This window comes from Ostrea edulis, chromosome 10, assembly GCF_947568905.1.
Source record: "Ostrea edulis chromosome 10, xbOstEdul1.1, whole genome shotgun sequence".
Taxonomy (NCBI): Eukaryota; Metazoa; Mollusca; class Bivalvia; order Ostreida; family Ostreidae; genus Ostrea; species Ostrea edulis.
This window is the reverse complement of record NC_079173.1, coordinates 30,693,433-30,837,611: the sequence shown is the minus strand read 5'-3', so window position 1 is coordinate 30,837,611 and position 144,179 is coordinate 30,693,433. Positions and strand designations below refer to the sequence as shown.

The window sequence follows — 144,179 nt, the reverse complement described above, 5'->3', positions numbered from 1 at the left end:
GCAGGAAATAAGTTCTTCTCCGTGATCGATATGAAGTCGGGATATCATCAGGTTGAAATTTATGAGCAACATAAGGAGAGAACAGCATTTACGGTAGGGCCGCTAAGATTATATGAATTTAACCGTATGCCATTTGGTCTGTCTGGAGCACCTGCCACGTACCAGCGTTTAATGCAGGAAGTTTTAGGAGACTTACATTTGAAAATTTGTTGCATTTTCATTTAGAGGGACTGTAGTTCGTCTTTGATCGTATTAAAGAGGCAAATTTGTGTAGAAACAGACCCAGAAAAGATTTCAAATGTTGTAAGCTGGCCAATACCAACCAATGCAGAAGAGGTAAGGAAATTTATTGGATTTGCGGGATACTTCAGACGATTCATTCAGAACTTCAATCAATTGTCCAAACCTCTCACAGAATTATTTCCAAGTACATCAAAGAAAAAGAAAAAGAAACATGCTAAAGATTGGGAATGGGGTGAAAGACAACAAACAGCATTTGATATATTGAAAACAAAACTTTCATCAACTCCAGTTTAAAGTTATCCAGACTTTGAAAAACCTTTTGAATTACATACAGATGCAAGTGGACAAGGTTTAGGAGCAGTGCTTTACCAGGATCATGACGGTTTAAAAAAAGTTATTGCATTTGCAAGAAGAGGATTGTCGAAATCAGAACAGAATTACCCAGCCCATAAACTTGAGTTTTTGGCGTTGAAGTGGGCTGTAGTGGACAAATTTCATGATTATTTATATGGGAATTCTTTTACAGTTTTAACAGACAACAATCCACTAACCTATGTGTTGACATCTGCCACTCTGGACGCAACAGGACATAGATGGCTTGCACCATTAGGGACTTACAATTTTGACATCAGGTACAGGCCTGGAGCAAACAATCAGGATGCCGATTCCTTGTCTCGGATTCCATTATCTAAAGAATCTGTTAAGTCGATATGCAAGAAACTGGACATTGCTAGCATTGAAAGTTTTGGCAGTCCAAATACAACTGACATAGTGCAGATAGATCTAAACATGGATGTGTGCATGGATGTGGACTGGAAAACACTACAGTTCCAAGATAGTAATATTAGACCCTGGATGGAAAGAGTCCTCACGGGAGATAAACCAAAGAAGGGTCAGATGCCACGCAGTCCTTTATTTAAAATGTTCGATCGTCTGAGTATAGAAGATGGAATATTGTACAGAGAAGTTACTCTTCAAGATCAGATCAAGAAACAACTTATTTTGCCGTCAGTGAAAATACCAACGGTATTACAACTATTACATGATGAAATGGGTCATCCTGGCAGGGAACGAACATCATCACTGATAAAGGAAAGATTTTATTGGCCTGGTATGTCTAGGGACATTGAGCAGTGGATAACAACTTGCGACAGATGTATAAAGAGGAAGGCACAACCTGACCGAGCACCATTGGTAAGTATTACTTCAACCCATCCATTAGAATTAATCTGCATTGATTTTCTATCTCTGGAACAATCAAAGGGAGGACAACAAAATATATTGGTAGTTACAGACCACTTCACTCGTTATGCACAGGCTTATCCTACTAGGAACCAAACAGCAAAAACCACTGCAGATGTTTTATTTAACCAATTCATTGTTCACTATGGAATTCCAAAATGCATACATTCGGACCAGGGAGCAAATTTTGAAAGCAACTTAATTAAAGAACTCTGTAAATTAATTGGATCTCAAAAATCGAGAACAACACCGTATCATCCAATGGGAAATAGTATGACTGAGAGATTTAATAGGACTTTACTCAACATGTTAGGCACTTTAGATCCAAATCAAAAACTAAATTGGAAGTCTCGTGTAGCAACATTAGTTCATTCATACAACTGCATCAAACATGAATCAACTGGTCAATCACCATACTTTTTGATGTTTGGAAGGGAACCAAATTTGCCAATAGATATAGCTTTTGGACTAGTTAAGGAAAAAGTAGGAAACCTCAGACCAAGTATGTCAAAGAACTCAGGGAGAGATTATTGCAAGCCTATGACTTAGCACTTCGAGAAGCCGAGAAGATGAGAAATAAGCAGAAAGACAGATATGATCAGAAGTCTCGAGGAGCGGTATTAGAAGTGGGAGACAGAGTCTTAGTACGGACAGTGCATTTTGAGGGCAAACACAAACTAGCCAATAATTGGGAAGATATGCCATATATTATCTTGTCTCAGCCTAATCCAGAGGTTCCAGTGTATGTTGTGCAGAAACAAAATGGAGAGGGTAAGAAGCGTACATTACATCGAAATTTAATGTATCCTATTGGATTTATTTCAGAACGCCCAATACCTGTTCCAAGACCTAGAGCGAGACATTCCATATCAACACCAGTGACTCCACGTCTTAAACCTCAAGGTGACAGAGATGAGGACAATATCAGTACAATTTCTGATGACAGCAGGATTTTGGTTATGGAATCTGAGAGCAATATTTCAACCAATATTGAAAACACTGATATCCAGGAACCAATCCATGATGAAGGAAGCGCTTCCGAACAGCTGGATGAGTCCGAAGAGAGGGATTCAGAAGCAAATGAGGTGATGGAGGATTTTGGTGATGATGCTGATGCTACAGTTGAGGATGAGACAGTACCTATTCTCCCTAGAAGATCATCTAGAGTTAGGCAAGCACCAAATTGGATGTCTTCAGGTGATTTCATTACCAAGTCAAACATATCTGATAAAATGAAGTGGCAAGAAAAATCAGACTTTATATTGAATTTCTTGAAAACAACTTCAAATGCATCAATTTTACCAGAAACTACAGATTTTGTTGTGAAACATGTTTTAAATTTCTGAAGTGACTTTATTTCTGATTGAACTATATATATTGCAGATATTTGAGTTTTGATTTCAGTGCACCATATTTAATCAAATTTGAATTTGCACGCATTTATGCATGCAGTGTGGTCTTGATTGTATCATGACTTATACTTTATAAAGATATTCTTTATTTCAGCCAAGATGAAGATCACTTAATTCAATATATATGCTGAATAAAATGTGTTGGTATATCAGCAACATTGAATTTGTTTATTTTCTAGCAACGGACTCCTTGAATGACATGGAAGTCATTTTCGTACAAGGTGGAGTTTGTAGTAGGGTGAATTAATATCAATAATTTATTTTATTTTTAGTGTAAATAACATATGTAAGTTGCAAAACATAAACTTTTATTGGATTCTATAATGGTCTTCCATATTTCTCTATTTAGATATGTAGTAATGTAGTTATGACCTTAATGGCTTTCCTTATGATTAAACCATGCATGCAGTTGTTGTTCATGGTCTATTTAGTTCATTTTGGTTGGCTAGGCTTAGTGTCAAAGGTTATATGTCATGGGTTTTGTGAGTTCTGTTGGATTTTTAGATAGTCAGTTGTATTCACTAGCAGAGTGTTGAAGGATGGTTTTCTTTGCATATCTTTTGACATCTTTTTTCTGACTTAAGGTTCCTTGAAAATCAGTTATCTTCCTATTTTTGATATTTTGGCTCTGGTACCATATATCTGAGCTGCTATTTACATGTCAGAAATAGATTTATTTCTTCAATAAACTCATAACCTGTCACGGATGGTCTGTGTGGTCATTAGAACCGGTTTGCAACCCCGTAACAGAATGGCGCCCAACGTTCAATGACGTAACCCACCTGAGCCTCTCGTCACTGGAAACACTCCCTGAAGATCCTCACCGGAAGTACAACCGGAAGTTCTCATTGAAGAATTGTAAACAAATGAAGATTCCGAAGATGTGAGGTACATGTGATAGTTTTTAAGTTACCAGTCTTATTTATTTACTTTTTGACACATCGATAGTGATTGTGTTGTGTCAATATTGTACTTCATAAACTCAAACTACACAATTCGGAAGCAACCCTGAGTTATAAGCAGGACATTTCATTCCGAATTTCCTTAAGTGAATTGACGCATTCTTGTGGAGATCCACGCCTTTGGTCAGAGACAGGACTGTGCCAAACTTTTAATTAGTATATTGATATGCTGTTGCATAAATGTCAATATATATAATTTCAGTTTAGATACTCATAGAGAGCTGAATAGTGCACTTGGTAGAAATTATAGTGTTTGTTTACATTGAAAGTTGAAACACATTTTGACAGGTTAAGTGTCATTTACATTTCAGAAGTATATCAAAAGTATTTGTGAATAATATTTTTTTTCACATATAACTGAGGTGTGTAGATAGATATTTACAATCATGGTTTAGTACAAGTATTGAAGTTACTGAATTGAAAGAGTGTTGAGAGAGAATCTGATGCAAAAAAGATATTAACATTCATTAACTTACAGTGACTTTAATAACAGGATTGTGACTGAATATTTATTGATATAAGAGGTCAGTGCTTGGATCGAAGGTGTTATTTAGGTGCAGTTCAGTCAAATCAGGTGTGTTGGTACTTAGTGTACATGGATAAATAGGCAAAGTGTAAATAGGTGAAACATCTTACCAGTCCCCTCAAGCAATTCAAATTTACTCTTTAGCAAATAAGGGTGTACAATAGAGTTACTCTTTGCAAATAATAGTGTTATTGTTTAAGGGTACACATATGCCGTAAAACGCATGCGAAACATTTTGCGATTCATGACAATTATTGGTACCACGCGCGGTTTATTTCCGATTTGGGTTATAACCATCGTGTATTGTTTCACGTATATGGAAATTTAGTTTTACTGCTGCATTTTCATTCGCTAACTATAACACAATGGCGGAAGTACCTGAACAGTATAAAAGACTACTGGAAACTTTAGGACGAATGGAAGTTGTACCGAAAGCCGATAATCCAGATGATCTGGTGCAATGGATGAAAGAATATGTAGAGTCAAAAGCTGAAACTACAGTAAAAACTGAAAAGGTAGAAACACAGCCAGGGAATCAGAAGAAATATCAATACATTGTCCAACCCCCGAGGTTCAGTTTATTCTCTGGGAATGATAAAGCAAAAGGATCAGACACAACATTTGACTTATGGCTATACGAGGTGCAATGTGTCATGAGAGATAAAGTGCATTCAGAGGAAAACATTGCACAGGCGGTCAGGAGATCACTTCGAGGAGAAGCAGGCAGAGTGATTATGAATTTAGGTCCTGATGCAAATTTGCAGAAAATCATTTCAAAACTAAACAGCGTCTATGGAGATATAGATGAACGGGAAAATATCTTAGGAGAATTTTATGGAACCAAGCAGGCCCGAGATGAAGATGTAACAACTTGGAGTTGCAGATTGGAGAATATCATGCAAAGAGCAATTAAAGTGGGAGCAGTCAAACTTGAGATGGCAGATGAGATGCTGCATGATATGCTATATAAGGGTTTAAAACCTGAGTTAAAGGCCAGTTGCCATTACGAAAAGGAGATACACAAGAGTTTTGATGACTTACGAGTTGCTTTGAGAAAACTTGAAAAAGAGCTTAAGTTGGATGAGGAGGATAACAAGAAGGTTCAAGTGAAGCAAGCAGTTGCACAGAAAGCAGATTCGGGTGAGATTGAAGGAGTGTTGAAACAAATAACTCATCGACTTGAGAATTTGGAATATCAGAACAGAGGAAGGAAACGATACAGAGGATCTGGAAATAGGAACAGAGACAAAAACTATTACAGGAAAGACAAAGAGGATGATAAATCACAAGAACAGGTTAACGACCAGTATCCAGACATTGTTTGTCGGAGATGTGGCCGTGAAGGACACATAGAGCGAGGTTGCCGTGCAAACAGGGATGTTCACGGTAAACCTTTGACTTTAAACTACAACAAGTCTATGAAAAGAGGTCATCCATAGACTTCAACAGAAAACAAGACCTCATATCATCAGTAAAAAAATTGAATACTTTACCAACTGGATTATGTGGAGATCCAACTGAATCAAGTATCTTAATTAATGGGATTGAAGCTAAAGCACTCATTGACACAGGTTCCACAGTTTCTACGATTAGTAAACAATTTTATGAAGATCATTTCAAAGAAATTCCTGATCAAGATTTAGGATCTTTGCTAAAAATCGAATGCGCTGATGGACAACATTTACCCTACGAAGGCTTTATTACAGTTGATTTACAAGTGTTAGAAATGAAACCAATAACATCAATTCTACTCGTCATACCAGATAGTCAATACAACCAGAAAGTACCGATATTATTAGGGACAAATATTTTGAATACCTTAATGAAATTGTTTCAGGAGAAACATGGAGACAAATATTTGGAGAAATCAAAGTTGACAACACCATGGTATTTATCTTTTCGAGCTATTTTACTTAGAGAAAAGGAATTAAGGAAAAACCGTTATAGATTAGGATTAGTTAGGAGTGCCGAGAATACAACAGTCAGAGTACAACCAAATTCCAGGATAGTTGTTAAGGGTTGTATAGATCAGGCAATACCATACCAACAAACATTAGCAATGCTACATCCTACAACTGAGACAAAACTCAACAAAGATCTTGACATAGAACCATCATTGATAGAGTGTGATACTAGTAAAAGAGGATTGGATCCAGTAGACGTATACATCAGCAATGTTACTACCAGAACTGTTATCATTCAACCAAGGTCAATTATATGCGAGATTCAGCCAGTATTGGAACAAGACGTAAATGAGGAAATTAAACGCCCATCGATTGATATCCTGAACAAGATATCACTGGAAGAGAACGAATTGTCAACTGATGAAATTCAGCAAGGGAAAGATCTTATAGCAAAGTATAGTGACCTATTCTCAGAAAGTGACACCGATGTTGGACATGCTGCAAATGTTTATCATAAAATTGAGTTAGATGATGAGAAGAGTTTTAAGCAAAGATATCGACGAATACCCCCAGCAATGATCAACGAAGTACGAGATCACTTAAAGATACTTTTGAGATCCGGAATTATCAGAAAATCTCATTCTCCATGGTCGTCAAATGTAGTTTTAGTAAAAATAGGAAGATAACTGATTTTCAAGGAACCTCAAGTCAGAAAAAAGATGTCAAAAGATATGCAAAGAAAACCATCCTTCAACACTCTGCTAGTGAATACAACTGACTATCTAAAAATCCAACAGAACTCACAAAACCCATGACATATAACCTTTGACACTAAGCCTAGCCAACCAAAATGAACTAAATAGACCATGAACAACAACTGCATGCATGGTTTAATCATAAGGAAAGCCATTAAGGTCATAACTACATTACTACATATCTAAATAGAGAAATATGGAAGACCATTATAGAATCCAATAAAAGTTTATGTTTTGCAACTTACATATGTTATTTACACTAAAAATAAAATAAATTATTGATATTAATTCACCCTACTACATTACATGTACGAGATGTTTAACACCCTTTGGATAGGACGATTCGATCTGTTTCTTGGAACTAAGGTGATTTTGAGCTTTGTTTACAACCGATATCCTATTTTCTTGTTCCCCTGTGCCTCAACTACATGCAATATTTGTTTTATTATACTGAATGTTATATAAACAACAAAACACAAAGACTTACATCTGTTGACATTTGATCAATCACTGTCATCAGGGACCTATATACTATAGTATATAGGTCCCTGCTGTCATGCGATATTTCGTATATCGATGCGGGTATTCGTGTTTATTACAAACGCTCAAACGACGTCGTCTAACAATCTACGGCAAACCGTACGCTCATAAAGTTGAGGCATGTTATAAATTTTTATAACATCACCCGTTGTCAGGTACTGTTACCCATTGCTAGATACTATCACCCTGGAGCATGTGCTTTCTGTTCTCAGAAGGTAACGATATGTTTTTTTCAAATGCTTCTTGGCCAATCAGATTCGAGTATTTTACATGAAAGTATAATGATAGTGTTTAATTATTGTAAAACCCGATGAAAGAAACAAAACCCATAAGAAATGTTTGTAAACATATGCATTTTACATTTCTAAAAGTGCGTGTCCGGAACAGAAATTATGGCGGAACTAAACTTACCTGGACCGGAATGTAAATTATAGGTATACAGCATTCCTGCGAGAACGCTAAACTATCCGTAACTTTAAATTATGCGACACCGGGTGACATTATGTACCGTTACACACACTTTGAATATGCTGACCAAGCAACAGGGTATAATAGTAACTTGTTAAGTTGCTTTTTATTTCCAACAACTGAGTATTAAAAGATTATCCCAAGATGGCAAAATAACGTTTCAATAAAAAACATTTCCCTGTTTACGAAATCAAACGCTTCCAGGACTCGTAATTACGAGATAATGGAATGTGAATTTATTTCTTTTATATGATATTATCGTACTTACTGATTGAATGTTTGTAGTATAAAATATATAGTTTCGTTGTTGTCAATTTTCGCCAGGTTTCCTCCGGTTTGCTGACATGAAATCTGTGCGTTGGAAAAGTTGGTATGTGTTGTGTTAAGTTTGTAGCAGTCATTTGCATACTCTTTCATGTCAGAAGGGCACTGTCCTTTGAAAATGAATGTGATAATTACCTGCATGTATATATTAAAGGCAAAGGCAACCCAAAAGATTTTTACATGATAAATGATAGGATTAATTATATGATAAAGATTTGTCATACTATTCTGTTGATATACTGTCTAGATAAGCTTCAGTATTAATTTCAAAACGTTAAAAATTGAAATCCCCGCGATCTATAGAGGCTGCCATGATGTGGAACTCTTTTGTATTCAAAACCACAAAAGTGGGATTCGAATTCGTGCCGACCAGAGGCGAGAGGCCGTGTGATTTTGAGCGCGATGCTCTAACCAATCGGTCACGGAGGCCCCTCGTTATTTTGAGGTGAAAAATCGCTAAATATCGATGTGTTGACTTCTCGCCTCGAAATAACTTGAAGACGAATAAGTGTAAAATGGCACAAATCAGCCACCATACGTAACCTCTAGGCTAGCCGCTACAATCTTGAACGCAGCCCTGATGTTAAAAATCAGAATTCCCTCTGTTTTTTTTGTTTTTTTTTTAAATCGATTCAAGAACAGAAATGGCTGAGTTGCTTTAAATTATGTTATATACCATGGAGACAGCAATACGTGGATCCAGAGGGCATAAAACTAACCTGAAGTGTTTGTAGAAAAGAATCAGTTATGTAATGCTTTTAAGATTGATTGATTGAATATTGTTTAACGTTCCTCTCAAGAATATTTCACTCACATGGAGACGTCACCATTGCCAGTGAAGGGCTGCTAAATTTAGGCCTCTGCTCAGGGCTTATGGCCTTCGAGCTGGGAGGAATCTTTATCGTGCCACACCTGCTGTGACACGAGACCTCGGTTTTTGCAGTCGCATCCGAAGAACCGCCCCATTTAGTCGCCTCTTACGACAAGCAAAGGGTACTGAGGACCTATTCTAACCCGGACACCCAAGGGATCAATGCTTGAAGTCTACCCAAGAGATGCCTCGGATTTTCGTATGTACAATATCTATAATAAAGCCAGATTATGCAGGTAACCTTTTTACAAAACACACTGAAAAAATGACGTATTAAATGTAGAAATTAAAACACCAACAACCAAAAAACAGAAGTACCTTTTGAATGTCACATGTATAGAATATCTTCAATGTGTTTCTAACACCTTATGATGTACAAGGTCTGAAAAATGTCAAGTAAAAGATGTGAGAGGAGTTGGTTACACACTATAGGTACCATGCTTAAAAATAATGATTTCCCTTTATATTTGCATGTAAGATTTGATCCACTATTGTGGCCCCATCCTACCCGCGGGGGCCATGATTTTAACAAACGTGAATCTGCATTATGTTGGAAGCTTTCACGTAAATTTCTACTTTATTGGCCCAGTGATTCTTGAGAAGATCTTTAAAGATTTATCCTATATATTTGCATGTACAAATGTGATCACTGTTGTGGCCCCATCCTATTCCCGGGGCCCATGAATTAACAAACTTGAATCTGCACTATGTCAGGAAGTTTTATGTAAATTTGTGTTTTCCTAGCCCGGTTGTTCTTGAGAAGATTTGTAAGGATTTTCCCAATAAAATTGTATGTAAAACTTTTATCCCTATTGTGGCCTCATTCGGGGGGGGGGGGGGGGGGGGGCATTATTTTGACAACCTGAACTTGCACTATGTCAGAAAGCTTGCATATAAATTTCAACTTTTCTGGCCCAGAAGTTCTTGAGAAGAAGATTTTTAAATGACCCCATCCTATTTTTGCATTTTTGTGATTATCTCCCCTTTGAAGAGAGCATGGCCCTTCATTTATACAAAATTGAAAGCCCTTTACCCAAGAATGCTTTTTGTCAAGTTTGGTTGAAATTGGCCCAGTGGTTCTGGGGAAGAAGCCGAATATGTAAAACGTTTACAGACGGACGGGCAGACAGAGGGACAAACGACGGACAATATGCGATCAGAAAAGCTCACTTGCACTTTCAGCTCAGGTGAGGTTAAAAACGAAAAACAGAAACAATTATATTAGATAAAGGAAAGTAATATTAGGGCATCAGAAGGCTTCACTTACCATTTATCGACGTGTAATTGACCATGAGAAGGAAAAACGCCCAACACCATACGGATGACATCACTTTCTTCTCAGTAGACCAGAATCTGCAGTGGACAGAGGGGATGGAATCTTTCTTCATCGACTTACAGTCTGATTTAAAACCTGTTCTGGTATGATAGAACTCTTTTTATTTACATTCACAGACACTTATCAATTATTCATAGAAAAGTAAAACGGGCTGACGGACGCTTTTCATAATGAAATGGTTGATTGGGATGGGTTTTCAACAAAGTTTATCTTATTTTATAAACTTCCCCGATATTTCGCATAGAGTAAAGTTATAAATGAGAAATAATTGATGATTAAAAGCCATGCTTATAATCTAGAATCGATTAACTTTCAATGCATGTAGAATTGGAAAATGAAATAAATTTTTTTGATAGGAGTACTTCACTTATGTAAAAGCACACATGCTTCTTTAAACATTACATTTGTAGAGATTTCTAACGTTTGGCAACTATTTCTAACAAGACCTCTGCTTCGTTTGATTTACTGATTAAACGCCATTTATTCCTTGTAAATAACAATGTATTTCTTTGCACAACCAGAAAATATGAATAACAATCCAATCCTGTTAAAACCCAAGGGGACGGAATAGATGAATAGATATTGTGTGCCAACATGGTTTTGAAAAATTTCTTTTAATATCTTTAACCGGATACTGTGGGGTTTTTTTTGGGTTTTTTTTTAAATAATAATATGTGTTGTGGCTGCCGAAGTTGTTGAAGGACACAAATATAAGTTTTGGATAAAAATTGTCATTTATCAAATGACAATGAATATTTGTATATTTATATAACATAGCGATAATCACCATGCACTGACTAGTGATAAAAGTTCTCCGAAATACCTCAATCTGAGTGGTCTCCCCTGACACAGCCAATGAAAGTCTAAACAGTTATTTTAAATAATATTAAACAACTTTCCTTTAATAAAAGAGTCTGCCACCAAAAGCAGATGGCTACAGGAGAAGTATGCCTAACAAACCAAAGGTGGACTAGCCAGATGATGCAGACTACACCGACAAAAGGCGGAATGCCCATACTGCTCTGATCAGCACACATACAGTACACGACACGAGTTTTATACACCCCACCGTGGAAAGACCACGGTGGAAAATCCACGGAGATACACCGTGTCCTCCGTGTTCCACGGTGTGTGTTATTTGCGAATACACACAGCTGCTAAGAGCTTTGTTCTGGCCACGGGCGCCTTGCGGGAGATGTGAAAATGTGCCGCAGGCCAAATACTCATGATAAGGGTGAGATTTTAAGAAAAGGAAAAATGTCAATATTTTCTCTCCTGATACTTATATTGTTTTTCAGCGTTTTGAGCCAATTCCAACGATACCAAACACTATACAGTACACGACACGAGTTTTATGCGTGTTCCACGCAACGCGGTGGAACAAATTTGCCCCAAACACGGTGGACCTTTAAAATTGTCGGCACCTTTGAAGTCCTATTTTTCCGCGCGAGCTAGACATTGAAGTCCACGGAGGATCTCCGTGGATGCCACCGCGCATCTCCGTGGATGTCACCTGTACCTCCGTCGATGCCACCGTGTACCTCCGTGTGATAAAACAAAGAAATAATTTCCGAAATGATTCACCCCAAAGACCTTTTTGCTTAGCCAGCATGCAAGCCCCCACCCCATTACTTATTTAGAAATTAGCTATCAATCATTCAATTCTTGTAATTGTTGTTTAATGATACGTTGGTTTTTTCGGTACATATCCGATTGTAGACTTCCCTGCAGACGTTCACAACTTTTTATGAAACGCCCAATTTCTCGACATCCTGTATATAACCACCTGTGTTATTCCTACCACTCGTCGGTACATTGTTTCACGGCACGTGCAGCACAATTTCACCAAATAAAAGAAGGGTCGTGAACAACGACAATCACATGCCAGTAATTTCAATTTGATAAATAGCAGTTCAAAGAAATGTGTACCATAAGCAGTGGTTTATTTTTAACGTAAGGCTTTTATTGTAATTAGGAATAGGTGATTAAGGTCAGTTATATACATGTACATGTTTACATTGGAGATGAATTTCATTATGTACTCAACTGTGAAGCAATGTGAGCAAAGAATCAAATTATTATCACCTAAACAAATAAATATTAAAAATATCTTTACTTTTAAACAAACCTTTAGAAAACTCCGTACTTTCATTAAGAAAATAATAAAATAAAATGTGCTCCCCTACCTAGAATGCCCATATTTCACATTAATAATAGCACGGTGTTTTTTTTCCAACTTGATAAATACTTTATTATACGCATGTATTATTTACTAAATGTATATATAAAAGCTTTTTGTCTTTATATTTTTGTATACCATTGCATAATGGTGATGAGATCCAATAAATTGAATTAAGTACATGTAGTCTTGAAAATCACAAGGTATAGAGTTGACAACGATTGAAATAAAAATACAAACGTTTTCTCGTTTATTCAGTGACTCACAAACTTGCGCGTCTTCTGAATGAAAGTTGTAAAACAAAAGTACTAGGTTTTGGTCAGTTATAACATAATACAGGGTAAAATTCATCTCCGCTAGCAATGGGTTTTGCGTCAACTGTGCCTTCGTGGACGAATAATCTTGGCTAGCGAAGATGGGGGGGAAATGCCTAGATAGTCCGCTTGCATTAACATGCATTATGAAGGTGAAATCGAAGAATTATCCAGTAAATCCAATGATGTTGAAGTATATATAGCATGTATTTATTTTATTTTTGATTGAGAGGGAGATAAACAGCTAAGCACGTAACATCGTTTTAGAAGGGGGGGGGGACTCATTCATTAGTCCTAACCCAGACCAGCCGAAAAATTTAACATGTTAAGAAAACAATATGGGAAATAAAAAAAGATATCAGAATGAAAGGGGATGGATAATTAATCAGGAAAAAAAATTGTACTTTCAAGATTTATACTGAAGGTATTAAACTTCCCGTATCTGCATACATTCATGAATATTATAATCAATGATTACCAATGCTCTCTCTCTCTCTCTCTCTCTCTCTCTCTCTCTCACATTATCTAATGCATCTAAAGATTAAATTAAAGATTTTAATAATCGATAGCGTATATGAATAAAAGCAAATAATCGTGAAGTCATTTCTGTTTATATTAATATTAGTCTTTTTTTTTCATGAACTAGTTGCATTTGACACCGAAGATTTACATCCTTAAATATTGATTATAAGCACGTAGAATCGGAGAGGGTGTAATTTGAAAGCTTGAAAGTTAAGGATTAAGCCTTGTAGCTTGTAGCGACCTACCCACTACACGATTTAAGAGGGGGAATTGAGACAGTGTCAGACTACCCCCCCCCCCCCCCCCCATGTACACAATTTAAGGTTTTCGTAATTGGACAATTTAAGCACCATTTTTATTGTAATTTTATTGCTTGTCAAGAATTTTACACAACTTAACCGGCAACATACCCCTTCTGATACATTGAAAAATATAAGTAATGTTAGCACGGGGCTCTATAAAGTTCAATCTGCAGTTTGGTCATACTTCGTCATTCAATAACTTACTCAAAATAAAAAAAAAATGTTTGTCGGGTTAGCGGTACTATGATGTATGACTATAACAATGACAGGCTGTGTATAACTTGTACATTCCATGCAAATTCGAAGGGGTTTTCGCCTCAGTAGAACAATGGGGGTGAGCTAATCCGTGTATTTGAAATCAACAGAAGTGCTTAGCTTCTTGCGGAAAGTGTGAAATATATTGGGTCGGCGCAAGATACCCGGGATCTTAGACTAGATCTGATATCGCGCCGACCCAATATATTTCACACTTTTCATAAGAAGTCAAAACTCAAACTAGCTAACCGTAATTTAGTTATACTGTGATACAGACCCTAGGAATTTGCATGGTATATACTTATTATACAAAAATCATTGCATTATCCAGACACTCCCGATGAACATTTTTTTTTATGAAAACCTCTGTCAAAGTACATTGAACATACAGTACACGACACGAGTTTTATACACCCCACCGTGGAAAGACCACGGTGGAAAATCCACGGAGATACACCGTGTTCCACGGTGTGTGTTATTTGCGAATACACACAGCTGCTAAGAGCTTTGTTCTGGCCACGGGCGCCTTGCGGGAGATGTGAATATGTGCCGCAGGCCAAATAATCAAGATAAGGGTGGAATTTTAAGAAAAGAAAAAAATGTCAATATTTCCCCCCCTAATACTTATATTGTTTTTCAGCATTTTGAGCCAATTCCAACGATACCAAACACTATATATTATGTTTTTAAGAAAACCTGGTTTTGAAATTTTTTCTTTTAGTCTTCTTTCTTCATTGAAATATTCTTAAATTCTATGTTTAAATAATGCGTACTTGCAGGCAATTCCTGTTTTGAATGCGAATTAGTATATTCAATAAATGAAAAACATACATGTACAACATGTGATAGGAATATTTAATAAGTACCGATGTGCCCTCTCTCTCTCTCTCTCTCTCTCTGACAAATTAAACATAATTACTTCCATATTGTGTTAATATGCATCTTGACAAATATAACTTGATCCAATATAGAAATTAGAGCATTGTTGATGATTAACAAATTGGAATTAATTTATTACATAATTAATAGAAGCAAAAATACAAACCATCGAATGATTTATTTTTAAAATCCCGAGTTAATTACATATTGACCGAGACTTACAGTACACGACACGAGTTTTATGCGTGTTCCACGCAACGCGGTGGAACAAATTTGCCCCAAACACGGTGGACCTTTAAAATTGTCGGCACCTTTGAAGTCCTATTTCTTCCGCGCCAGCTAGACATTGAAGTCCACGGAGGATCTCCGTGTATGCCACCGCCCATCTTCGTGGATGTCACCTGTACCTCTGTCGATGCCATCGTGTACCTCCGTGTGATAAAACAAAGAAATAATTTCCGAAATGATTCACCCAAAAAACTTTTTCTCTTGGCCAGCATGCATGCCCCCCCCCCCACCCCCCATTAATTATTAAGAAATTAGCTATAAATCATTCAATTCTTGTAATTGTTGTTTAATGATACGTTGGTATTTTGAGTACATATCCGTATGTAGACTTCCCTGCAGGCGTTCACACCTTTTTATGAAATGCCCAAATTCTCGACATCCTGTATATAAACACCTGTGTTATTCCCACCACTCGTCGGTACATTGTTTCACGGCACGTGCAGCACAATTTCACCAAATAAAAGAAGGGCCATGAACAACGACAATCACATGCCAGTAATTTCAATTTGATAAATAACAGCTCAAAGAAATGTGTACCATAAGCAGTGGTTTATTTTTAACTTAAGATTTTCGTTGTAATTAGGAATAGTTGATCAAGGTCTGCTATATCCATGTTTACATTGGAGATGAATTTCATTATGTACTCAACTGTGATGTAATGTGAGCAAAGAATAAAAATTTTATCACCTAAACAAAAACAAAAAATTAAAAATATCTTTACTTTTAAACAAACCTTTAGAAAACTCCGTACTTTCATTAAGAAAATAATAAAATAAAATGTGCTCCCCTACCTAGAATGCCCATACTTCACATTAATAATAACACGTGTTTTTTTCCTAACTTCATTACACGCATGCATTATTTACTAAATGTATATATAACAACTTTTTGTCTTTATATTTTTGTATACCATTGCATAATGGTGATGAGATCCAATAAATTGAATTGAGTACATGTAGTCTTGAAATATCACAAAGTATACAGTTGACAACGATTGAAATAAAAATGCAGATGTTTTCTCGTTTAATCAGTGAGTCACAAACTTGTGCGTCTTCTGAATGAAAGTTGTAAAACAAACGTACTAGGTTTTGGTCAGTTTATAACATCATACGGGGGTGACATTCATCTCATCTCCGCTAGCAATGGGTTTTGGGTCATCTGTGCCTTCGTGGACGAATAATCTTGGCTAGCGAAGATGGGGGGGGGATGCCTAGATAGTCCGCTTGCATTAACATGTATTATAAAGGTGAAATCGAAGAATTATATAGTAAATCCAATGATGTTGTAGTATATATATAGCATGTATTTATTTTATTTTTGACTGAGAGGGAGTTAGACAGCTAAGCATGTAACATCGTTTTAGAAGGGGGTGGGGGACTCATTCATTAGTCCTAACCCGGACCAGCCGAAAAATTTAACATGTAAAGAAATAAAAAAATATATATATCAGAATGAAAGTGGATGGATAATTAATCACAAAGAAATTGTACTTTCAAGATTTATACTGAACGTATTAAACTTCCCGTATCTGCATACATTCATGAATATTATAATCAATGATTACCAATGCTCTCTCTCTCTCTCTCTCTCTCTCTCTCTCTCTCTCTCTGTGTGTGTGTGTGTGTGTTACTTTCATTATATAATGCATCTAAATTTTAAAATGATTTCATATAGCAATTAAAGATTTTGATAATCGATAGCGTATATGAATAAAAGCAAATAATCGTTAAGTCATTTCTGTTTATATTATATTAGTCTTTTTTTCATGAACTAGTTGCATTTGACACCGAGGATTACAAACACGTAGAATCGGAGAGGGTGTAATTTGAAAACTTGAAAGTTAAGGATTTAGCCTTGTAACTTTTTGTTCTGTGATTTTCCGTGCTACATTCGTAGCGATCTACCCACTGCACGATTTAAGAAATTGAAGTCGGAAGGGGGAATTGAGACAGTTTCAGACTCCTACCCCCTCCTAAGGTTTTCGTAGTCGGACAATTTCAGCACCATTTGTTGTTGTTATCTTATTGCCTGTCAAGAATTTTACACAACTTAAACGGCAACATACCCCTTCTAATATATTGAAAATTATAAATAATGTTAGCACGGGGCTTTATAAAGTTCAATCTGCAGTTTGGTCATACTTCGTCATTCGATAACTTATCTAAAATAAAAAAAAATGTTTGTCGGTTTAGCGGTACTATGATGTATGACTATAACAATGACCTGTGTATAACTTGTACATTCCATGCAAATTCGAAGGGGTTTTCGCCTTAGTAGAACAATTGGGGGTCAGCTAATCCGTGTATTTGAAATCAACAGAAGTGCTTAGCTTCTTGTGGAAAGTGTGAAATATATTGCGTCGGCGCAAGATGCCCGTGATCTTAGACTAGATCTGATATCGCGCCGACCCCATATATATTTCACACTTTTCATAAGAAGTCAAAACCCAAACTAGCTAACCGTAATTTAGTTATACTGTGACAAAGACCCTAGGAATTTGCATGGTATATACTTATTATACAAAAATCATTACATTATCCAGACACTCCCGATTAAATTTTTTTTTTTTATGAAAACCTCTATCAATTTGAAAATACATTGAACATAAGTCTCCGTCAAATGTAATTAACTCGGGATTTTAAAAATAAATAATTCGATGGTTTGTATTTTTGCTTCTATTAATTAAGTAATAAATTAATTCCAATTTGTTAATCATCGACAATGCTCTAATTTCTATATTGGATCAAGTTATATTTGTCGAGATGCATATTAACGCAATATGATGAAAGTAATTATGTTAAACAGCGCATTTGTCAGAGAGAGAGAGAGAGAGAGCACATCGGTAATTATTAAATATCCCTATTACATGTTGTACATGTATGCTTTTCATTTACTGAATATACTAATTCGCATTCAAAACAGGAATTGCCTGCAAGTACGCATTATTTAAACATAGAATTCAAGAATATTTTAATGAAGAACAAAAGATTAAAAGAAAAAATTTCAAAACAAGGTTTTCTCAAAAACATAATATACATGTACAGTGCATGGAAGCATTGTAAATGCACTCATAATTTCATACAAGTCCAGCTAGTTTAAAAATCAGATTTTAGCCAGGATAAAACGTTAATATTCAAAGGCAGGATTGAAAATACACACGTGTATGATTGAACGACGTAATTTGTAACAACATACAGATTATTTTTACTGTAGGGTGGGAGCCAGTAGTCACCGTGTCATCACAACTAATTCCGCTGATAATTAACCTGATAACGATGCCCAGCACTCGACTGTTGACCTGTGAAAACTTTGACTCGCTACACGTACATTGTACATACACCACGGAGAGCCTATAATACTCGAGTAGCAAGACTAGTCAACTTCTGACCTACGTAATAACAGTCTCACTAATTAAGGGACCTCCAGGAGTCATAATCATAAAGTACATGTACTTTGTAGCATACACACATCAGTTGACTTCTGACCTCTGGGAGTCATAATGATAAAGCACTTTGTAGCATACACACAGCAGTTGACTTCTGACTTGCGTGAAAATTAAAGAAATTGAACCAGAGCTTTGTAACCGGATATACCTACGTACAACATCTGAGTTCCATCTACCCATCTTTTGAATACAATTTTCAGAGAAGCCTTGTGCTGCATGTGTTGCAACCCCGGTTTAAAGCTAGAATTTGGATACAAAAGCATAGGAAACTGGTTCACCTCCCATGAAGTAAAAAAGAGGACATGAAAGGGGTCCAAAGTTTTGTACATATTCATTTCAGATACATGCCATTATTCTTTGATGCTTTAAGGTGAATCTGAAACAAATGTTCGGAGTTATTAGTTATGAAATTCCGTAATACTATATGATAACTGCAGAAGACGAATTTTGATAAAATTCAACCGATACATCTCTTTGAATAACTTGCTTTTCAAACAATTTGATTTTACTACTAGTTCACTCAAGTGCAAAATGCATTGAAAGTCAAGAGATTAAAAGAATTATATAATGTAGATTGTGATATGAAATTCGTAAACCCTTAACTAGCTATAGTAACATGGGACCACTAGTCTTGTGTCTTTATTATGGGCATAATAGTGACATCCTTGCACTATTTTTCGAACCATACATAAGTTTGATGGATACGGCAAGCTTATAATTGTACATGTGTGCACATAGCTGATCGCGGATGTGTGGGTACATGTACATCTACTATTTGGAGAATAACCTTTGCTACAAAAGCGCGCAGTGAAGTTGGATAGGACTAAAGGGAGATTGGGAGTGAGGTAATTTTTGGGGAAGAACTGGAAAAATATGTCCCAACTTATTTTGTTTAAAACGACATCATAACTATTTGATATTTTTTAATGTCATCATTTCATCAATGTGCACATCAGTCAGAATTCAGGATAGCTGCAAAGCTTACTGACTTCACTGTATAAAGTTAGGTGGTCAGACGACAAGCACGTGTGAAGTAGAAAAACGGATTTCCCATTAAATGAATTAAGAAACTTGAGCCAGTATTGTTTGTTTTAGCCGCGAGAACAATCAATTCACGAGGTTCGAAAACACCACAAGTCAAATCAATAAAACGTCTAAGAAACGCAAGCACGAGACAACTACTTGACACGCAAAATTAAACAAATCAAAGATTGAAGTCCACGCAAACTGCTTTGTTCTTCATTTCAGTCAGGTAATTTTGAGTTTTTATACATTACAAGGGGGCTTCCATCTTTTCTTAATCAATATTAATGCCATAGATTTTTGTAGAAGGGGTGTGTTTTAGACATTTTAATTGAAACCCCAATCTGTTTACAAACAAACAGGAAGTTTGTGAGGTCATTTTTACAATTGTTAGTATTAGCTGGACCTATGAAGAAAAAAAAAATCATCAAGAATGTGTGACATCCCCCTGCCCAATATTTTGACTGCATTATCCATTGTAATGCATTGGTAGATTGTTCAATGCTTGACAAGAACTACTAGCGCCCATCAGTAGGCATTTGTCCAAATAAAATTGACCTTGACAACAAAACTCTAACAAAGGTAGTCAATGGGATTCATTGGGACAATACGGAAGGCATCTTCAATATCTGTCCTTACCATCAAACAATTTGCTTCATTTTGTTTAACAAGATCTACCACCAACAAATCAATAGAATCATATTGTACTCCTGAATTTTCTTTCGGAATATTAGAATTACCGAAATTTTCTTTAGGGAGTGACAGATCATAAACCGCCACAAAATCTACAAACGTATCAAGTATACACTGAAAATTATATGTTTATCATTTTTGGCTTGCTAATCAATAAGTTGATGAAGGGGCGAATTAGAACCAGTCCTTTTATCATTATTATTATTATTTTATTCATTTATAAAGCGCAAAATTACATATAGTTTCTATGCGCTGTACAATGTTTGTGCTAATAATCAATGATAATATACTAATAAAAGACCTGCAAGAGCTACAAAGGAAATGATAAAACAATAGAAAGAATTTAAATAAAACATGGTAGTAATATGACAAAGTGGTTGACTTGGACTTGACAAGATACAATTGGCATACAGATATTCGTATGCTGGATCAAAATTCAGTTTGCAAGAGCTTGCATATGGAATCCTTGATATTACACTGAATTTTACATTCACAGAGCATATTCACGCTTGAACAAGAGTGTTTTTAGGCTCTTGTGGAATGCTCCATGTGCTTCAAGCTCTCGAAGTTCCAGTGGCAGTTTATTCCGCAATTGTGCAACTAGTGTTTTTATGGCTCTTGCGCCGTATTTGTTTGATTTCTTCACTACCAGTTTCCATTGGTCGGATGATGATCTCAAGGTCCTATGTGGCTGGTAAACAGAACATAGCTCTCTCATGTATGCTGGTGCTGAGAAAGAGTGTAGTGACTTATGTATGGTTGTCAACACTTTAAACACAACACGTTGCTTTACAGGTAGCCAGTGTAGTTGTTGAAGTACTGACGAATTATGTTGTCTGTAGCATGTTCTTGTGAGACAACGTGCAGCGTTGTTCTGAGCCACTTGTAGTTGGTGCATGGGGCGATCGGTCATGCCAAGCAGGAGGACATTTCGTCCAATAGGCTTATCCACAATGCGCGAAGAGGTAATGGGTGACGTAATTATTCTCAAACGAAGACGAGGTAATTAATAATGGCCATCAGTGCAAAAATCAACTCGTACTCAGTAAGAAAAAAATCAACTCGTACTCAGTAAGAAAAAAATCAACTCGTACTCAGTAAGAAAAAACATGGAGTCAAAAAGACGAATGAAAGTAAACAAAGTGGATTGAAAGATCAAATCATGAAACAGAGGATTAGAAGCCTGTTAATAATCATCAGACATACCCACATAAAACCACAACACAGATCAAAGTTATAGTCTGATCATGGCCTCAGTGAACTGATGGATTATTCTGCCATGAAGAGTGCGTATACAAAGCATAGGGAAATACGATTTGCACGCAGTCCTGTCAATTGAAAATTAGCATGTGAAATTCGTAGACAAGTTTTACTTTAGAAATAAGATGTGGCTATAGTCTCTGATGACGGCCTTATGCGCTCACGAGCACGAACAGGATTAAGTAGTAAGTATAATGTTGTGGACATGATCAATCGGGTGGATACAGCTCAGAACCTGGTAAAGTAACGGTGAAGTCAATGGGTTTAGTATCAGAATCTAGTAAAGTCATGGTGAAGTCAATGGGTTTATCATCAGAATCTGGTGAAGTCAATGGTTTTATTATCAGAATATAGTAAAGTCATGGTGAAGTCAATGGGTTTATTATCAGAACCTGGTAAAGCCATGGTGAAGTCAATGGGTTTATTATCAGAACCTGGTAAAGCCATGGTGAAGTCAATGGGTTTATTATCAGAATCTGGTAAAGTCATGGTGAAGTCAATAGGTTTATTATCAGAATATAGTAAAGTCATGGTGAAGTCAATGGTTTTATTATCAGAATCTAGTAAAGTCATGGTGAAGTCAATGGGTTTATTATCAGAATCTGGTAAAGTCATGGTGAAGTCAATGGGTTTATTATCAGAATATAGTAAATTCATGGTGAAGTCAATGAGTTTATTATCAGAATCTGGTAAAGTCATGGTGAAGTCAATGGGTTTATTATCAGAATCTGGTAAAGTCATGGTGAAGTCAATGGGTTTATTATCAGAATCTGGTAAAGTCATGGTGAAGTCAATGGGTTTATTATCAGAATCTGGTAAAGTCATGGTGAAGTCAATGGTTTTATTATCAGAATCTAGTAAAGTCATGGTGAAGTCAATGAGTTTAATATCAGAATCTGGTAAAGTCATGGTGAAGTCATGCGGAAGGCCCGGGATTCGAATCCCGGCCGCGACACACCTAAGTCGTTAAAACAGGTAGTGATAGTTCCATCGTCAAACGCTCGGCATCATATGTGAATGTCACGGGTGAAGTCAATGGGTTTATTATCAGAATCTGGTAAAGTCATGGTGAAGTCAATGGGTTTAGTATCAGAACCTGGTGAAGTCAATGAGTTTATCATCAGAATCTGGTAAAGTCATGGTGAAGTCAATGGGTTTATTATCAGAATCTGGAAAAGTCATGGTGAAGTCAATGAGTCTATTATCAGATTCTGGTAAAGTCACGGTGAAGTCAATGGGTTTATTATCAGAATCTGGTAAAGTCATGGTGAAGTCAATGGGTTTATCATCAGAATCTGGTGAAGTCAATGGTTTTATTATCAGAATATAGTAAAGTCATGGTGAAGTCAATGGTTTTATTATCAGAATCTGGTGAAGTCAATGGTTTTATTATCAGAATCTGGTAAAGTCATGGTGAAGTCAATGGGTTTATTATCAGAATCTGGTAAAGTCACGGTGAAGTCAATGGATTTATTATCAGAATCTGGTAAAGTCACAGTGAAGTCAATGGGTTTATTATAAGAATCTAGTAAAGTCATGGTGAAGTCAATGGGTTTATTATCATAATCTAGTAAAGTCATGGTGAAGTCAATGGGTTTAGTATCAAAATCTAGTAAAGTCACGGTGAAGACTATGGGTTTATTATCAGAATCTGGTATCATGTCCTTCAGGTTTCTGCGGCGTCTGAAGGATGCCATAGGCGGTTCTTTGAAAACATCAGTTTATTGGCACACATAATAGGCGGATGTTTTGTCAGATTACTGTGTGAGGTTCTTGAGAGCGGGATGATACATGGTTACTAGTGTTACCTTGTCAGTCTGTGGTCTTTCTTTGTATTGAAGGAGAGAGTCCGAGAGACTGTCAGTCCTGCCGTGACATTTCATCAAATACGGATTGTATCGTGCAAGTATCGTATCCTCTCTTTTCCAGATGAGTTTTAAGAATTTGTTCTTGCTCTTGGAAAGCAGTAGGAGTAGAATTCTGGGGTGGGGTGGCTGGATGGCACAAAGTATAAATCTTTAGTGTGGAGATTAAACTCATTTTCCCCGTTTGTAAGTGTGGCTCTGGCATCCAACAAAGTATTCTTGAAATTTCCACAATGAGCTTGATGATAAAGTCGTTGAAGCTTTCACGATCGTCAACCCATTTCATCTCAATGTCATCTATGAAACGTAGCCAACAAAGGAGTTTAACTGGTGAATAATATAGGAGGCTCCGTTCCAGTCTCGTCATAAAGATGGTGTCATCTTAGTTCCCATAGCCGTGCCACTGATTTGCAGGTAAGGTTGAACGGTGAAGTTATTAAACGTGGGTTCCTGTAGCTAAATGAGTGATTCAGTTGAAGGACATTGTATGAGCCTATTATTCCAAACTTTTCCACTTATTGTTCATGTCTATACTGTAGTGTTTATAATAAGTACGAATGTGTTTATAATAAGTACGAATGTGTTTATGTACGAGTTGTTGTGTGTCTGTGTTGTTATTAAAATGATAAACCTTTAATGGTGTCTTGTATCTCGATACTACGGTTAAATCCGGTACCATCAACCTATCAGGGTCGACATCACATAAAGTGGCGACGAGGATAAATCGAACAAAGGCCATAGTTAGCCCACATTTAAGATGAAGGCTGTGGAAATTGGGGGAATGACGAAATTCGATCCAAGTGGAGATGTACACAACGTGGGATTTCGCTGGAAAAAATGGCTTCGTAGTTTCGGTTTATACAGTCTTGGAAAAGGAGTCCAGGAACCAGGACAATTGACAGCAGTGCTGCTACATTCTGCAGGTAATGAAGTTCAAGATATTTATTATACGTTAGAGGAACGTGCCCAAAGAGAAGATGAAACTGTTTATGATGTCACGTGCAAGTTGCTCACAGACCATTTTTCACCATTGAAAAATGTGCCTTACGAACGTTCTTTATTCAGAGCTACATCTCAGCAAGTGAATGAAACTGAAAAGCTGTGTATTGTGAATTAGGTGTAGCCCAAGATGAAATGATAAGAGACCAAGTCATTGAAAAATGTTTGTCTCATAGATTAAGAAGGAAACTCTTAGAAATGAAAAACCTTACTCTTGAACTTGTCAGACAAACGGCTCAGACCATCGAGTTTTCGGAAAAACAAGCTCTCGCAATGGAAGGGAAGGAAAGTTACGAGGTATCAACAAAATCGGTGAATAGAATTCAGGAATCAAGGTATAGAAACAAGCCAGCAAAGAAAACGTCCGATACAATTTGTTTCGCATGTGGAAGAAGAGGCCATATGAAACGTGATACAAACTGTCCCGCCAAGACACTGTCATGTCACAAGTGTGGTAAACAAGGACATTTTGAAAAAATGTGTAAAAGTGAAAAGCAGAGTCATACATCAAAAAAGCACAACGACAGAGTGTTAGAACTGTTGATGACGCTGAATACGCATTCATTGTGTCCAATAATGTGTTTGTCAACTTAACTGTAGGAGGAGTTGAGACCAAATTATTAGTTGACTCTGGAGCAACAGTTAATGTGATGGGAAACAAGCTATGGGAATCCTTAAAGGCAAACAAGGTGAAATGTACAAGTCAGAAATCAACAACAACAAAAAAAAACCTGACGGTTTAAATATGGAGGGAAACAACTAACTGTTCTAGGTATATTCCAAACTGATGTTCAAGTTATGGGAACGATCAGGACGATTAATACTGAATTCTATGTTATTCAGGAGGAAGGACCAGGAATTCTTTGTAAAGATTCGGCAACAGAGCTAGGATTGCAGAAAATGGAGATACCACACATTAACATGAATGTCGTTGATAGAAAATCAGAATTGAAGGAGAAATTTCCAAAATGTTTCACAGGAATCGGAAAACTCAGAAAATATTCTCTCAAAATTCCAATTGATTCAGATGTATGACCTGTGGTACAACCTGTCCGGCGTGTAGCATACCATTTGCGTGAAAAATTAGAACACAAACTAGATGAACTTGTTTCTCAAGATATCTTTGAGAAAGTCGATGAACCGAGTCCTTGGGTTTCACCTGTGGTAGTTGTTCCGAAGAAGAATGATATTCGCTTATGTGTTGACATGGGGCAAGCAAATCGGGCTGTTATGCGTGAAAGGTATCTTATACCCACCGTTGAAGAAGTGTTACAGGACTTTAATCAAAGCACTGTATTTTCCAAACTGGATATCAAACTTGCATACCACCACATTGTACTAGATCTAGAGTCGCAAAAGATTACTACATTCATGACTCACAAGGGCATGTATCGTTATAAAAGACTTCTGTTTGGTATAAGTTGCGCGCCAGAACTGTATAATAAGATCATTCAACAAACACTGGATGGACGTGATGGTGTTCAGAGTATCTTTGATTATATTGTTGTGCAGGGAAAACTACAGATGAGCATGATAAACGATTAGATGCTGTGCTTCAAAAACTTTGTGACCGAGGACTAACATTGAACATTGAAAAATGTCAATTTAACATGACGCACATTGAATTTATGGGACATGTTCTCTCTCAACACGGTATCGGCATGGCTAAATCTAAATTGGAGGCCATTATGGAGGCTAGACAACCTGAAACTATTTCAGAGGTACGAAGTTTCTTGGGATTGGTGAATTTTAGTGGTAGATTCATTGCAAATTTAGCCACTATAGCGGAACCATTGAGGAAGTTGACCCGTAAGAATGCTCCATTTAAGTGGGGACCAGAACAAGCTAAGTCATTTCAGGAACTGAAAGACCAGTTGTCACAAGCTAGTACATTGGGATACTTTGATCCTTTAGCGCAGACCATTGTGATTACCGATGCAAGCCCAGTTGGACTTGGAGCTGTACTTGTTCAAAAACAAGGGACTGACTATCGAGTTATCATGTACGCAAGTAGAACTCTGATGTTGAGAGGCGATACTCTCAAACTGAAAAGGAAGCATTAGGTCTGATTTGGGGATGTGAACGTTTTCACATGTATCTCATTGGATCAAAATTCGAATTGTGGACAGATCATCGACCGCTGGAGTGTATATTGTCTGTCAAGTCAAAACCGAGAGCTAGGATAGAACGTTGGGTTCTTCGGTTACAATCATTTGATTACCATGTGAAGTACATTTCAGGAACCAAGAACATTGCAGACTCATTATCAAGACTTGTTCCAAAACTGGTTAAAAAACAATCGGATAATGATGACACTGAGGAGTATATTCGTAGTATTACAGTAGCTGCAACTCCTATAGCAATCACAACTAAAGAAATCGAACGCGCGTCAGAAAATGATGATGAACTGAGTGATGTACGTAAATGTATCTTATCAGGACAATGGGAGCGTTGTCAATTCAAGGAATATCTACCTGTCAGGAATGAACTTTGTGCTATTGGTCAATTATTCTGCGAGGCACCAGAATTGTAATACCGAAAAATCTGCGTGCCAGGATTCTTGAATTAGGACATGAGGGATATCCCGGAATTATTGTGATGAAGAGAAACTTGCGTTCAAAACTATGGTGGCCAGAAGCGTAGAAAAAACCTGTCGTAGTTGTCATGGATGTCAATTAGTTAGTGCACCGTCTAAACCAGAACCCATGATAAGAACTCAGCTGCCTTTAGAAAGAATTTGAAAGGATTTTGTTTGATAATTAACAGATAGTTCAATTATGAGTTTTTGTTGTATAAATGCTGCTGATAGCTTATATTCAGTTAGGGGAGGATTGTAGTGTTTATAATAAGTACGAATGTATTTATGTACGAGTTGTTGTGTGTCTCTGTTATTAAAATGGCAGAGATCGAGTTTTTTTTGTTTTTGTTTTTTGTTTTGGTTTTTCAACATGTGGGAAGGGGGTATACATCTAAATCAGGTTATGACAGGTTAATGAAAAATCATACTAACCTGTTTTCTCAATATTTGTATTTCATATTAGTGTAGTTATTAAATTAGGGCCCTAAATTAAATGTCATCCATATATGCAGGTGTTGCTGCACAAAACATGCCCTGAGCAGGTGCCCCCTTCTTGCTCTGATTTTCTGTCATTTGGGCTAAATCCGCACCACCCCCACACCACCACAGTACCAAGCGAGGCGATATAGACGATGTGCACAATCAAGAACCCTGTCTAACCTTCTTAAAATCTACCTTTTATATGGGGCCATCCACCTTCCCTCTGAGCTACCTACCTTTTCCTGGACCCTCTAGGTTTTAATCTGAATTTCTTCAGCTGCTGACCACGTGTCTTAGTTTCGCATTTGCACCCATCTATATACTAGGCATCATGGTGACACCTACATGTTGCATATCATATTTTTTTTCACTAAGCACTCAGATACACTTGTAATGTATCCTAAAATTATTCTACACATTTTTACACATGTAATATCACTTCAAATATGGGGTATCTCCATTTTTAAGAAACTTGACCGGGCCTATAGTGCGAAACTGTCCCCTGCTACCTAAACCTTTAATGATGTCTTGTATCTCGATACTACGGTTAAATCCGGTACCATCGACCTATCAGGATCGACATCACATATACGTCTGTTGATAATCTCTACTGACGAAGAGGACACTAATGATATTTTTATAACAATAGTTCCAAAACAGAGCAGAGCGGAAATTTGTCGTTAAGTGTTACGGCAGTAATTTTGAATCACGAAAGGTATAAAGGCTTAAAATGGGATGATATATATGAGCAGGAGAAACATGAGATCTTGTTCTCGCAATTTCGCAAGAAGAAAACAAATATTACCGTATAACGGTTTTTTTCTCTCGCGATAATCCAATTTTCGCTTTCTTTGCGAGTATTTTTGAATCGCAAACATTTAGATTTGCAAAATATTTACACCGATTGTGTACCATACTTTACAAGATAAAAATAACTCAGTGAGTAGAAACTCACCCCCTCGGATGTAGTACTGAATTATCTTAAACGGTGGTCAGGTGTTATCACTCTGTACACGCACCTGTTAATTTGCTGAGCGACGACACGCGTAACAGTAATGTCTGTTTTGTACAAAATTGAAACCTGTCAAGTGTTAATTAATTTGTAACTTGGAGAATCGCAAACAAAGAACTACGCAAATAAAAATTAACAGTGTTTTATGGGTATTTTCGCAAAATTTGTGATACGCAAAAATATCCCGTTATACGGTATTTCGGTGAGCTACCGTAAATGCAAAATTATGAGTATCATGATCTGGACGACTTGGATAGGGAATATAATGTTTTATAAGAAATAATTGTGGATTAAATGTTTTCGATCAAATAAAGAGCTAGTCACAACAAGGGCGCGGATGTTGAATTTAACATTTGTGTTTACCTGACGGTAGCTAAGGCTGGGTAATGAGAAAATTCAATTATCGGCTTAGGGGTGGTTTTTTGTTTTTGTTTTTTGTTTTTGGTATGTTTTTTTGTTGTTGTATGTTTTTGTTTTATGATAATGAATACTGTAGTGAAGAAATAGTGAATATTAGCAGGAAGATTTACTTTAATATAATGAATATGGATATTCAATTCCGCCACGCAAGAAATCTTAATAATGGATTGAATTTTAAATAATTTGCCTTCTTGGAAGCTTCAAGAAGTGTTCAATACAACAATGTAGTCTTCTGTATCAAATATAACATATTGAATAATCGATTTTAAAGATGTTTACTGCAGTGACAAACTATTTGATTCTTCTTAAAACTGACGTATAGGCTATTTTAAATCGATATAAACCAAGAGTAAATAAGAAATAGATATAAGTTTTTTTTTTGCAAAGATGAATATCATTTGCTTTTAGGCTGCAATTGATTAAACATTCCATCAAAAGTTCGATGCTTCAAGGTACACTAACAATGCCCTGTTAAACAGTATGTATGGTACATTTAATTTGAAACCACTCTTGAGACTGTAATATCAAGACCTATTATTTTTTCCTATTCTTTCCTTTGATCTTTTTAAGATTTTATACAGTTATTACTTGACATGTTTTCATGCATAAAAATACTAAGAAATGATATTTAAATTTCAAACAAATTGATATAGATTATGCAGAGCATAGACTACCTTAAAAAAGTAGTTATCATCCAATTGTTATTCAGTAGAACATATCGATTTTCAAAAAGTGAAAGGCTCAAAAGGTTCAAGAAAAAATTCACACAAATTAAAAAAACACCATTACCAGTCAGAGAGCCCCGACACGACACGACTGCCACGACACTGTGGCTTTTCAAACCTCACTCGACACAACCTGCGTCTTTTTTTTTAATTTATTGTTTTTTAATTGATTTTCACATATGTACATAGATTACATGTAATTTAGCACTACACAGTAACATCATCAATATTTATAGGCGAACGGAATCTTCAATGATATAAGATACATTGTATTGAGAGAGAGAGAGAGAGAGAGAGAGAGAGAGAGAGAGAGCACATAAAGTAGGATAGGGCATATTACACAATCTTAGGTTGAAAAAATAATTTTTAAAAATCTTTCACACAGTCATAATTTACCATAAATTTTTTGCTAGTATCTTTCAAACTCCCTATACCTGCAGTTTTTCAGCAACATAATTTTTTCAACTGTGAATGAAAATCTATCAACGAATGCACGACGGTTGATTTCGGTGGATTAATGATATCTAGTCCTTTCCAGAGTCATCAGTAATATTTTGTAAACATTTAATTCTAAATTGTCGCTTGAAAATGTAACAGTGACTCTTCTAGGACTGTCATGAAATGAGCTGAATAATACTCGATACCTTTATTTATTTGTAATACTATCTCTCAGTTTCTAGATATACGTTTTACGTAATTTGGTATGAATTCATTTAAGAAATCGCTGTTCGAAAGACAAGAAATTGTTTTCCACTCTTGTAACACAGAAATCTTACCTGCGAAGCGTGCTCAGTTTCTACAGAAATATGTAACACAGTCAAAATCCCGGATGAACGGTTTGTGGACGGTGTCATTGGAAAACATAGTGAAAGAAGGTAAGATGCTAAGCCGAGAATAGAACAAAAAAGATATATGTTGCAGGAAAGACGATTGATTTACTTAGTAACAGACACGTGGCGAAGTGCGCATGCGTATCATAGTTGGAAAGTTCGACGTGTTTAGTCAGATGGATGTAACACAAACAGGTTAAAAACGAAAACAAGCTTCTTGTGAGTTTACAAAATCAAACGTTTTCATTGTTAATCAAATTAAAACAATTAAACTCAGTATAGTCTTAATCTTTGCGAACATTCCTTATTGATCGTAAAAATATATAGCAAATTCGCAAATTCTGTTGTCTTTATAATGATCTAGTTTGCCCATATGACCTATCATTGGGTCAAAAGCTGTCTGACGTGTTTCATACCGATTGTTAGGCCGCTCTTGGCACTCTGATTTTGACTACGGATTACTCCGTTTAACTGATCAAGACATAGGGCTCAAGGCGGGTTTGACCGGTCGACAGGGGATGCTTACTCCTCCTAGGTACCCGATCCCACCTCTGGTATGTCTAGGGGTCCGTGTTTGACAACTTTTAATTTCGTATTCCTTGTGGGAGTTCTGAGATTGATCACTGTTTGTTATCTTCACCTATCGTAGGAAAAAGCAGCAGTACACGAGGTATCCAAGCTCCTACACCATTCTAAAAGTTTCCACGTGTACGTATTGTTTCTCTTTGTTTCGAATATCAGATATCATAACATCCTGGACGCTCGAGAATTTATCACTCATAAAGAGACGTCACCATTACCGGTAAAGGGATGCAAAATCTAGACCTATGCACGGCGCTTACGGACATTGAGCAAGGCGGGATCTTTATCTTGGTACATCTACTGTGACACGGGACCTCGGTTTTTGCGGTCTCAACCGAAAGACTGTCCCCATTCAGTCGCCTCTTACGACAAACACAAGGTAGTTATTAATAACATTTTAGATAACTCGTTAGTTGATATTTTTTCTCGGGGGAAACTTCTAAAACGCTGGACTTTCTCATAACTAAAACTATAAATCATATATTTAGTAGAAAATGAAAATTATCTAAAACTATGAATCGTGTATCTAATAGCTGCATAACTGTAGCACTCTGAAAAAATATTGGGACGGATCAGAGAGCTACCGATCCACCCCTTATAAAAAAAAAAAAAAAAAAAACCTTCGATTTACGGGTCACAAAAAGCTGCGCACGGCTGAGGCCTAATATCGCTATATTCTTGCATTGCATTCTCATAAATTTAATACTAAAAAAATCCTAATATATTTTCCTTCTATACGTGTGTCCAAACATACCTTCAGATATATTCATTAAATCCCGATACGACCCGAAAACTCGCAGCTTCAGACGATACCGTTTGTTGACGTAGCCATGTTAGGTAGCCAGTCAATTCGAACCCTGTTGCTCTTGGTATCTATTTATAATATGTATTTGGTCTTCATTTATCATAAACACTAATGATTAATAGAATTTTTTGTTTTTTAAAAAGCAGCTCATCTAAAGGTAGAATAAGATCTTGATTATTGAAAATGCTACAATTTAAGCCGAGTCTGGTCCCCTACGCTCGTATGACAGGGATGGGGACCGCGTCAGACTAATGAAAGCCGCGAAGCCGTGAGTTTACCTATTTCAATAATTATCATTTATCGAACTGGGATGATATATTATCTAAAATATTGACTAGAATATTTGCGAGGACATTAATTCTCATAGATCTAGACGTTATTGTGTAAGTATGGAAATGAACCGGGATACGAATTGACTGGCTACCTAACATGGCTACTTCAACAAACGAATTCAATTGAAACTGTAGATTTTAGGGTCGTATGAGGAATTAGTTAATATTTGAAGGTATGTTTGGACACAAGTATAGTAGAAAAAAATGTTGGAATTTTTTTGGTATTAAATTTATGAGACGGCAATGCAAGTATACAACGATATGAGGCCTCAACCGTGTTCATGTTTTTGTGCGCTGTAAATGGAAGGGTTTTTCAAGGGGTGGATCTGTAGCCCTCTGATCCGTCCCAATATTTTTTTCAGATAATAAGAATGAATGCTTCCACATCCTCGATGTCCACTGGATAAAAAAACAACAACAAACAAACAGAACATATAGAATACAAATGGAAAAATATACAATACAAATGAAAAAGATCAAATATTGCAACGTTTGACATGCCATATACAATTTAGTCACTTCATTGTCATTAATACTAATATCATAATTTGTTCATCTCTACTAAAATGTAATAAAATGTCGATAGAGGGTCCTTAGTTCTCTTCTGTACAAGAGTTTTTATGAAATTGGCAAGCAAAAGCGAGCCAAAACAAACCCATAAACAAACCTCATGTTGGGTCCGGACCCCCCCCCCCTCCCTTGCGACTTGTTAGAAATGGGGTCCGAGGACCTCACCTCTTGACAAATCTCGTGGGGAGGGGTTTCCAGTCCCCCTCTCCCTCTGTATCCGCTCATGAAATATGTTCGTTTTACCAAATGATAGGAAAGAAGTATTTTCTTTTATAATTGTAAAAGAGTATCGCACGCCAGGCACGATATCAAATACGCTGATTACAGGGATATACACCGTAACACGCCTAGGTCTACCTATTGTTAGCACGCCTGGGTCTCTACCCATAGTTAACACGTCTGGGTCTCTACCCATAGTTAACACGCCTGGGCCTCTACCCATAGTTAACACGCCTGGGCCTCTACCCATAGTTAACATGTCTGGGCCTCTACCCATAGTTAACACGTCTGGGTCTCTACCCATAGTTAACACGTCTGGGTCTCTACCCATAGTTAACATGTCTGGGCCTCTATCCATAGTTAACACGTCTGGATCTCTACCCATAGTTAACACGTCTGAGTCTCTACCCATAGTTAACACGTCTGGATCTCTACCCATAGTTAACATGTCTGGATCTCTACCCATAGTTAACACGTCTGGGTCTCTACCCATAGTTAACACGTCTGTGTCTCTATCCATAGTTAACACGTCTGAGCCTCTACCCATAGTTAACACGCCTGGGCCTCTACCCATAGTTAAGACGTCTGGGCCTCTACCCATAGTTAAGACGCCTGGGCCTCTACCCATAGTTAAGACGCCTGGGCCTCTACCCATAGTTAAGACGTCTGGGCCTCTACGCATAGTTAACACGCCTGGGCCTCTACTCATAGTTAACATGCCTGGGTCTCTACCCATAATTAACATGTCTGGGTATCTACCCATAGTTAAGACGTCTGGGCCTCTACCCATAGTTAACACGCCTGGGCCTCTACCCATAGTAAATATCCATTGATCCAGAGTTTTTGCATAGAGCAAATGATTCATTAAATCAGTGTGAACTGTGTAGAGAAGATAAATCAATATTGATTTTTTTTAACCCAGCGGAATTACTTTGATATATACAATAATACATAATACATTTTGTAAATAATTTCTAGCATCGCTACAGCTGATATTAAGATGGAAGACTGCTTACTATTAGAAAAAATTAAAACTATAGGAAATCAATTTCAAATTTACAGTACGTTCCTTTTCATTTTGGGTTGTTCTTTTATTTACACGTATAAATATATTGCTTATAGAATTAGGTTTTCGTTTTTGTAGTCTAACCCCATGTCAATATTCATTGTTATATCAAATTGATTTAAAAACCAATTCGATGGTCATCATTGCAAACTCGTTACAACTACTCAATATTATTCCAAATTATGTCAAGCAAATACAATGTAAATGATCAAAATAGATAAATGATTCAATAAAAAAAAACCATATAGTCTCGATATATATTTTAATCATGGCGCAGTATTATGTATAGGTTATTGGTTTTAGATAAAGTCTACTTCCTAATCTATACATACTGCAGATGGTCGATCAACGCCTTATATATATTGCTTGTTGCCTACTAATATACGGACTACATCTCAAGGGTTTCACTATAGGTGGTAAGACTTAGTAAGGTACATAGACACCACGAGACCTATGGATGAAATACTCTTTGGAGGAGAAGATTATAGGGAAACCGGGGAGACAACTTTTGTAAGACACGGGCCGGAGTTGTCATGTATGGCGAATTTAAAGTGGATTATCGGGAATATGATTTTGATGTACGTCTGAAAAAGTAAACAAGGACTTGTCAGTGAAATCTACACCATAAAACAATTCATATTTACTAAATATCGATATTTTTTTTTACGAAATTATAATTAGTAAAACAGCCTGGGTTCTTTATGATGGTTGATTGAAATGGTAATATTAAAATAGAATTACTTAACAGCGTGTAAAACATATGGGTGTTGTCTATACACAAAAGGAAAAGATGACGAGGAGCAACATCTGGCTGTCTGAAGATCAATTTCTGACCACGTGGATCTTACCGTGCCGTGATTGATCCAGAAAATTTAAGGTGGATATTCACTACAGGTAAGCTATACGTTTCATACTTACGCTCTTTTTAACCCAAGAACCAACTTTAACACTGGAGATGATGTATATTAACCAATAAGTCCGAAACCAAATTCAACCCAAAAATCTTACTACATGAGTGTCTCCTGCTTATTCTTGTTTATGCGGATTATTGTCTTAAGCGTGTTTTCACAGTCGTCAGTTCACAGTTTCATGTTCATATAAATGCTCTGATCAGGATCAGGATGATGTTCACTGTACTTTGAATTTCACAGTTGGTATGTCCTTTTCGTACAACGAATCTTTTGCAAAGTTTAAGTTCGCGGTTTTTAATACACATTTTATTATATCAAAAGGTGAACAGTAATCAATCTCATATATCCTATAGTTCCGTGGGTCCGGGTTAGAATAGGTCCTCAGTACCCCTTGCTTGTCGTAAGAAGCGACTAAATAGGACGGTCCTTCGAATAAGATTGCAAAACCGGATGGCCCGTGTCACAGCAGTGGTGGCACAATAAAGATCCCTCCCTGCTCAAAGTCCGTAAGCGCCGAGCATAGGCCTAAATTTTGCAACCCTTCACCGGCAATGGTGACGTCTCCATATGAATGAAATTTCTCAAGCGTCCCGCTTAAACAATATACAACCAGCGAGTCAATTATCCTATGAATGTTATAGATTTATTTTTAACTTCATGGTTTTGCCATACAGTGGAAATAAATAAAATATAACTGTAGTAAAAATACGTACATGTATAAAATAGGATATTCTTGATTTCTATTTTGAGTGCCGGATGCATAACTTAGCATCAGACAATATGGAGAAAGGAAAAAGCAAATGAATAATGCATGAGAGAGAGAAAGAGAGAGGAAGTTTGAATGAAATCTTTAAAATCGTAAACTTGTACACTAGTAGAAAAGTTTTGAAAACATGTATCGACTGACATCAAAATCATTAGACTGTACCAGACATCAAAATCATTAGACTGTACCAGACATTAAAATCATCGACTGTACCAGACATCAAAATCATTAGACTGTACCAGACATCAAAATCATTAGACTGTACCAGACATCAAAATCATCGACTGTACCAAACATCAAAATCATTAGACTGTACCAGACATCAAAATCATTAGACTGTACCAGACATCAAAATCATTAGAATTCGTTGTTTGGGTGCATTTTTAAAAAATGATGTAATTCTGCATTTTGGAAAACAAACTCTGGGTACTGATTATGATCCCTTGATTTGTCAAACGCACGATATATTGTCTCAAGACAAACATTAATGTTCATATACATGCGACTTGCAAAACGACAAAGTATCTTATAACTTTACTATGTAAGTAATATATCATATTAATGAATTTCACATTACACATATTCGATATACTTATTAGGTCATTAGACAGGAAAGACATCAAAATAACAAAACCTGTACAACTTCCTACTTTGTGTGTAAAATTGAGACAGCTGTGTAACTCTATAGTATAACACGATATCTACGGTCACGTGACAGACATGTGTAACTCTACAGTAGCATGATATCCACGGTCACGTGACAGACATGTATAACTCTACAATAGCACGATATCCACGGTCACGTGACAGACATGTGTAAGTTTACAGTAGCATGATATCCACGGTCACGTGACAGACATGTATAACTCTACAATAGCACGATATCCACGGTCACGTGACAGAGATGTGTAAGTTTACGGTAGCACGATATCCACGGTCACGTGACAGACACATGTAATTCTACAGTAGCACGATATCCACGGTCACATGACAGACATGTGTAACTCTACAGTAGTACGATATCCACGGACACATGACAGCCATGTCTCACCTAGTGATGTCGATTTACATGCAATTGAAAATGACGTCTTAAAACCATTTATTTTAAAAGGTCCCAATTTGAGAGAGCCCCATATCTTTCAATTCGCGACAGAACTTCATCTCTGTAAAAAACTCTGTTGACGTCTGGTGAGTCAAGGGGGCCGTGTTTGCCCTACTCTTAATTTTGTATTCTTTGTGGGAATTACGAGATTGATCGCTGTTCTTTATCTTCACCTTTTCACTGCACAACTTGTCAGAATGGATAAATAGTATAAGAGGAACACTGAAATCTCGTATTAAACACATTAACACAAAAGTGCGTACCTTCTGTGTTTATTAAAAGGAGGTAAGAATTAGATTAGATGAGGAATACGTATTGATTCCAGTTGACAACATTGTCTTTGTGAGGTTTATCATTACCCTGCATTTTGGTAAGTTCGTTTAATATGTACATGTATAACTGTAAGGATTTTTGTGAATTTGGAAATCCAGTAGAATCCAGCAAAGGCACGGTAAGTCACATTCATAGACTGGGATATCAAATGTGTTGAAAAATGAATCGTGATTTTCAAGAAATTCGTCTTTGGAAAGGGACCCTGGTGTATAAGAAATATTAATATCTTTTGATCTAAAAAAAAATATTTGTTACAACCCCCCCCCCCCCCCCCGATTTTACGCACAAGTCCCGACTTCAGCTTCTCCATCGTAGTAAATTTTCCATATTTATGTAGCAATATTCCATCATCACCTGCAGATTGCGTTTATGTCTCAACTGATTTGATTCGCGAGAGTTTGTTCTGCGTATGATCAATCTTAAAATGCAGATAGGCTACTGACAAATAAGTTGGTGTTTCAGGGGGATTCAACAATTTCGTTTAAATCAACATTCTGCAAATTCTATGGTAATTATAATGATATGATATTCCAAATACAATCTGTCATTAGATCGAATGCCGTCTGACATGTTTCATGCCAATTGTTAGGCCTCTCTTTACTGATTTTGACTACGGATTACTGCGTTTACCTGGTAGGACTCACTGCTGTTGCGACCGGTCAATAATGGATGCTTACTCCTCTTGGACACTTCCCACCTTGGGTGTGACCAGAGGTCCAATCTTAATCTAAATATTGCATTTTTTATAAGGTTGATGGAATTCATGAAATTTATCTCCGTATTATATTTGAACTTTATCATTTAAAAGGGGCACGCGCTTTTCAGTACAATAGGGATTGCTTAAGAAGAGATAAAAACTTCATGATATGTAGCAATTGAATCAAATCAGCATTAATTTGATCTTTAACAATACTTTCTAGCACATTACATCTTCCATTACACTAATATACATTCTGTTCCATGAAATTGATAAACGTCTAATAGGAAACCGTTTTATAACATATTTGATCTTTTGTAAATTTTACATAGGACAACTTCTACAAAGTTTTACAAAGGAAGGCATGAGGGAAATATTTGAAAATGAATAGCACAGGTGCAGTTCATCAACTCATTTCATCTAGAATAAACTTTGTTCAAATCTTGACACCCCCTCCCCCAGTCGGGATTTGACATAAGGATATATGTATATTGGAAAATTCTATAGAAATCGTCTCCTCATGCATATGCAAAACACCAATTTGATTTTCTTTAAGACTAAGGTCCTGTGTGTTTCTCTAACTAACATCATCATTATAGCAGTTTCGATTTTAAGTTATTAGTGCGTAGCGTGTGGGTTTCCTTTGTGAGCAGTGAAACATTTTTTTTATTTTTCCTTTAGGAAAGAATAGATCACATGTCCGACTGTATCTTCGCTGGAATCGAGGTTAGAGCAGGAAATGGCCAAATTATTGCGAACAAGATTTTTAGCAATTATTTTCTTTGTGTCTTCAATTTGGCTGTTTGTAACTTTATTTCTTTTCGACGTAGAGGATGAAATAAAGAAAACAAATAGAGTGAGTGCAGACGATCCTAAAGTTAATAAATTTAGAAATTTAATCAAAAAAGCAAATGACTTCATTAATCTCAGCGATACCTTTAGTAATGCAAGCTTAGATAAATTATCACGGACGAAATATGAAGAAAAAATGAAACGAAAAGCAATATTAAGAAAATGGAGGGAGGACCTTTTGATTCCGGATCGAGGTATGAGGACTAACCACGATTCAAATAAGAGCAGTTATGATGTAAAAGCTCAATTGACAAACTCCAGGTTAAAAACAACACAGAGAGTGTTTAACAGACACCATAAAGAGGTTTTGCAAAATCTGCTGCAACGAAATATAACTCACATCAAAAATAGAAGAGATTCCATGGAAACGGCGTCTCGTAAAGTTTCCGAGAGAGAGAGACTTCGACACCTTGAGAAAGTGGCCTTACCAGATGCACCAGGTACGTAGACCTGATCTCCTTAATACTTGTCTGTGCAGTCTATTCCACTTATATTGAAGTTACTTGTATTTCAATCTGTTTATTGAAGTAAAAATAAATCCCTAGTCACATGTATACTAGTAAAAGAATATTAAGATTGGTGGTAATTTTGAATTGTAAAATAGTCGCATAAAAATTGGGTTATTTTTCATTTCTCTTTTGGGGGGTGGGGTTGAAAATGAAACATATTGGAAGGGTATTTTCAACAATAGCACTTTATAAGTAAAACTAGATATATCTGCAAATGCAGTTCAGTATACTTGTTTTCATAGCATATATCAGTTCATTGTAACGTATAGTGTTGATACATGTACACATCTAGCGATAAGATTCTCGACACTTTCAGGAGAATATGGAAACCCCGTACGTATTAACAAAAAAGAACTTTCCTTAGAACAACAAAAGGTTTATAACGAACTCTTCAAACGAAATTCCTTTAATCAGTACGCTAGCGACATGATCTCGCTCCACAGGAGACTTCGTGACATACGCAATCCAAGGTATGTGTACGTCTCTCTCTCTCTCTCTTCTCTCTCTCTCTCTCTCTCTCTTCTCTCTCTCTCTCTCTCTTTCTCAATCAATCAATCAATCAATCAATTCGTTTACTAGTATTTTTCAAGAGTAGGATATTGAAGAGAAAAAAACGAAGTTAATAGTCAATTTTGAAGATATGGGCTACTTGAGTTCGATTTGAATTACATGTATAAATGCGATGCAATCGAAATGCAGGCTTACGTTTTCCACTATAACAGTTGTAAGCAAGAAACTTACCCCAAGAAACTACCCGCCACGAGCGTCATCATCTGCTTTCATAACGAGGCTTGGTCCGTCCTGCTACGTACAGTTCACAGCATATTGAATCGAACACCGCCAGAACTTATTTATGAAATCATACTGGTGGACGACTTTTCTGATTTAGGTAATGATATTTAATTATTGGTAGACATTTTCAGAGAAAATGATAGCTCATTTCTAATGTTAAGTTTTGATTAAACATTCAAATGGTTATCAAAAACATTGCATGATATGACAGGGAATAAAAAGTCTGTAGAAACATAGTTCAGAAAATGAAATCTTGTAATTTAAGATTTCCTTAAAGACGAGCTAGACGAATATTTATTGGAAAATGGATCCGGGAAGGTTCGGGTTTTACGAACAGCTAAACGGGAAGGTTTGATCCGTGCTCGGCTGTTAGGATACGAAGCTTCTAGTGGTGAAATACTCACGTTTTTGGATTCTCACATCGAGTGCTTTCCAGGTTGTATGCTATGTTTTCTCTACTATATCACGTTTAAGGAACCTTTATAAACTTCGCATAAGTATATACCTTAATTTTCATTATGAGCTAATCAAAATATACTTGTGGTTTACAGAAAGTCAAATGTGAAGACCGAAGAGTGTTCTTGTTAAATTAAGTATATCTTGGTAAACTTTTCTCTTGTGCAAAAATTACAAATTCAAGAGCATGGTTATAACCAACCATCAGGCAAGTGATTTGGTATAGGTAAAGTCTTTCGTTCGAGGTGTGAAACATTTGCTAAATATGGGTAGAATGCACTTTCTGACTGAAATATCTCTCCAGCGCACGTTTTTCCAACATTTGTTATTAGTCTGTTAGGAAAACCCAACATGTAGAGTATATTTTGGACTGAAAAAAGGGATCTCGTTCAATTTTGCTATAATAATTTAGCATATTGTGAATATTAAATCCTTTTATTTATAGATATGCTTAATATATTCCTATTATTTAAACTCTTCATATTGCGATTTTATTGCAATATAGAGATTGCTCTTTTAGGTTGGCTTGAGCCATTGCTGGCGAGAATTGCGGAAGATCACACGAGAGTTATAGCACCTGTTATAGACATGATAAGTGACCATACCATGGGTTGTTGGGGGAATGAGATTGGAGCAGTAGGGACATTTGACTTGACCATAATGGGGTTCAAGTGGCTAAATTTAGAAAAGAAACAGAAAGAAAATCACCATCCCACCAGGCCATGGCAGTAAGTGGAAGATTAGGATACGCTGTAAATCAACTTTCATTCGAGTTAGTGAAATATCCCATCCAGTCGGTGGTCTAGAGGTTTGAGCGTATACCCCGCATGCGGAAGACCGGGGTTCCTATCCCGGCCGCGACAAACCTAAGTCGTTAACACAGGTAGTGACAGTTTCATCGCCAAAGGCTCGGCATCAGGTGTGAATGTCACGGGTCCTCGGAGATGACCTTAAAAATTGATGTTCTGTGTCACAGTAGGTATGGCACGCTAAAGAACCCTCATTGCTCAATTGCTGTAAGCGCTGTGCAAAGGCCTAAATTTGAAGCCCTTCACCGGTCTTGGTGACGTCTCCATATGAGTGAAAAATTCTTGAGAGAGAGAGACGTTAAACAAAATACAATCCAATCCAATCTTTCCGTGGAGATCCGGGTTAGAATAGGTCCTCAGTACCCCTTGCTTGTCGTAAGAGGTAACTAAATGGCGCGGTCCTTCGGATGAGACCGCAAAAACAGATACCCCGTGTTACAGCAGGTGTGGCACGAGAAAGATCCCCCGATCCTGCTCAAAGGTCGTAAGGGCCGAGCATAGGCCTAAATTTTCCAGCCATTCACCGGCAATGGTGATATCTCCATATGAATGAAATATTCTCGAGTGGAACCAACCAATCCAACCAATGGTTATGAGTTACCTGTGCTGGATTCCAAAACTTCATAGACCCCCTTACAAACAAGAGATATGTTGCTGGATCCAGTAAATTTTCTACCCCTATCTTTACATGTTCTGAATATGATCAGTTTTTAAATAAGTTGATGTCACACGATCTTCAACAGTCTCGTTTAACATCAGCATTTCTCAGATTCTATGGTAGATATTATGATCTAATTTGCCAACACAAACTACCATTATGTAAAATGCTGTCTAGTGTGTTGCATAGGTCAATGGTTAGGCCATTCTTTACATACCAATTTTAGCTAATAATTACTCCGTTTAACTGGTCAAGATGTAGGAATCACAACTGGTGTGACCGGTCGACAGGGGATGTTTATTCCTCCTATGGACCTAATCCCACCTCTGGTACATCCAGAGGTCCGTGTTTGCCCAACGCTCTATTTTGTATTGCTTATAGGAGTTATGAGATTGATCACTGTTCGTTATCTTTAATTTTTCATAAATTTATATTTTAAAATTGTAAATACTAACTGTTGGGGCTTTTCTAATTAAAGAACACCTACAATAGCTGGTGGCTTGTTCTCAATAAACCGAGACTACTTCACAAAGATGGGAACATATGACCAAGGTATGGATATCTGGGGAGGAGAAAATCTGGAGATTTCGTTCAGAGTAAGCGTATCTACTATTCTAATGCCGAAACTTGTGCGTGTACTGTATTTTGATTGGCTAACAACTTGACGTTTCCGCGACCATTAAGTCAGCATTAAGATTCCGAAATAGTTTCTGTATTCGTCATAATATGGCGATCGAATCCTGTGACACGAAGACAAAATACGAAAGAATGGCGATAACTTTCTCCTCATTCGTTATTTGCGGAAGTTAATGCTAAGTTACCGACGACGCTTTAGCGGAGCCGACATTTAAAATAGATAGCAGCTTAGTAACCGCTACATTAGCTTAGTAACCGCTAAATCAGCTTAGTAACCGCTAAATCAGCTTAGTAATCACTAAATCAGCTTAGTAACCGCTAAATCAGCTTAGTAACCGCTAAATCAGCTTAGTAATCGCTAAATCAGTTTAGTAACCGCTAAATCAGCTTAGTAACCGCCAAATCAGCTTAGTAACCACTAAATCAGCTTAGTAATCGCTAAATCAGTTTAATAATCGCTAAATTAGCATCAACAGCCGCAGCTAACACATAAGAATGTACAAATGTAATTACATGTATTTCCTAAATGTTATACTGATAAAATAATGAGAGATTTGGGATAAATAATTCACAATAAGGGTTTCCATTGTACAGCTGCCCACCGTAAATAAGTATACACTCACCAAAATAAGTTACTTGCGAATAAAACATGGGTTACATCACGGATACAGATCTTTCGATGCAAAATGTCACTTTCAACGTGCATGATTTGTTTATTTAATGTTAGTGTTCATATTTTTAATTATGATGTTTTGATATTGTGATTATATGTCACAGTAGGTGTGGCACGCTTAAGAACCCTCACTGCTCAATAGCCATAAACGCCGAGCATAGGCATAAATTTGAAGGCTTCACCGGTCTTGGTGACGTCTCCATATGAGTGAAAAATTCTCGAGCGAGACGTTAAGCAAGATACAATCAATCAATATAATATCCTTTGATTTTTCAATTTAGATAAATCAAGATCACAATTTAACAGACTATGCCAAAATATTTAATGTCCATCATTGTTTCATATATATTGAAGTATTTAACTGATTATTTTACTGAGATAAATTGAAAGTTATACACAATGAATTCAGCTCTTTTCATTAAATTAAATATATTTCATGCAAAAATGTGTAAAAAGCGATTGTGTATACTTATTTATGATGGGTAGTGTGTATATATCTAAACAAAATGTAAATGCTTTCAAATATAAGATGTTAAGAAAAATACGGACATTTTCTCTACCAGTTAATGGGTTTTCATTATATTGATATACACGTATCGTACACTAGTATTTGAATTCGATGTATCTTTAGAGAAAAAACAAACGCTATCATGTATGTCTCTGTATGGATTCATTGTATATTTCCCGTCCTTAACACGTCGAGTAAATTCTCTACTGGTCCCTCACTTTGATTTTCAGACTTGGATGTGTGGCGGAAGTCTTGAGATCCACCCCTGCTCCCATGTTGCTCACATTTTTCGGTCTGTCAGTCCGTATAAATGGGGTAAAAGTTTTGCGGAGATATTGCGCAAAAATGCAGTTCGAACCGCAGAAGTCTGGTTGGATGGATTTAAACATCTGTATTATGAAAGAATCAATTATAACCTGGTAAGGAGGCTATTTTAAAATAATAAAGTGGATTTCGAGTTGCAAAAAATTTTTTGTTGAAATTTTGATTATGTTAGAGTTGTATGATCCGAATTTTGTTCACCTTGTAAAACACCTTGTAAACCTCCTGTCCTACTAATATGCACATCTACAAATAGAAATGAAGCATTGCACAAAGTTTCAAGTCTATCCGATAAGCCATATAGGAGGAGAAGCGTTCACAAGATTTTGTGACAGACAGTCAGACAGACGGACGGACAGAAAGTATACAAACAATATGTCTCCCGAGACATAATCCTGTATACGTTCATTCTGAATGTGTTGAGTCAATTTGAGTGAAGCATTATATTTATCGTTTGCGTGGGATTTGAATTTTCTCCTCTGTGGAAAATTGCACTGAATTTTATTCACTACTGTAATTGTGTTTTCTCTAAAGCTGCGTGAGGTGGTCACGGTAACCCAGTGGTAGAGCGTTCGCTTCGTGACCTTGATCTCGTGAGTTCGAGCCCCTCTCGTGGTATGGTCGCGTCAGATTGCTCATTCACCAAACTCACGGCATTTAGCAGTGAGAATCACGGCATTTACCAGGTAGCAGTGAGAATCACGGCATTTAGCAGTGAGAATCACCGTATTTCGAAGAGAGAATCGCGGGACTTTCGGAAAGACATTAACAATGGAGGCCCCGTATCTCATAAAGAACCCTCACTCCTACGGTCCCGAGCATAGGTCTAAATTGGTCGTTCTCAACTTAAAATGGCGACGTCTCGATAGAAGAGAAAAATTCTAGAAGGGGCGTAATACAAACATATTTGAAAGTTTTGCAAATCGGCATATAATTCAACTTAAGAACTTTCCTTTATGGCGTCCACTATTAACGGCATGCAAAAGGTATTTTTTCAAACTCGAATCTGCACAGCTGACTCAATTTGAATTATGTCATCTGATCAAGGTAAGTTGTGTACTCTTCCTCGCTTGTGTTCAACAGTACTAATGTAAGTTTGTTCTTTTAGGGTAATTACGGTGACGTTTCACACAGAAAAAATCTACGACAACGTTTGGGGTGTAAAAGTTTCGAATGGTATTTAAATACCCTTTTACCGGGTATGAAACTGCCAGACAAGGCCTTATACAGCGGAGAAGTGAGTAAAAATTACAGAAACATAACTAAACATTGGCATGAATTCATCGGATTTCCCCCAAGTAGCATTAAAGAGAAATCGATTTGAATTTCCAAGTCGTAGGAGCTATTTTTAGACACACATATAGGTGCATAACGAATGATATGTAAATGGAGAAGAATTCGAATAGACATGCTAAAATTAAAAGAAAGATCCGTTTTATCTCTCAGTGAAATTTTCAGGTCCGCAATATGGAAACTGGTCTCTGTCTCGACACAATGGGAACAGTAGCCGGCAACAGAATCCAGGCTATTCCATGTCACGGACTAGGTGGCAACCAGGTAAGGTTCCCTGGATACTCATTATATATTGAATCTAGTAATTACCCGGTTATCATCCCTGAATACTGATATTATATTGAATTCAGTAATTACCCGGTTATCATCCCTGAATACTGATATTATATTGAATTCAGTAATTACCCGGTTATCATCCCTGAATACTGATATTATATTGAATCCAGTAATTACCCGGTTATCATCCCTGAATACTGATATTATATTGAATCCAGTAATTACCCGGTTATCGTCCCTGGATACTGATGTTGTATTGAATCCAGTAATTACCCGGTTATCGTCCCTGGATACTGATATATTGAATCCAGTAATTACCCGGTTATCGTCCCTGGATACTGATTTTTTTAATGGAATCCTGTAATTCTCACAAATAAGGATACCTTTATTGTTCCTTCTACTTAGGGGACTAGTGTCAATTATCGATTTCCCTGAAAAAATTGTGTTGCACGCATCTCTACGGGTTCCGTTCCACCATATCCCTTCTAATTATATCATATTGAAATGTCAGTAGATTGAAATAAAATTTATCAAAAAGTACACTTGAAGAGAATATAGAACAATTAATAGCATGCATCGGGTTTTTCTTGGACGAATAAGCTTCATTTACTCCACACTAGCATGCATTAAATGTATATTGCATGTTAACTCCAATATTAAAGAATGAGCCATGAATTTCCGATTACATATACGTATAAATAGTACACAGTATCATTTCCATTTATTTGATTCCAACTAACATATGTCTAAAATCATCGTCGGAAACCCACGGTTGATTGCGCTTGTTCCTCTCTCCATCACCCGTGGGTCCATTCATTCCTACTCGCTCGTTCTCATGAATAATTAATGAGGCAGTTTGATTGGGCGCTCATCGTATACCCTGAACGAATTTGTCCAATCAACACGACACTTTCAGCCCAATTTCGGTATACAATTCTTGTAATAGCAAAGTTAAGTTGATGCTACCTTTAAAAACAGAAGAGTTCTGTTACTACAACGATTTCTTTGATTGGACGATATTTTTAAATATTTATTCATGAGAACGAGCGAGTAGGAATGAATGGATCCACGGGTGATGGAGAGAGGAACAAAGCGTAATCAACCGTGGGTTTCCGACGATGGTCTAAAATATGTACTTTTCAATTAGTATTGATTCGAATTATTGTCAAAATTGCGTAATTTATGGGTTTTAACACTTAGAAAAATAAATATACATGTATTTACGAAATGCATATATAAAAAGCCATTTTGTTAAAATTGTGAATTTCACGACACTCCTTGCTTAGTTTTTCAGATATACCGTTAGTGGTCGAATCGAGAGAGATGCAGCATGTTTAACAGACAAAGATGGCAGTGTATTTTATATTTTGTGTAAAGCAAATGTCACAAACTGGGAGTACACACAGGTAAGAAGAAATTCTAAAAAGATAAATCTCAAACAAATCAATCCAATTTTCACACTTACCTTAGAAAGAGACAGATTTCAATTTTAAAAACTACCCATTTAAACATTAATTAGACATTTCCTTCAATGTAAATTTTTATTGTGTATGAAGACTTTTTCACTCAAACTGTAAAACTAAATGCATTGCATGATGATATGTTTTCATTTTTTTATTTCTAGAAAAACGAGATTCGGATGCAGCACACAGACAGCTGTTTAAGCTTAAATAAGAACTCACTCAATGTGTTGCCCTGTAATAATAGTGCCAATCAAAAGTGGATTTGGACAAGGAAAATTGATGAAGATTCGTCGATTAAATGAATGTTGTTTTTTCATTCCATTTAAAATTCTATCTAACATTAAGGAGTTTATTTGAGAATCAAGCCATGATATCCTCAATGCATTTAAGGGCAATATACTTAACTGCTCTCTGAAATAGAATTTCTCTTCAAATGATGAAATGCATTTTTCTGTAGAACTATATCATACAATGTATAAAATTCATACATTGTCAACATACCAAGTCCTATTAAATTTGGTAGAAAAGTGAATTACTTTTTATCTGTGTCTGTATCGCCTCTTTTATCTGCATCTCCTCTTTTATCTGCATCTCAAGCATGTTCTTGGCACACTGATTTTGACTACGGATAACTCCATTTACCTGATCAGGATATAGGGCTCACGGCGGGTGTGACCGGTCGACAGGGGATGCTTACTCGTCTTAGGCACCTGATTACACCTCTGGTATATCCAGGGAGTCTGTGTTTGCCCAACTCTCTATTTTGTATTGCTTATAGGAGTTACGAGATTGATCACTGTTCGTAATCTTCACCTTTATAGGTGTTATATGATTGATCACTGTTCGTTACCTTCACCTTTATAGGAGTTACGAGATTGATCACTGTTCGTTATCTTCACCTTTATAGGTGTTATATGATTGATCACTGTTCGTTACCTTCACCTTTATAGGAGTTACGAGATTGATCACTGTTCGTTATCTTCACCTTTATAGGTGTTATATGATTGATCACTGTTCGTTACCTTCACCTTTATAGGAGTTACGAGATTGATCACTGTTCGTTATCTTCACCTTTATAGGAGTTACGAGATTGATCACTGTTCGTTATCTTCACTTTTATAGGAGTTACGAGATTGATCACTGTTCATTATCTTCACCTTTATAGGAGTTACGAGATCGATCACTGTTCGTTGTCTTCACCTTTATAGGAGTTAGGAGATCGATCACTGTTCGTTATCTTCACCTTTATAGGAGTTACGAGATCGATCACTGTTCGTTATCTTCACCTTTATAGGAGTTACGAGATCGATCACTGTTCGTTATCTTCACCTTTATAGGAGTTATGAGATCGATCACTGTTCGTTATCTTCACCTTTATAGGAGTTATGAGATCGATCACTGTTCGTTATCTTCACCTTTATAGGAGTTATGAGATCGATCACTGTTCGTTATCTTCACCTTTATAGGAGTTACGAGATTGATCACTGTTCGTTATCTTCACCTTTATAGGAGTTATGAGATCGATCACTGTTCGTTATCTTCACCTTAATAGGAGTTATGAAATTGATCACTGTTCGTTATCATGACAGTTACAATGTTGGAACATATGTGCACAGTGTGTATCATCGGACTCGTCTTTACCTTGCGTAAAAAAAAAACCCAACCAATTAGGTCTACATCATATTCGCACAATTCTTTACTTTGTTTCTTTAAACGTATTTGAAGAAGCTAAAACAAGCCCATATTTCAATTTTTCAACATCAGAATAAAGACTGAATTTTGTGATCATTGATGTCGCCCATCATACATTTGAAGGGACATGGACACGATTTGAGCCGAAAATTAAAATTTTTTATTTTTCCATTTTTAATGTTTAGAAAGCATAACGAAGGTATTTCTAATGGTTGGCAAAAATTTGAATGTCAGTTGTCAAGGTACATGAGAGATACAGAGCTCACAATTCTTTGTTATGTAAACAAGGCTTGTGCAATGTTTTGTTTACGTAGGTAAATATAATAGTATTCGTATCATTCGTACAGTTAAATAGTTTCTAGTGTTTGGCACATCTCGTTTTAAACATGCTATTTTCTATTAAACCATCTATATGTAAACAAAAACATGGCACGAGCCTTGTTTACATAACAAAGAATTGTGGGTGCTGTATCTCGCTTGTAACTCAACAACTGATATTCAAATTTTGGTTGACCATTAGAAATACTTTAGTTAATCATTGTAAACAATAAAAATGGAAAAATAAAATTTGAAATTTTTTAGCTCAAATCGTGTCCATGCCTCTTTAAATCAGCAGGGGTCACGGAGGAAAATTCTTTCAATTAAATTACGCTGTCAGTTTCTTAAACTGAAATTCTTAGTCATAAACAAGTTCAGTCTTGTATTCCATCGTATTTCAAGTTCATGTCTACACCCTGTATTTCATACAAATATTCTGCAACTATTACATTCAAAACATCAATCAATCAATACATTCAAAATATTTAATTATAGGTATAGTTTACAGTGCTTGGAACATCTAAACAAAATCTTCCTGTTCTTCATTCAACTAATTTAGTTCAAAATGGACAGGTCACTATTGGTCAGGTAAATGTAGGTGAAATTGATTACCTCAAATCACTCATTATAAAAGGTTAGAAATTCAGGGACCACCGACCTTTCAATGGCAACAGAATTTCATCTTCATTATGAAATATGTTAGATTAGGCTCAACGATGAACTAAATATGAAGAGGAAGGACTTGAATTTTTTTCAGAATGGATATTATAACAAGTATCTGAGGAACATCTAAATCTTGTATTAGACACATTAAAACAAACATGCATACCATCTATCCTTCTGTGTTTATTAAACCAGAAGTGATGAAAGAGCTAAATACATGTAAGTTACACGAGGAATATGTTTTCGTTCCAGCTGACAAAGCTTGTAACAACATTGTCTTTGTTTGTAAACCTCATTATTACAACTGTATTTTAAAAGAGCTTAGCTTTAATTCCATATCTAGTAAACAAGTTCTCTTTCAAAATATGAAACTCTTCAAAATCTCGTTTCAGTTTTAAACACATTTTATATCCAAGTGAATGGGACGAATGAGTTTGAGAAATTGCCTTACCTATACTGGATTAACAAATTTCACAAAAAAGCCTTACAACAGAAGATACATTGCAGTATCCAGTGAATGGTGTTTTTTTTTTGTTTTTTGTTTTTATACTTTACACCACCATTCCTCATGATGAATTAAAGACTAGCCTCTTCGACATCATTTGCTGCTTCCATTAAAGATGGCACAAGGAAATGTCTAGTATCTTATCATCAATCGTTTAAAAATTACTTTGAAAAACGCCATTCTGATTCTGGACACAAGTACACTAAAATTGTTAAAAAGATGCTGGAGTTTCTCATTGACAATATCTATTATTTAGTCTAAAAGAAATCTATTGGAATTCCTAATGCCACAAATTGTGCTCCTTTCTTAGCTGACCTGTGCCCTTCTACTCGAAAGTTAAAAAAAATACATCGACTTTCTCTATTATCACCATATACTGATGATCTAAAAAAGAACATACCAAAGTCTTCTACAATATATTACATATTTGGATGTTTCACTGAACATAACGACAATTCTACCAGGGTTATTGCAAAGATCAAAGCAATACTGCGTCCATTATTCTCCAATATATAAGGATTAATCAAAGATTATCATTACAAAGATACATATTATAAACTTCCACAAGAAATATAAACAAGAGTACCGCAAACGGTACATAATACGCCCGTGAAAATGCTTACATAGGGTGTTTTTCTTAAGTCATATTTTGTAGAACTTTGCTTCAGGTAGAATCAGCCATCATCAGGCTGTGACATACTTTCTTTGCATAATATGAATATTTCCTATAAAAAGACTATGTTCAACAATCTGTAATTTTCTTAAAAATTTAAGAACATCAAAAATCCTTGCCACATGCACATCTTCCATACTCATACAAATATTCTGTAAAATAAGAAGGTCCTCACTTGAAAACTGTAGAAGGAAAAATAAAAGATAAATCATGTAATCTCAATACAATATTCCTCAAAACTGACCAAGTTCAACAACCTGTAATTTTCTTAAAAATTGAAGGAAATCAACATCCTTGCCACATGCACATTTTTAATACCTATATAAACACTCCGTAAAGGAAGATTATGTCTTGAAAACTGTGGGAGGAGTTCACTGAACAAATCATGTACATGTACTCTCTTTGCAATATTTTCTCAAAAAGGGATCAAGTTAAACAACCTATAATTTTCTCAAAAATTGAAGAAAACCAAAATCCTTGCCACATGCACATCTTCAATATCCATACAGACACTCTGTAAAACAAGATGATCCTCACTTGAAAATTGTGGGAGGAGTTAGCCGGACAAATTATGTACACTCAATATAACAATAATTTTCAAATAAACACAATACGCCACATCTAAAAACGGGCGTATAATGACAAACGGGATGATTTCAGCTTCTCCATCGTCAAGTTCCCACATTTATATAGCAATATTCCGTCATCACCTGAATATGGTGTTTATATCTCTCAACTGCTTCAACACACAAGAGCTTGTGCATATGATCAATTTTGAAATCGAGGCAGGCTAACGACAAACAAGCTCGTTTAAAGCCAACATTTCGCAAATTCTATGGTCATTATAATGACCTATTTTGCCAATACAACCTACCTTTAGTTCAAATGGTGTATGACTAGCTTCCTACCACTTGCTAGGCTGTCTTTGGCACACTGATTTTGATTACAGATTACTCCGTTTACCTGCTCAAGATATAGGTCTCAGTCGACAGGGAATGCTTACTCCTCTGAAGCACCTGATCCTATATCTGGTGTGTCCAGGGATCCGTGTTTGCTCAACTCTCAATTTGTATTCCTTATAGGAGTTATGAGATTGATCACTGTTCGTTATCTTCACATCTCATGCATGGGTTAAAAATGTAATACTTATTGAGACCATATCGGTTTCATGCATGTCTTCAACTTGGTTGGACGCAGTGTATTTCCTTAAACCCGTTGTTAAATTTAGAACTATTTTATGGCTTTTCCGCGGTCCTATCTACTGTTTTTACACCTCGGGTTTTTATACACCCGTCATTAGACGGGACGTATCATTTTATGGCGCTGTCCGTGCGTCTGTCTGGCTGTTCGTCCGAGGTCATGTTTTCGGAACTTTTTTCCGTAACAAATGCATGTTCGACTTTAAAATTTGATCACAATTTCTCCCTCAATAAGTGTAAGTTTGCATGTCAGCTGGATTGGTCCGTCGTTGACCTACTTTAGGACTATAAGTATGTCATACAGTTTTCCGGACATTTTTCGTTACAGATACTAAAATTTACACATAAGCTTCCTCTCAAAGGAAAACAAGTTCAGTTTGCATGTCAACTGGATTGGCCCGTCCGTCTGTGACCTACATTAGGACTAAAAGTAGGTCAAACAGTTTTCCGGGATTTTTTCATTATGGGTACCGATATTGCCCTGAAATTTAGTCACAGGCTTCCTCTTGGAGGAATACAAGTTCAGTATGCATTTCAGCTGGATTAACCCATTCTTGGGCTAACAATAGGCCAAACAGTTTACCGGGCTTTTTTCTCGTTATGAAAACAGATCTTGCTGGATTACAAGTTCGTTTTGCATTTCAGCTGGATTGGTCCATCCTTGATCTACTTTTGGGCTAAAATATGTCAAACAATTTTCCAGGCTTCTTTTCATTACGGATACAGATATTGCCCTGGTATTTAGTCAAAGGCTTCCTCTCGGAAGTATACAAGTGCAGTTAGCATTTCAACTGGATTGGTGCACTATGACCTACTTTAGGGCTAAAAGTAGATCAAATGTTTTCTAGGACTTTTAATCATAGATATTGCACCGATGTTTTGTTACAACCTCCCTCTCAAAGAAATACATAATCCGTTCACATTTCAACTTAATTGGTGCACCATGACCTACTTTAGGGCTAAAAGTAGATCAAATGTTTTCTAGGACTTTTAATCATAGATATTGCACCGATGTTTTGTTACAACCTCCCTCTCAAAGAAATACATAATCCGTTCACATTTCAACTTAATTGGTGCACCATGACCTACTTTAGGGCTAAAAGTAGATCAAATGTTTTCTAGGACTTTTAATCATAGATATTGCACCGATGTTTTGTTACAACCTCCCTCTCAAAGAAATACATATTAGTTCACATGTCAGATGGATTAGTGCACCATGGCTTACTTTTAACGTTTTCTATTCAGAATGTGTGTTATATCAATTCAGAGTGTATTATAAGTTTCCAGGTTGAATTTGTATATTGTACAGTTTGCTGTGCTCTTGTTGCTTATGCAACAATGAAATCGACAACTGATAATTTTATTTCACCATCATAAAAAATCAAACAATGTCCGTTACAAATTTTTAAATGACTGAAGAATATTTGACAGTCAACCAAAAAGAGAGAAAAAATCTGGAATACTGTTTGACCTACTTTTACCTCTGAAGTACATATAAGTCATGGTGCACTAATCCAGCTGAACTGCAAACTGAATTCATTTTCCCCAAAGAAGAACTTTGTGACTAAACTTAAGGGTAATCTCTGTATCCATAACGATGACAAGGTTTTTCTACAGCGATACTACAACCTTGAGGAACAATAAGCATCCTCCACTTTGAATAAGGTGTACGTGTACCAAGTTGATGGTCCTATCCCAAACAGTTCAGTTTGTATTCTGTCTACAAGGTTTTCCTATTAATTGATACTGTAACCTTGATCTTTGACAAATAGGCAACTTCCTCTCATAATGGTGATCAAATGTACCAAGTTGCAAGATCTTGGAGCTTACGGTTCATTTTGCATATGAAGTCCAGACAGTGCAGACAAATTGACGCCATACCACAATACGTCCCATCTTTGATGGGCATATAAAAACACCTCAAGCTGTCCATTCAGAGAGGTGGTCTCGGGCTTACTTTCCTCAAACAGTTCTTTCTCTCACAGTGAACACTTAATGGCATTTCAATAACAAAATGATCATTCATGATGGATTCTTATACAGTATCTACACTGAATGTAGTTCTGGTGAGAAAAATATTTCTGGTGAGAATATTTAGTTCTGGTGAGAATATTTATTTCTGCTGAGGAGAATATTTAGTTCTGGTGAGGAGAATATTTAGTTCTGGTGTGGAGAATATTTAGTTTTGGTGTAGAGAATATTTTTCGTTTGGGTGCGGAAAATATTTAGTCCTGATGTGGAGAATTTTAGTTCTGGTGAGATTATTTAGTTTTGATGTGGAGATTATTTAGTTTTGGTGTGGAGAATATTTAGTTTTGGCTTGGAGAATATTTAGTTTTGGTTTGGAGAATATTTAGTTTTGGCTTGGAGAATATTTAGTTTTGGTGTGGAGAATATTTAGTTCTGGTGTGGAGAATATTTAGTTTGGGTGTAGAGAATATTTAGTTTGGGTGTAGAGAATATTTAGTTCTGGTGTGGAGAATATTTACTTTTGGTGTAGAGAATATTTAGTTTGGGTGTGAAAAATATTTAATTTGAGTGTGGAGAATATTTAGTTCTGGTGTGGAGATTATTTAGTTTGGGTGAGAATATTTAGTTTTGGTGTGGAGAATATTTAGTTTGGGTGTAGAGAATATTTAGTTTTGGTGTGGAGTATATTTAGTTCTAATGTGGAGAATATTTAGTTCTGGTGAGGAGAATATTTAGTTCTGGTGAAGAGAATATTTAGTTTTGGTGTGGAGAATATTTAGTTCTGGTGAAGAGAATATTTAGTTTCGGTGTGGAGAATATTTAGTCTGAGTGTAGAGAATATTTAGTTCTGGTGTGGAGAATACCGGTATTTAGTTTGAGTGTGGAGAATATCTAGTTCATTTTCCTCAAGAATAGGCACTTTTGTGTCAGATTTACATTTTGCACAAAATATGGAAATTTTGCGATTTTGTTTTGCACCTTTATTTCACCTGCCAAAATGAAAAGCAACACCTTGAATATTAAAAACGAGCAACTCCAATACCCCCTCCCCACCCACACAAATCATTAAAATGGATATTTACGACTTGTGCTTTATTATATCATGTTATCAAAATTCCTGACTTCATTCAGTTCATAGAATAATATCATTATGCATCTAGATATAAATGCAAGTTGTATAGACAATGCACAGTAAAAAATAAAAAAAAACCAATTGTACAACTTCTCAGAATATCAAGTATTTAATTTTACACATAATAAATGATATAATAGAAATATATAAAAATTCTAATACACAATTAATGAATATTCAAATTCAAAATTGCACATGTCCTCTTATATGAAATGAATGTGTGCATTTGTGTGTGTGTGTGTGTGTGTGTATCAGCTGGTATTATTCCAAAATTTCTTTAAACACATGATATATAAACATGTAGTTTCAGTTTTCATTTACAGCACTTAAATGAACTTCAAAAACTTTTTGCAAAGATGAGGATATTTAAGCACAACAAAACATAACGGTATCATAACATTCATATCAAAAGCACAAATGGGTTTTAATTACCTATAATGAATGGGAGCACATACAAACTATCACAATACTACAATCATAAAAAAAAATGTAAAATCTATTTACACCCAGGCTATAGGATAACTTCACATATTGCACAATGGAACCAAAATCCATGGTTAACGCTGCTCTCCAAACCTGAAACTTCTCTTTAATAGTTTTTAACATCATAAAATGTAAAAAGTCAAAAAATAATTTCCAGAATCAGTCAGATAATATCAAAATATATCGAAAATATTTCAAATTCAAGACCAGGTCTAGATAAAGTCTACCTAAACCCAATAAACCAAAATACTAAAAATAGTTTTCAGATAAGACAACAGATTACCATAGAGACCATGTGTACACAGTGAAGCTATGATATTTCCTGGGAGCCACTATTACGTTTTTGTCATAAGCTTGAGGTAATGCAATGCATTGTGGGCTGCATGTGCGTGGGCCTCGTCCACTGTTGGACCCACGCCATGACAAACAGCTACTGGCATTGTGGATAGCTGCACCAAGCACTGCCGCTGACCTAAATGAAAAGAGGAATATTTCTTAAGAACATATCTTCTCCCAACTCATCCAGAATATCTAACATCAGTCAATAACATGTACAACTGTCCAATAACATTAAAATCAGGTCAATAACATGTACAACAGTCTAGTAATATCAAAATCAGTCAATAACATGCACAACAGTCCAGTAACATCAAAATCAGTCAACAACATGTATAATAGTCCAGTAACATCAAAATCAGGTCAATAACATGTACAACAGTCCAGTAACATTAAAATCAGGTCAATAACATGTATAATAGTCCAGTAACATTAAAATCAGGTCAATAACATGCACAACAGTCCAGTAACATTATAAGCAGGTCAATAACATGTACAACAGTCCAGGAACATTTAAATCAGGTCAATAACGTATATAGCAGTCCAGTAACAATAAAATCAGTCAATAACATTAAAATCAGGTCAATAACATGTACAACAGTCCAGTAACATTATAATCAGTCAATAACATGTACAACAGTCCAGTAACATCAAAATCAGTCAATGACATTTATAATTGTCCAGTAACATTAAAATCAGGTCAATAACATGTAAAACAGCCAAGTAATGCTAAAATCATTCAATAATGTGTACAACAGTCCAGTATCATTTAAATCAGGTCAATAACATGTACAACAGTCTAGTAACATTAAAATCAGTCAATAACATGTACAACATATGCATATGTACAACTTATCATTTTTACATCAATACCACTAGTCCATATAATTTGATGTCTTATTTTTCTGATTGCTGATTTTTTTCTTCTGACATAGTTTTCTAGTTACAATCATTATAATTTAGTGCGGGGAGTTGTAGTTCTACATTTAAAGTAAAAATACATAGCATTTCCTGACCAATAGAATTGTGCAAGTGACCTCTATCTGTTCCCCACTCACCTTTTGCACTAATTTCAGCTATATCCATATAGGTGACCTCAAACCGCTGAACCTCTGAGATTTCCTGCAGCATTTGGCAGTAATTGGTAGCGGGTGTGGTCAGCTTGGTGCTTTTGATCTTCTGATTATTTTTAATTTTCTGATAGAACTGCTGGAATTCCGTGTTTTCCTGAGCACTCGGAATAGGAATTTTTGCCTTGCCTTCCTTCAAAGCAGTATATGATGCTCGCAGTTCTGATGCATTCTGGGAGAAGTAGTACATGTATTTGAGCGTGATAGTTAATGAGAGCAACACATTCTTGGTACATAAGCATATTTACAACATCAAATATAACTTTGTTCCCAAAAGCTGCGATCAACTTCACAATAATTTCTTGATAGAAAAGGACAAAGAATTTGTTAAAAATTACCCCCCCACCCCCCCCCCCCCCCCCCCCCCCCCCCACCCCCTGGATTTGGAACTTGTGTTTTGTGAACTTTGCATCTGACATAGAAATACAAAGTCCCATAGCAGGGCTTGCGCTGCCCATCGCATTTGTCGCATTTTGCGATTTTTCAGAAAAAAATGCGACAGATATTCCGGAAAAGCGACACGGACATTTCGTATTTTAGAAAATCGCAGCGCCATCTTGAATTTCATCTGTTGGCATCCAAACAGCCTCAGGGCTGTTTTACTTGTGCAGAATGTGGATACCCTGTCGCATGGGAACAATAGACTTAGGGGTGTCTTGTTTATTTAGCAGTTTACACAATACAAAGGGTTGATCCTTGATGTGCAGGTAGGTGTGAATGAAATGAACTTTGCACATGCGAGTTGCCTACATATCGTAATATACTAGGGAGATACCCCAAGTCATTACTCAATTTAATGGGGAGCTGCCTGTTTTGGACTGGGTGGAATAAAAAGCGTGTGATTGTGCACACAAGCTAGATAATTTAAAATACTTCCGTGACAATAAAAACATAAAATGTAATTTGTCGGTTCATCACAGTACAATAAGGATTTCAGCAAGAAAGTTAAACTATTGAATGTTCAGCTACATTTTCTAATCCATTTGATGGTGGTATAGTGTATAAATGGAGGAATGTTGGAAAATTGCATCATTCTTTAGGTCTTTGGTTTGAACTATTTAGAAAATGGCCATGAAGAAACGCAAAATTGTAGGTTCTTCTGAAATTGCTATGCTGTCATCTTTTGACTTCACATCATCTCAAACCATTTAAAATTTATTTCAGTCCCTTCTCCTCTACATGATGATATTCACTAAAGGACCACCTTGTCATTCTGGATTTCAAGATGAAATCAGGATTCTTAAGAGAATTCTTTTAAAAATGTGATGTGAACTATGATGATGTGTTATGCATGATTACAGTAATTAATCTTCAATAACTTTGTCATCAGTGACTTTTTCTAGACTGCAAATTTAATGTTAATGATGAGTATTATATGTCATTTACACTACCAACATGATTAATAAACATATAGAAACTCATTTCTTGTCTTTATTTAAGGTTAATGTAGCCAAGTATAGGCTATGAAATACTCCTAAATTTTTCTTGTATGAAATAGAATTGAGTCAACTTATGTAAGAGTAATAAGAGACATATATATGACATGTTGTATATGCCTCTTGAATAATATACAGTACACGACACGAGTTTTATACACCCCACCGTGGAAAGACCACGGAGGAAAATCCACGGAGATACACCGTGTCCTCCGTGTTCCACTGTGTGTTATTTGCGAATACACACAGCTGCTAAGAGCTTTGTTCTGGCCATGGGCGCCTTGCGGGAGATGTGAAAATGTGCCGCAGGCCAAATAATCAAGATAAGGGTGGAATTTTAAGAAAAGAAAAAATGTCAATATTTTCCCCCCTGATACTTATATTGTTTTTCAGCATATTGAGCCGATTCCAACGATACCAAACACTATATATTATGTTTTTAAGAAAACCTGGTTTTGACTTTTTTTCTTTTAGTCTTCTTTCTTCATTAAAATATTCTTAAATTCTATGTTTAAATAATGCGTACTTGCAGGCAATTCCTGTTTTGAATGCGAATTAGTATATTCAGTAAATGAAAAACATACATGTACAACATGTGATAGGGATATTTAATAATTACCGATGTGCTCTCTCTCTCTCTCTCTCTCTCTCTCTCTGACAAATGCGCTGTTTAACATAATTACCTCCATCATATTGTGTTGATATGCATCTTGACAAATATAACTTTATCCAATATAGAAATTAGAGCATTGTCGATGATTAACAAATTGGAATTAATTTATTACGTAATTAATAGAAGCAAAAATACAAACCATCGAATGATTTATTTTTAAAATCCCGAGTTAATTACATTTGACCGAGACTTATATTCGATGTACTTTGATAGAGGTTTTCATAAAAAAAAATGTTCATCGGGAGTGTCTGGATAATGCAATGATTTTTGTATAATAAGTATATACCATGCAAATTCCTAGGGTCTTTCTCACAGTATAACTAAATTACGGTTAGCTAGTTTGGGTTTTGACTTCTCATGAAAAGTGTGAAATATATTGGGTCGGCGCGATATCAGATCTAGTCTAAGATCACGGGTATCTTACGCCGACCCAATATATTTCACACTTTCCGCAAGAAGCTAAGCACTTCTGTTGATTTCAAATACACGGATTAGCTGACTCCCATTGTTCTACTGAGGCGAAAACCCCTTCGAATTTGCATGGAATGTACAAGTTATACACAGGTCATTGTTATAGTCATACATCATAGTACCGCTAACCCGACAAACATTTTTTTTAATTTTGAATAAGTTATTGAATGACGAAGTATGACCAAACAGCAGATTGAACTTTATAGAGCCCCGTGCTAACATTACTTATATTTTTCAATGTATCAGAAGGGGTATGTTGCCGGTTAAGTTGTGTAAATTTCTTGACAAGCAATAAAATAACAACAAAAATGGTGCTTAAATTGTCCGATTACGAAAACCTTTCAAGTTTTCAAAGTACACCCTCTCCGATTCTACGTGCTTGTAATCAATATTTAAGGATGTAAATCCTCGGTGTCAAATGCAACTAGTTCATGAAAAAAAACTAATATAAATATAAACAGAAATGACTTAACGATTATTTGCTTTTATTCATTTTCACTATCGATTATTAAAATCTTTAATTTAATCTTTAGATGCATTAGATAATGAAAGCAAGAGAGAGAGAGAGAGAGAGAGAGAGAGAGAGAGAGAGAGAGAGCATTGGTAATCATAAAAAATAGGGTTTTTTTTCATCTTCGTTAGCCGAGATTATTCGTGAACGAAGGCACAGTTGACTCAAAACCCATTGCTAGCGGAGATTAGATGAATTTTACTCCCGTATTATGTTATAACTGACCAAAACCTAGTACGTTTGTTTTACAACTTTCATTCAGAAGACGCGCAAGTTATTGAGTTACTGAATAAACGAGAAAACGTCTGCATTTTTATTTCAATCGTTGTCAACTCTTTACTTTGTGATATTTGAAGACTACATGTACTCAATTCAATTTATTGGATCTCATCACCATTATGCAATGGTATATAAAAATATAAAGACAAAAAGCTGTTATATATACATTTAGTAAATAATACATGCGTGTAATAAAGTATTTATCAAGTTAGAAAAAAAAACTAAAAAAAAAAAACGTGTTATTATTAATGTGAAGTATGGGCATTCTAATGAAATTTTCCTAATGAAAGTACAGAGTTTTCTAAAGGTTTGTTTAAAAGTAAAGATAGTTTTAATATTTATTTGTTTAAGTGATAAAAATTTGATTCTTTGCTCACATTGCTTCACAGTTGAGTACATAATGAAATTCATATCCGATGTAAACATGTACATGTATATAGCTGACCTTAATCACATATTCCTAATTACAATGAAAACCTTACGTAAAAATAAACTATTGCTTATGGTACACATTTCTTTGAACTGCTTGTTTATCAAATTGAAATTACTGGCATGTGATTGTCGTTGTTCATGACCCTTCTTTTATTTGGTGAAATTGTGCTGCACGTGCCGTGAAACAATGTACCGACGAGTGGTAGGAATAACACAGGTGGTTATATACAGGATGTCGAGAAATTGGGCGTTTCATAAAAAGTTGTGAACGTCTGCAGGGAAGTCTACAATCGGATATGTACCGAAAAAACCAACGTATCATTAAACAACAATTACAAGAATTGAATGATTGATAGCTAATTTCTAAATAAGTAATGGGGTGGGGGCTTGCATGCTGGCTAAGCAAAAAGGTCTTTGGGGTGAATCATTTCGGAAATTATTTCTTTGTTTTATCACACGGAGGTACACGGTGACATCGACGGAGGTACAGGTGACATCCACGGAGATGCGCGGTGGCATCCACGGAGATCCTCCGTGGACTTCAATGTCTAGCTCGCGCGGAAAAATAGGACTTCAAAGGTGCCGACAATTTTAAAGGTCCACCGTGTTTGGGGCAAATTTGTTCCACCGCGTTGCGTGGAACACGCATAAAACTCGTGTCGTGTACTGTACATGAAATATAGATCTACAGTAAACATGTATGAGTCGATGCGCACACGCCAGATTGCAACACAAAATTTTGGTCCAGTGTGAGCCCTGCATAGCCATAATAGCAATATTAAATGTGTACCTAAATCAGCAGCATTCCGATTTTAATACCTATTGCTGTGAAATGAGAGTGCCAATTCATGATTGAACTAAAAATGAAAATCTCTGTTTATCCATCATCATACATAGAAAATGCTAAATCAGGATTATGCCAAATTATGCATCAGCTCCTATCAAGTCATTAAAAATGATAAAATTCGTACATTAGGCAGCAGTGAAACTTACCAGTGGGATTTCATCTTCCTCCTCCGAGTCTTCAATCTTAGTGTTGTTTTCTCCGTCCTGTGTAATGTTCTTTAAGTGGACCAACATAGCACTCGCTGCAGATCGTTTAGCTGTCTTCTTCGACCTTCCAGATCCTTTAATTCATTAATGTTTTAAGATGAAACTTCGATAACCTTATCCAATGTTTATACAATTATTTGTTTAAGAGTTTTATTACATCTTAAAGGACATTTTAAAGCTTGAGAGTCAAAACAACAGTTATCATAATAAGCCCATTACAACTCCCTTCCAGGAGCAGCATATTTCACAAAATATTTATATGTATCTTTAATCTTGTCACAATATCTTTGTCAGAGAAGAAAATTCTTCACAATTCCATAATTATCACTTGGGAAAGATATCAAATTCACTTTTCATTCCCCTCTCACAAAAAACCTGCCTTTCTCCGTGAATTTCCCAAGCTTCACTGTACAGATAAACTCCCGGTTGTGAGGGGGACCGTCCTCATTGCCAAACTCGTAGATTGGCGGCTTAATGAGTTTCTTTTGTGTAAATTCTTGTAGCTCTCCGACAGGATTACCCGCAACATCACTTTCCATCATGTTTCCGGACGGTCTGGAATGGGGGACATGTACTTACAGTAAAACATGGTTACAGCAAACTCATTTATAACGAATTCATGCTTACAGCAGAGTGATTTTTATTCCCTGCAGAGTTAAAATATAGCCTGTACTTATTGCATATAATGAATTACATTCATAATGAATCAAAGTTGTTTGTTCCCAGCGACTTGCTTTACAGCCTGCTCTACTGTGTTACTTTTGTCACAGTATGTAATTCATCGCAACAGAAGGTATATGATAAAGAAAGAAATTTATGAAAATATATGAGGGTATGAACTGTAATGCTTCATGCCTGCATGTTTCAGGATGTGTGTTAACGCTTCCAAAAATGTATGCTGGTGGGAAGCATTGCAATTCATACCCTCATTTACTTTCAATATTTATGTGATTAACTGATAGCATTTGGGTAGCAATAACGATATTGTGTAGAGACCTCGGTTTATTCTCATTCTAAAATTGCCTTAATTTATCTAGTGTATTTCCTCAGCTGAAGTCGGTTTTTTTGGACAGTTTGTTTTCCTCCATAATAAGCAATACATAACGTCACAACGTAATGACATAGTCGACGATCCTACCCAGCACATACCACATATAACCGATACTTACATGAACATGCCCAGAATACGTACAATGGAAATTTTAAATGGATGTTATGCATTTCAATAATCTGCATAGAATCCCTGTAATCAACCTTCATTCATATGCGAACGGCAAAAATATTGAAAATGTCAATTCATGACTAAGCAATATACCTCAATGTCTGTAATTGTATAATTGTTATTTCTATCTATGTGAGGAATGAAAACCCCTTCATTATAGCTGTTAATTCCTTATAAGCCTGTTCACTGTAACAATGCTATATTGTTCATTAGTTATACTGTACGTGATGGAACCCGTGTCTTTCGTGTTTAACTGACTTACTGTCCAGGTTCTGAAGGTTGTTGTTCTGGGGTTCGACCTTCACCCAGCCCCAGGATCTGCTGAAGAGCTGCCAGTGCCGCTCCGTGCTTTGCCTTCTTCTTGCTTGTTCCTACAACATACCGGGACACAGCGGCTCATTACATCACTGTATATAAACACCAGCTCATTACATCACTGTATATAAACACCAGCTCATTACATCACTGTATATAAACACCAGCTCATTACATCACTGTATATAAACACCAGCTCATTACATCACCGTATATAAACACCAGCTCATTACATCACTGTATATAAACGCCAGCTCATTACATCACCGTATATAAACGCCAGCTCATTACATCACTGTATATAAACACCAGCTCATTACATCACTGTATATAAACACCAGCTCATTACATCACTGTATATCAACACCAGCTCATTACATCACTGTATATCAACACCAGCTCATTACATCACTGTATATAAACACCAGCTCATTACATCACTGTATATAAACACCAGCTCATTACATCACTGTATATAAACACATATTAAATCACATTGCTGAAAGACACTTTCAGACTGAACTTGCAAGTAAATCAAATGAATATCAAGTGTACATTTTGAAAGCGTTAACAAAACTTGATCAATTATGGCCAAATAGAACCAGAGAATTAATTTTATGTGGCCTAACTAAAGGTTCATCAATAAACAGCACTGGAAGTGGATTATTCACATATATATTGATATAACCATTATCCACATATATATTGATATAACCATTATCCACATATATGTTGATGTAACCCTCCACATATATATTCATATAATCATTATCCACATATATATTGATATAATGATTATGCATGGCTTAGGAGCAATGAAATATCAATATATCATTTACAATGTGCCTCACCTTTGCCCGTGGCAATCACTTCACCAATAGTAACCCTCATGATAAACACAGGTTCGTGAACAGCTCCCTCATTTGCCAGCAAATCATACTGTGGAGTTATCCCCCTTTTAGTGCTGATTTCTTGAAGAAAGCTAATAGGCGTCTTTCCTGGAGGAATTAATGCCATCTGGATAAAAGAATATAAGATTCATTAAACAAATACAAGTTCATTTTCTTGGAAGCTCAAACTCTGCAGTCTTTCAGGAATGCAAATCTTTCAAACTTAAAAAAAAATGCCTTTACCTTTTCATTCTTCCACAACTGATTAAGAATTTCCCAAAACCTGCATTAATTATGGCTTATAAAAATGCATACAGGCCAATGCCTCACAAAGAAGGGTGAAAACTTGAGCTACAATATTTTGATCATGGTTACATGTACGTCATTGGTACAGTGCAGTAATATTAACTGCGTTTCCCGATCCTGATGAATATAAATATAATCAAAGGCCTCAGAGTCGACTCGTCCACAATCTCCAACAAAGGAGGGTATACACACCACCATAATATGAGCTTTAATTCTGAACCTTTAAAGTATGGTAAAACAAAACGTACTTGCATAAGTATTATGCTTAACTATATATATCTATGGAATTTCAACGTCACAAACTTGGAACATGACACATTGGCTAGAAGAATTTACCCATAAAAGCTTCAATAGTTGTGTGAACAATATGTTAAAATCAAAGGTCACTATCCATGGTACCCAGCACATCTACATGAGATGATCATTTATCAGTACTTGTATGTCAAATATCAAAGCCTACCACAAAGACATAAAAGTAACAGCCCAGACACAATTTGTAGCAGGTGTCAATACAAATTATTCTCTTGCACTCTTCAGATATCTTGATCGCCTCTTTCTTTGTCTAGTTTACATTAAGTGTTCCCGCAAAAAATGTATCCCATGTGTATGTAAATGATATTAGCTCATTCGTTGTTTATTTATTTAAAAATCTGAAAGCAAATACAATATTTGTTAATTAATTTCAGATATATTTTCTCAGAATTCTGTAAGAATATTTGTTCAAGAATGGCCATACCATTATTTTCACGGAGAGTTAAATGCAATATATCAAGTAATACTAAGTCCTTATTCTCCTAACCCTCCCCTAATTATATTCATGCATGATTAAAAAATATTATTATATCCATAGACTTCATAAGTTTTTCACCATATTGTTTGGCTAAATTTGAATAAATCATACATAATTTTATTAACAAATCTTAAACTCAATGAAAGACATGCAATGTCTGCTTTTATATCTTCTTCCAACTGTATTCAGTTGTAGACCCGCTAGGTCGATGCCTGATTTTAAAATATTTTCACATTCTTCAGGGTTCGAAATTACCTCATGCCCGTAAGTCCGAGACTAATAAAAAAAATATGTCGGACCAGTAAACTCTCTATAGTACTAGTTTGTACGGACTAGTGAAAATCCGGAGATCAATCTTGAAGTGGTTAATAAGATTTTAGCAAATTTGTCTTAGTTTCTTTGATGTTCGAACTTATGGTCGATTACCTGCATGGTTAAGTGTTTGCATGACAAAGACATGCTGATCTTCCGAACACATGGAGTGCGTTCGAGACTGCCGTTCTTCACACAAGTACAAATTCCTGCTGATTCCGAACGCCAAGTACGCATCATGAGAATGAGGTGCAAGAACTTACACCACCTCTGTAAGAAGTGTGATCAAAGAACACATTCGATCGTTCATGCGCACATGTTCTCGTCATTCGCAATTCTTAACACAGGAGTTCGTAACACATAGCTCAAGGCTTGGTCAGTCGAGGGAATTTTATTGACTTTATTGATAAAATTTCGAACTCCTGTGACTATCAGAACTAAGCATGAGAACAATGGAAACGTCAATCTCAAACGCACTTATAAATCATTAATGGACATTTATAAAAGCAGTTACGTGATTAACTCGGAGGTTACTGTATGCTTAATTCTGAAGATCTTGAATACAAAATAATGTATGGTGGTCTTTTTCTTCTGTGGGTGTCAAAAACTGAATTGTTTGCAACTGTGATGTGTTCGGTTTGATTAAATACTATTGAATAAAATGAAGATCATTTTATATGATATACTGGACAGGCTAGTGAAATGCTTTGTGGACTAGTGAACATCAACAAGTCCATACAAACTTGGGCTTGAAAAATTGAAAAAGTTAACTTCAAACCCTGTTCTTTCACAAATGTGCACATTCCAATGACATTAATAAGGATTTTGTGATTTCATTTTCATTGAGATTCCTTGAGAATGGACTCAAAGAATCTCATCGAGATTAGATCCGTCTACAAAACATTGAGCAAGACTGGAGGTTACAAATCTGGGGAGATTTACGTTTTTGCAATTTGGGACACTCCTGCAATGCAAAGTACGGAAGAGTAGACTTAAAATGCGCTGTTCCCCTCCATATTTTTCAGGCTTATAACAGGTTGGGAACACTTCCCCTATAGCGAGATATTCTCGCTAAAACGCAATTATCCCTCTTTAGTGAGAAATAAACATTACCATAAACAGGTGTTTTGGCGTCTTTATTGAAAATAATGGCAAATCCCGTGCAACGCTGAATAAGTGCAACACACACTCAACATGATGCGAATTGATTCTATGAAATTGACAACATAGTCAACAAATTTCATATCAAAGTTGCTGCATAAGAGGGAAGCAGTCTGAAATCCGATACACATAGTGAGTGTTTTTGTTTTGATTTATATATCTGCAGAAGTATCACACATTTTAGCACTTTTTCTTCTTTTCACGTGAAACACGAAGAGATGTACTCCACGGGTGTTTATCTCGGTTGTACGGGATATATTTACTCTCGCTAGAGAGGGATAATCGCGTTTTAGCGAGAATATCTCGCTATAGGGGAAGTGTTCCCAACCTGTATAACTAACACTTCTGAATCGATTTAAATACTCAGTTACTGAGCTGTGAATGCTAGACTGCAAATTTCATCGGTCTGTAATTTAGGTGGATGCACAATTGCATGTCATTTAGCATTACATATACATATGCAACAAATGTTCACTCATTTACCTTGAAATAAAAATATTAACAGCTAAATGATACAGCACTGACTGTCGGCTTTCGAGCTGCACATGTGAATAACAATTTTCGGATGCGATAGATGTCGTAATTTCACAAAATATAAAATATCGTTTTAATTCGAATTTGAGGTCTCACAAACAAGCAATTCATAAAAACAGATATCATTACCGATAATCTCATACCAATTTTTTCTGTTTTCAAATCAAATCAAATTTACAGATCTTTCATTAGCCTATTACGACATACACCTAAAATCGGCAGAGTTCCGAATTTCCTTAAGGGATGGCGCAAGAAGAATTGAGGCAAATCCCAGCAAGCTGACAGTGATATGGTATGATATGAAGTTTGTTGACTTTTTAAAAAGAATATGAAACGTTCATTAATGCTAAAACCATTCTACTCCCAACAAATATAAGCTTAATTTTTAACACAGTTTACGGGAAAAGAAATTTTCAGTTATTCTGCCTGCAACCTCAGTGTTCAAAATTGGTTTGAAACTTGGTATAGACCACGAGTCTATGCCAAAACAAGATGACGTAGACTTTATTGTATTGACATAGATCACAACATTGAAAAAAATAACACAAATCTAAAACATTGTTACCCGCTTGTAATGTACTTAGTAGAAAGCATAATTTCTTTCCATAACAATGTCCTCCTTTCCTCATAATATTTATCAGACCATGTAGTGTCCTTTGGGATAACTTTATTGCTCTAAACCTAGAAAATCGGCATAGACAATTTGGTCTATCGCAATTACAGTTGGCATGCATAGACCAGTGTCATTTGATATAGAATCGGTCTATGGTTAATTTTGAACACTGCAGCCTGGTACAGTAAATAGAGCAGGTCCAGCACAATCTCTATATTAAGCTATATAGCTTTATAAAACTATTCGAAATAGCTTGATTAAAGTAGATTTAATTCCTTAAGTGTAGTGACATAGTAGCAGGAATTCCTCCCAGATTTCACAAGGTTGGGAACACTTCCCCTATAACGAGATATTCTCGCTAAAACGCGATTATCCCTCTTTAGCCAGAAAGTAAACATTACCATAAACAGGTGTTTTGGCGTTTTTATTGAAAATAATGGCAAATCCTGTGCAACTCTGATTAAGCAGGTTGGGAACACTTCCCCTATAGTGAGATATTCTTATTCCTCTCTAGCGAGATTAGATATATCCCGTACAACCCAGAAAAAAACCCGTGGAGTACGTCTCTTCGTGTTTCACGTGAAACGAAGAAAAAGTGCTGCAAATATATTAATCAAAACAAAAACACTCACGATGTGTATTGGATTTCAGACTGCTTCCCTCTTACGCAGCAACTTTGATATGAAATTTCTTGACTATGTTGTCAATTTCATAGAAACAGTTCGCATCATGTTGAGTGTATGTCGCACTTATTCAGCGTTGCACGGGATTTGCCATAATTTTCAATAAAGACGCCAAAACACCTGTTTATGGTAATGTTTAGTCTCTCACTAAAGAGGGATAATCGCGTTTTAGCGAGAATATCTCGCTGTAGGGGAAGTGTTCCCAACCTGTTCACCAACAGTCCAGGGGTGGTCTACGACACCAAATGTAACAGGAACGAGGAAGGGAGAAAATGCAACGGACAAGACCGGTCTGTTCCATTGCATTGTCTCCTTTTCTGTTAAAGGCGCAAGCATCAGTGCATCAAAGGACCCCATAGGAAATAGACTTTCGAGCTTTCATGGGTTATCCTTGGTATTTATGTATGTATGTTTGTATGCATATAGGACAAAATATTTATTTATTTTGTATGGAGTAAAAGGATGAAATATTTTCACTCAGTGAAATTTGATTTTTATGGTGTTAGAAATTAATATGATAAAAGATTTGAAATAGCTAAAACAAGTTGGCTCTATTCAAATGGCTTTTTAAAGCTATATAGATAGATACAGGGATTGTAGTGTACCTGTAGAATTCACACAGAGCTCATGGCTTGGTCAATAGAGTGAATTTTATTGACTTGATTGATAAAATTTCAAACTGTTTTGGGAAGTTTGAAGATGACTTAAAAATAATGCTGAATATAGTGATAATATATTAACCTTAAGATCAGCCATTCTTTAGTTATTATATAAAACTCACAGAACTTTGCTTTGGACAGGTATCATATTTAAAAACAACATCAGGCATGGAGAACTACACAAGGGGAGAGACGAGAGAAGTTGAAATGGAGCCTGTGTTTGAGATTGACAAGGATTGTGTGGATATGAAGGTTAATGCTGGCAGCAAAATCAGAAACCTGATGGGATATGCCATGAACAAAGTCAAGGTAAGATGATAAACTTAATGTTCTGGATGGGATTTATCTCCGTCTGCAGTATCTGAACTGATCGTGCCAGGTGGCTGCATTTAATAATAATATTAATACTATTTAGATACTTTGACTGATGTCTGCACCAAATCTTGTGATAGTACCTCAAAGTTTACTTCTGAAAATTCTTGTTGAATTGTGGTTGGTTTCAGTATAATTCTTGTTGAATTGTGGTTGGTTTCCATATAATTCTGCATATCGTTGTATCTAGCTTGCCCCAACTTCTTGATTTGGCAGAAAAATGTTGGTCTGAAATAAGCATCTCACTAACAAGCCTGTTTGATAGTCCATACTATCTCCATTTACCATAGTTAAACATTAGATTTTGCAAACATTACAGTAGGAAGCATTTGAGTTTTGTATTCATTCATGATTACAATTCTTTTTCTGTAGATCTATATAATCTTCAAAAAAGCAGTGTTCTGAAGTGCTTTCATCATTTGATATACATGTATACTGTGTTACACTGTGGTATAAAGTTTTATAGACACCAAAAATTAGCTTTTGCAATTGATAAAACCAGGACGACATTAATTAACACAAGTATAATTACGGTTGATCAAAAAATAAAACCAAGTTGGGGAACATGTTTCAAAAGTTTTAACATCCTGAGTGAACAGAATCAAATAGTAAGATATTAAACAAACAGTACATCACAATTATAAATGTTATATTGTATGATTGTTATCTCCCTTTTACCCTTCCCAGAATCCTTCAGTGAAGAAAATTGTTTGGAATGGATCGGGCAAGGCTATAACCAAAACAGTCACCTGTGCAGAAATCATGAAAAGGAAGATTAAGGTATCGTTTGAAAAGAAAACTATTTCAATGGCACACATGCATTAGCAAAATTGGCTTTATATCATCAGTGTTTGGTTTTTTGGGGGCCGATATTCAGCCCCAGTCTCAATCTGAAATTTTCCCAAGATCTGACCAAAAAATTCCCAATCGTAAATTCCGAAATTTCTTTGTATGACTTATGTAAAATCAATGTTTATATTGTGTACACTTTACTTCCTGTGAGGAAAACCAGATCATGGTTTTAGTACAGTGGACGCTGTCACAGTACAGTGAGTACTGGTATTTATTAGATATGAAGCATGGTTGTTATATATTAATTATATCTTAAAGACACTTCATTCTACATGTATGATTGATGAATATCACAAATTTTTATTAAAAATGAATTTTCCCATTTTTCTTGTTTTGTCGCTAATTTTCCAAACTGTAAGGGCCCCAGTCCCAAAGTACTGGGAAAAAACACTGAATTCATGTATCAAACTCAATCAAATTAAAATTAGATGTTAGATACGCTCGCATACATAACGTTATGTATGCGAGTACGCGAGCGGATCTAACATCTAATTTTAATTAGATTGGTATCTAACTATGTGGTCTAGTGTTTTAAAAGTGTGACATCATCTGTTGATCAGTGTGGTAATGATTTAAACATTTTATACATCAAGGCATGAATCATTAAAAACCAGTTTCAAAAATTGAATGGGGGGGGGGGGGGGGGGGGGTCAGACTAAGGAAGGTGACTGAATTATTATCACCATATATATATATTAACTTTGAGATATTAAGCAGCTGGAAATCTGTTATGAACTCATGGGACCATTCGTGTGTGCTGGGGTGAGTGTGTGTATAACACTGAGGTTTTATACGCTCTACAGACCAAATTCTCTGCTCAATTGATTTGATACTTCACATGTACCTTTGTTGTCAAGAGGGAAAGGATGCAATCGATTGTGGGGTCAAAAGGTCAAGGACACTAAGGGACTTCTTAGAAAAAGCTTGTAGACACTCTACAGGCCACATTTTTTGCTCGATTGATTTGATTCTTCACATACAGAACCAAGAGAGGAAGAAACCTATTGATTTTGGGGTCCAAAGGTCAAGGTCATTATGGAACTTCACAGAAAAAGCTTGTAGACATTCACTGCGTGGGGATATGCCCCACCTTGTGTCACTCATTCATGTTAAATTCTTAATAGTACTTTTTGTTTGCTGCTTTTGCATTTTATGGATAATGCATATTGAGAGCTAACAAAGTTGGCTTCATGTATGAATTTGACTTTGAATTTAGAGAATAAATATTACAAAAGCAGAGTTATAAATCCTATATTCAAACAAAGAAAAAACCTGAAACAAAACAAAAAGAATTCTCATATGCTAGAAAAATGGGTTTTTTTTAATGGAATGTACATGAAGATTTTGATGTAAAATTGCACTGTTTAATATTATCTACCATCATCACTGAAGTACAGTGTTCATTATTTTTTAGGACCTTCACCAGATCACCAAGCTCAGAAACAGAAGGTAAATATGCAGAGATGTAATTGAAATAGAAGTGAAAGATTATTTGAATTATCACTTGAAATCAGCACAAATCATTATAATGAGTACATTTCAGAATGGTAGTCATTATAGTTTTGGAGACGATAGGAAGAAGTATCATCTGATTAATGAAATTTGAGATATTTAAGAAATTTCATTTTTGAAAATACAGGAGGGTAAGCATAAACTGTTCATGAAAATTATGACGGCATGAAGCGTTGCAGTTCATACCCTCATGAAGCGTTGCAGTTCATACCCTCATGTATTTTCAGAAATGAAATTTATTTTTTATCATGCTTATATTTACATTTTAATTTCATTTCTGTCAGAATTTGCAGCTGTTAAAACAGAGGTACTATATTTATTAACATTTATTCGAACATTGTTCACAAATGTACCACATTCATTAGGAAATCATTATCACTGCAATCTGTAGTGATATCAAAGGCATGCAAATTGGTCTGTCTGGACCTTGTAGGCAAAATGCAAATGAACTGTAAGATCCAGGATCTTATAACTTGGTACATTTGATGATCATGATGAGAGGAAAATACCTATTGTTTTTCAAGGTCAAGGGTTAAGGTCATAGTATCACTTGATAGGAGAACCTTGTAGACAGGATACATACCAAACCATTGGGGCTAGGACCATCAAACTTGGGACACATTCCTCATGCCAAGTGGAGGACACCTTTTGATCTTCAGGGTCAAAGGTGATGGACGTATAATGACTGAACCATAGGGGCTAGGACCATTAAACTTGGTACACATACTCCTCATGCCAATCATCATACCACACATAGTCCTCTGCGTCTTCATTGGTTTGTGTGCAAACGACCTCTGGCGGAAGTTTGGCCAATGATAGAATGCTTGTTTCTCAAGGTCAAAGGTCAAGGTAATAGTATCAGTTAGTAGGAAAACCTTGTTTTGTTACAGATACAGAAATTGCCTTGAAATTCAGTCCTCTTGGAGGAATATGTTCAGTTTGCATTTCAGCTGGATTTCAATTCATGATATTGAATTTGGGAGTTTAAAAGGACATGTTAGAAGAAATGTCAATTTCTGAAATTTCACATAATTTTCAAGGTCTTGTCTTAAAATTTGAAATGGAACTTTAAAAAGTGAAATTATCAGAAAATTAATTTAGACTTCTTAAAGAATTGGTGTTTTGTTTGGAAAAATATATCAACCAAATTGATAAATACAACATTTGAACTAGTTCCAAGTCCCAACTACTTGTATCATAAATTATAAAACTGAAATCACGTATAGCCTGGTATAGGGATATAAAAATAGAAGATATATTGGGTGAAACATAAACTACAAAATCATGCAGATTTAAAACTTTGATTACCATATTAAATCAAAATATAGTCCTTGCTAAACCCTTTCAAAATTTGAATTGACACAAAAAAATTCAACTGGATAGGGTTCTGTAATAGGTGTTTAATATGTTTGCCCCAATGGGATCAGTATTGAATCAATAAATACTTAGTTATAGCATCCTGCACAGCTGTGCTCAGGAGCTAACTTCTTTAAAAGGTATTTTCTGATTTTTTCTTCTTCTTTAGAATTGAAGAGTACTGGGAACCTAATATTGAAGGGCTGGAAAGGTAAACACGATTGATACACATTTTGCTTTATTCTTTTGTATGAATATGTTAGTTATATATTTTTAAATTATAAAGTTTTATATGGATCATTTTTATTTCAGATTGAAAGTCAATAGAGACATTTCTGCCATTTCCATTTTGTTGTCTAAAGACCCTCTGGATGCCAACACTCCTGGGTATGAATATAAAACAATACAAGAAAAATCATTGACACAAGTGTTAAATTCAGCTGTAACTTATTTAGTAATCATCAAAACTGGATTAAGTAATGAGGGATGTGCAGGGGTTCACATCTCTCCTGTCCTACACTGGATTAAGTAATGAGGGGTGTGCAGGGGTTCACATCTCTCCTGTCTACACTGGATTAAGTAATGAGGGGTGTGCAGGGGTCCACACATCTCCTGTCTACACTGGGTTAAGTAATGAGGGGTGTGCAGGGGTCCACATCTCTCCTGTCTACACTGGATTAAGTAATGAGGGGTGTGCAGGGGTCCACATCTCTCCTGTCTACACTGGGTTAAGTAATGAGGGGTGTGCAGGGGTCCACACATCTCCTGTCTACACTGGATTAAGTAATGAGGGGTGTGCTGGGGTTCACATCTCTCCTGTCCTACACTGGATTAAATAATGAGGGGTGTGCAGGGTCCAGACTCCACACTTCCCCAGTACTACAGTGGAGTAAGTATATTTCTAGTTTAAAGGTAATAGTGGAAGTATTTTGCATTGTGGTAATAATTACAAGGGAGATTGGAGGTAGTATTGGTGGCATTCAAATGGAGCATGGACATTAGCCTAGATCACTCAGTGGTAGAGCCCCAAACAAATGAGTATGAGGTCCTAGGTTCAATTCTGGGTGTGGCCACATATTTGTCAATCATTTCTCCTCCTATTTATTTGGCACCAAACAAAATGTTCCACATGTAGTGGTTTAAAGAGTCTCATGTATGAGATCTCTAGGGTTGTAAAATCTCAAGAGAAATGGGGGGGAGGAATCATCAGTATTGTTAAGGTGGCAGATAAATGTACTGCGGATATCAGCGTGGACAGCTCAGTGGTTAGAGCTCCAGACAACTGATGCAGGGGTGCCAGGTTCGATTCCCAGTCATCATTTCTCTACTTATTAAAGTAATGCTCCTGTGCTGCAGATGGTCAGAAGCCACCTAGTAGTATACATGTAGATATTGCAGTAATACGTACTTCACAACATTTGTATAATTATGTTCCTAGGTATCAAGCCCCTGGATCGTTTGAGGAGTTTTGGAAATCTGAACTACAGCAGCAGAAGCCATCCAAGAGGAAACACCGAAAGTACTATACCAAAAAAGACTTTGAAAAAAATCGTAACACGGAAACCCCCAGGAGTTGATGAACTCTGATTGGCTTTTAAGGAGGGAGAATTTCCTGGTTTCATATTGTATTCACAAATACAATGCTGCTATTCATGTTTAAAAGCAATATGATCATAATTCTTGCAGTATTACATATGTAGTCTTCATGTGTTTAATATTGAGGTAATGGATTAGGATTGTGATGGAGTTGTTAGAATTATTGACAGTTTAAAGATTTAGGGTATTATGTACATGTACCTAATACACTACAGGAATCCTGAGATATGACTTCTTACTTGTTAGTTCACGATTTTGTACAGTGAATATAAAATCTGGGACAATTTACTTGTATTTACTGTGTTATATTTATAGTACAAATCACATTTTCCTCTATGAACCAACCAATTGCAGCACTGACACAATCCGTTAATATTGACTGTGAACGGATTATGAACGTCTAGCTTAAAGCACGGGACTGAGAGAGCGTAATGATTTGAAAAAATACAACATGTGTAACAAAGATCTCGCAAGTCACACCTCGGATTAAGATTGTGAACTTACGTGGATTACCATCCCAATATTGCGGTCTCCTAGCTCCAAAATACAGTGCACCGTGCAATGTTGATATAAAAGACGTGGTGAGATGAAGTGTGACGTCATGTCTATGTTTTGACGTACGTCACAATACGACTGTGACATAAGTGGATCTTAAGAGTTCGTTTTATGCAAGAAAATATTTCCTGACTTATCCAAGCAATGTAAACAAATGGTGATTTAGTAAATGAAGATAAATACATGTATAAGAAATGAACAGCACTTTTGAGCGGATTTGGATTTGAGGCAAATTCTCTGTGAATCGCCAGCGCTATTCACAGAATTTGCCTCACATACTGACCATGAACAGCTCAAAAGTGCTGTTCATTTCTTAAATGAATCTTAATATGCCCCAGGGAGTAAGAATTGCTGTAGGTCTGAGTTTACTGAGGAAATTTTTTCTAGATTCCATTAGCCCTTGGAAGTAGTGATACTTTTAACTAGTACTCAGGTGACTGATAAGGCATGTGGGCCTCTTGATTTTTAAAGCAACACTCTCATTAAAAAAATCCTAGATGACCATCTGATAAGACAACTTTTGGTTTGATCTGAGGAAGTTTGTTTTATCCATAATATAGTGTGCCCTGCATGAGGTATTGGTGGTGTTTATATCATTAATGGTTGCTACAGAGCCTTGGGAATGGCACAAAGAATGCCAAAAATTAATAAATTTTCAAAATTCTTCTCTACAACAGCACATCTGTTAGAAAACCTAAAGCATGGAAATGCCTCTATTAAAGTTTTAATTTGGTGATCTGCAGGGTTCTGACACCAGGACAGGGCCAGATTTGACATATAGTGTTTATGTGGAAACATTTGAATTATATCTTCTTTAGTGCTTTTGATACTATTTTGAGAAGCAGATAACCTTTTTTTTTTTTGGTTTTGGTTCCAGGGTGGGGCCAAAATTAGTGATTATTCTAATTCTTTTGATACTGGATAAAAACTAAAATTTAATGCATATTTAAGGAAGTCGGAAAGGGGTGTACATGTACCAAATTAAAATTGTAAATGTTGCAACTTTAGGACCGCGGGTCCAAAATATAGTCATGTAGTGTTAATGCAACTTACATGTATACAATGTGAAGTTTTTCATTAGTATGGGCACTTGTATTTTAAATTCAGCTTAGATGCATAGATTTCATGATTGGCCCTTAAGTCTAGTGACACTTTTAACTAATACTCGGGTGACTGATTTGGCCGCTTGGTTCACATAGTTTATCATTAGAGGAACTTTGGTATGGTTCACCTGACGAATCTTCAGAGTGGCCTTGATTTTCTTCATCTTTGAAATACAGAATGACATCATTAGTATCACCGAAGGACTCCCTCTCTTTATCCGCCGTTCTGAACTTCCACTGAGCTGCTATTTCTTTTCTCTCCCCCCACTTTTTTCGACTGACTTGTATTGTTTTTCCTTTCTTAAAAACCATTGTCATGATACTTGATTTTGCATATTTTGTCCTGTTTTATTTTTTGAACGCTTCAGCACGTCATTTTAACAAGTTTTCATCTTCTTAAAGCGTGCTAGAACTAGGGGGGTGTTCATGTTTTACAGGCAATCCTGCTGTTCGTCCATAATCTAATATAACAAATCCATTTTCGGGGGTTGCTGTTCTGTAATCTGTATGCAGAGTACCATCGACACGTGTTCGTCCCCGGCATCTTTGAATTAGCAGTTGGATGTCATAATACAAAGAGTTCTGTTGATTTCTACTAGTATCTGTGTCCATCGTCGTAAACCACAGTCATTATGTACGATCTTCTCCCATCTGGAGAGAGCTATATGTGGACTGTGGCTTCAGACGATGTAGGAGAGAGCTATATGCGGACACTGGGCCGTAGCTTGGGGAGAGAGCTAGATGCAGACTCCGGACCGTGGCTTGAGACGATGCTCTGTATTCTTGTGTTCAATAAACTATCCAAGGACGAAGCAGATATGAAACTCTACACATGGTGTCTTTATTTCGAGTTCACTGAGACATATCGAATCGACATATGAAAAGAAAATGATTATTGTTTATAGATAAAACATCGTGAAAGGTGAAGATAACTAACAGTGATAAATCTCATAAATCCCATAAGTAATACAAAATAGGTAGTTCGGCAAACAAGGACCCCTGAACACACCAGAGGTATATACTTAAATGTCAAGTTGAAGGCAACAGCTAGAAATTTTTTGTTCTCAAGTAGAATGAAAGGCGAAGATAACGAACAATGATCAATCTCATAACTCCTATAAGCAATACAAAATAGATAGTCGGGCAAACACGGACCCCTGGACACACCAGAGGTAGGATCAGGTGTCTAGGAGGAGTAAGTTCTAGATTGATATAAGGTCTGCCGGAGTAATAATGTACATTGATAATTGTAAGGCGCTTTGAGCAGCATACGCTGGATAAGGCGCTATATAAAACCAATCATTATTATTAAGTATCCCCTGTCGGCATATCACACCCGCCGTTAGTCCTATATCTTGATCAGGTAAACGGAGTTATTCGTAGTCAAAATCAGTGTGCCAAGAACGGCCTAACAATCGGTATGAAACACGTCAGACAGCATTTGACGCAATGATAGGTTGTATTTACGAACTAGATCGTTATAATCTTTTGAATTAATTCTGCCTCATAAGAATATAAAAACAGCTATATAGTCAGCTAACATAGTCTTTAGTTGGGCTGCAGGCAGTTTGTGGAATAACCTTCCGAAACATATTAAAGCTGCCAAAAACAAAAACGTTTTTAAAACGAGACCCAAGGGTCACATTGCTCGCCAAAGGCACCTTGGCCCTGTCGTTGTTTACCTGTTTAGATTCTAAAAGGATTTTTTGTAATATCAATCTTTATTCCCATGAAAAATTTGGACCCTCTATTGTGGCCCTAACCTACATATAGCCCCAAAGGATCACAACATCACTGAAAATGAATTCACATAACCCAGAAATGCCTCACACCAAACATGACTAACATAATCTTATTGTGGATAAGACCACTGTCACAAGGTTATGATACATCTATGAAAGACCCTGTCATAAGAAATCTATATACAAAATATAGCCTAAAGCTCTATCTTGAATAGTTCAGGAGATATTGATTAGGTAAGATTTTTTTGAAAAGTAGGTCAAACTTCCAGGTCAAGGTCAAACACTGAAGTAAATCAACGTCTTGTCATAAAAATCTATATACAAAATATAAAAAAAACTTTCCATTAAATAGTTCAGGAGATATTGATTAGGTTACCGTAGTTTTTTTTTTTAAAGAAAGTAGGTCAAGGTCACAAGATCAAATATGATTGTTTCACAAGGTCGTCTTGTCATAAACAATTTATATATGATTGATTGAATATTGTTTAAAGTCCCTTTTGAGAATATTTCACTCGTATGGAAACGTCACGATTGCAGGTGAAGGCCTATTTTCGGTGCATATGGCCTTGGAGCAGGGAGGGATCTTTATCATGTCACACCTACTGTGACACGGGACCTCTGCTTTTGCGATCTCATTCCAAGGACTGCCCCATTTAGTCACCTCTTACGACAAGCAAGGGGTACTGAGGACCTCTTCTAACCCAGATCCCAACGGGACTAAAATAAAATATGAAAGCCCTACCTTAAATACTAAATAATCTAAAAGATTACTTTTTCTTAAGAGTAGGTCAAATTTCAAGGTCAAATGTTATAGGATGAAATAAAAGGTATTGTCTTAAGAAATTTATTAACAAAATATGAAAGATCTTTCTTAAATAGTTCAGATATTGAATAGGTCCAACTCCCAGGTCAAGGTCAAAATTTTACAAATAAGGTCCTGCCATAACAAATCTATGTACAAAAAATGAAAGCCCCACCTAAAATACCTACAAATATATTTTAAAAATAGGTTATGTTTTCTTAAAAGTAGGCCAAACTCCGGAGTTCAAGGTCACAAGGACAAAGGTCATGATAAGAAATATGCATACAAAATTTGAAAGCCCTTTGCTTAAATAGTTCAAAAGATATTTTTAAAGATTTTTCCTATACATGTATATCACTTTGATCTTCTATTGTGACCCACCCTACCCTAAGGGACCATGATTTTTGCAAATGTGAATTTGCACTATATCAGGAAACTTTCATGTAATTTTGAACTTTTTCTGGCCCAGTGGTTCTATCTTGATAAAAGACTTTTAAAATTTTTTCCTTATATATTTGTATGTTAAACTTTGATCCCCTATTGTGGTTCCACCCAACCCCCCGGGACCATGATTTTTACTAAATTGAATCTGCACTATGTCAGGAAGTTGCCATTTTGATATTAACTTTTTTAGCCCAGTGGTTCTTGAAAAGAAAATTTTAAAAGTTTTTCTCTATATATTTACATGTAAAATTTTGATCCCCTATTGTGGCTCCACCCTAACCCTGGGGATCTTGATTTTAATAAACTTGAATCTGCACTATATCAGGAAGCTACCTTGTAAATGTAAACTTTTCTGGCCCAGTAGTTCTTGAGTCAAGAAGATTTTCCCTATATATCCCCTATTGTGGCCCCACCCTTCCATCCGAGACCATTCATGTAAATTTCAACTTTTCTGGCCCAGTGGTTCTTGAGAAGATTTTTAAATGACCCCACCTTATTTTTGTGATTATCTCCCCTTTAAAGGGAGTCTGGTTCTTCATGTGAACAAACTTGAAAGCCCTTCACTAAAGGATGCTTGTGCCAAGTTTGGTTATAGTTCTGGAGAAAAAGTCCAAAATGTAAAAAGTTTACGGACGGACAGACAGACAAGAGGATGCTGGACAAAAAGTGATCAGAAAACCTCAAGTGAGCTAAAAACTTAAAAACCCGCCTTTTAAAAATTGCTTTTCCCGACTCTTAAGCTTCTTACACAGTTCAAATTTTTTGTTTTTAATGCAAATTTCTAAATCTTCTTATATTTTATTTCGTTGATTTTTTATACGACCGTCGAATACAGGACATATTATGGCATGGTGTCATCCGTCTGTCTATCCGGACCTTGTGGGTAGGATACAGACCTAACCATAAGCTCCAGGATATTACATCTTGGTATATTTGATGTCCATGATGAGAGGAAGATGCCTATTACTTTTTCAAGGTCAAAGTCACAGTATCACTTAGTAGAAAAATCTTGTAGGCAGTATACAAACCAAAATGTTGGGGCTAGGACCGTCAAACTTTGTACACATACACTTTATGGCAAGTGGAGGATGCCTATTGTTTCTTAAGGTCAAGGTCATAGTCAGAGTAGCAGGAGACAGACTGATTCATTGGGACAAGGACCATTAAACTTGGTACACATACATCTTATGCCAAGTGAAAATATTACATAGAGAGTACATGATTGGTCTTGTTTTCTTTCGATGCAAAGAAAGTATGTCACACCCTGATGATTGCTGATACCACTTGAAGGCAAGTTCTACAAATCATGGTGTAAGAAAAACACCCTATATTAGCTTTTCACAGGCATATTATGTACCGTTGGTGGTACTTTTGTTAAACACTGCATAGTGCTCTACATAAGAAAACCCATTAGCTATTGATCTTAATCATAGTGTCATCTAATTGTGTTTTATTGTTGCTTTTCTTCTCTACCCTTGTAAAGCACTTTAGAGTAATTTCTTTTATATGAAGCGCTATACACATTTTATTATTGTTATTAAAGGAGCACAATTCGTGCTCATGGGACTCCCAACAGACTGTTGGAAGACCTGATCACCAAAGACTACATAGATATTGTCAATGAGGAACTCCAGCATATTTTTGATATCAACTTCAGAGTACTTGTGCACGGAATCAGAGTGGTGTTTACTAAATTTGTAATGATATAGGGAAAAACATTGGAAATGTAAATATTCTACAGTGAATTTATTGGGAATGTGTATATTATTCAACAATTATAAATCATCGTACTAGAAACATATATGCCCCCCCCCCCCCCCATATGGAAATATTGACAAGGATCAACTTTAGAATGTAATGAAGGTGAATAATTTTGAGTTATCTACTAGTCAGGAAAAACCACAACACTTAAGGTTTGATCTCTAGCAATCAAAGGGTTTCATAGACAGTATCTTCTTCATAGATATTGACCTGACAATATCTTCCCATGTCCAGATTAGTTTGATCCTTGACCTCCAAATCAATTGGGTCATCTGCTCCTCAGGTAGAACAAATGTACCAAGTTTGATATATCTCAAAGCATTCTCAAGATTTCAAGGAAAAAATATCTTACCATGTCCAGTTTGCCTTAATTGACATGTGAACCTCCAAATCAATAGGGAACATCCTACTTATGGGAAAACCAGTGCACCATGTTTTGTGTGTGTCAAGCAAAGGATTCTCAAGGAATATCTTCCTATGTCCAGACCTTGTCACTTCAAAATCACTAGGGATTACCAGTACAACAAGTTTGATGTCTGTCAGTTTAGCAATAAGGGTTCTTGAGATCACTTGGTCTACTCGACCAACCAACTAACAAGTACAATCCAATATGCTCCCTTTTGAAAAGGGGCATAAAAATTATTGATCTATAGTTGGGGGTTGCATTTCTTTTTACATTTTGGTGTATAAACTACTTTGTTTGTTGCCACGATGCAATATACTAGAATGCAACATAATTCCTTGTACTGACTGTTTTTGAGTCAACCATGTCAAAAACAGCCTCTCATCATCCCTTGTTCTTTAAACAAATACACAGAGATAATTAAAATAGAGATGATTTATTAATTTACAGATTGACAAAAATACTATATCACATTCAACATCAATGATTAATGAATTCTACAAACCATGATATCACAATTACAAAACACGATCACAGACTCAGTAAACAGGACCGGAACATGTGTGTGTGGTCAGAAACCATAATACTCAAATACTCATTTGTTTCTGTGAAAAGGTGGGAGAAGTCAAATCATTTTTAAGTTTGTGGAGAATATTTTTAAGGGGCAAATACTTCAATATCAGAAAATGATGTTTACAGAACAAAATATGGAGTCTTTACCAAGTCTATACTAAATTAAAATTTTTTAAATATTTGGACTCTTTGAAAGTTGCATTGTAATTTAGGAAACTGATCAAATTATTTACACATGTTATGAAACTCAAACCAAACTACTACTATCTTAAAAATATGTTAGGAATAAACTGTGGTTTAAAAATATTACTTATAATTTCTAATTTCCAAAATTAGAAGTCAAGGCAACAAACAACAGATGATTTAAAAGGATAAAACTATACTCTAAAATACATGTCATCTAACCTGACCTGTCGAACTCCACCTATTATTACAAAACTGGAACACATTCATGAAAAAAAATGTTTTGATCTTTTACAAAGTCCCTGCAAGGGCCGTACACAGTGTGACTTGCTGGATAGTAGATGATAATATGGTGGATTGAATTGTTTATTACGGCTAATTACGATGTCTGACTCTGTGATTTTGTAAATATCAAATCCAACAGGGACTTGGGTTTCACTTAATTTGATAATAGATATTCATTATCATTATAAAATTGATATCCATTAAAAGAAAAATATTTGTTTCTTAATGAAGAGTTGGTTCACTGGATGTCAAGAGTAAACTTAAAGCCAACCAACTTCCTTTCCACGAAAAACGAGATCATATATACACGACAACACTTACTGATAATAAATACAGCTTCATCAAATGAGAAACTTGATCCCATAAACAAACAAACAAACAAACACCCCAAAAATATAGATTGCATTTACGTTATAGAATTTACTGAAGTCTGTAGGATTTTACTAGTATGTTACAAATATAACTGAAAAATAAAACAAAAAAACTTTTGACTAATTTGTGCCATAAAATACTTCACACTGTACATATCCTGGTACAGAATTGGGAAGGGCACACTATTTATATTGTGAGTTCAAATCATAATACCTATTCTTTATTTTTCAGCATTCTAGAAAAAAAAAAAACAACTAAAGGTAATATTTTCTATCCAAGGTATAGAGAATTAGAGGCCTTAAAACATCCCTTTTACAACAGCAAAAAGCAAATTTTTTTAAAAAACAAAACCCCGACAGTAACAGATTTTCTTATCCATATCAGTTAACAACAGTGCATTAAATTATAGCTCTAACAAAATATATTGCGATTCTAACAATCCATCCAATGTGAGACTTCTGTTGGTAATTATACATACCAAAGTCAACAGACCATGTCAGGTAAATACATACATGTACCAAAGTCAACAGACCGTGTCGAAAATGTACAGGTAATTCATTTACCACTCTAACCTATCTAAATACGATTTAAAATATACACACACAAATCCTTTAATCACATGATCCGCTAATACTAAATTTGTATCTTTAGTGAAAATATCTGAATTCTAAATTTAGATTTAAAATGTAATCATTAAGGAAGAGGTCCGTCATATTTTATATACAACTGACTTACAAAAATAATATCATGTTCATATAACATTTTTTTTGATTTTATGAAAGTTTACATCTATTGAACAATACAGGACATCTTTAGCATTGAATTATCGGATTGATTTCATATTCATCATATGATTAGACTTCATAATAACACAGGTTTCAAAAAGAAAACGGCTGAAAACAACAAAATTTAAAAGACCTTGATTGACAAAATATGTGTATTGTACACCTACAATGTACTTAAGAGACCACATGATGGGGTATTATCTGTTAACCAGCATTAATTTAATGTTAAATATGCATTACAGAACTCAACATAAAAATCCTGTTGAATTTCAGAGGAACTTAATTCGGTTTATTTTTTAAAGCGATATTTTCCTAAAACATAGTTTACCACCAAATCTGTTCTCCAAAGCAAAAATTTGACCAGGATTATGTCAGAACTCCACCATTATTTTCACGTTTTAAAAAAGTCAAACAGAGTAACCCTAGATGTTATAATCAAAATTAAGCCACAATGTACATGTATAAGCTAATCATTAGGGCCGTCAAATTACTCATCAACTCAATCATCACCTTCCATTGTAAATTGATTAAGAACTTCTAACAATGATAATTTCTGTTTTCCAAAAATATATACTTCAAACAAAACAAAACAAGTTCATTATTGAGTGTGAGTATTAGATACAAAACTCAAGAGTTCAATTGTGATACACCAAAACAATGCAGGAATGAAACTGTATGTCTGTTCCACTCTTCGCTTGTGAGGTGCGATGAAACAAATGAGAAAAACAACAAAATGGATTCAGAAACTAAAACTTATATAAACAAAGCTTTTTCCACACAACAAAACATGAAAAATAATATTATATTAACACAATACATGATTATTACATATTTTCAGCTTTGAACATTATATGTTCTATGACACCACAACAACCCCTATATTGTAATTATTAGTATTATCATATTCCTAATCTTCTATCAATTACCTTTTTCTTCAAAATCCCTAAATGCACAAAATATAATTCAGCTAAATTAAAGGCTTATTATTACTACTGGCATTCAATAGATTCGATTTCACCAAGAGTTAGAAATATTCCTAAAACAAATATATTCTTATAACAGCTAGAGTATTTGTATTTAGAAAAAAAACGAACAAATTTATAACTGAAACCATTTTTGTGTGTGTGGAAGATTAGAATATTTCAGTGATTCGTGTATTAAACAAAAGAAACGTTAACTTTTTGATTCACTGAATGTTGGACTGATTATTTCTTTTTTAGAATGGTAACCTTTATAATATTCGATTATCAGAATATCGTTCATTAGGATTTTCTGGTGAGTTAATTAGTCTGGGAGCTGTCATTGTGTTACTGCTACACTATTGGTCTGCAATCATTGACTGTAAGAAAAAGCATCGCTATAGAGTACATGATAAACCTTTCTCATATTACCACTAGTTTGAGACCAACATTACTCAAATGTGAGACTTTATCTTTCTCACATTATCACCAGTTTGAGACCAACATTACTCAAATGTGAGACTTAATCTTTCTCACATTATCACCAGTTTGAGACCGACATTTTTCATGCGAGACAGTCATATGTGATTTTTTGGTCTTGCACCATCTTCGCTAACCAAGCCATTATGGGGAGTGGAGTGGACCAAAAACTCTTGGCTAGCGAAGATGGTCTTACACGGCTCAGATGTGTCATTGATTATGACGTCACATATTTTTTATGATTTACGTTACATGTACAGTGAAGTTAAACATTTTGTATTGTTTTCTTCAATTTTGATTTGATATAGTTTCTTGAAGGACAGCCTTGGTTTTTTTTTTAATTTACACTTTTCGCGAACACAGTTTTTGGGTATGCATGCTCTTTGTGATTACCTAATTAGTTTTCGCATTAAGTTTAAATGAGGATATCAATGATTTCATATCAAGAATTAATGCACTAAATTGTGGATAAAATGTGAGAAAAATAATCCTTCATTATTTACTCACGTGGGATAGGGAAATTCCACCTCAGGAGCAAGGACTCCTCCCCCCCCCCCTCCCCCAGATGCATCAGCTGAACAGGATTGATAGTCCTAGGACTAACAGTGTGAAAGATTTGACCTAGACACAAAAAAGCTAGCAGACAAATGGACAGGAAAGGCTATACCATGATATGGCTCATCATAGATGAGCAAATAAAAACTGAGATTCTAATTCAATGTGCAGAGTCTGCATCCAATTAAAGACACATATAATATAAAGTTACTCAAACAATGCTGTTTGATATCATTCCGATAATTTTCCATTTTTGATGCTGCTTTTTTCCCATTGTAATAATGAGAAATGCATTCTGAAATATTACTTGGCAAGACCAACACCTTCATTATTTAATGGAGATATAAATATTCTGGCATTCTATATTGCACACAAAAAACTCCAGATCAACAGCTTAGCTACATCCTGCTAAATTTAAAAAAAAAAAGTATTTGACAGATGAATAAAGATTATAAAATGGATGCCAAATTGAAATGAAATGATGCATGAAAAATCAAAATTCTAACATCACTTAATTTAATGAAGATAAACAGGTTAGCCTTGCATGTTCATGATCTGAAGGCAAACTATCTTCATGATATACATGTGACAAATCTACAAAATGTACCATATACCAACCTGAAATTCTACTTTTTTATAAAAATGATAGTACCAATATTTTCTACTGTATAACGTGCCGAGTTTTCAAAATCCGAACCATACATCTACATAATGTTTTATAGTAAGGTACCGGTATACATTATTTTCTGAATGAATATACAGATTTAGAAAGGAGATAAATCTGTAAATTCATTTGTTTGGATTCAGTTGACGGTTTACCTCTGATTAGCACTTATCTCTGTGTTTTTCTTAAAATTGTCATCAATACTTTAAATCAGGAAATAAATAATACCACTCCATTTCTCAATTCTATCAACAACTCCATCATAATTCTACAATTCTAATTTGTGACCAACACTTGTTACTAGTTCACCACCATCACTGTGGAAGCTTTTGATGGTAACTATGGACAACCTCTTCATAAGCAGGTGGCGCCATCTGTGGAGTTTGGGATGGAGGGCCAAAATCATCTGAATATCGGGACTACAAAATGTAAATAAAATCCAGGTCATTAACCAAAATTCATACTGTAACAGAAAGATTAATATGTATCAGTTACATGTATATTTGATATCACTCAGATACATATATTTACATGTCCAATATTTTTGTTTTGGGTATCTTTACAAATTGTAATGATAGCCATTTTCTTGTGAATGCACAGCAACTGTACACAATATGTGTGTGTGAATACGGACTGAACTACTGTAAACAATATGTGTGTGAATACAGACTGAACTACTGTAAACAATGTGTGTGTGAATACAGACTGAACTACTGTAAACAATATGTGTGTGAATACAGACTGAACTACTGTAAACAATATGTGTGTGAATATGGACTGAACTACTGTAAACAATATGTGTGTGAATACGGACTGAACTACTGTAAACAATATGTGTATGAATACAGACTGAACTACTGTAAACAATATATGTATGAATACAGACTGAACTACTGTAAACAATATGTGTATGAATACAGACTGAACTACTGTAAACAATATGTGTGTGAATACAGACTGAACTACTGTAAACAATGTGCGTGTGAATACGGACTGAACTACTGTAAACAATGTGCGTGTGAATACGGACTGAACTACTGTAAACAATATGTGTGTGAATACAGACTGAACTACTGTAAACAATATGTGTGTGAATACAGACTGAACTACTGTAAACAATATGTGTGTGAATACGGACTGAACTACTGTAAACAATATGTGTGTGAATACGGACTGAACTACTGTAAACAATGTGCGTGTGAATACGGACTGAACTACTGTAAACAATGTGCGTGTGAATACGGACTGAACTACTGTAAACAATATGCGTGTGAATACGGACTGAACTACTGTAAACAATATGCGTGTGAATACAGACTGAACTACTGTAAACAATATGTGTGTGAATACAGACTGAACTACTGTAAACAATATGTATGTGAATACAGACTGAACTACTGTAAACAATATGTGTGTGAATACGGACTGAACTACTTGATAAATATAATATACACAGTACATTTATCTTAACTGCTGGAAATTCCAACCAGAAATGAAGTGAAAGGCATGCACTCCATGATGTATGCCAGCATGATGCGACACAGTTCAAACTCTCATGTATTTTTGAAAATGAAATTCATTTCTTAAGTGCACTTTAGTTTAAGAATTACATACATTCTATCATCAATTAAATAACCACTACTGATTCACTGTTTTCCATTTTTAAAGGATCAATTTAAGGTAACCAAAGAAAAAAAACCTACTGGATTTGGTTGTAGTCTTTATGCTCATCTATATTCATTCTTAGACTTGTTTATGACTTGAGACCAATTAAAAGCAATAAGTTTTTTTCACACATCACAATGCCTTTAGTATATGGATTGATTGATGTTTTCCGCCACACTCAACAATTTTTCAGTTATATGGTGGCGCCCAGTTTTTATTGGTGGAAGAGAGAACCCAGATACAATGTACCTGGGAAAAGAACACCGACCTTCCACAAGTAAACTGGGAAACTTTCTCACTTACCGGCACTAGTATAGGATATAAAAAGAAATTTTTATAGAAATCTAACTATGAAGTTCATGTAGTATGATATATGTGTTGTTTGCACAATTTAATATTTTATACAAAATATCAAAAAAAGTGTTGAAAAGATGAAATTAAAAGAACAAGAGGCACGCAGGCCTTATTGGTCACCTGAGTACCAGTGAAAAGTATCGCTACTCCCAAGGGCTATGAAATCTAGAAAAAATTTCCTGTTCTAAATACCTAAGCTACAGTCTAAGCTACTACCTGTTTGTAGATGTATGTACTAACTGTCTGTAGATGTACAGTATGTACTAATTGTCTTTATTTGTACTTCCTTGTGAGACAGAGGACTGTATGTACTAACTATCTGTAGATGTATGTACTAACCGTCTGTAAATGTGCCTCCTTGTGAGACAGAGGACTGTAAGATGGTGGGACGGTTCCAAAGTAAATAATCCTCTCCCTGTATCCTGACCTCCACATGCATATACAGGAGCTCAATAATATCATGAAGAACACCAAACCAAACCTGCAAATCAGAAAGAGTTTTATTCTTGATAAAGTAGAGAACATGTCTGACATTTAAGATACAAACTTTATAAAACTATTGCTGAACCAAAATATTCAATATCAAAATGGTATAACATTATTGTTGAAAAGCTCTTTCATTTGTCAGACATTTCAAGAGATCATCTTCAAATGGAGACAGATCAATCTTGTTTACTTAAAGATTCCCCGTTTCTTTGTTTAATGGTGACCAATAGCACATTTATATTGGCCCTAGGTAACTTAGCAAAACAACTTGCTATAATTCCATAAATAAATGCTAAAAACTGCTGTTCACGTTGGTAAACCACCATTGTAATGAAACCACCCATCAGCACATAACACTACATCTACATGCTAAAATTAAAATACGTTGTTTGACGTTCCTACAAGAATATTTCACTCCTATCTAGACATCACCAGCTGTAGGTGAAGTTCTAGCATTCAGGGACATAACAACGAGGGTTCTTTAATGTGCCCAATGCCTGCCACAACAAGGGACCTCTGAAAGACCCATGAAACCATGCTGGGCTGTGTGACGCACCGATAATTTCAGTGTATCGCGATTCATATCATTTAATTTGATACACTAATTACAAATTTGGGATTTCGGTTCTGTGTTGAGATTTAGCATTTTCACCACTCAGATACCAACGGCATATGGTCTGCCAGATCATTGTAGTTTCTCTTTACATAACATATAACATTTCTGTCAGTGCTGGAGTGAAATCAACATTGGAGATAATGACACAGATTAAATGGTTTGACAGTTAATATTTAGAGAGGGCAGTAAATTAATAAAAAAGATATTTTCAAAAACTCTCAATTGATAGAATTGTTGAAATTTGATATATAAATGAAAACAATACATTTTAGATTGACTATAGATTTGTTTAATAATCCAAAAATTGTGTTGTAAATTGATGCAACAATTATTGATAGACTTGTCAATGTTATCGAAGTTATAATATGCAGTTATGAATAGATAATTATGATGTTTACAAATGACGACATATAGTTATATAAAACTTTAATAAAATTCATTGTACTAATTTCAGCACATGTAAGCATCAGTGGAAGGGAAAGAGTTGATTAATTAAAGATGTTAACCTTTGAACTGTCAATATAGATAATTTTAAAATTGGACATAGCATGAATCAAATCGAACTCTCATTTTGGACTGCCAAGCATTTTACAAAGGAGCAATCACTCCCTATGTTTACGTCTTAGGTTTGACATGACAGGACTCGAACTCACGACCTCCCAGACACAAAGTGAGCACTCTAACCACTGGGCTACTATGATTGGAATATATACTATTTTACGCTGTAGTTTAGGACCGACAAAGCGTTGTTTACAGTTAGACACAGTAGATTTTTACGGCTATAATCCAACAAAACTCACACTTTTCAAGAACTCTAGTAGTGTAAAAATACTAAATGGATGCCATGGTAATACATTGAGAGATTTAGATATGTTTTGGGTGTCTTAATGAACATACCAGAAATACCACAGCTCCCACACAGTGTACGATACACAACATGTGTTCTCCCCGCAGCAGTATTCATTATCTTCACACCTACAAAACATGACATGTGTAATTTATGTTCACACCTACAAAACATATAACAGGTGTAATTTATATACACAACACATGTAATTTATATACACACCTACAATACACAACATGTGTAATTCATGTTCACACCTACAATACACAACATGTGTAATTCATGTTCACACCTACAAAACATGACATGTGTAATTCATGTTCACACCTACAATACACAACATGTGTAATTCATGTTCACATCTACAAAACATGACATGTGTAATTCATGTTCACATCTACAATACACAACATGTGTAATTCATGTTCACATCTACAAAACATGACATGTGTAATTCATGTTCACATCTACAAAACATGACATGTGTAATTCATGTTCACACCTACAAAACATGACATGTGTAATTCATGTTCACATCTACAAAACATGGCATGTGTAATTCATGTTCACACCTACAAAACATGACATGTGTAATTCATGTTCACACCTACAAAACATGACATGTGTAATTCATGTTCACACCTACAAAACATGACATGTGTAATTCATGTTCACACCTACAAAACATGACGTGTAATTCATATACACAACATGTATAATCTATATACACACCTACAATACACAACATGTGTAATCTAAATACACACCTATGTAATCTATATACACACTTACATGGAATAATTTATACATATAAGTAGTGATGGGAATCTGTGAGAATTTCATAATTGATGATTGGTTTACTGTAACTAACTAATAATAAATCATAATCGGACAACTAGAAATTCTTTAATTAACTACTGAAAAAGTGTAAATAAGTATTTTCTACGTTAATATTTGTAGTTTCTGTTGCTGAGAGAGTGTAAATCAATATTTCTTGAGTGTATTTGTTATTCTTTTACTATCTTAATATCTTTTAATTACATATATAAAAGCCAATAAGTTTTTATAGAAGGGTATACGCGCCAAAAACGGATATCGTTTGCTTAAGGTATATCAAAGTTACATGTCATTAACTTACACTGATCCGGCATGATTAAAATTCAATTAAAATTAAGGAAAGAAATTCATTTCATTTAAAAAAAAATCTATTGTCACCAATTGAAAACATATGATACACACATACAGAGTAATGTGGCCTTTAAAAGCGGTTTTTATCTACACAATTCACACTTTGGTTGTATCAAGATTCTCTTTGATAGATGGTCCTTTGTTTAAATGTCTGAACCAAAAGTACGTCTATCCGACCATGCACACGTTTTATTTCCCAGGTGTGGATATAGACCAATTAGGTTAAAAGAAAGGTCACCACAGGAATATTCTTTAAAAACTCAATTTGTTAAGAAAACAAAATCTAAAAACTGATTAATTGAATTCAAATTTTCATAATCAAAGCTTAGAATGTGCCAACAATCCACTGATTTTCAATTATAATTGATGATTGGAACACCCCTACAGATAAGGGGGGCATGCTTGGTTCTGTGTAAACATGTAGCCAGAAAGGCTGACAGCCAATGAGTTTGTCAGCTTTAAAATGCAAGCTGACATTCACTTGCTGTCTGACGGAGCACTTTATCTGTTAGACCAATCAGCTATAAATGAATACGATGGGGTAAACCTGTGATGGACAAGACCTGGAGGTTATAAAACTTTTACCGTACTCATACTCAAACTCAGCCATGTTTGTTTTGAGTACAACTCTGAGCATGTTTCGAAACATGATCGAAAAATATTGGGCATATGTACTCTATTTGAGTGTGAGAATGATTCTTATAAAAGTTTAGATAATTTTTATAACCTTTACTTTTGAGTATGAGTACGATTTCAAACACAGAGTTTGAATATGAGTATGAAAATGTGCTCAAAAAAGTTTTATAACCTCCAGGCCAGAGCATCAGTCTGAAGAAAGAGGAGTATATGCCTCTGATTTATAGACAACATAACCATGGAAACCAGGTAAAAACAGTGGCCTTAACACACTTCACAGCTCAGGACGGTGGGATCTTAATCATCCAGTAAGGTGTCCACTAACAGTACATGATGAAGAACAAGTAGATTGCATTTATTGACACGTTTTTAGCATTCATTTCACCAGTAAATTCTCAGTATTTTTACAGTAAATACACAGTATGTTAGCTGAATGAACATCTACACTGTACATGAGAACTTAAAATCACTATAAACTGATCGAGAAAACTTACTTTCCACTATCACAGTAATAAGCATCAACCTGCAAAAGAAAGAGATTTTCCGATGATTATATTTGGACACAACACCATTAAAACAACTGACATTTTTCTTATATGCTCATCTTATTTTGATCATTGAACATGTTTTAACAAATGACAAGTGTTCGAGCTACAAATGAGAATCATAAAAACGAACAAGATGTGTATCTTTTGTGCAAATTTATAGGTATTGCACTGATACTCATGACTGAAGGTAAGGGTTCCATTTCAAACCAATCACATCAAATATTACATAAATACCCAGAGCTCCAGATAAATTTTACCTCAAAGAGTATTTACCACCTGATTTTCAAATCTTTGCTGTTTGCCACTAATACAGAATTTGATCACTTAGTCTAAATATAATCAGATATTATGTGACCGAGTGTCTGGCATATCAAAATTCAATACCTCAACAATAAATTTCAAAATCCCAATGACAATGAATAAATATAATCATGCAGATATTATGTGACCGAGTGTCTAGCATATCAAAATTTAATACCTCAGCAATAAATTTCAAAATCCCAATGACAATGAAGAGTTTATAATAAAAAAAATAATGTTTACGATTGATAATATAAGTTAATGTGCTTTCGACCGCACCCTACTTGTTTATTTAAAAAAGAAGTATAACAATTAGGCTTATACAGTTGTTTTGAGTTACCTCTACGCATTACTTTAGGAATGTAAAGCGTATTTACATTCGTGAATGCGTAATTGTAGGCCTGATTTTAAACTTTAATGCGTATTTGGTCAAATTTAATGAGTATTTACGCTGATATGCACCTTATCTGGAGCTCTGAATATCAAAGACTTGATGTAAGATTCAATGTTAAATGCAGTTGGATATGATACTTGTTTAAATAAATCTAAATAAATTTGAACAACAGGAGAGCTATAATATTTATCAAAATCTCATCCAATCACTAAACCACACTCTAAAGGACTGTATAATTTTACCCATCACTTGGCTGGAGTTCAAATGCTTCTGACAAAATGATTTTTCTCATTTTTCAGAGTCATCTTTGAGATTATACATAATCATAAATGGATTATGTTATTTCTCAAAAGTTTTGTTTTTGTTAGATGTTGATATGAGAATAGATTGGATTGATAAAATTTTCAAAAATAGCATGTTCTACTTATATCGTCGATTGCCCTATTTCGGTGACTGACCAGAATCGGTGTCCTTTTGTTTACGTGTGCATGTTGCCGTTTCTGGGTGTAAATTGCGTCATCAACTTCGCCGTAGTGTTTGCAAACATATATAGAGTATGCCTTCAATTTTTTTTTCCGAAAATAAACTACTAGAAGGAGAGTATGCAAAAAATCAACACGATCACCCCAAAAATAAGCCCATTTACATATTACTTTTTCAAGCAAAACTTCAAATTGATATTAAGTATATCAAAAGTCTAGAATTCTACACTATATTATTTTATTCATTGACGTTTAGTTGCACATTCCTCCTGTATATACGTTAAAACAGTTACAAACTTTTGGCAAACCTATATTAACAATGCTCACCGAAATAGGTGACGTCACCGTTTTAGGAGCACAAAGTGACATGTTTTTTGTTACGAAAATATATTCAATTAAAGTACCAATGGAGTTGGAATTTTTGTATGAAAGTAAAGGAATTTAATTACTTTAAAAGTAGGTGTATTATTTATTTATTTAATCCAAATGATTAATAAGAAAATCGTGGTTTATCACTAAAGTCACCGAAACTGGTCAGTCGACGATATAATTGCAAAAGAAATACACGTATCAACACTTCGCGAAAGTTACGTCCCTTGTCCGCCATCTCCCGGATAAAAATCGTATTTCCCTACGTTGGCCTTTGTAATTTTCCTATCTGTAGCTTTGACATCTGTTATTTTTCCATCAATTGCAGTCAACTACAATATGCCCCAGATTGGGGCAACCCATTAACTTGTATGAAAACTTGGTAATTGGCTAAAATTCAAAGTAATAACATCTTACATTTGGAAAGGTAAAGAAGGAAAACTGGGTTTTTCACCGATTGACCTTTGGCTGACCCCGCAAAGGGACGTAACTTGCGGCGAAGTGTTGATACGTGTATTTCTCCCGACCAACAAAAATATTCTTTCAGGTCAATATAAAGCCAACAATTTCGCAATCTCTTCACTGCACTTTGATTTGCATGATTGAATAAAATCAATATCATGATCATACATTGTGATCGAGTTGCTAATGTAAATTCAAGACTAGTAAATTATGCAAAATAATCTACGTAAATCTATTTGTATTCTTTCTTTCTCAAGAAGCTGTTTAAAGTCGGTGATTTATATATAGATCTATCAAAAAGAAAATGAAAATTACGACATTTATTGATTTAACCTTTTGCGACATATAATATTGTCAGATTATTTACAGAAACATACAATCATTTCGTGAAATTACTTTCATTTGCAGATTCGTGTATTTCACGACCAATGTTAAAAAACCAGCTGATCTTTTAATCTTATATCACGCCACATCGACAGCTATGACAAAAGAAATCTCTATCAACAACAGGTTTAGCAACTGGCTACATACATTTTGTTTTGGGACTGAAAGTAGAAATACGATATGGTAAATTAAAATTAAATTACCTGTCTGACCAGCAGAGAGGACAACAGAGTAACGAAGACGGACAGACTGTCCGCCATTGTAAGTCTGTTTATTTACTATTCTAATGTCAAGGTTAGTGCCAATATCGGAACATCACTCGGTCTTTTCCGGAGGAAAAAATAAAATAAAACGTGCACAATGAACATTTTTTTCCCTGTTTAACACTCAACACCATAATATGAATACTAAATAAATAGACGAAGTAAAACAATACGCTTATTTCATCTTGATATTTTCATAAGTTTTTTTTTTTACGTGTGTGAGTTTTGAGAAGAAATAAGACAATGCACAACTTCCGTGGAATGAGGCACATGCACCCGAAGTGTGGATAAGCTTATATAATGTAGTCACCCCCCCCCCCCCCCCCCCCCCCAATAAAATGTATAGTTAATGTAGAACCAAAAATTTATCTAAAATATGTGATTTCCCAGCCGATCACCTTTATAAGTCGCTCTGCATACTTTCTGCAAGCTTCTGAGATGACCACTTGCGAGATAATGTGTGTACAATATGTATACGACTTCAAGTTATAAAGGTGATCGGCGGGGAAATCACTGACATATTTTGGATAAATGTTTGGTTCTATACTATTGGAGGGGGGGGGGGGTATGTACATTATATAAGCATATCCACACTGCAGGTGCCTGTGGAATGAGGGGGTCCTCGTTTCCACAGAAAGTACCACACGCGCTGATATTCCAGCAGAAGGGCTGGGCAATGATATCTATATTCCAGTGTATATAACAAAATATAAGGGCTGGACAATGATATCGATATTCCCAATATATATGTAGACAGTTACTAGTAGCTGGTTACTAGTAGCCAACTTTACCGATCTATACAGCAAAATATAAGGGCTGGACAATGATATCGATATTCCAGTATTATAGCAAAATATAAGGGCTGGGCAATGGCATCGATATTCCAGTATACACATGTATATAGCAAATTATAAGCGCTGGACAATGATATCGATATTCCAATATATATAACAAGATATTAGGGCTGGGCAATGACATCGATATTCCTTATTTTCATTCATGTCTAACCTGGTCTGTACACATTGATTCTTTATGCAAGAAACTTTCACAGAAAATAGGCATTTTACGTCGTCTGTCAAATGCAGCATTATTGAAAATTTATAACACTGTTACATTTCCTCATTTTAATTATTGTTGCACAGTTTGGTGCTCAGCCAAAAACAGGGTTTTTATTGACAGACTTTTTTAAATTACAGAAATATATTGAAGGTGAAAGGAACTCAGACTTCTACAGCTGATATTTTTAGTGTTCTTAAGTGTATGCCTGTTCATGATTATTTTGTATATAGAAAACTAGTGCTTGCGTTTAAGGTTCTTAATAACATGACACCATAATGTATGAACGTTTATAGTCTTGTCAGCCAATTTTAAGTTAGTTCCAGAACAACAAGAAGTAGCGATAGTGGCATTTTATATTTACCAAAAGTTCGAACTGAACATCATAAACGGTCTTTTAAGGTATCCTCCACAATTTTATGGAATCAGTTGTCCGAGTCTGTCAGAAGGTGTGGTTCTATTACATCTTTTAAATCAGCATTATTTGCAGCATTATTACTCCGATAAGTGATATATAGATATGTATATGTTTATTTTCCCCCCAGTGATATCGTATGTATATTTTATGTATATATTTTATATTACGTTATCTATTTTTCTATTCTCTCATTTATCTGTCTGTGAATGTTTAGATATGTATATGTTTATTTTCCCCCCAGTGATATCGTATGTATATTTTATGTATATATTTTATATTACGTTATCTATTTTTCTATTCTCTCATTTATCTGTCTGTGAATGTTTTATACAGGACCACAATGTAAACTAGTCATTTGTACTAATTGTGCTATATCCTGTCTAAATAAAGAATTTATCATTGTTATTAGATATTTTGATTCAGTATCTCAGTGAACTCGAAACAGTACTACACTTTACATTTTAAGATTCATACGCGCATTGTTCACATCTGCAGCGCATTCATAAGGAAATGGCTATCATTACAATTTGTAAAGACAGCAAAGGTAACACATTAAAAAAGTAAATATTTACAAATACACGTACATCTCATTGGGTCGAATGTTATTTGAAATACTTCAACAAACTGTTAGACCGTACTTTTCAAAGTACATGTAATTTTTGACTGCGGATTACTCCGTTTACTTTATAGGGCTCCACGATCCATCTTTGCTATGTGGTCGATTTGGAACTTTACAGGATTTGCTGTGGCCTTCAACTCGACATTTAGATACGACGTCTTATCTATTAAAAATAATCATTTTCATTCATATGTCGATTCGATATATCCCTGTGAACTCGAAATAAAGACACTACAGAGTCCTCCACATCTGCTTCATACCTAGATATTCTATTGAAAATAAATATTAACGGCAAACTAACAACTCAGCTTTATGACAAACGGGATGATTTCAGCTTCTTCATCGTCAATTTCCTATATTTTTAGTAGCAATATTTCAAATGTTATCACCTGCATATGGTGTTTATATATATCAACTGATTCAATACGCAAGAGCTTGTTCTGCGTATGCTCAGTTTTTAAATTAGATTTTAACAGTCTCGTTTAAGGTCAAAGTCAACGTTTCGCAAATTCTATTGTCATTATTATGATCTAGTTTGTCAATGCAACCAATAATTGGGTCAACTGCTGTCTGGCGTGTTTTATACCGATTGTTAGGCCGTTCTTAACACAGTGATTTGAGTACGGATTACTCCGTTTATCTGATCAAGATAACGGGCTCACGGCGGGTGTTACCGATCGACAGGGGATGATTACTCCTCCTAGGCACCTGATCCCACCTATGGTATATCCAGGGTTCGTGTCTACCCAACTCTCTATTTTGTATTCCTTATAATAGCTACGAGATTGATCACTGTTCGTTATCTTCACCCTTCATTGATGAGATTGATTACTGTTCGTTTAAAAGTCCTTCTAGTTTGGGTTTTTTTTTTTGTTTTAGAAATTTTGATATTGGAAGAAATTTTATATTCTTCAATTTTACTTGTGGCGTTGTAACTGTTAACACGTCTTCTTTTTCGGCGAAACCTTCACTTTGCACTGAATGTCTCCTTGTAACTTATGATTTACTTGTAAACAACGCACATTCAAACCTTTCTAAAAGTTTTGTTCGGTTTTTAGGTTGCCTGACCGTGGTACAAATTACCCAAAATGTGATTTGCATGTTGCATTTATCTGGACAGCTGGTGTGGCTTGCAAATAATGGGGATTATCGAGTTCTTCCATGCCTGTATTTATAATGTATTTTATTCACTATCGCATCCATTTTAGGGTATACTTCTCAGTTTATCATGATGAATGCAGACAAGAGGCCCATGGGTCACATCGCTCACCTCAACCCATAGTTAAAGATTTTCCCTATTCATTCGCATGCAAAACTTTGATCCCCTATTGTGGCCCCAACTTACCCAACTGTGATGGTTTTAACAGTCTTGAATCTGCACTGTCAGGAAGCTTTCATGTAATTTTCAACTCTTCTGGCCCAGTGGTTCTTCAGAAGATTTTTAAATGACCCAACCCTCTTTTTGCATTTTTAATGATTATCTCCCCTTTGAAAGGGGCATGGCCCTTCATTTTGAATAACTTAAAAGTTCTTTACCCAAGATGCTCATTACCAAGTGTGGTTGAAATTGGCCCAGTGGTTCTTGAGAAGTCAAAAATGTGAAAAGTTTACATTTAAAAAGCAGGTTTTTGAGCAGTCAAAATTTTTAGTAAACTCTCAGCCTGAATGGCCACTAATTTTTTCTGAGATACAATTTGACTGTGGCTGTTTTATTTTTAATGATTGAATCTTTAGTTTAAATAATTATAGACTAATAATTTCTCTGTAGAGTTCCTAGAAATCCCATAGCTTTGTTATAAAGTGGGGAAGAACTCTATTAAATTCGGGAGTCAAAGGTCAAGGTATTTATAGACACTCTACAGACCAAATTTTTTGCTCCATTGATTTCATACTTCACATATCACATATAATAGCTTTGTTATCATGAGGGGAAGAACACTATTGAATTCAGAATCCAAAGGTCAAGGTATTTAGACACTCTACAGGCCACATTTTTTGCTCCATTGATTTCATACATAATTATAATAGCTTTGTTATTAAGAGGGGAAATACCCGATTGATTTTTGAGGTCTAAAGGTCAAGGTCACTACAGACCTCTCACAATGAATTGCGAAGGAATAATGATATTCTCCTTTAATACATGATTGATGTGTAGGCAACGGTGTATCACACAAATATGGCTACACTATGTCAAGTCCATCTACTGAAGTTCCCAGTTTTACTGTGAGCAAGGAGCACTTTGGTGGGCATGCTCGGACTCCAATATGTACGATTACAGTGGCTTCCATGTACATGCAAAAACTACCATACACGACAAGTATCAAAGTATGAGCTACATGTAGTATACTGTCAAAGGTTTAATATGGCACAAAGTAAATTTCATTAAAAAAGAATCACATTTTTTTTTATCAAAATAAAGTAAAATACACATGTACAATGTATCTTCTGACAGTTGATGTGGAGAAGGAAGAAACTAACCTTGATGTAGCTAAAGACAAAATGAAATTCAACTCGGCATTTAATATCAACAAAATTTTACTGCATATTTCTCAATGAAATACACAAATATCTCTACAAATATCAATTCATCAAATTCATTAATAGATTAAACATCCAAATTCTGTATGCCATTGTATATATGATTTTAAAAAAAAAAAAAATGAAGATCTGACCAAAATATGCAAAGAATGCTCAACAGATATGTCTTTCTTGTAGTAATTGAAATGGATATTAATTAACTGTTCAAAATATATTGATACATACTCTGATTAAAACAATAGTAAACATCATATCTTATTTATAATTCTGATACAATGTATACACCCATTAATAACCAGTCTCAGTCGACTAGTAGTTATGGCGCTCTCAAACGGGAGGTCTGGATCCTCAATCCCGTCACTGATTCAATCCTAAGATGCTTAACATTATCAGTGATGTCATCACATCTTAACAATAGCAGTGATGTCATCACACCCTAACATCAGCAGTGATGTCGTCAAACCTACGATGCTTAACATTAGCAGTGATGTCATCACACCCTAACATCAGCAGTGATGTCATCACACCTTAACATTAGCAGTGATGTCATCCACCTCAGATGCTTAACATTAGCAGTGATGTCATCACACCTTAACATTAGCAGTGATGTCATCACACCTTAACATCAGCAGTGATGTCATCACACCTCAGATGCTTAACATTAGCAGTGATGTCATCACACCTCAGATGCTTAACATTAGCAGTGATGTCATCACACCTCAGATGCTTAACATTAGCTGTGATGTCATCACACCTTAACATTAGCAGTGACGTAATCAATCCTAAGATGTGTTAGAAAGAGAGAGAACCATTATGACATCAAACCTAAGATGCCTAACATTAGGGTGTGTTCCTCTGCCAAGTATCCAGCATTAAAGATGAAACTCAAGAGTTTTTGGATGTGGCTCAAAATGGTTGTACTGTGTCATGGTTGGCGTTGGCAGATCAAGCTGCCTAAATATTTACTGGTACGATCGAGAGCGCCATGTATAGAGCAAAATTTATGGCACTTCACAAAAAGCTGATGATGTCTCTACACGAGTAAAAAATTCTCTAATGGAACATATAACACAACATACAAAAAAAACATTCATTAATTTCATCTATCAGGAAACTCAATTCAGAGAGAGAGAGAGAGAGAGAGAGAGAGAGAGAGAGAGAGAGTACCACATCAACACTTGACAATAGGCCTATTGATATTGCTCTGAATGTGTTCATGGAATGTTAAAAAAAGAGAACTTATCGTAAAAATGAGTACTCTTGGATAATTTCATAACACATACAACATACAGCTGTTTGTACAAATACACCCATTATTCATAACACATACAACAAACTGCTGTCTATACAAATACACCCATTATTCATAACACATACAACAAACAGCTGTTTGTACAAATATACCCATTATTCATAAACATGTATCAATTTCTTTGGTTTGCTGAACTGGTTACTATAATTCATGGCGTAATAAAAGAAATGTAAATGAAGTGCAGATTAATTAACTCCATTGCATGTGTCTACAATCTCTGACAAACCAATGGAGTTTAGGGCAGAACAAATCAGGAGACAAGTGTCAGAATACACAGTGTATCAGAATAAACAGTGAAACCTCTCTAACCCAACATGTACTGGGAGACAAGTGTCAGACTACAGTGTGTCAGAATAAACAGTGAAACCTCTCTAACCCGACATGTACTGGGAGACGAGTGTCAGAATAAACAGTGTATCAGAATAAACAGTGAAACCTCTCTAACCCGACATGTACTGGGAGACAAGTGTCAGACTACAGTGTATCAGTATAAACTGTGAAACCTCTCTAACCCGACATGTACTGAGAGACGAGTGTCAGAATAAACAGTATGTCAGAATAAACAGTGAAACCTCTCTAACCGGACATGCACTGGGAGACAAGTGTCAGAATAAACAGTGTATCAGAATAAACAGTGAAACCTCTCTAACCCGACATGTACTGGGAGACAAGTGTCAGAATACACAGTGTATCAGTATAAACAGTGAGACCTCTCTAACCCGACATGCACTGGGAGACAAGTGTCAGACTACAGTGTGTCAGAATAAACAGTGAAACCTCTCTAACCCGACATGTACTGGGAGACAAGTGTCAGAATACAGTGTATCAGTATAAACTGTGAAACCTCTCTAACCCGACATGTACTGGGAGACAAATGTCAGAATACAGTGTATCAGTATAAACTGTGAAACCTCTCTAACCCGACATGTACTGGGAGACAAGTATCGGACTACAGAGTGTCAGAATTAAGTGTAAAAAACTGCAAAAATATGAAATTTGGAATGAAAGTAAGGGTCAGAATGCCCAGTAAAAGACTGCAAAGGTGTCTGATTAGGCAGTTTTCACTGTACTATACAAATAAAATACTGCATACAGATAAAACACCAAAACCACTCAATGTGTTTTAAAACAGACTTTTTCTTGATTGGCAATAAATTAAATTGCCCATTTTTCTTTTCTCTAATAATGCACGTCTTCATTAAGGAATGCTTCTGTGGTCTGTATGTGGTCTGTCTGTGGTCCATTGTCAGCTCAATGTAAACTCCTGTTTTTTTGTTCCAGTGCAGAGATTCAAAGTTAGGTAGCCCCCTGGTCTGGCAGAAGTGAGTGTCAAACACCTCCCACTGGCTGGATTGTACAGGACAGAAACTCCATTCTACAATGTACAAATAGTACAGATTAAGTGCTTTAAGAATAAACAACATTTTTCTGTAGACATGGTGTTTTCAGTCTGCTGGTACACTCCACGATGCATGCTAGTTTAAATCTGCTATTCTTTCAATTCATTCATTACGCTAATTCTTTTATTTTGGTTCTCCCTTCGAGTACCCCTCCCTCCCCTCATATACATCAATGTATAGTATCTCAAAAATTATAAATCTCACGGGGATCCGGATTAGAATAGGTCCTCAGTACCCCCTTGCTTGTAGTAAGAGGTGACTAAATGTGGAGGTCCTTCGGATGAGACCGCAAAAACCAAGGTCCCTTGCCACAGCAAGTGTGGCATGATAAAGATCCCTCCCTGCTCAATGGCCCTAAGCGCTGAGCATAGAACTAAGTTTTGCAGCCCTTCACTGGCAGTGGTGACGTCTCCATTTGAGTGAAATATTCTTGAGTCCAGAGGGACGTAAAACAATATTCAATCAATCAATAAAAAATTATAGAAAACAACATGTATATATTGTTTAAGTTTACGTTCAGTTTCAGTATTTGAATGATACTGATATTGTCAAGAACAGTCATTCCGTATGTCCAGTTCACCATGACAACATGAGAGATGTCTTAACAGAGTTGCTGCTAAATGTTTAGGGGTCTAATCATTAAACAAACTTTTCACTGAAAATTGCAAGCAATAATGCTGGGAAAAAACAAATACAAGATGGCGGTGTGATGTACTTTGTGAATGGTTTGTTTACAGAAAGACAGTTCCGTTTTATTACATATATCTAAAATGTCCAGCACCTGTGGCAATAGCAGATACAGTGCAAATACAGTCGTATGCAGGCTACTGCTTGGTGTAGAGTTCACAGTGGAGAGAAGGGTGTGATAGTCGTTATTATTATCTTACGAATGGTTTAGAACTACACACTGTTCTAAGAATTATGTTCTCCTCTTTTCAGGGAATAATTCTGTGTATGTGTAAATGTCCCTGAAGCAAATGTTGTACATAGCATACAGCGTTATTTTCTAACATCATTCTATTTTCACTGCTTTTGCAGAATGTAAAATGAAATTAGCACTACAGTCAAAATAACGTTCACAGTCACCTAAGTTTACAAAAGGCCCATGGACCACATTGTTCACTTGAGTCCTCTGGGCCCTGCCATTCTTCAACTGTTGTGATTTTAAAAGATTTTTTAAAATAATCTTTATTCCCATTAGAATTTTTGACCTCATATTGCGACCCCAACCTTACCCCCAAAGGATCACAACATCACTGAAAATGAATTCACATAACACAGAGATGCTTTAACACCAATATGACTTACATGATTTTGCTGTTCTGGATAAGACCAATGTCACAGATGATGGAATGATATGAAGACCTTGTCTTAAGAAATCTATACACAGAATATGAAAACTCTATCTTAAATAATTCAGGAGATATCATATAAATAAATTTTTTATCAAAAGTTCCAGGTCAAGGTCACAAGATCAAACACCGAACTACATCATGGTCTTGCCATAAAGAACCTATATATATAGAATACGACCCATCTGGAACTCCAGAGCCCTATCCCAGCACAGCAAGGTCCGCATCTTTAACACCAATGTCAAAGCAGTCCTCCTTTACGGATCCGAGACATGGTGAGTAACCAACACCATCACCAACAAGATACAGACATTCGTCAACAAGTGCTTGCGACACATCCTCAACATCAGGTGGCTGGAGAAGATCTCAAATGTAGAACTATGGAAAAGAACCAGTCAAAATCCAATAGGTCAGGACATCAAGAAAAGAAAATGGGGCTGGATAGGACATACGCTCCGCAAACCAACTGACAACGTCACAAGACAAGCACTAGAGTGGAACCCACAGGGAAAAAGGAAAGTAGGACGGCCCAAACAGTCCTGGAGAAGATCCGTCGAGGGCGAAATGAAGGAAGCCGGAATGACGTGGACTCAGCTGAAGAGAGCAGCCCATAACAGAGTCCGTTGGCGTGGTGTTATTGCAGCCCTATGCTCCACTGGGAGTCAACAGGAATAAGTCAAGTAAGTCACCTTAAATAGTTCAGAAGGTCCAACTCTAAGGTCAAGATCACAAAATCAAGCTTCACAAAGGTCAAACCATCATTATGTACATAAAGAATCTTAATACAAAATACGAAAGTCACACCTAAAATAGTTTTGAATCTATTTAATAGGTTGTTTTCTTAAAAGCAGGTCAAACTCATATTTCAAGGTCACAAGGTCAAAGACCATAATTCAGTCATGTCCGGTAAATTAGAAATATCTATTTACCTGGTACTTGAAAATATATATTACCCTATATGATCCACCTTATAACATCAGTCGAAAGCGCATTGTGACGTCACATTTAGTTGCCATGTTTTTTTTAATAATCTTTCAAACCAAAAAATTATAAACAACACATCCCGTTTGCAATTTAAAAATAAACAAAATGAACCAACAAATTGGTAAAACAAAGTAATATTGTATATTTTTATTTAAAGAAACCCGTGAACTCATTCATTCACTTTACAGTCGAATTACTGTTTTTCTATTTTGAATTAATGATTTGTTAAAAACTGTTCCAGTGATAATTATATCATTCATTTTCAAAGACAAATTGAGTGTTTGCATAACAAATTGCACATCAGAGTCTTGTGTTTGTGGCGGACAAATTTAAAACTTGAACAACTGTTGAAGCAACTAATGAACAAAATAATGTGTAGAGATTGTTGCTTTTCTATTGCTGATTTTGAGTTTTTCCTTTCACATTTGTATTACCTTTAGAGCCTTGCTTCACAGACAAGCCTTTGGCCCATCCAAGCTTTGCTTGGCATAATAAGGAAAAAGAAATTACAGATTTAAAATTACTCTTGGAACCTAACCTGAAGTGAATTCAGTACATATTTCGATTTCTAAATCATGGATCAAGGTCAAAGGAAAGAATGAAGAAATATCCTAAATAAATACATTATGTTACTTTGTTTGTGTTATGTGTAAGAAATGACATAACACTTGTTGGTTAAGAGTAACGGTACATGTATTTGTATTACATTAATCTAATTCATATTTGTCATATCATGTTCTCTGTAGTGTGTCAATAAACCGTAGAAGTGGTATTCCTAGCAAGACACAAATTCTGCGATTTTTCCATAAATTATGGGTATTGATATTTAACAAGCTAACTTAAGCAGCTTTAGAATTCCAAGAAAGATGGCTAAATCATCTGATATGGAATAAATATTAGCGATATTCAATTTTACTGATCTTAATACATGTAATGCCAAAATTAAATCCTCGCTAAAAATTCTGCTTATACGGTATGTATTGATGCAATCTAACCACCCCTCCATCTTCCTTGTCTTTTTTCCCTTTTATAATCATTAATTATTCACAGTACCTTGTTGGTCCAAGTCCACGCCTGTGACCCCTGAATACCATGACACTTCATCAGACGGGCATAACTCTTGTTAGTGGTTCCTGATTCCACATCCAAGCACAACATCTGAGCTAAGATCAGCTCATTGTCCACAGTTTCGAACCACATCTGAGATTTCTGACCAGCCAGAGTTTTTTCATCACACACAGCGAGAGTTAACAGAGCTTTCTTGGTGTACACCTCTTTCTCTGATTGAACACATAAACTGGAGGCCACGTGTTTGAGCTGTCACCCAAGAAAAGGCATTTTGAAATATTTGCAAACTCACTTATTTACATAGAGCAAATTTTCAAAAAATAATTTTGATCACTGAATATTTGAATACGAGGGTGTTCACGTACTTTCAAATTAATGAAAACTATGTCCCCTCCATAACATTATATTTACATGTACATTTTTAAATTCTCAATATAAACTGTTACACATAGGAAACCCATTCTTGATAAAAACAAGAAGACCACAGGCCTCATCAGTCACCCGAGTATTAGTTAAAAGTATCACTAGTCCACAGGCCTTATCGGTTATCTGAATATTAGTAAAATGTATCACTAGTCCACAAGCCTTAAAGGTCACCTGAGTATTAGTTAAAAGTATTACTAGTCCCACAGGCCTTATCAGTCACCTGAGTATTAGTTAAAAGTATCACTAGCCCACAGACTTTATCAGTCACCCAAGTATTAGTTAAAAGTATCACTTTTGGGACTGTGAATCTATGATAATTTTTCTGTTCTGAAGATCTAAGCTAAATTCTAATATTCAGCAGCAGTATAAAAGAAGATGTGTTCTTAAAACATAAATGCCTCCAAAAGTGCCTTTACTTATGAAAGACATAACATAATAATAATATATATCAATGTTACTATATAGTGTATTTTGGACATGTCTTTGGGGTTGACAAATTTACAATTACATGTATTTTGGTACATCTTTCTGCTTTTCCTAAATATGCATTCAGTTTTTATACAGTATCAGCAATATTAAAGAAGTCTTTCAATTGATATAATCAATATAATTTTAGCCCTACCCCTGGGATGAAATCTACAATTTTGATAAAGGGATACCTGCTCCTTCTAAATATCTATTTAGTTTCAATTTAGTATCAATAGCATTAAAGATGTTATTTACATGTTTTACACATATACCCCCAGAATCATGAAATTTACAATTTTTGTACTTGACTGTATTGAGTAGTTTTTGAAAATTGTTTAATTTTTGCCCCATCCCATAAGCCTTGGATTTGCAGGGTTCCTGAAATTTACAGTTTATGTTCCTTTGTCTCAAAGATGCTTCATACCAAATTTCAAAAGAATTGGAATGATAGTTATCAAGAAGTTAAGAATGTCTAATTATTAACACACTAGGCACAGCAACTGATGCAGACCAATAGCAATAGGTCACCTGAGTAACTCTCTAATAAAAAATGTAACACTGCTGACTTACACGTCCATGTTTGATGACAACAGGCTTTTTCTTTTTGTTTGGAAGATGATGAGGAAGAGGAGGAGAATTCTTCACATCTTCTCCTGGCACAACCTACAGAAGTTAAAGTGTATAATTATGTCAAGGCTTTCTCCTGACATCCTACAGAAATTAAAGTGTATAATTATGTCAAGGTTTTCCATAAACCATTACTGTTAACTTGGTGATGTAAATGTAAAACTGTAAGGTGAAATTTGTTTCACATGAATGTAAAACTTCAAGGTGAAATTTGTATCACATGAATGTAAAACTACAAGGTGAAATTTGCAACACATAAAATGTAATACAATAAAGGTAAAATTGTAAGGTGAAATTTGTATAAGTGATTTGTAATTTACAAAATTAAGATGCATATCAAATCTAATTCTATTATTCTAATATAATTGTATTTCTTCTAAATGATCTATTTTATATGTGCATTTATTCAAATCCACTAGGACTTGATTTAATACTGCAAATTAAGCCAGCATTTTATTTGTCAAAATTCCAGCTCTGCATTTTGTAAAAACAACAAAATATACAATTTTATTTTGTTTCTGTTAAAAACAAATGTCTCCCTAAATTGAAAGTGCTCCAAATTACAACCCCCTCCCCTTAATGTACTGTATGGTATGGAGGAGAAAGCATCAGCAGGAACATAAACATTATGAACTGCACTTTGTGCATTGAAGAAAAAGTTGGAGATATGATTCAACATCGATATGACCAATGTCATTGTTGTACATGATACAAAAATAATGACTGTTATGCTGAAGTACCAGTAGGAAAGTGAACATAGTCTGTACACGAAAACACTGCTTGTTGATCTACTGTAAATTGTAGGAAGATTTCTGGGTCAAGACAAGGTGAACATCATTAAATGATAATGAAGTATTGTGAAAAGTTTCAAGTCTATTCGATAAGTCATATAAGAGGAGAAGCGTTTACAAGATTTTGTGACAGACAGACAGAAAGTACAAAAACAATATGTCCTCCCTGGAAGAGCGGAACCATAATTGAAATATCAGATAATGATAACAAAATAACGGAAAATTTTGATATCATGAGAGTCTTCGGATGAATGAACATCAATATTAATGACTCAGAAATCAAATAATTCAGAATCTATAACATAAGACACTAAAGGGATAGATTTAGATGATGACTTTGTTTTGTATACCTGTTCTGGATAGATATTTTGCAGATACCACTGGAAGGATTTACAGGAGAGACGTTTCCGTAGCGACAATCTGTCAGATATGTCTCCATAGTCCACATTTTCTGCCTGTGGTCTCTGCTTGAGGAAATACTTCTAAAACCACATGACCAAAGAATATTAGTACTAAATACCCGCCATCAAAAAGCAGTAATATTCACAGTGTTTTAATGCTTTATATCACTGTAATAACTAGTCAGCTATCTAAGCTTATAATGTACACATTTAATAAATAAATTAACAGGACACTATTAGGAGGTAAAAGTGGAAAATATGAAGAAAAAAGACCAATACTTGTCACAGGTACATGTATCTGTTTGTAGAAACCAAAAAGCAAACAAACAAAAACCAAAAAAAACATTAACAACAAAACAAAAAAAACCAAGAGGCCCATGGGCCACAATGCTCATCTCAGATACCACCATATTTTCACTATATAATTTCTTAATCATCTCCTCTATAAGTAGAATTTTAAATTCCTTTTACTCTGTGGTGCTTTATGGTTGAAATTAGCCCTGTACTTCCAGAGAAGAATTCAAAACTATGTAAAGTTTACAGACAGACAGAGGTGATCAGAAACTCACTCAGATGAGCTAAAACAAAAAGAAAACATTATCATTTTACAGACGATGGTTTATCTCGGGGTATATGATGGTTTATCTCGGGGGATATGATCTCTTGTTTAATATCAACTCCTTAAAACAACTCTGATATGCAAAATTTCAAGATTTTACAGATTTTATGAAGTAGCTCAGAATTTATATAGTACTGCAGGGTATTTCCAGGGCTATTCCCTTGAGCACTTCTGCATTGGACTCACTTTGTACTCATCCATCCACACATTCGCAACCCTGAGCGAGTTTTTCATGAGCGTGTCCCCGCCAATAGGATTCCCATAGGGTCGGCGCTTCCTGAAGATGTGACCCACTCTTGAACAAGGTAAAATTTCTAGCCTGCCTCCACACATCCAGATCTGTCAAAACAAAGGATTGCAGACTCACTATAGAGATCTTTACACATGTATCAAGAGAAAAATATCAATGCCATTAATACTATATAATTGTAATTCCTTAGGGGCGAGATCAAAAGTTCAATGTCTGACAAAAAACTAAATTCACATAGTTTTTACTAAGACTTAACTAAAGGGTGGAGGACCCCCTTTAAAACTAAATATGATGAATGTTGAACCTAATCGATTAACAAGCAAAACATACAATTAATGAATAACACTGTACACCTTTTCTACTGTATGTTTATTCACAAATAAAAGTGCACATTAAAACTATTATGTGTTCACTAAGATGTACTTATTATATGTTCATTAAAATGTAATATCATTATGTGGTTTTTAAAAGTCGCTTGTCTTTTTTCTTTTTCCACTATACTGTAATCAATGTCAGATGACAGAAACTTACAGGAGATTTTATCCATCCTTCCCCTACTTGAATTTAGATTTTTATCTGACATCGATCTCTTGATCTCGCCCCTTAGATTATGTAAGTACATGTACTTATAAACTTGGCAAAATCACAATTCAAAGAAAAATATAAACCCAAGAGTGCTCTATTCCACAGGAGTTTTATATACATGTTCAATTTAAATTAGTGATGAATAAATGAAAGCGAGATTTTTTATTTCACGAGAGTGCATTTTGAGTGGAAATAAATACATGCAATTTTTCCACTTTCAGCCATTTATAATAAATGAAGTCACATGAGGATGGAGCTACCTTAAGAGATACCAGATAACATTTTCACTATTTCTTTGTCATCACTTCATAATGGGTGTGACACTTTATTTGAACAAACCTGGATCCTCTTTACCCGAGCATCAAGCTTGTGGCAAGTTTGATTAAAATTAGCCCTATGGTTCTGAGGAAGAAGTCGAAAATGTTTTAAATGTTTATGGATGGGCTGACGGATGCCACACAAAAGGTCAGATCAGAAAAACTCACTTAAGCTTTCACCTCAGGTGAGCTTCAGAAAACTAAGTTGTGACAGAAGGACGGAGGGATGAACAGACGGAGTGCAAATTAGTAGTCCCCTTCAGCTCTGCTGGTAGGGGTCTAACAAAGATTTAGAATTATTTTCAGAGTTTTATACACATATGTCTATCTAATTAGATGATTTAATCAGTGTCATTCAGCTGCAGCCAAAAGATCAACATCAGATCTTAGTTTGATACAAATCTGTCATCAAAATCATTGTCATAATCACTATTACAATTTCCATATATGTAATTGGTTTTTCTCCAAGCTTTTCTATTTGTATAGCATTTCAAAAACCACCACATAATGTTTGCAGTATGGGTAAAATAAGTTCAATATAAGTACTGACATTTATGAACCAGTAAAACATGTCATGTAAAAACTAAATTTAGACAAAAAATATTTTATAAATGTTTAAAACTTATTTAGATTTATTTGCTAAAATAATGATCAAAAGTGTAATTGAAACAATCTTGATGAATAAGTATCTTCATTGGTCAATTCATATAATAAATGAATTTCATTTTTGCCAGTGTACCACATAAAGCACTTGATGAAAAGTCTGCCAACGTGAGGCATTGCAGTTCAAACTCGATCTCTATGACATGTATCAGGGTATTTTTGGAAGTGAAATTTATTTTTTATACTTTCATTTTTAACAGAGCTCTCAGGTGTTAAAATTGATGTACTATATATATCTAGATTCATACGCACATTGCTCTCATCTGCATCACATTTCATGAGGAAATGGCTGTCATTACAATGGGTTAAGATAGAGAAGGCAAAAATATTGGAAATGTATATCATTATACTTTCATGTAAAATACTCGAATCTGATTGGTCGAGAAGCATTTGAAAAACATAATATTTCCCTCTGAGAATAGAAAGCATGTGCTCCAGGATGATAGTATCTAGCAACAGGTAACATTACTTGACAGCGGGTGACATTATAAAAATTATCACATGCATCAAATTTAAGCACGTCGTACTGTTCACTGTAGATTGTTAGGCAATGTTGTTTTAGCGTTTGTAATAAACGCGAATACCCGCATTGATATACAAAATATCGCATGATAGTATTGATAAATGTCAACAAGTTTTTCTGCTTTGTTGTTAACATTTATATAACATTCAGTATAATAAAGCAAATATTGCATGTAGCTGAGGGTAACATTGAAAATGTTCATCCCTTGAAAAACCATTGTCAACCAAGGCTCAAGGTGAAAATTTTCAATATTACCCTCAACTACATGCAATAGTTATATATTACAATATGATAGTCTAAATGCAGGATGTAAATACAATGTCATCTGAAGGCATAAACCTACAAAAATTAATAAGTTTTATTTCCTGCCAGCAAATCCTCGTCAGCTTAAAAATATGTAATTGTCAGTCCTGTGTAATTCAGTTTGTACACCAACACAGGGATGACACACTAATATTCTGAGTACTCAAAGAGAAACTCCTCAAGTATTACGTAAAAATCAATTACTTCATGCATATAATAAGGGATCTGCAGTACCAGAATACCATTAAAATGTTGATTCACATCTCTCACATCTCAATATAAATACTCTACTCCATTCATATCATCTTTACATCTCTCATATCTCAGTATAAATACTCTACTCCATTCATATCATCTTTACATCTCTCATATCTCAGTATAAATACTCTACTCCATTCATATCATCTTTACATTGCTCACATCTCAGTATAAATACTCTACTCCATTCATATCATCTTTACATCACTCATATCTCAATATAAATACTCTACTCCATTCATATCATCTTTACATCACTCATATCTCAATATAAATACTCTACTCCATTCATATCATCTTTACATCACTCATATCTCAGTATAAATACTCTACTCCATTCATATCTTCTTTAAATCTCTCACATCTCAGTATAAATACTCTACTCCATTCATTTCATCTTTACATCACTCACATCTCAATATAAATACTCTACTCCATTCATATCATCTTTACATCACTCACATCTCATTATAAATACTCTACTCCATTCATTTCATCTTTACATCACTCATATCTCAATATAAATACTCTACTCCATTCATATCATCTTTACATCACTCACATCTCATTATAAATACTCTACTCCATTCATATCATCTTTACATCACTCATATCTCAATATAAATACTCTACTCCATTCATATCATCTTTACATCACTCACATCTCAGTATAAATACTCTACTCCATTCATATCATCTTTACATCACTCATATCTCAATATAAATACTCTACTCCATTCATATCATCTTTACATCACTCACATCTCATTATAAATACTCTACTCCATTCATATCATCTTTACATCACTCATATCTCAATATAAATACTCTACTCCATTCATATCATCTTTACATCTCTCACATCTCAATATAAATACTCTACTCCATTCATTGCATCTTTACATCACTTACATCTCAGTATAAATACTCCACTCCATTCATATCTTTACATCTCTCACATCTCAATATAAATACTCTACTCCATTCATATCATCTTTACATCACTCATATCTCAGTATAAATACTCTACTCCATTCATATCATCTTTACATCACTCATATCTCAGTATAAATACTCTACTCCATTCATTCAATCTTTACATCACTCATATCTCAATATCAATACTCTACTCCATTCATTCAATCTTTACATCACTCATATCTCAATATAAATACTCTACTCCATTCATATCATCTTTACATCACTCACATTCTACTCTACTTCATTCATATCATCTTTACATCTCTCACATCTCAATATAAATACTCTACTCCATTCACATCATCTTTACATCACTCATATCTCAGTATAAATACTCTACTCCATTCATATCATCTTTACATCTCTCACATCTCAATATAAATACTCTACTCCATTCATATAATCTTTACATCTCTCACATCTCAGTATAAATACTCTACTCCATTCAATTCATCTTTACATCACTCATATCTCAGTATAAATACTCTACTCCATTCATATCATTTTTACATCTCTCACATTGTAAAACTTATACGGTACCAATTTTGATGCACCAGATGCGCATTTCGACAAATAATGTCTCTTCAGTGATGCTCAACCGAAATGTTTGAAATCTGAAATAACTATGAAGTTTTAGATCTAAATATAGCCAAACACAGCGTGCCAAACAAGTGGAGCCAAATTCATCTCAGTATAAATACTCTACTCCATTCATATCATCTTTACATCACTCATATCTCAATATAAATACTCTACTCCATTCATATCATCTTACATATGAACCTTGGATATCCTCTTACCCTGAATGAGATCTCGAGATTCTCCCCTCCCCAGATTTCCATTCCAACATCATACTCCCCCAACTGATGGAAGTAACTCTTCTTCATGGCAAACAAACCTCCAGCCATTGTGGGGGACCTATCAACAAACACATTAAGTCATTACAAGTGTACACAGGCAATTATGCACAACATAGTTTCATGGATCAATAGGAAAGTTTCAAAACTTAGGTAATTTTAATACCGTCCGTAGATCTGAATTACCAGAGTATCATCATTTGTTGCTTTATTGTTTATACCTTTAACAATACTCGCTACAAATAAACCCGGTTTGTTTTTTTCAAGAAGAACACCACAAACAGTACAACATACGTTGTTGGATCTCTATAACCACATTATGCACTCTCAATTGATATAATACACATTCAAAATAGAAAAGCCTTAAAGTAGGACATGGTGCACCAATCCATCTGACATGTGAACTGATTATGTATTTCACTGAGAGGGAGGTTGTGACAAAATGTCTGTGCAATATATGAACCCATGATGAGAAAAAATTTAGAAAACTATTTGACCTACTTTTAGCTCTAAAGTAGGTCATGGTGCACCAATCAAGTTGAAGTGTGAACTGATTATGTATTTCTCTGAGAGGGAGGTTGTGACAAAAATTTCAGGCCAATACCTGTATTCATAATGGAAAAAAAACCCTGGAAAACAAAAAACAAGGTTTTTCTACTAATACTATGACCTTGACCTTGATAAACAATAGACATCTTCCTCTCATCATGGTGATTGAATGTACCAAGTTGTAAGATCCTAGCTCCAATAGCTCAGCCTATGCTATAATGATAATACTTCCCGTCTTTGATGGGCATATAAAAATGAACAACAAACAAACATTCCCAATACATATAATGCCTCTGATAATCATATAACAACAGCCAAATGTTACAAGATCTCTTTAGTGATAAATGATCAACAAAGTGATGTCTCTTGGAAAGAGATAAAAAATCTGCATCAACATTTCGTAGATGTATCCATTAAGAGATGAAACCCCTCAGAAATTAATGTGACTTCACGTTAATAACTACAGTAAGAAGCCTTTTAATTTGATGTTTCATTCTCCAAGGTATTTCATCACTATCAGTGAGCCATCATAACAAACAACAGTATTATAATCGTTTTCATACAAAAACATGCCACACTGAACCCGATAGGTTCACTTTGTCTTGATGCATATGTAAGTATGTATGTATGTGACTGTGTGTGTGTGTGTGTGTGTGTGTGTGTGTGTGTGTGTGTGTATATATATATATATATATATATATATATACACACATGTATATTGATCAGAATTTCATAAAATGAAATGTGAAGTGTTTTGTTTTTCATGATATTGATGCACAACAGAACTGAAACATCTGCTCAGTTAATCAGTTACACTACAACTAAATCTAACTCTGTGTGACTTTAAGTATTACACTACAACTAAATCCAACTCTGTGTGATTTTAAGTATTACACTACAACTAAATCTAACTCTGTGTGATTTTAAGTATTACGCAACAACTAAATCTAACTCTGTGTGATTTTAAGTATTACACTACGACTAAATCTAACTCTGTGTGATTTTAAGTATTACACTACAACTAAATCTAACTCTGTGTGATTTTAAGTATTACACTACAACTAAATCTAACTCTGTGTGATTTTAAGTATTACACTACAACTAAATCTAACTCTGTGTGATTTTAAGTATTACACTACAACTAAATCTAACTCTGTGTGATTTTAAGTATTACACTACAACTAAATCTAACTCTGTGTGATTTTAAGTATTACACTACAACTAAATCTAACTCTGTGTGATTTTAAGTATTACACTACAACTAAATCTAACTCTGTGTGACTTTAAGTGTTACACTACAACTAAATCTAACTCTGTGTGATTTTAAGTATTACACTACAACTAAATCTAACTCTGTGTGACTTTAAGTGTTACACTACAACTAAATCTAACTCTGTGTGATTTTAAGTATTACACTACAACTAAATCTAACTCTATGTGATTTTAAGTGTTACACTACAACTAAATCTAACTCTGTGTGATTTTAAGTATTACACTACAACTAAATCTAACTCTGTGTGATTTTAAGTATTACACTACAACTAAATCCAACTCTGTGTGATTTTAAGTATTACACTACAACTAAATCCAACTCTGTGTGATTTTAAGTATTATACTACAACTAAATCTAACTCTGTGTGATTTTAAGTATTACACTACAACTAAATCTAACTCTGTGTGATTTTAAGTATTACACTACAACTAAATCCAACTCTGTGTGATTTTAAGTATTACACTACAACTAAATCTAACTCTGTGTGATTTTAAGTATTACACTACAACTAAATCTAACTCTGTGTGATTTTAAGTATTACACTACAACTAAATTTAACTCTGTGTGATTTTAAGTGTTACACTACAACTAAATCTAACTCTGTGTGATTTTAAGTATTACACTACAACTAAATCTAACTCTGTGTGATTTTACGTGTTACACTACAACTAAATCTAACTCTGTGTGATTTTAAGTATTACACTACAACTAAATCTAACTCTGTGTGATTTTAAGTATTACACTACAACTAAATCTAACTCTGTGTGATTTTAAGTATTACACTACAACTAAATCTAACTCTGTGTGATTTTACGTGTTACACTACAACTAAATCTAACTCTGTGTGATTTTAAGTGTTACACTACAACTAAATCTAACTCTGTGTGATTTTAAGTATTACACTACAACTAAATCCAACTCTGTGTGATTTTAAGTATTACACTACAACTAAATCTAACTCTATGTGATTTTAAGTATTACACTACAACTAAATCTAACTCTATGTGCTACAACTAAATCTAACTCTGTGTGATTTTACGTGTTACACTACAACTAAATCTAACTCTGTGTGATTTTAAGTATTACACTACAACTAAATCTAACTCTGTGTGATTTTAAGTATTACACTACAACTAAATCTAACTCTGTGTGATTTTACGTGTTACACTACAACTAAATCTAACTCCGTGTGATTTTACGTGTTACACTACAACTAAATCTAACTCTGTGTGATTTTACGTGTTACACTACAACTAAATCTAACTCTGTGTGATTTTACGTGTTACACTACAACTAAATCTAACTCTGTGTGATTTTACGTGTTACACTACAACTAAATCTAACTCTGTGTGATTTTAAGTATTACACTACAACTAAATCTAACTCTGTGTGATTTTACGTGTATACTGAACAAGATAATGATAAACAGGACTATTTCCTTTACTATGACACTTCTGTGGAGATTTCAATCTGCTGGCCACTTTGTATGCACAACAGATAATTCACACCTCTAAAGATGGCAAATTACATGTAGAGGCAAGAAGGTATGAGGTAAATTTACATTGATTCGTTCAGAAATTGTTTTGTGTTCTGATGAAAACATCACAATAAACCATTATAGAATCATACTAAACCAGCACCACATTCCTCGGGTCCAACTACATCATCAATTTAATCCTTTTTCATCTCACCAACAGAACTCATTTCCCAAAGGTGTTTGGAACAATATCATTCAAATCTTAATCAGATGCTTTTGGATATACAGACAGCACTTACGGGATAGGTTTGGCTCCCAGTTTCGGGTCATTCCGTTCATTGGCTGGGAGATGATCCCAACGAAAGTGCAGTCCCCAGTTAAACCCTCCCTTCACAAGAGGCGACGACTGGTACTCCATGGTATCATGGTTGATTATATCTATCACGGGGACAACCACTGTTTTGGGGTCCTGTGATATTCTTATTAACAAGGGTTCTAGCCAATCAGTGTTCACCTCGCAATGACTGTCTAGAAATACCAAAACCTAGAAACATACAGAAAAACAAGCATATAGCGAAGCGCTGGGGACGAACAATTTCGACTCATTAAAAATGTTAATTTGTTATCTCCATTATGTTTATAATAGTTTTAAAACTACAGAGAATGAAAATCACTTTGCTGTAAGCATGAATTCATTAAAGGTGTGTTGTCTGTAACCATTACTGTATGCATTATATTATACTGAGTCTTGTGTTAGCTCTTGAGAACTCTTTGATTCACTTAAACATTGTAAATTGAAAACAAATGCCCTATACAGTGCAATTAATCCAAAACAAAACAAACTAAGAATAAAACCAACTATATTCACATTTCATACCATATTGACAAATCTTGTTCACCCGCAAATCAAAGAAATCAGACATATGTTTCAACTTTAGGAGAAAACTGATTTCAGCATTTTCTTCATCATAATCTTATGCCTCGTTCACCATGTTCGCACAAATGCACATTAAATTTTTTTACTTCTGGATTAATATGAATTGATTTGAATAAGATATATAACTGATTTCATTGTTTTTCTTTTCTCTGTATAAATAATTAAATTGCTTATAGGGCCTACACATCATTTCAAAAAAGAGAATTAATTATTTTTTTTTTACAATAATAATACATAACTTGATCAGTCTAAGAACAATGTTTTTACAATGTTTAAATCAAATCTCTTCAAGAATTATTAAGATAAACTCTTTTTAGTTTAAAAAATGACCAAGTCCACAAGTAGAAAAAAGCCTGTAACTTGTAGAAAAATTGTCCAATTAATATGAAAATACCAGGTGCTCATCTTCATATGGTGAGGAATGAGTGTACAAATTTTCAGAAAAATCTAAGCACTCAATTCTTAGAACATGCATGGACAAAATCATGTCTACAGACAGACGGACATGGTTATTCCAATATACCCCCAAAATTTCGTTTGGGGGGGGGGGGGGGGGTTAACAACTAAATATTATTTAGAAAGAAGTCAGACGTACTTTTAAGAATTTTTTGAGAAACCACACAGAATTGGAGAAAATGAGATAAATTCAACACATTCAATATGTCACTGTTCTACTGGGAATTATTTTTGCAATAAATGTTGTTTTATGAATTTCATGAGGCAGTAAACACATAACTGATTTTTTATCACTATTTTGATGATATTGAAAAATATGATCGAGAGCAATTGAACAGGTTTACACCTTAAATCTCCTTCTTCAAGTATTCTTTCTCTTTCTTACATGCCTTGCTTATAATATCACGAAAGTTGAGGAAATTAAGATGATGATCACAGAAGTAGAGGAAAGTCAGATGATGATCATAGAAGTAGAGGAAATTAAGATGATTATCATAGAAGTAGAGGAAATTAAGATGATGATCATAGAAGTAGAGGAAATTAAGATGATGATCACAGAAGTAAAGGAAAGTCAGATGATTATCATAGAAGTAGAGGAAATTAAGATGATGATCACAGAAGTAGAGGAAATTAAGATGATGATCATAGAAGTAGAGGAAATTAAGATGATGATCACAGAAGTAAAGGAAAGTCAGATGATTATCATAGAAGTAGAGGAAAGTCAGATGTCAGAAAGCTTTCACATAAGTTTGTACTTTCCAGGTCCAATGATTCTTGGGAAGAAGATTTTTAAAGATTTTCCCTATATATTTGTTTGTAAAACTTTGATCCCCTATTGTGGCCCCAACCTACCCCTGGGGCCATAGTTTTAACAATCTTGAATCTGCATTATGTGGGGAAGCTTCCATGTAAATTTCAGCTCTTCTGGCTCAGTGGTTCTTGTGAAGAAGATTTTTAAATGACTCCACCCTATTTTTGTGATTATCTCCCCTTTGAAGGAAGCATAGCCCTTCAATTGGCAAACTTGAAAGTCCTTCACCCAAGGATGTTTTTTGCCAAGTTTGGTCGAAATTGGCCCAAAAATGTAAAAAGTTTACAGATGGACAGACAGACAGATGGCAGACAACAAGCGATCATAAAAGCTCACTTGAGCTAAAAATTGAATACATTGAATTGAAATCTAATTCAAAATAAATTCATTTAGCATCAAGACAGTTTCATGCAAATCAATTTGTTTTGCTTTAAATTCATTCACATGAAATGTTCTCTGTGTGAACACCATGCAAATTAATATTTAAAAATAAAAAAAGAATTTAATTGCCATTAAACTCTTTGCTTGAATGAGGCATTATAGTTTCTGTGTCTGTTCATTCACAATTTATACCAATTTTAATGTAACAACAGAATATAGATCACCTTTCCTGAGGCATGGTGGGATCCAAATACCCTGGCTCTGATCAGACCTTGTCTCTCTGGAGTACGGACAAATTTCACGTTTTGTAAATGTTGGTTGACATATGTTTCTATTTGACAAGAAAGGTCATCTGCAGTGATAAATCATAAATTTTACAAATTCCAACATGTGAAACAAAATTAAAATTTTCACAATGACATTTACTCCTATTGATTCTCAATATACAAACCAAACAAATGAACAATAATTAAATAAGAACTTTTCACAATACAAATTATGCTATAAAGTCTTTACCATGCGTGCTACTGTCGTCGACTAGGATAATTTCTTTGAGAAGTTGTTTTGGACTGCGGTCAAGGACTGAGTGCACTAAACGAAGTAAAGCTGAAGGCAACTCATTGAAAAAGCAGATGATAACACTAGCATCTAAGTCAATCGTAGGAAAACTCACACCTCGACATCTGTAAAAGGTCAAAAATCTTATTTGTCAATACAACATGCATAAATCTAAATTGAAGATGGGGTGTGTGTTTTGTCTCTGAAGATTTTATTTTATCTGTAAAACACTTCATCTACAAAATAGCATAGAAAATCCTCGATTATATCTGTAAAACACTTCATCTACAAAATAGCATAGAAAATCCTCGATTATATCTGTAAAACCTTTCATCTACAAAATTGCATAGAGAATCCTTGATTATATCTGTAAAACCTTTCATCTACAAAATAGCATAGAGAATCCTCAATTATATCTAAAACACTTCATCTACAAAATAGCATAGAAAATCCTTGATAATATCTGTAAAACACTTCATCTACATGTAACACAATATTTCAAGAAACATCACAACTACATAACGTATATGCCATCCTTACTAACATACACCATTGCTATCTAACATACATCATCGCTATCTAACATACACCATCGCTATCTAACATACATATACCAATACTACAGACTTACTTAGGGTCTCTTGTGTCAGGAATAGCTCTGTGAAAGCCAATTCTGTTACTTATTAGTTCGTTAAAGGCATACTTTTGGTAACCTGGAAAAAAATATATATAGATATATATACACATGTAAATCATACTAAATGACATCAATTTTAAGTGAAATGTTTCAAATATTGAAATTTTTTAATAGTGATATAAATTGATCTCACCATCTTTAGACTTTAATTTTAAATTTTTGGATTACTTGTCCTATTAAAGGCCCTAATAAAGATGGTGGTGTATATTAAAATAACAATTTTAACGAGAGGCCCATGGGCCACATTGCTCACCTAAGTCACAACAGCCCTGCCTTTCTTCATGCAGCTATTGTGATTTTTAAAAAATAATTTTTTCAATTTTCATGAAAAATTTTGACTCATATTGTGGCCCCAACCTAACCCCAAAAGGGTGACAACATAACTGAACTGGAATTCAAACAACATGGTGATGCCTATAATGTTATCATGTCGACTCAATCGATGTACGAATTGTGACCGCACACAAGTATTCACAGTGTTGGGTACCAAGGAACCCACAGCCGTAACAGTACACACAACAATACACGGTGTCAGAAGTGGCAGATAAATCCATCTTAACAAGTAAGACACAACTGACATGGAATTATGCGGGAGCCCCCCCCCCCCCTCCCCTCCCCCCCCCCCCCCCCCCCCCCCCCTGTAGATTTGTCCACTTTGAATTGTACGAAACCTGGAGAAAGTTCAAATAGGCATATATGAAACTGATCTTGGTAGGCCCACTGAAAGGAATGGATCGAATTAGAAGAAGAACGAGTATCGTAACTTCTGTTGTGGATAGATGAAAAGTGTCGGGACATTTACAACACATTTCCTAGTTTTTAAATTTTCTAAGGAGGATAAGAAAAATCTGAAGCCACGCTTGGGTAAATTCCTTGCATATGTACAACCCAAATCTTCCCCAGATAGAAACAGTGACAAGGAAGTACAAGTATCAAATACGTTTCACCAATTTAAAACTATATTGGCCAGACACCGTAACTTCTAGGACAATGATCAGAGATAGGTTGTGCTCGGTATTCAGTCGGAAAAAGTCAGAAAACAGTGGATAATTATCGGTGAGGAGCTAACACTTGATAAAGCTATACAGGTAGCACAACTTATGTTTATAGTATAGTAGATATATATATATTTTTAACAATTAAGTTGGGGAGCGCCTATGGTTGGGAACACTTCCCCTATAGCGAGATATTCTCGCTAAAACGCAATTATCCCTCTTTAGCGAGAAATAAACATTACCATAAACAGGTGTTTTGGCGTCTTTATTGAAAATAATGGCAAATCCCGTACAACGCTGAATAAGTGCGACACGCACTCAACATGATGCGAATTGTTTCTATGAAATTGACAACATAGTCAAGAAATCGCATATCAAAGTTGCTGCATAATAGGGAAGCAGTCTGAAATCCAATACACATCGTGAGTATTTTTGTTTTGATTAATATATTTGCAGAATTTAAGTATCAGACATTTTAGCACTTTTTCTTCTTTTCACGTGAATCACGAAGAGATGTACTCCACTGGTGTTTTTCTCGGTTATACGGGATATATTTATTCTCGCTAGAGAGGGATAATCGCATTTTAGCGAGAATATCTCGCTATAGGGGAAGTGTTCCCAACCTGTATAAATCACTAATGCACTAGACTACTCTCAGTATTGTTTTTATCAATATTTGAAAGAACATCAATTGCTGTGGACTTGCCAGAATTGAAAATATCAAAAAGTTGCTCACCTTCATCTCGGGCCTTCTGATCCTCTGGGCTGGACACAATGCCCAGGGAATTCAGGACAGTTGAATTATACCGCTTCACTAGGGCTTTGTTAAACACCTCGGAAATCGTCTCACACTGCCCGCCAAACTGAGGGGAATTCCCTCTGTATTCTATACTATAATTAGTTTTATCCTTTCTGACCAGCAGGGACTTCCTCGCCCTAAGTTTGAGTCCACTTGGCTGATTCCAGTTAGCAGACAGTTTTAAATCCCAACTGACAAGGTTAAAGGTCAACCAGACGGTCAATGGAATTCCGATTCCAAATAAACAGCATTTCAAACTGAATCTCCTTCTCATATCTCAATAATATTCAGTGTCTCCAAACCGTATGCAATAAATTCTTTCGCATTTTGGTAAAAAAAAACAAACCACAGCACAACTAACAACCTTGAAATTATTACGTGTCATATGCAAACTAAATGCTGTAATTAGGCATTTGTACATAAATAACTTCACCAATTTGACTATGCCTTTGCTTGTCACCGTGAGTGAAGTCTTGTGTCAGTTGTGACGTTTTAAGTTTTTCCCCGTGTAAAAATCAAAACAGATCAAAGTCAATTTATCTCTTCATATTTTCAGCAATATAGTTCGAAACTTTAAGCTTTGTAAAGATACAGATATTTGCGGTTCCTGTTTGTTTCGCCACCTTTATACAAGAAGGTTCAATACTGATTCGTTTCTGCGTAGATTCAATCCAACATTATATTGGCGTTTGGCTCAATTGTAGCTATCTTGAGCTCATGAGAGATTAATATCGAAAAATGGTCACACTCAGTAGTAGACACAAATGGGTGGGGGTGGGGGGTGGGGGTGTTGCAACCCAAGTTTGTACCTTTTTCAACCAAGAAATGGCACTCCATTAAAAAAACAAAAACAAAAACAAACAAACAAACAAACAAAAACAAAAAACACCCCGACTTTTAAAATAAATTTAACCAAATAGATGTAGGGGTGCAACCCCCGTAACCCTCTCGAAATCTTCCACTTGTCACATTGACTCTCTCTTGATTATATGCATTGCTGATGACCGCGGAGGGGGAGGGTGTTGACATGTGCAGAACTATATATATATAAACCTGATAAACATCGATTTAAAAACAAAATACATCGTCGCCTGAGAACCATTCTGTTTTATTACCCCCCCCCCCCTGATTTTGAGAAAATTGACCTCAAAGTTTGGTACCCTATATTTTTTCCTCCTTATAAGTTGGTGAAGCAAACTTTTCATGATAATGATTCAATAGGTGCATACTTCGCAAATTTAAAACCTGATTGATTGTACAAACTTTAGAAATACAAAATTCAGAGCCTTTCAGTTGGAAATTGAACATTATTGCATTCACTTTTTACACTTTTGATAAGAGCTATTTTGAGTTTTGGAAATAGCACACACTGATTCTGTGTAATTCGTTAAAATATGATGTCACTGGAGATACAACATTTGTTTCCTTTCTTATAGCATATGTGGATTTCAAATCAAAATTATCCGCTTTGGGAACAATATCATCTGATTTATTTTCTTATTATAAAATTATGACAAAGTTAAACACGTAATGTTATATAAATTCTAATATTGTTTCACAGTGATTTTCAAGAAGAAAAACTAAGAAAAATCTTTAACAAATCATTAAAATGAAAATATCAAAACACCGAGTTATTGTACTCGCTAAAATTGCACTAGCCTAAACATGAACTAGCTTCTCAACAACCGAAAACTGCGAAATATTGAAATTCAAAGAAACATGAAACATTTGTACACAATTAGTTTTTTCGCAAACAATCTTCTGGTCGTGTTATTTTGTACATTTCTTAGTTTTTATTTCTTTTTTCAATTGACAGAATTTCTCAAAGAATTCACGATCCTGAAGGGGCATAAATTTCAACATTGATCGGAAATCTGGATATTTTTTCTCTCTAGAAAGTGCCGGGGACTTTGTCACGTTCTTTGGTATGGGAAGAAGCACATTCGGGCATACTTCCTTATTTCTGGTAGCTTGTCCTCTAATTGATACTTCTGTGAACTCCTTGTCAACAAATGATGTTTTGCATTGTACATGGAATGGTTTCTCTGACACATACGAAAGCTCTTTAACCTTCGAATATGGCACTCCACAAAATTTCATTGTTTTTGAAACGTTCTGAAAATTGCAGAAATTTGTTTGTTTGTTTTTTGTAATTGCATCACTTTTGAATGCTTAGGTCTTATGTTTCACAAAACACGTATCAAACTGACAGGGCCGTTGATTTCGGATATCCGAAGGCTCTTCTCTAGATGATTGTGGATGTTGTCCACCTCCTGTATTGATGAGTGTCCGGGGGTCCAGTACTTCTGTATTATCTGTTTGATAGAAGGATTCTGTATCATGAAAGTTTTTAAAGCTAAATACATAACAAAATTACGATTCTGAGGAACGCAGGAATCTGGCCAAAGAATGATAGAGTCCACTGTTGGGTGATCATTCAAAATAGTACAAAGGATGACTTGAAGGGCACTTGCTATTTCATTTGCCCCTCTGCCTGCGACACAGTCTGCCCATAGAGCATTTTATGTTGTTGTTTGGGTTTTTTTGTCAAGTGAACGATGTATAGTCAAGTTGTAAATGTTTAATTTCCTTTTGTAGAAAAAAAACTAGATACGTTTGCCCGAGGACATGTTATGACACTCTGCAAATCGAAACAAATAATATATCCTCGGTTGTGCTTTTTTATTCCTTTCTTCTTGTGTCTAAGCCTTATCTTTCTGGTGACCAACAATTTTTTTAAGTGCTCTTGTGACTCTACGTCTGTCTGAGCCTCATACTCCATGCACTGATCACATCTATCCTTCTTTGGAACATGGAATCCTATGTTAAGCTCTGTGTTAAAGACATTGCGATAAAAGTGAGACTTCACAGGTATCATGCCATTTTCAGTACACTTCTCAACATACAGATTGTACATCTTTGTGAGGTTCAGATCTGCAACAAGATATTCTTTTGATGAAGATATTCTACAGTAGTGCGAGGACATTCTCGGAAAAGACTCAATTTGTTCTCTTACGAACGTTTTGGCATTATCTGCAGTTCGTGATCTCGTGTGTTTACCCCTCTTGTCTGTAAATTCATTGCGAGCTGCTTTGTCGTGGAACTATTCTAATCTCCTTTGACTGATATCAATGGTACTCAAGTGAAATTCTTTGAAAACTCGAACATTTGCCTCATCCTTGATAAAGAAGTATTTATATGAGTGTTTCCTTCTCGATTTGGTAGCTGTAGTCCGTACCCGTTCCTTTACAGCCCGTTCGGTTGTCTTGGCATAAAAAGTCTGGGGTTTTTTATCATCTGATAGATTCCAGAAAAATAGGTTTTCTTTCATCAGCTGTGATATTCAAACTACATCGGAATTTACATGTTCCTTCGCAACCCTTCTTGCTGTTTACCCCCCCCCCTTTTTCGTTGTAAATCTGTATTGTTCACGTGACTGACGTTGTCTTTTCCTTATATTCTTTTCCCACTGATCTTCGTTTCGAGGATTTTGCAATATTTCACCGTCTGCCGTGACTTCAGTAGTATTCACGTTAGTCTCATCATTTGATGAATCATCTGTTTCAATGCTGATGTTAATCTGGGTCATTGGGGTCTTCAATAAAGTTTTCTTCGAGACTTTCAAATAATTTTTCGGATTCCTCAATATTAAAAGAATTGTTGTTGCTGTCGAGTGTATTAGAAATAGCACACTCTTTGACAGGATCGAGTGAAAACTCGTCTTGGTTGTTTAGAGGAAATGTTTCATCAGAATTCAATGCAATGGCAGGGTCAATTTCATGTCTTTATTGTTTGAGGAGTCATTTTCACATAAGCGGTCAAACAACATCAATGTTTCTTCCCCATTCATTTTTGGAAGATATTAGAATGACAATCACCAAAAACTGATATGATTACACGTTCAAACGAAAGGGAATCACCCGATGAAGCTAATGATAATGAAAAGTACTGAAGGTTTCTGCAATTTCCTTTAAGAACTCACACTGTGACAGATTCAACTGTATGCCACGCCCGTCCACGATTTTGTTTTGCTGCTATGTCTGCAAATGTTTCCGGTGTTATATTCGTAAAGAATAAGTAAATGTGGTCTATATTGACACAGTTATGAATTTCACTGAATTCACTGTCTTTGAGAAATTTGCAGTCTGCAAGGTCGAATACTTCTAGTTCAGGTCTTTTTAAAAGTAAACGTAGTGATGAAATTGGACTGTCAGATAGGTACCTTCACCTCTCTAATGAACTCTCATTAAAATTATTACAGACGACAAGATACTGCTCCGGAACACAGACGATACGTCCTTGGATAAATTCAACTAAATCTCGAGTGAATCTATATTGATGTAGGGAAATTCAGATTATACATATCGTCGTTCGACTGATTATTTAGAGATTAGCTATCACCTCATTGGCTATCTGCGACCAGCCGACCATCAATGCTGATTTGACGGTCGCAAACTGAGTTTTACCGGCGACGCTTTAACGAACATTTGCGACCGTATGTATAGGCTACTATAAGTATTAGGTGTATTTTTATCTCATGGCATTGTATCTAAAAGAACGAAAACTGAAAAATTTAAACATCAAATAAGAGAGGAAGAAATAATGTTTTAGTTATTATTCATCGGTTATTATAGGATTAAACATTCTTTTTGAAGAATTTATCGATGTGTAAACTCTCGACATTTTACTCACAAACTGAATAAAAATGCGAAGCACTTTTATGTTAAGTTTGTGAGTAAAATGTCCAGAGTTTACACATCGATAAATTCTTCAAAATGAATGTTTGATTCTTATAATTCCAATTTGTTCCCTGTATTATCAATTTCAATAATTTAAATAGTTTCCCCGCACTATGTTTTTTTGTTTTCAGGCGTGTATGTATACATAGCGTTTTTGGATTTATTAATGTGTAAATTCTCGTTTAGATTTATCTTTGTCCAATCAAAACAATTGTAATAAATAAAATTGGAATTATATACAAATACATTTACAATGCATATGTATACACAAATAGAGAAACCATGTTCGGAATACATGGTAACAGATAATCCCCAACTGCTCTAATCTTCTGTAGTCAGTTTGTTTATCTTATGTTACTTTTATCAATTTAGACTTTTTCTTTTGTATTTTGTTCTTATGCCCTCAAGGTCCCCAAAGTGGTTTCAATAAGTCTATTCTGCCTACAGCAACAGGAATATTTGAAAACTGATTTTGACCTGAATAGAATAAATTCCATAAAAAAAGAATTCAAACAATTTGGGGCCCTTGAAGGCATAAGAGTAACATATGAAAGAAAAAAGTAAAAATTGATAGGACTTGGACCAGGTAAAGTTGTATTTCAAAATGGCAATGTTGTTTTTGTACGTCATGATGGAGTTTTTGTCGTAGAGTGTCGCTCAATAGACTAAAAAAAAACAACTATCAGAATATTGTATACAAACAGAAGAGAAAGTTACAGAGTCTGAAAACACCAATATTGAGAAGACACAACGACCAAGAAAAGCAAAGAGTGCAGTCTCTGAATACATGATGGAAAGCAAAATAAATCAGAATCCAGTTTCACTACCTCAAAGTAATATTACACTGAAAGCACGTGACAGCCTTCAATACAAGATGGGTTCAGAAGATGATAACTGAATAAAAGCTACAATCCTAAAATAACTGAAATTGGTATAATGTGCAAGATTTTGAGAGCAAAGAAGAAAAAAGCATAGACCTGGGCAGGTTCCCTTGGGAAAGAATCAACCAAAATGATGAAAGTGTGCACTCTACAACATATGGAAATACAAGTTGTTACGGCAATATAGCCCTAGAAAAACAAAATGAACTAGAAAAACTCGAAACCTTTCACACATACGCTGAAGTTGAAGATGAAGGACAGAATAGATTATCAACGAGATGGGTCATCACTTCAAAAGAAGGACAACTCCATTTACTTGATCAGGATATAGGGCTCACGGCGGGTGTGACCGGTCGACAGGGGATGCTTATTCCTCCTAGGCACCTGATCCCACCCCTGGTGTGTCCAGGGGTCCGTGTTTGTCCATCTCTCTATTTTGTATTGCTTATAGGAGTTATGAGATTGATCACTGTTCGTTATCTTCACCTTTCACAAGTAAGAACAAGACTTGTTGTACGTGGATTTCAGGAAGAATTTTGTATCCTTAGAGACAGTACAACAGTTGGAAAAGGTGGTTTTAAGATATTCTTGACCATTACAGTAAGTACATTATGGAATGTCAAAATCACAGACATATTTTAAGTCAGCCTTCTTGCAAGGAAAAAAACACTTGAGAGTTATGTGTTCATCTTCAACCACCAAAGGAAAGCATCACACCTGCTGGAGCAATATGGAAGTTGAGACACTACTTATATGCAATAAAAATGGTGCAGAACAGTTTTATCTAAGTGTCAAAGAAGAACTTATTAAACTTAATTTTGAGCAATGCAGTCTTTAAGTTTGTTAGTGGTTTTTGCTGCTCTGATTAAATCTGCTACAATTGCAGTTCTCAGCTTAGTATTCATGTCTATCATTTCAAATGCAAGGTCTGGTCTTAATCTGCCCAGTTGATTCCGCCCTCTGATCTGTCTGTATGCTGTCTGTTCTTCACCACTCAGCTGACTTTTCCTCTGAATTGCTCTCTGAGGGTCAATCTCTACACTTTGTAATTTTTCCATGTAATTGGTGTGATCCAATACTATCCCCTCTTCACATTGCTTTACATAGAAGCCAATGTACAGAAATTGGCATTCAGCTACTTTTCCTGCAAAAAAACTGTCGAAACTTGCAGATCTGTCTCTCAAAAACTTCATTCCCAGCATGAAGAAAATCATTAACACGAGAGTAGATAATTTCATGAAGCTTCCTGTGTTTCCTACAACAGAATAGAGCTGTTTCTGGGTTTCAACAACCTTGTTTGAATTTTTTGGTCATTATAATTATCTAATTTGTAAATACAAGCTATTGCTAGATCAGATCCCGTCTGATGTGTTTCATACCAATTGTTTAATCGTTCTTTACATACTGATTTTGTCTACGGATTACTTTGTTTACCTGATAAAGATATAGGGCTCTGGCGGGTGTGACCGGTCAACAGTTTTCTTTTAGAAACCTGATGCCACCGCTGGTGTGTCCAGGGGTACGTGTAATTTTGTATAAGAGTTATGAGATTGATCACTGTTTGTTATTTTCACTTTTTCTAGAAAATTCATTTCCAAACAGATGGAAAATTGTTCATATATTACCACTTATTAAAAAATTGACCCATCTAATGTTAAAAATCACAACAATTTAAGCAAATGGATAATTTATTTCATGAAAACAATAGATCATATGAATATCAGGATGAAATCTTGCCAGGTCACTCTACCGTATTTCAGATGTTAGAAACATATCACATTGTTAAAAGTACTGATGATATGTTGTATAATAATTTGTGATTTATCAAAAGCTTTTGATAGAGTGGCACGAGGCTTTAAATTTTGAAATTCGTACCAACAATACCAGTGGTAATCTATTACAATGACATACTAGCTATTTATATAAGATGCGTCAAAGGTTATCATCAACATTATGCACAAATGCTAGCACTGGTGTGCCGCAAGGATCTCTCTTATGAACACTTTTATTCATTAGTTGTATCAGTGATGTAGCAGCTAATATGTTATTCTTTTGTGGATTGTACGCTGATGACGATTTACCACAACATTGTGCTTTGTACGTTCCAAATATTGAGATGATCTGAGGGTACTCTGTGATTAGCCACTGGAATTCAATCCGTCTAAAACAAAAACAGTATTTTTTGCAAAGAAGTTTGTATAAGAATTTCCAAAGTTGTATTTTCAAGGATCCTAGTAGACATCAACCTATCGACAACTTGGATTGCTTTTTTCTCGGAATTTGGGTTGATCTGAATATATCAATAAGTGAACAGTGGATATAAGAAGCTAAGCCTCCTAAAACCCCTTAAATCTACTCTCAACAGATATAACACACCGAAAATGTATAAAACATTTATAACACTCGTTTTTGAATATTCTTCTGTAGTATGGGACGATTGCTCAATTCTTGACAGGGATACTTTAGAAAAGTGCCACAAGAATTGTTACCGATATACCAATTTTGGCATCGAAAGAATATCTTTATCCAGAAAAAGACCACGTTCTTCTTAATCGACGTAAGACTGTTAAACTACCCATTATATAAAAAATTCACACTAGTCAAGTACCAGAATATTTAAGCAGCATTATCTCCCCTATGATAATAGTATAAACATGTTTCACTACATAGTACACGTAACCGTGAAGATCACAGGGACTTATAACTATCGAAACAATCTGTTGTACCTGACGCTGTTCCGAAATAGAATTCACGAGAAGTTAGGAAAGCAACCGCCCTCAGAATATTCAAGAAAAACATCACTACACTATCTATAAGCCTTCTAGATACTTTTTATTCGGAATCGCGGAATCATCATTATTGACATTAAATCAAGACATCAATGCTTAATAAATAGTGCTCAGTACAGACAAAACATCTCTCACTTCTACTTGTGGTAATAATGAAGATGTTTATCATTTTTAATTGTAAAACATACTCAAAATCGTAGAAGCAATCTCTTTGAAAAACACTATTTAGACTTGATGAAGCTATTACTGTATTTCATTATTGCGTCATTTCGCTTTTGCACGGAATACTTTTGTTGACTGCCGTGAAATAGAGCGATCACATGATCCAAGAATGGCTTCTAGTTATGAATATATAGTTACTCAGGATATCAAACGGTGATTTTCATTCTTCCTACATTTTTGTAGCAATATACTGATTAAATTCAAATATTGATTTGTGAATTCAGCCTTTCAGTTTCATTTAACATTATGTGGCTGTCAGGACGAGTCTAGTCATAACTTAGATAGTCATGTACGCGAAATTAAAGGTACGAATTACCGTTATATTGGAATTGACATTTTTTCTCGGTGGATGTTATTCGCAATCACTTCAAAATGTAACTGCTTTGCATAAACACTTACTCAACGACTACAGAAACTCACCTATAATTCGTCCCATTCTAAACCAGAAAGACCCGGTGAACGTTCATTTACACCTGTACCTGCACCGACTTGTCAAATTTGATGAGATAAATGGTCTGATTTATATTATTGCCACTTTGGGAATGGCATGGATGGACGAAATAAAAATCTGGGACAGTAGATATTTTGGGCTTTCAAAAATTCATTTCATGGGAAGTGAGGTGTGGACACCGGATATAAAACTCATCAACCAAGGGGGACAACTGCTCAGCGTTCGATGTACGGCCCCAGAAGACGAAGTAACATACGATGACAAAGGAAACGCTTATTGTTTCATTGCACACCAGTTTGTGATTTCATGTTCTCCAAACATGTTCAGGTTTCCTTTCGATGAGCATACTTGTCCTCTGCTATTTCAAACAAAGGCTCCAGTTTCCGAAATTCTATTGGTTGCACCGAAACTGATAACTGATATACATTTTGTGAGTACATTTCTGCAGTGGAAATTGACGCCATTGAATTTCGAATTATCAAGAGATGAAACTTTGTTCATACCACAGGTTACCTACTTTGTCCTTCTACAACGGAATCCATACTTCATACTGCTCAATGTTGTATTGCCAAACTGTTTATTAGGAGTTCTTCATTTTCTTGTTTTCTATCTTCCGATTGAGTCTGGAGAACGAATTAGTTACTCGTGTACAATCTACCTTGCAATCATTGTATTTATCTCCAATATCTCATCATTGTTACCTCAAACTAGTAATCCAATAAGTGTTTTCAATGTCATCATGTTCAGTCAACTATGTTTTTCATCTTGTGTGATGGCAGCCGTGATTATTATTACACGGGTGTATTACATTGATGAAGGTACACGTATGTCTGCGTTGGTCAAGAAGGTATGTCTCACAAGGGGTGGACAACTCCATCGCGTAAAACTGAATGGAATCAATCCTTGGAAAGAAATTGGAAAATCTATGGATAGACTTATGTTTTACATATTCCTATTCTTTATGTGTGCTGAAGTTGTCGTTGTCTGTGTGTTAGTTCAGGAAATCTAGACTCTGTAGACATTGTTTTGTAGAACATAAAGTTACAACTGCTTTCTATTACAATATGTGTCATTTGAAACATGTTATGTTGGGTCCGTGGAAATATATTAGTTACATTGTATTCTTCCTTTCAAACTTTATGGATTTTCATATTATAAGAGACAATGTTTGAAGGTTATGTAAAGTCAGATTTCGCAAATTCTATGGTCGTTTTAACTATCTAGTTTGCCTATACAATATATCATTGGCTCAAATGGTGTCTGACGTGTTTCATACCGACTGTTAGGCCGTTCTTGGCACACTAATTTTGACTACGGATAACTCCGTTTGCCTGATCAAGATATAGGGCTCACGGCGGGTGTGACCGGTCGATAAGGGAGATGGTTGCTCCTCCTAGGCACCTGGTCCCACCTCTGGTGTGTCCAGGGGTCCGTGTTTGCCCAACTCGTTATTTTGTAATGCTTGCAGGAACTATGAGATTGGTTACTGTTTGATATCTTCTCCTTTCATTAATGTTATCTTCATTGACATATTTTCCTTCTCAGTTAATGAATTGCTGAATTGTTTGCACAATTTCTGATATGGATTGCATGGCTTTGTTTTTTGTTATACATTGTAATTGTATGTAACTACTTGTTTCATGTCGTAATCTAAATAAATATTACTAGTAATAACAGCAGACGATACCAGTAATTTGTTGGATATTTCACAGTATCTTTTATATCTCCTAAACGATTACTAGTAATAACAGCAGATGATACCAGTAACTGTTATATCTCCTATAACCATCACTAGTAATGATAACAGACGATACTGAGTCTTGTAATTTGTTGGAGTTTTCACAGTAACTGTTTATCTCCTGAAACCATTAGTAGTAATAACAGCAGACGACACTTGTAATTTGTTGGAGTTTTCACAGTAACTGTTATATCGCCTAAAACCTTTAGTAGTAATAACAGCAGACGACACTTGTAATTTGTTGGAGTTTTCACAGTAACTGTTTACAGTAAATCTCGAATATAGCGAAATTACGGCTATAGCGAAGTGAAAGCGATTTCCCCGGCAAATTCTTTATATATTCTATATGAAAATCTGTGTCTATAATGAACACGGATATAGCAAATTTACGGATATAACGAAGTAAATTCCCATTCCCCTTGAATTAAAAATGAACTTAACAATCACCTTTTATAACGATATTCTATTAGCTTTACTTACAGCGACATTTGCGGACAATGCATTATCATTTGATGATATTGTGAGGACAATGCATTATCATTTGATGATATTGTGAATGTCGATGAAAACGTCGTGGCTGTGCAAATACGATCAGAGGATGAAATAGTTCAAAATATTTTAGGCAATGATGCCAGTCATGAGAGTGCTGAGAGTGACGATGAGTCCTTGGAAACGGAAGTGCATCTTCCAAATCTGTCAGAGGCAGTTATTTCCCTCGATACACTACGACGGTATTTGGAGACGAGAGAAAACATTACCGACACCTTTTTTCTCAACTTTGTTATGTTGAGAAATTTATTAACAAAAAAAAGGCACAGCCTGCGATTGAAAATTCTTTTTAAAAAATTGTCATGTGTATATTGCACATAATTTATGGACATTTTTCTTTTCGACATGTGCTTGTGTGATTAAATAATCCATCAAGATAAATTCTCATCTATAAATCAATTTCTCGTATCAAAATATTTTTTCTCGAAAATATGTAGGCTTAGTTTCCCTTAGAGACAACATAAACGCAAGTATATCGATTGCTGCCTTCTGATATACATATCCAACTGATATAGATGTAAAAGAAATCAGTCTTATAACAAATTCGTTATATCTGAATTATGAATTCGCTATAAACGTATAGCGAATTTTTATAGACTGCCAGCAGAAATTCGCAATATCAGAGTTTTACTGTATTGTGTTATAAGTCTATGACAATTGTACTTATTGCTGACATAGGGGGTGGACTTGTAAGGTTTTAGAACTTGTTTCCAATTCTTTTGGTTTAGATATTTTATAGAATATGTTCAATTCAATTGAATTACATAATCAGATACTGAATATGCTAAACTGTACTTGTATTTCATTATTGTGTTATTTCGCTTTCGCAAGGAATACTTTTGTTGATGGCCGTGAAATTGAGCGTGTCATCGAGATAGAGTGATCATGTGATCCAAGAATGGCTTCTGGTTATGAATATATAGTTACTTAGGATATTAAACGGAGATTTTTATTCTTCCTACATTTTTGTTGCAATATACTGATTAAATTCAAATATTGATTTGTGAATTCAGCCTTTCAGTTTCATTGAACATTATGTGGCTGTCAGGACGAGTCTAGTCATAACTTAGATAGTCATGTACGCGAAATTAAAGGTAAGAATTACCGTTATATTGGAATTGACATTTTTTCTCGGTGGATGTTATTCGCAATCACTTCAAAATGTAACTGCTTTGCATAAACACTTACTCAACGACTACAGAAACTCACCTATAATTCGTCCCATTCTAAACCAGAAAGACCCGGTGAAAGTTCATTTACACCTGTTCTTGCACCGACTTGTCAAATTTGATGAGATAAATGGTTTTATTTATATTATTGCCACTTTGGGAATGGCATGGATAGACGAAATAAAAGTGTGGGACAGTGGACATTTTGGACTTTCAAAAATTAATTTCATGGGAAGTGAGGTGTGGACACCGGATATAAGACTCATCAACCAAGGGGGACAACTGCTCAGCGTTCGATGTATGTCCCCAGAAGACGAAGTAACATACGATGACAAAGGAAACGCTTATTGTTTTATTGCACACCAGTTTGTGATTTCGTGTTCTCCAAACATGTTCAGGTTTCCTTTCGATGAGCATACTTGTCCTCTGCTATTTCAAACAAAGGCTCCAGTTTCCGAAATTCTCTTGGTTGCACCGAAACTGATAACTGATATACATTTTGTAAGTACATTTCTGCAGTGGAAATTGACGCCATTGAATTTCGAATTATCAAGAGATGAAACTTTGTTCATACCACAGGTTACCTACTTTGTCCTTCTACAACGGAATCCATACTTCATACTGCTCAATGTTGTATTGCCAAACTGTTTATTAGGAGTTCTTCATTTTCTTGTTTTCTATCTTCCGATTGAGTCTGGAGAACGAATTAGTTACTCGTGTACAATCTACCTTGCAATCATTGTATTTATCTCCAATATCTCATCATTGTTACCCCAAACTAGTAACCCAATAAGTGTTTTCAATGTCATCATGTTCAGTCAACTATGTTTTTCATCTTGTATGATGGCAGCCGTGATTATTATTACACGGGTGTATTACATTGATGAAGGTACACGTATGTCTGCGTTGGTCAAGAAGGTATGTCTCAAAAGAGGTGGACAACTCCATCGCGTAAAACTGAATGGAATCAATCCTTGGAAAGAAATTGGAAAATCTATGGATAGACTTATGTTTTACATATTCTTATTCTTTATGTGTGCTGAAGTTGTCGTTGTCTGTGTGTTAGTTCAGGAAATCTAAACTCTGTAGATATTGTTTTGTAGAACATAAAGTTACAACTGCTTTCTATTACAATATGTGTCATATGAAAAATCTTATGTTGGATCCGTGGAAATATATTAGTTACATTGTATTCTTCCTTTCAAACTTTATGGATTTTCATATTATAAGAGACAATATATGAAGGTTAATATGTAAAGTCAGATTTCGCAAATTCTATGGTCGTTTTAACAATCTAGTTTGCCGATACAATATACCATTGGGCCAAATGGTGTCTGACGTGTTTCATACCGACTGTTAGGCCGTTCTTGGCACACTAATTTTGACTACGGATAACTCCGTTTGCCTGATCAAGATATAGGGCTCACGGCGGGTGTGACCGGTCGATAAGGGAGATAGTTACTCCTCCTAGGCACCTGTTCCCACCTCTGGTGTGTCCAGGGGTCCGTGTTTGCCCAACTCTTTATTTTTTAATGCTTGTAAGAGCTATGAGATTGGTCACTGTAAGTTATCTTCTCCTTTCATTAATGTTATCTTCATTGATATATTTTCCTTCTCAGTATATGAATTTGCTGAATTGTTTGCACAATTTCTGATATGGATTGCATGCCTTTATTTTTTGTTATACATTGTAATTGTATGTAATTACTTGTTTCATGTCGTAATCTAAATAAATATTACTAGTAATAACAGCAGACGATACCAGTAATTTGTTGGATATTTCACAGGAACTTTTATATCTCCTAAACCATTACTAGTAATAACAGCAGACGATACCAGTAATTTGTTGGATATTTCACAGTAACTTTTATATCTCCTAAACCATTACTAGTAATAACAGCAGACGATACCAGTAATTTGTTGGATATTTCACAGTAACTTTTATATCTCCTAAACCATTACTAGTAATAACAGCAGACGATACCAGTAATTTGTTGGATATTTCACAGGAACTTTTATATCTCCTAAACCATTACTAGTAATAACAGCAGATGATACCAGTAATTTGTTGGATATTTCACAGGAACTTTTATATCTCCTAAACCATTACTAGTAATAACAGCAGATGATACCAGTAACTGTTATATCTCCTATAACCATCACTAGTAATGATAACAGACGATACTAAGTCTTGTAATTTGTTGGAGTTTTCACAGTAACTGTTTACAGTAAAACTCGAACATAGCGAACACGGATATAGCGAAAATACGGCTATAGCGAAGTGAAAGCGATTTCCCCGGCAAATTCTTTATATATTCTATATGTAAATCTGTGTCTATAATGAACACAGATACAGTGAATTTACGGATATAACGAAGTAAATTCCCATTCCCCTTGAATTAAAAATGAACGTAAAAATCCCCTTTTATAACGATATTCTATTTACTTACAGCGACATTTGCGGACAATGCATTATCATTTGATGATATTGTGAGGACAATGCATTATCATTTGATGATATTGTGAGGACAATGCATTATCATTTGATGATATTGTGAATGTCGATGAAAACGTCGTGGCTGTGCAAACACGATCAGAGGATGAAATAGTTCAAAATATTTTAGGCAATGATGCCAGTCATGAGAGTGCTGAGAGTGACGATGAGTCCTTGGAAACGGAAGTGCATCTTCCAAATCCGTCAGAGGCAGTTATCTCCCTCAATACAGTACGACGGTATTTGGAGACGAGAGAAAACATTCCCGACACCTTTTTTCTCAACTTTGTTATATTGAGAAATTTATTAACAAAAAAAGACACAGTCTGCGATTGAGATTTTTTTAAAAAGACTGTCATGTGTATATTGCACATAATTTTGTTGACATTTTTCTTTTCGACATGTGCTTGTGTGATTAAATAATCCATCAAGATAAATTATCATCTATAAATCAATTTCTCGCGTCAAAATATTTTTCTCGAAAATATGTAGGCTTAGTTTCCCTTAGAGACAACACAAACGCAAGTATATCGATTGCTGCCTTCTCATATACATATCCAACTGATATACATGTAAAAGAAATCAGTCTTATAACGAATTCGTTATATTTGAATTATGAATTCGCTACAAACGTAAAGCGAATGAGGCTTATAGCGAATTTTTATAGACTGCCAGCAGAAATTCGCAATATCAGAGTTTTACTGTATTGTGTATTGTTATAAGTCTATGACAATTGTACTTATTGCTGACATCACTATAAATTTATTATATTGTATTATTCTATGACAATTATACTAATTGCTGACATCAGTATACATTTATTATATTGTTTTATAAGTCTATGACAGTTGTACTAATTGCTAACATCACTATACATTTATTATATTATATTATAAGTCTGTGACAATTGTACTAATTGCTAACATCAGTATACATTTATTATATTGTTTTATAAGTCTATGACAAATGTACTAATTGCTAACATCACGATACATTTTTTATATTGTGTTATAAGTGTATGACAGTTGTACTAATTGCTAACATCACTATACATTTATTATAAGTGTATGACAGTTGTACTAATTGCTAACATCAGTATACATTTATTATATTGTATTATAAGTCTATGACAATTGTACTAATTGCTAACATCACGATACATTTATTATATTGTATTATAAGTCTATGACAATTGTACTAATTGCTAACATCAGTATACATTTATTATATTGTATTATAAGTCTATGACAATTGTACTAATTGCTAACATTAGTATACATTTATTATATTGTGTTATAAGTCTATGACAATAGTACTAATTGCTAACATTAGTATACATTTATTATATTGTATTATAAGTCTATGACAATTGTACTAATTGCTAACATCACGATACATTTATTATATTGTATTATAAGTCTATGACAATTGTACTAATTGCTAACATCGGTATACATTTATTATATTGTATTATAAGTCTATGACAATTGTACTAATTGCTAACATCAGTATACATTTATTATATTGTATTATAAGTCTATGACAATTGTACTAATTGCTGACATCAGTATACATTTATTATATTGTATTATAAGTCTGTGACAATTGTACTAATTGCTGACATCACTATACATTTATTATATTGTATTATAAGTCTGTGACAATTGTACTAATTGCTGACATAGGGGGAGGGGGTTCGGGGGTTGTTGGTGGACTTGTAAGGTTTTAGAACTTTTTTTTTTTTTTTTTTTTTTGAGATATTTTATAGAATATGTTCAATTCAATTGAATTACATAATCAGATATTGAATATGCTAAACTGTACTTGTATTTCATTATTGTGTTATTTCGCTTTCGCAAGGAATACTTTTGTTGATGGCCGTGAAATTGAGCGTGTCATCGAGATAGAGTGATCATGTGATCCAAGAATGGCTTCTGGTTATGAATATATAGTTACTTAGGATATTAAACGGAGATTTTTATTCTTCCTACATTTTTGTTGCACTATACTGATTAAATTCAAATATTGATTTGTGAATTCAGCCTTTCAGTTTCATTGAACATTATGTGGCTGTCAGGACGAGTCTAGTCATAACTTAGATAGTCATGTACGCGAAATTAAAGGTAAGAATTACCGTTATATTGGAATTAACATTTTTTCTCGGTGGATGTTATTCGCAATCACTTCAAAATGTAACTGCTTTGCATAAACACTTACTCAACGACTACAGAAACTCACCTATAATTCGTCCCATTCTAAACCAGAAAGACCCGGTGAAAGTTCATTTACACCTTTTCTTGCACAGACTTGTCAAATTTGATGAGATAAATGGTCTGATTTATATTATTGCCACTTTGGGAATGGCATGGATAGACGAAATAAAAATCTGGGACAGTGAACATTTTGGGCTTTCAAAAATTAATTTCATGGGAAGTGAGGTGTGGACACCGGATATAAGACTCATCAACCAAGGGGGACAACTGCTCAGCGTTCGATGTACGGCCCCAGAGGATGAAGTAACATACGATGACAAAGGAAACGCTTATTGTTTTAATACACATCAGTTTGTGATTTCGTGTTCTCCAAACATGTTCAGGTTTCCTTTCGATGAGCATACTTGTCCTCTGCTATTTCAAACAAAGGCTCCAGTCTCCGAAATTCTCTTGGTTGCACCGAAACTGATAACTGATATACATTTTGTGAGTACATTTCTGCAGTGGAAATTGACGCCATTGAATTTCGAATTATCAAGAGATGAAACTTTGTTCATACCAAAGGTTACATACTCTGTCCTTCTACAACGGAATCCATACTTCATACTGCTCAATGTTGTATTGCCAAACTGTTTATTAGGAGTTCTTCATTTTCTTGTTTTCTATTTTCCGATTAAGTCTGGAGAACGAATTAGTTACTCGTGTACAATCTACCTTGCAGTCAGTGTATTTATCACCAGTATCTCATCATTGTTACCTCAAACTAGTAACCCAATAAGTGTTTTCAATATCATCATGTTCAGTCAACTATGTTTTTCATCTTGTGTGATGGCAGCCGTGATTATTATTACACGGGTGTATTACATTGATGAAGGTACACGTATGTCTGCGTTAGTCAAGAAGGTATGTCTCGAAAGGGGTGGACAACTCCATCGCGTAAAACTGAATGGAATCAATCCTTGGAAAGAAATTGGAAAATCTATGGATAGACTTATGTTTTACATATTCCTATTCTTTATGTGTGCTGAAGTTGTCGTTGTCTGTGTGTTAGTTCAGGAAATCTAAACTCTGTAGACATTTTTTGTAGAACATAAAGTTACAACTGCTTTCTATTACAATATGTGTCATATGAAAAATCTTATGCTGGGTCCGTGAGCTATACAACTCTGTACTTTTGTATTAACATATTAGTTACATTGTATTCTTAACTATATATTTTCATATTATAAGAGACAATATTGGAAGGTAAGTATATAAAGTCAGATTTCGCAAATTCTATGGTCGTTTTAACAATCTAGTTTGCCGATACAATATATCATTGGGTCAAATGTTGTCTGACGTGTTTCATACCGACTGTTTTTGACTACGAATAACTCCGTTTGCCTGATCAAGATATAGGGCTCACGACGGGTGTGACCGGTCGATAAGGGATATGGTTGGTCCTCCTAGGCACCTGGTCCCACCTCTGGTGTGTCCAGGGATCCGTTTTTGTCCAACTCTATTTTGTAATGCTTGTAGGAGCTATGAGATTGGTCACTGTTCGTTATCTTCGCCTTTCATTAATGTTATCTTCATTGATATACTATAGTATTTTCCTTCTCAGTTAATGAATTGCTGAATTGTTTGCACAATTTCTGATATGGATTGCATGCCTTTATTTTTTGTTATACATTGTAATTGTATGTAACTACTTGTTTCATGTCGCAATCTAAATAAAATTTTAATTAATTATATACTAACTACATATGTATTTCTCAATGGTTGAATTTCTCTCTTAATGTACTCTGTGAAAATCTTTAATAGAATGGATGACTTCTTTGGGAAGTTATTGAACCATTACCAGTAATTTGTTGGAGATTTCACAGTAACTTTTATATCTCCTAAACCATTACTAGTAATAACAGCAGACAACACTTGTAATTTGTTGGAATTTTCACAGCAACTGTTATATCGCCTAAAATCATTAGTATTAATAACAGCAGACGACACTTGTAATTTGTTGGAGTTTTCACAGTAACTGTTATGTCGCCTAAAACCATTACAAGTAATAACAGCAGACGACACTTGTAATTTGTTGGAATTTTCACAGCATCTGTTATATCGCCTTAAAACCATTAGTATTAATAACAGCAGACGACACTTGTAATTTGTTGGAGTTTTTACAGTAACTGTTATATCGCCTAAAACCATTAGTATTAATAACAGCAGACGACACTTGCAATTTGTTGGAGTTTTCACAGTAACTGTTATATCGCCTAAAACCATTAGTATTAATAACAGCAGAGGACACTTGTAATTTGTTGGAGTTTTTACAGTAACTGTTATATCGCCTAAAACCATTAGTATTAATAACAGCAGACGACACTTGTAATTAGTTGGAGTTTTCACAGTAACTGTTAAATATCGCCTAAAACCATTAGTAGTAATAACAGCAGAGGACACTTGTAATTTGTTGGAGTTTTCACAGTAACTGTTATATCGCCTAAAACCATTACAAGTAATAACAGCAGACGACACTTGCAATTTGTTGGAATTTTCACAGTAACTGTTATATCGCCTAAAACCATTAGTATTAATAACAGCAGACGACACTTGCAATTTGTTGGAATTTTCACAGTAACTGTTATATCGCCTAAAACCATTACTAGTAATAACAGCAGACGATACTTGTAATTCGGGGTGTGCAGTTGTCGACGTCCGTCATGTTTGTGAGCTCTAAACAGAAAATGTGCATTTCTTTAGATAGACACGCATGTATTTGGTTTTATCAGCGCAGATACCCAGGACCATTATTACATACAACAAAAGTAGTGCTATCCGGTGATGTTACTTCACACATTGGATGGTATATTGTTTAAAGAGGCGCTCGAGAATATTTCACTCATATGGAGACATCACCGTTACCGATGAAGTGCTGCAAAATTTAGGTTCATGCTCGGCGCTTACGGCCTTTGAGCAGGGTGGGATCTCTATCGTGCCACACCTGCTGTGACACGGGGCCTTTGTTTTGCGGTCTCATCCGTAGGACCGCCCCATATAGTCGCCTCTTACGACAAGCAAGGGGTACTGAGAATTTATTCTAACCCGGATCCCCACATTGGAAGTGATGTTTTA

General features: G+C 35.3%; 5 protein-coding genes across 9 annotated transcripts; 2 read left to right on the top strand and 3 right to left on the bottom strand.

Moving 5' to 3' along the window:
• The first annotated feature begins 34,585 nt into the window (after positions 1–34,585).
• LOC125665767 (polypeptide N-acetylgalactosaminyltransferase 5-like) lies at positions 34,586–47,813 on the top strand. Of its 2 annotated transcripts, none has more exons than XM_048898615.2 (13): positions 34,586–34,804; positions 35,011–35,120; positions 38,717–39,327; positions 39,713–39,866; positions 40,119–40,285; positions 40,454–40,624; positions 41,165–41,372; positions 42,590–42,707; positions 44,159–44,347; positions 45,358–45,486; positions 45,708–45,806; positions 47,105–47,224; positions 47,443–47,813. In XM_048898615.2, exons 3-13 carry the CDS (start codon positions 38,775–38,777, stop codon positions 47,581–47,583), a joined length of 2,049 nt encoding a protein of 682 aa, XP_048754572.2. In that variant the 5' UTR covers positions 34,586–34,804; positions 35,011–35,120; positions 38,717–38,774; the 3' UTR covers positions 47,584–47,813. The 2 variants fall into 2 exon arrangements, with proteins under 2 accessions (XP_048754572.2, XP_056007066.1); XM_056151091.1 differs by lacking the exon at positions 34,586–34,804 and having other exon boundaries at positions 38,717–38,761; positions 38,866–39,327.
• A 7,705-nt stretch (positions 47,814–55,518) lies between these two features.
• On the bottom strand, positions 55,519–67,816 carry LOC125665768 (RISC-loading complex subunit tarbp2-like). Its single transcript, XM_048898618.2, has 7 exons — positions 67,718–67,816; positions 64,627–64,792; positions 63,723–63,831; positions 62,618–62,793; positions 62,179–62,312; positions 57,312–57,555; positions 55,519–56,389 (listed from the first exon to the last, which is right to left on the bottom strand). The coding sequence occupies exons 2-7, from the start codon at positions 64,790–64,792 to the stop codon at positions 56,253–56,255; spliced, it is 966 nt and encodes a 321-aa protein (XP_048754575.1). The 5' UTR covers positions 67,718–67,816; the 3' UTR covers positions 55,519–56,252.
• Positions 67,817–67,949: 133 nt separating this feature from the next.
• LOC125665766 (ribonuclease P protein subunit p25-like protein) lies at positions 67,950–75,699 on the top strand. Its single transcript, XM_048898614.2, has 7 exons — positions 67,950–68,060; positions 69,865–70,032; positions 70,783–70,875; positions 72,362–72,396; positions 73,985–74,026; positions 74,128–74,202; positions 75,254–75,699. Exons 1-7 carry the CDS (start codon positions 68,058–68,060, stop codon positions 75,390–75,392), a joined length of 555 nt encoding a protein of 184 aa, XP_048754571.1. The 5' UTR covers positions 67,950–68,057; the 3' UTR covers positions 75,393–75,699.
• A 6,942-nt stretch (positions 75,700–82,641) lies between these two features.
• Positions 82,642–96,112, bottom strand: LOC125665765 (WW domain-binding protein 1-like). The gene is made up of 5 exons (XM_048898613.2): positions 96,012–96,112; positions 93,364–93,392; positions 91,096–91,173; positions 89,436–89,577; positions 82,642–87,496 (listed from the first exon to the last, which is right to left on the bottom strand). The coding sequence occupies exons 1-5, from the start codon at positions 96,066–96,068 to the stop codon at positions 87,392–87,394; spliced, it is 411 nt and encodes a 136-aa protein (XP_048754570.1). The 5' UTR covers positions 96,069–96,112; the 3' UTR covers positions 82,642–87,391.
• A 4,391-nt stretch (positions 96,113–100,503) lies between these two features.
• On the bottom strand, positions 100,504–124,352 carry LOC125665762 (polypeptide N-acetylgalactosaminyltransferase 11-like). Of its 4 annotated transcripts, none has more exons than XR_008798999.1 (12): positions 123,758–124,352; positions 121,961–122,042; positions 121,288–121,454; positions 120,996–121,123; positions 118,486–118,730; positions 114,831–114,948; positions 110,337–110,489; positions 109,481–109,612; positions 108,283–108,375; positions 106,804–107,067; positions 101,349–103,389; positions 100,504–101,229 (listed from the first exon to the last, which is right to left on the bottom strand). XR_008798999.1 is itself a non-coding variant. In XM_056151092.1 (11 exons), the coding sequence occupies exons 1-11, from the start codon at positions 124,092–124,094 to the stop codon at positions 103,261–103,263; spliced, it is 1,848 nt and encodes a 615-aa protein (XP_056007067.1). In that variant the 5' UTR covers positions 124,095–124,352; the 3' UTR covers positions 100,504–103,260. The 4 variants fall into 4 exon arrangements, 1 of the variants encoding a protein (XP_056007067.1); XR_008799000.1 differs by having other exon boundaries at positions 101,385–103,389; XR_008799001.1 differs by having other exon boundaries at positions 100,504–102,314; positions 102,656–103,389.
• Positions 124,353–144,179: the final 19,827 nt, after the last annotated feature.

Coding starts and splice junctions, on each gene's coding strand:
- LOC125665767 (XM_048898615.2), top strand. CDS start 38,775: ATGGCCAAATTATTGCGAACAAGATTTTTAGCAATTATTTTCTTTGTG. Junction 45,487..45,707: donor AGGCCTTATACAGCGGAGAA/GTGAGTAAAAAT, acceptor TGAAATTTTCAG/GTCCGCAATATGGAAACTGG. Junction 45,807..47,104: donor ACGGACTAGGTGGCAACCAG/GTAAGGTTCCCT, acceptor CTCCTTGCTTAG/TTTTTCAGATATACCGTTAG.
- LOC125665765 (XM_048898613.2), bottom strand. CDS start 96,068: ATGGCGGACAGTCTGTCCGTCTTCGTTACTCTGTTGTCCTCTCTGCTG. Junction 91,174..93,363: donor TATTACTGTGATAGTGGAAA/GTAAGTTTTCTC, acceptor CATGTTTTGTAG/GTGTGAAGATAATGAATACT. Junction 87,497..89,435: donor AGGAGGCACATTTACAGACG/GTTAGTACATAC, acceptor TACATTTTGTAG/TCCCGATATTCAGATGATTT.
- LOC125665768 (XM_048898618.2), bottom strand. CDS start 64,792: ATGGCATTAATTCCTCCAGGAAAGACGCCTATTAGCTTTCTTCAAGAA. Junction 62,794..63,722: donor CAACCTTCAGAACCTGGACA/GTAAGTCAGTTA, acceptor CCCCCATTCCAG/ACCGTCCGGAAACATGATGG. Junction 56,390..57,311: donor AGCTGAAATTAGTGCAAAAG/GTGAGTGGGGAA, acceptor CTTTTCATTTAG/GTCAGCGGCAGTGCTTGGTG.
- LOC125665766 (XM_048898614.2), top strand. Junction 70,033..70,782: donor ATGCCATGAACAAAGTCAAG/GTAAGATGATAA, acceptor TACCCTTCCCAG/AATCCTTCAGTGAAGAAAAT. Junction 74,203..75,253: donor CTGGATGCCAACACTCCTGG/GTATGAATATAA, acceptor TTATGTTCCTAG/GTATCAAGCCCCTGGATCGT.
- LOC125665762 (XM_056151092.1), bottom strand. CDS start 124,094: ATGAGAAGGAGATTCAGTTTGAAATGCTGTTTATTTGGAATCGGAATT. Junction 121,455..121,960: donor CCTGACACAAGAGACCCTAA/GTAAGTCTGTAG, acceptor GACCTTTTACAG/ATGTCGAGGTGTGAGTTTTC. Junction 121,124..121,287: donor CGACGACAGTAGCACGCATG/GTAAAGACTTTA, acceptor TTATCACTGCAG/ATGACCTTTCTTGTCAAATA.